Source organism: Polyergus mexicanus, unplaced genomic scaffold (assembly GCF_030449975.1).
Source record: "Polyergus mexicanus isolate NDT 795.1 unplaced genomic scaffold, iyPolMexi1.0 SCAF_22, whole genome shotgun sequence".
Lineage (NCBI taxonomy): Eukaryota > Metazoa > Arthropoda > Insecta > Hymenoptera > Formicidae > Polyergus > Polyergus mexicanus.
The window spans coordinates 285029-414301 of record NW_027223342.1 but is presented as its reverse complement, the minus strand read 5'-3'; the positions used below and the strand labels follow the sequence as shown (position 1 = coordinate 414301).

The 129273-nt window shown below is 34.5% G+C and overlaps 9 protein-coding genes across 17 annotated transcripts; 4 read left to right on the top strand and 5 right to left on the bottom strand.

Annotated features, from left to right (window-relative positions):
- Nucleotides 1-27589: 27589 nt before the first annotated feature.
- On the bottom strand, nt 27590-32779 carry LOC138942455 (uncharacterized). The gene is made up of 7 exons (XM_070312696.1): nt 32460-32779; nt 31157-31431; nt 29987-30640; nt 29340-29708; nt 28886-29051; nt 28556-28664; nt 27590-28335 (listed from the first exon to the last, which is right to left on the bottom strand). Exons 2-7 carry the CDS (start codon nt 31180-31182, stop codon nt 28259-28261), a joined length of 1401 nt encoding a protein of 466 aa, XP_070168797.1. The 5' UTR covers nt 31183-31431; nt 32460-32779; the 3' UTR covers nt 27590-28258.
- LOC138942451 (transmembrane protein 115) lies at nt 32693-34819 on the top strand. Its single transcript, XM_070312689.1, has 4 exons — nt 32693-33366; nt 33652-33907; nt 33983-34159; nt 34303-34819. Exons 1-4 carry the CDS (start codon nt 32916-32918, stop codon nt 34505-34507), a joined length of 1089 nt encoding a protein of 362 aa, XP_070168790.1. The 5' UTR covers nt 32693-32915; the 3' UTR covers nt 34508-34819.
- Nucleotides 33889-39982, bottom strand: Hakai (E3 ubiquitin-protein ligase Hakai). 2 transcript variants are annotated; one of them, XR_011448320.1, is made up of 6 exons: nt 39803-39982; nt 39220-39323; nt 38829-39140; nt 38081-38269; nt 37161-37941; nt 33889-34167 (listed from the first exon to the last, which is right to left on the bottom strand). XR_011448320.1 is itself a non-coding variant. In XM_070312688.1 (5 exons), exons 2-5 carry the CDS (start codon nt 39319-39321, stop codon nt 37216-37218), a joined length of 1329 nt encoding a protein of 442 aa, XP_070168789.1. In that variant the 5' UTR covers nt 39322-39323; nt 39803-39982; the 3' UTR covers nt 36930-37215. The 2 variants fall into 2 exon arrangements, 1 of the variants encoding a protein (XP_070168789.1); XM_070312688.1 differs by lacking the exon at nt 33889-34167 and having other exon boundaries at nt 36930-37941.
- Nucleotides 39983-40350: 368 nt separating this feature from the next.
- Nucleotides 40351-45184, top strand: Ctl1 (choline transporter-like protein 1). The gene is made up of 12 exons (XM_070312687.1): nt 40351-40580; nt 40823-40968; nt 41050-41441; nt 41522-41611; nt 41950-42089; nt 42197-42383; nt 42489-42620; nt 42702-42846; nt 42926-43066; nt 43182-43341; nt 43535-43756; nt 43860-45184. Exons 1-12 carry the CDS (start codon nt 40470-40472, stop codon nt 44013-44015), a joined length of 2022 nt encoding a protein of 673 aa, XP_070168788.1. The 5' UTR covers nt 40351-40469; the 3' UTR covers nt 44016-45184.
- Nucleotides 43447-47552, bottom strand: LOC138942452 (ribosome biogenesis protein BRX1 homolog). 2 transcript variants are annotated; one of them, XM_070312691.1, is made up of 5 exons: nt 47395-47552; nt 46890-47166; nt 46454-46809; nt 46135-46354; nt 43447-43836 (listed from the first exon to the last, which is right to left on the bottom strand). In XM_070312691.1, exons 1-5 carry the CDS (start codon nt 47485-47487, stop codon nt 43799-43801), a joined length of 984 nt encoding a protein of 327 aa, XP_070168792.1. In that variant the 5' UTR covers nt 47488-47552; the 3' UTR covers nt 43447-43798. The 2 variants fall into 2 exon arrangements, with proteins under 2 accessions (XP_070168792.1, XP_070168791.1); XM_070312690.1 differs by lacking the exon at nt 43447-43836 and having other exon boundaries at nt 46018-46354.
- Nucleotides 47553-47979: 427 nt separating this feature from the next.
- Egg (SET domain bifurcated histone lysine methyltransferase eggless) lies at nt 47980-53500 on the top strand. 2 transcript variants are annotated; one of them, XM_070312452.1, is made up of 14 exons: nt 47980-48048; nt 48210-48468; nt 48587-48716; nt 48836-48976; nt 49080-49444; nt 49555-49784; nt 49924-50329; nt 50452-50682; nt 50768-51112; nt 51310-51477; nt 51552-51860; nt 51928-52214; nt 52385-52709; nt 52936-53500. In XM_070312452.1, exons 2-14 carry the CDS (start codon nt 48244-48246, stop codon nt 53140-53142), a joined length of 3369 nt encoding a protein of 1122 aa, XP_070168553.1. In that variant the 5' UTR covers nt 47980-48048; nt 48210-48243; the 3' UTR covers nt 53143-53500. The 2 variants fall into 2 exon arrangements, with proteins under 2 accessions (XP_070168553.1, XP_070168555.1); XM_070312454.1 differs by lacking the exon at nt 52936-53500 and having other exon boundaries at nt 52371-52477.
- A 236-nt stretch (nt 53501-53736) lies between these two features.
- Nucleotides 53737-55865, bottom strand: LOC138942317 (myotrophin). Of its 2 annotated transcripts, XR_011448288.1 has the most exons (4): nt 55597-55865; nt 54978-55088; nt 54383-54716; nt 53748-53964 (listed from the first exon to the last, which is right to left on the bottom strand). XR_011448288.1 is itself a non-coding variant. In XM_070312455.1 (3 exons), the coding sequence occupies exons 1-3, from the start codon at nt 55663-55665 to the stop codon at nt 54540-54542; spliced, it is 357 nt and encodes a 118-aa protein (XP_070168556.1). In that variant the 5' UTR covers nt 55666-55865; the 3' UTR covers nt 53737-54539. The 2 variants fall into 2 exon arrangements, 1 of the variants encoding a protein (XP_070168556.1); XM_070312455.1 differs by having other exon boundaries at nt 53737-54716.
- A 4441-nt stretch (nt 55866-60306) lies between these two features.
- Nucleotides 60307-120229, bottom strand: LOC138942271 (protein expanded). 5 transcript variants are annotated; one of them, XM_070312388.1, is made up of 12 exons: nt 119713-120229; nt 104583-104805; nt 95053-95208; nt 89223-89322; nt 88447-88526; nt 82130-82213; nt 78218-78297; nt 72931-73171; nt 72463-72738; nt 69686-69851; nt 62547-64327; nt 60307-61385 (listed from the first exon to the last, which is right to left on the bottom strand). In XM_070312388.1, the coding sequence occupies exons 3-12, from the start codon at nt 95164-95166 to the stop codon at nt 60894-60896; spliced, it is 3414 nt and encodes a 1137-aa protein (XP_070168489.1). In that variant the 5' UTR covers nt 95167-95208; nt 104583-104805; nt 119713-120229; the 3' UTR covers nt 60307-60893. The 5 variants fall into 5 exon arrangements, with proteins under 5 accessions (XP_070168489.1, XP_070168488.1, XP_070168490.1 ...); XM_070312387.1 differs by lacking the exon at nt 104583-104805; XM_070312389.1 differs by lacking the exons at nt 104583-104805; nt 119713-120229 and adding an exon at nt 118507-118542.
- On the top strand, nt 110059-110913 carry LOC138942446 (uncharacterized). Its single transcript, XM_070312683.1, has one exon. It carries the CDS (start codon nt 110059-110061, stop codon nt 110911-110913), a length of 855 nt encoding a protein of 284 aa, XP_070168784.1.
- Nucleotides 120230-129273: the final 9044 nt, after the last annotated feature.

Below are 129273 nucleotides of genomic sequence, written 5' to 3'. Positions count from 1 at the left end.
GATTTCGGAATAGGTGAATATTCTCGTATAGAAAAAATTCATTGTTCGTTTTACTAGACTTTTGCGTTACACGTACACTTTTCCCCTTAAAAACTATATTATATGGTATTAATATAAAAATATGTGTCATCAACTTTTGTGATTTTTATTATTAAAATTATTATGAGAGAAAACAGGCAACTTTTTTATACACAAAGCATATCGTATCACAATTGGATGAATTTATTAACAAATCTAAATATAATTCTCTTTCCTTTAGAAAGACCCCCGTGTAAAGTTACTAGAAATGAAATTTGTAAAAATTTACGCGGAACGGCAGAAAAATGCATTCGGCTATAGGGGTTTTCGGAATTTGTGAAAAATTTACTTTGTTCTATTTTATTTTCTTTCCCTTTTTTTTTTTTTAATTTGATCCTGCAAAAACAGTCCGCACGAAATTTGAATACTGCTGCGCTAGCTTGCCAAGATTATGACAAGTAAATATCAACGCGGATTTGTGTGCACGCGAGCGCCACGTGGATCAGGATTTCGAAAGGAGCGTATACATTTGCCGAGAGAGCGAACGGGCAGAGAGAGAATCGTAGAATCAAATATCCGCCGTACTTTCACGGTACGCTTCCCTAATTTGTATTGCGTATGGCAGCGATGCCGAGATATTAGGGGCAGTTATCGCAACGTATTGCTCCTAATCGTTCTCCACCCCGAAGGGAGCGTCGGCCGCGGACGAAGGGTGGGTCGCGCGCGGAACGAAGACGGAGAATCGGGAAAGAGAGACGGTTCGAGAGGAACGAGAGACAGAGAAGAGTTATACCGAAAGGGGGGAATATATCCCGCGAAAGGGAGAAAAAGAGAGAAAGGGCGTAGTGACTCGATGTAAGGGAGGAAGAGAGAGAGACTCGCGAAAGAGAGCGAGCGCGAATGCGAGAAAGACAGAGAAAGAGAGGAAGCGAAAGAGAACGATCGCGGAACACAGCGTGCACTGGTGCTTTTGACAGGCCGATGAATTGAATAATCGCAAGTCGAGTCGAGTCGAGGGGGTCCGCCAAATCTCAGTCGCCCAATACGTCGGTATATACCATATATGGATGTAGACGCCCGTACCCGGCCGCGAATGTACGTACACGTTTTCGTGTGCGCGCACAAAACTATATATATACGCGATATATAAATATATTGCGGGGGGGAGGGGGGGGAGAGAGAGAGAGATTTTACATCGCTCGCAGATTATGAGCTTTGTGGAAATAAGCACGCCGGCGATATTATCGTCGATACACAAATGTTCGAATCGTTCTCCTCCCCTTGCACAGATCCTATTTTATTGAAAATGATCTTATTTCAGGGATAAAAATGTTGTTTGGCACACACGTCAATTACCCAGATTCTTATGGATTATATATATTGTACATGTATAAAAGCATGCTTGAGAAATTATTGTATGAAAGGGAAAAACTTTTTTTATTAAACTTATTAAAGACTTGCGATCGAGAGACAGATTCACACACACACACACACACACACACGCATGATACATTGTCTAACACGATACTATATATATTTGCACGCACATACATACATATATATATATATATATATATGATTCACCCTGCAGTATTTCGCCCTACCGCATGCACGTTCGTGACACCTACGCGATGCGTTTGATATTCGTAGGTAAACAGATCGAACAAGCACACAAATGCCCGTAATATTATTAATTCGAGTGGCGCGCAACTCTCGGCGGCGGAGGATCCGCGCGCGCGGGGAATTACGCGCTTCGACAGTTCGTAAGCCTCGAGCGGCGCCTGGCGCGCACGTGGCCTTTCCACTTCTCTTCTACCGGCGCGCCGGTTCTGTTTTCAACGTGTGTGCCCAGCGGGAGACGCCTCGATCCCGTAACAGGAGCGGCGCTCCATTTCTTCTTGGGAATGCGTAAAGAGACACGCGCGCTCGGATTACGAGACGGGGAGGCATACTCTTTGATAGCCTACCTGTTCAAAGAAATCTTATAGCCGATAATTTGCAATACACACACATACAGAGAGAGAGAGAGAGAGAGAGAGCTAAATTTTGCAAATACAAAATTCAAAAAACTTTCCAATATATTAGGTGTACAACTTTGCTTCCGCCGTTTTTTTCCCCAAAATTCGAGGCTTTATTGTAAGAAACTGGTTATACATTTTGAAATTGCTTGTTGAGTCACTCCCAATGATCGTGCCAATTCTTTTTGACTTTGACTCGAGTCTTCATTAAGTAACGCCTCCAATTCTGCATCTTCGAAAACCTTCTCTCCTCCACCGCTATGCCGGTCTTCGACGTGAAAATCACTGTTCTTGAAGCGTTGAAACCACTCGCGACACGTTCTTTCGCTAATAGCGGCTTCACCATAAGTATTTGAGAGCATTCGATGAGCCTCAGCCGCAGATTTCTTCATATTGAAGCAGAAAATTAAAACCTCCCGCAAATGACGAGAATTTGGCTCGTAAACTGACATTTTCAATCGAGAATAACTTTATGATGCGGACACAAATCGACTAATGTTTCTACGGGGTTACGTTGACAGATGCCCAAGTTTATTGCACGACGTCTATGATCTATTTATTTCGACCACTACTTACCGCTAAAGCCATCTATAGGAAAACGGCGGAAGCAAAGTTGTACACCTAATATATTGGCACATTCTCTTTATATAAATATATATATAAAATAATATACGATATTAATAAAAGCTCGTTCAGAGCAATATAGAAATTTCAAAACATTATAATTTAAAATAAGAAAAATAAAATAAAATTTTATCATTCCAAATTTTGCGAGAAGAGCCTCTATTAAAACATATCTTTTTACACCTTTCCTAAAAATTGCCCTCAAGGATTGACATAACATTAGAAGGGAATTAGATATAAAATGTCGCTGTGGGAGAAATTAATGACATTTTTGTCGGCGCTGCGTTCATCGCGAAAAATCGTGTCGTGGCCTTACAATCGGAATCGTAGCTTAAACGCGGCGCACAAACACGCGCGTGCGATAGCAGGCAGCTTCGTCTCGTGAAAGGCAATACGTTACAAGGCAAGTTAGAGAGACCTATCTACCTTTCCCGGTACGTATAGGTTTAGGTATAAACCGGCTTCCGCTATGCGCGCATGGGTAGCCCGGATAGGGTATATACCCCGGAGAATGAGAATGGGCGGAAACCAGTCAGAGGGAAAGAGAGAGAGAGAGAGAGAGAGAGAGAGAGCACGAGCTAGGCGAGCTAGCGAGCCGAGTCGAGTTGAGCGTCTGGTGCGTTTGACGTTGATACCGCGATAAGATGAAAGAGCCTCGAAGCTTATATCCGAACCTATATGACTGTATTGTTGCGCACGTCTAAGCATGCACGTAATGCCGTGCCGATACAACGCTGATACATCTTAGACGTGCTGGCGTTTGCCCGCTATATCGGAAACGTATAACACGCGGGGGAGAACACGCGAAGGGGCACCGCCGCACAAAGAGAAACGATCGGTTCGTAACCAGACGCCAGGGCGTAATTAGGGAATAATATCGGAGGCTGAACGCCGTCGAGGTGTATTGCCTCCGATAAATCGTAGGAAATATCTCTCGCGAATATAGCTAATCTTCAAAGTCGGTTAATCGATGGAGAAGTCTCGTGTATTTGATTATGTAAAGAAGAATTTTATAGAAAATATAATTTTACTCTCGACACTTTTTAATTATTTCGTCGGAGAGAATCTCTCTTTTACAAAATTTATTTAATTTTTTTTAAATAATATTAACATTACTTATGTAGAAAAGCTGACCAAAAAAATTTACGAATTTTACAAACTAGAAATTTTCTAGTAAAAAATAAAATTTATAAAAGTATATAAAAAATTAAGTTTATAAAAGAGAAATCTTCTTTAAGAAATTTACATATATAATTATATCAAGCCCGATACGACCCGTCAGATGCTAACGTATTGTAAAATACCAATACAGCACTAAAGCTTGCAACAACATTGCTGCAACATTGTAATATTGCATATTGCAGTTTAATGTTGCAGAAATATTGCAAAGACATTATTTTACAATATAACTTTAGCAATGTTACAGCAACATTCCGAAAATATTACAAAAAAAAGTATTCAATAATCGCTAGTTCATTCGTTTACCACTATGCGGCGCATGTTGCGCTATCTATTCCCCATTTAATTTTTAGCCATGATGATTATATAAAGTTTACAAAGAGCGCCTAGTAAGATTAAAAAGATATAATAACTATTTTTGTTAATTTAAGTCGTATGATATGACCCCAATACAGGGGCTCAGACATTGGACTAAGAATTCTTTTAATAGTTTCCATTCTTATATAAAATCAAAAATTTGATAATAATTTTCTAATATGCAAAAAAGATACTTCAGATTTTAATAAATAAATTTTGAGATTATATAAAGACAAGAGAGATGTGAAAAAACTCGTTGTACTCGTTGTAAATTCACCACAATCTTTTTGCATCCGGATATCTGAATATTTCGGATACAAAGAAATTGTGAATTTACACAATTGCAAATTGAGTTTTTTCTTATTTCTCTTAGATATTCTCTGTCACTGAAGGAAGTCGAATGTGTACTGAAAAATTTACATCTTTCTAATTTCGTTATTATTATAATACAGAAAATCTATATACACGCTAGATCCTGACTCTTATAGGCCTAATTTCTTATTATTTTTTTCATATGTTAAGGATATTATGTCGATAAATATACATAAAGCATTATCGCATATATATTATATTGTTATGTTGCTGCAATATTATATTGCAATATTTCTGTAGGCGGACATTTTACTGTTGCTGCAATATCATAACAACGTTGCAGCAACATTTCGCAATGTTTCTGCAATATTGCAATCTTGCAGATAAATGTTGCTGCAATGTTATCGCAATCTTGCGGTGCTGTATGGGTACTTAACGCAATACCTATGTTGCTCTCTATAACGGAACAAGTTTCGACTTCTATTCAAAATGGTTGATAACTAACTAAGCAAACCTCTCCGTATTCTTTTATGTAATGTCAAGTCTAGCCCCCACTTTAATGGTCGACGACCTCGAGCGACAGAGACATAAATAGTATTTGTTTACAATGACAGTTCACAAGATCGTAGGTATGTTGATATCTAATAAAAATTTGTATCCCCTCCTTGACTCTATTAGTAAAATTTATGATTTACTTTCTTAAGCGAAGAAAAAGAATGATTGTTTGATAAAAACATAAGAAGATAATAGGAAGATTATTAAATAATAAAATCTATTAAAAATATTAAAAATAATAAAGTAAAATAGAAAAAATATATAAACATATATTAAAATATTATTAAAATAAAACATATAAATATAAAATGTATATCAACATGTCAAATGCCAACTTCCAAGCTGTCAGATATCATTATCGTTGTTCTCTTGAATCACAAACGGATCATAATACGCGAACATCTTGGGCGTTATATTAGTTTAAAAAATACGAAGGCGAAGAAGGTATTCGTGCTGAATAAGTATATCTGATGTCCGATTCACCTGTGTTTAGAATTTCTATCTCTGTATGCTTGGGAAAGCATGTTATTTCATATGTCAAAAATTATTATTCTTTCACACATAAAATCATATAATATAATTAAAATTTTTTTAATATAATTTTTTAAATATAATTATAATTCTTGACACACAGTAAACGAATATCAATTCAATGTTTAAAATTAAATATAATTTGATGATTATTTTCGCTACGATAAACATTTATAGAATTTATAGAAATCTACTGTAAATGAATTAGAGAGAGAGAAAACTTATTGTAAAATAGTTTGCCATATTTTCGTCGTATGAGAAATACGTAATGAAAAATTTACCGTGTTCATCCGAATTTTATCGCGCCGCGATCTGCGCGATATAATCCGGAGTGCGTGCTCCATGTCGTACGACAGAGTGCCATCCATGCGCGATTACACGTACATGTGGCATTGATTGGTCGAGCGGAGTGGCTCTCGAGTGTCTTAAAGGGCCCGAGGGACGGAGACGCTCCGGCAACGACGACGCCGATGGTACAGGCCGACGGTATTATAGTTGCTATCTGTCTTCGCGCGTATGTATGTCGGTCGGCAGTCAGGAACACCCGTCCAGAAATGTCACCCGCACGCCAGGCCTATAAAGGATTTCTATAGATCGGTCGCGTGCCACCGTGCGAGCTACGGCGAGCGCGTACGTATCCTCCGATTGTAAGTAGAAGAGCCCGGCGTCTCTCTCATTCACGATCCACAGCCGATTACATCCCGGGGCGTTGTAAATCCATCCCCCTGCTCGTGTAATTCCGCGCTCTATCTCTTTGATAGAGAGCACACTCGCCGCAACGACCGCCGGTGTTCTTTCATCTTTGATCGGTAATCATGATAGAGGCGGCTTGTCAATAGTTTCTCTGTCTGTTTTTTTTTTAATTTTTTTTGTACGAATATATGAGCGATATGACTTATACGCGATAATTATTGTAACATCTACGATTGATTCTTATGAATATTTTGATTTTAATGATATTTTGATTTAAACTTAATTTTCCAGGATTCCAAGAGAAACGTATATTTACTGAATAATGATAATAAATATTTTAAATAAAAGTTAATCTTTCTCTTCTGGTTTTGCGCAGCCAAAATTGATTAAACTTTTTTTTTTTTTTTTTCCCCCCAAAAGTTTACACGTGCGCCAAAAATATGTGATGTCGCGAAAACGATTCATAAAAATCTTTTAATACAGACGCGAATAGTTTCGTGACTCGATGCTGGATCCACATGCACGATGCTATTTATTAGGTAAGCCTGACAATAAAACACAACGAGTTCCTTCCATATCGATGCATATAATGCCGTCGTCGCGTTGATGCCCGAATTATTCCGTCTCTTTATTTCCAAATGATCGTAAAAAGTTTCCGCGACATTAGACATCTTGTCTCTATCCCGGTCGCTTTCGAGAGGGAAGCTTACCTAGCCCAGGCAGCCTAGGTTATGCAAATTTATGAGGACTGAATGCTTTACTACGAGGATTCTGTTGCGAGAGAGAGAGAGAGAGAGAGAGAGATGGAGGGAGGGAGGGAGAGAAAACGACAAGAGCTTTTAATTACCGAATTATACGGAACCCCGTTTTGTCACGGAACCAACCACGGACTGCGTTCTTCTGAGCAAAAACCATCTTAATCGTTCAATCGAGCGGATCGCGGATAAAGAGAAATCCTGCTCTTTGCGAGGAGCGACCGCGCCTTTCATTGCGAATAATTAATGTAACGCCGACGTTGTAATTGCTTGTTAATGGGCGCGACGCATCTGCTCCCTTCGATCACGGAAATGCATACGTTTAACCCCCATGTCACGTGACTTATATCGAGGGGAGTTAGATTCGAGAGATAGCGCGAGGAAAGAGTTGGCGCGAAAGCTACATTTGTCAAAACTAAATTAATACAGCTGGTAGTAACCACTACGTTGTAAATATTTAAATAAATATATAATTATTTATTTCGCGCGGCGATATAATTTTTTTTTTTTTTTTCCCCGCTTAATTAAATCTGTTATATGTGTATATATTGACGTGAAATTTTGAATCGTGCACTGAAGCGCAGAATTTGACGCTGCGAGCGGAAATTAAATTAGCCAATGCGAATGTAATAGTACACTTTGCTGAAATGAAAGAAAATTAATTTAAATGCGCCTTTAAAAAATATTCATAACTTATTGTTTCTCGCGTAGAGAATATTTTACGTTCAGGTGTTTACGGTGCCGCCGCAAAATCTCTCTCAATGAAAGCTTTTCATCTAATTATCAATCATTTATTGCATTATCATCGTCTCGCGCGTTTGAAATATCACGAACCAGCTCCTCGTCTATATAATTTTTAATACAAATTTTCTTTTACACATCGAGTCCTCTAGTTTATCGCATTTATTGACTTATACATCCCGTATACATTGACCCATTATTTCATTTTTTTATTAATATTTTAAATTAATATTTTAATAAATATTTTATTCAATATTTTCCACCAATCAGAGAATATTGCAGGATTGTATTAAAAATTCGGTTTTGTTATTCACAATTATATTAGATAATAAAAAACTAGATAATATATCAAAGTTTGATATAAACAACGAGATAAAAGGGCAAACGGTGGAAGTTTATGCGTCCCACTTCTTTACACCGGAGAGGAGCAAAGTCGATCCTCTCTCTCTCTCTCTCTCTCTCTCGAGGGTGCGTTCGATCGTTTCTCGGTGTACCGCATGCACGCGCGCATACACGCAAACGGAATGGAACGGAACGCAACGGGACGGGACGCACACAGACGCGCGTAAGTGTAGCCTCGGACCTTCGGAGAGTAAGCGAAGCTATGCCGTGCAACGCGAGGAGTTGGTTGGTTCCATTTGAGTCAGGGTATCGAGGTGTCAATAGCAGCTGCTATGTTACACACAAGACCCCTGCCTACGGCACCCCCTTGTTGTATTCACTTCACTTCTTCGCCCTTATCTACGGCTCGGACTTGGATACTAGAGAGGGATATTCATGTCCAGACGGTAAACGAGCCCGGACGAGCATCTCTTTCTAACTTGACTGCATGATATCTATCATTATAATGGAACATAGTTATGATTACAATGAGGCATGATAAATGTAATACCGATTGATGCAGGCATATTTGAACAAGAAAATCCAAAGAGAACTTTTTTTTTTTTTTTTTAATACAATCATCTATCAATTGGTAATAACGTATTCATCGGTATCGTCCGATCACCCGTGTAAATATTAAATGGCAAAAGTCCTGGCTCGTACATTCGAGCCAGGATGCAATTAGGCGGCCGCCAGTCTGGTGCGGACCACGAGAAGAGAGGGTGCAGTTGAACGGCGACAATATGCAAGTAAGTCATTCCAGCGGGGCGCGATAAAATGCCACCTCCTCTCGCGGATGCGACGCGCGATGCGGGCATCCGCTTGCATCCCGGAGGCTGCAAGGGGTAGGTAGGTGGAGCAGCACGTCCCGCTGTTTTTAAGCGTCGATGACTAATTGGCGATGTCGCGGCCAGGCGTTGAGACACACCCCGCTCTCACCCACTCTCTCTCTCTCTCTCTCTGCCTCACCAAGCCCTCTTCTCTCGCCCTCTCTTTCCGCCGACATCCTCCCTCACAATCCGCCTCGACCCTCATCCTGTCGGCTTTTCTCGAAGCCGACGTCTGATTCTACTGTCTACGTACATATGCCCCTCTCGAGCGATGTATCGAGATACCTTTGTACTTTCCAGTTGCAATGAATACACCCTTTCCTTCCCTTGTTCAGGAAATAGTACAATTATTGATGCAAAATACTGGTTTGATTATGAAAAATAAAGAATATTTAAAATGGAAAACACTACCGATCCTGTAGAAGGAAAAAAAGTATAGATACTTTCAACAATAGCTGTTAATATATTATGGTTGACGCAATAATAATTTTGTTTTATAATAAAGATATATTATATCTTGGATATATTATAATGTTAAACACATAGATATATTACATATACAGGGTGGTCCTCGTAACGGTCGCCACGATTTTTAAGACACTTACAATAATCTGACATAAAAATGTTTCAAACAAAAGTTGTGTGGCTTCACGGGGGCCATAAGATGGTGACAATGATTTGACCTTGGAAAATCATTTGAAGGTCATGTGAAGGTCAACTTTAAAATCTTAAACGGAAACCCCCATTTTTTATTTAGTATTCTTGTAGCTGACATCGAGAGCTTTCCAAAACACTATAATGAAGTATTTTTTTATTAAGTACTTTTCGAGTTATTTTATATTTTAATCTGACATATTTTGATATAAAAAATTAAATATCTCGTAAAATATTTAGTTTTCGATAATCTTACCGTAATACCTCTATGTACAGAATAATGAGACAAATCAATTAGTATAAAAAAAAATTGTTTTTAAGAAAATTATTTACAATGTATTTTTTTAAACAATTATTTGTTTTTCTTGGCACTAATTAATTCGTCTTATTATTCTGTACATAGAAGTATTACGGTAAAATGATCGAAAACTGAATATTTTACGAAATATTTAATTTTTTATATCAAAATATGTCAGATTAAAATATAAAATAACTCAAAAAGTACTTATTAAAAAAATACTTTGTTATAGTGTTTTGGAAAGCTCTCGATGTCAGCTACAAGAATACTAAATAAAAAATGGGGGTTTCTATTTAAGAATTTAAAGTTGACCTTCACATGACCTTCAAATAATTTTCCAAGGTCAAATCATTGTCACCATCTTATGGCCCCCTTGAAGCCACACAACTTTTGTTTGAAACTTTTTTATGTCAGATTATTGTAAGTGCCTTAAAAATCGTGGCGACCGTTACGAGAACCACCCTGTATATAAGAAATCCATAAATTATATTTTTGAAATTTCTGAAAATCGATATTATATAAACGCGTAAATTTTAATTCTTGTCTTTTGAATATATAAGTTTATTACATCACATGGCGATAGCTTTTTAGAATTTATCACACACGTTACGGGTCCATGAAACTAATCAACGTTGAATATACTTCCTACCTCATAATAATTTATGCATTCCAACTTTATTATGGTAATCCGTAATATGCATTCCAAACATTGTAATTACATTGTGAATTGTGGATTTCTATTACCTTGATTCAAACGCCGCGAATTCAAATGAGATTTTATTAATACGAAATGAAATTATCTACGTACATACGCTAATAGATTTTACTCTTACGTTGAATTGTAAAAATCTTTCACAAAGTATTTGCAGACAAGGAGTAATTAATTCTTTTGCGAAATGTAATGTAGTAAAATTAAATGTAATGTAGTAAAATTAATACATTATTAATTAAACGCACTCACGTGTGTAATATTTTAGTAATTAGTGAATAAATATAAATGTATAAATAATAATAATATGATGTCATATTTGTCAGCTAACTTTGTGTATAAATTCCGACAGCACTTTTATTTGTGATTATATATATACAGGATGTCCCCAATTTAAATGGCAAAACTTCAAGAGCGTGTAGGGGACCGAAAAACTAAGACAAGAAGTCCTTTCGAGGTTTGCTCGTTTTTGCTCCATTTTAGAGAAAATTGCAAAAATTCAATATCTTATTGTCAGTTGCTCTCTTAAGTTGATTGGCACCGAATAAATTTTTTACTTCAAGGTTCCTTATATATGTAAACACTTGATGTTATCCTTTACGGTACCAATCAATTCAAGAGAGCAATTAAGAGACCGAATCATAGATGCAGTGCACCAAATATCACTAGGACAATGTCTAGCTGCAATTAATGATGTCAGTGCTAGATGTAATGCTTGCATTGCTGCAAGAGAGCAACATTTTGAACAATATCTGCATTAAATAGATGATAACATAAATAAAATGTATATAAATAAATAAAAAAACGAAAACTTGTTTTGTTTCTTTTTTTTTGTGATTTTCTCCAAGATGGAGCAAAAACGAGAAAACCTCTAAAGGATTTTCTGTCTTAGCTTTTCGGTCCCCTACACGCTCCTGAAGTTTTGCTAATTAAATTGGGGACACTCTGTATATATATATATAGATTGATAAAAGATTTAAAATTGGAATGAGAAATCAATAAAGAGGAAGAATCTTCAATAAAATTGTTTCGTCAAAGACACATAATTTAAACAAAATGCGATACTTTTGCAATACCCTATATGCGTATACACAATGCCGTACCTTACTACTTACTGCTTCTCTTTCACTACGAGAGAGGCATGATACTTCTCTATCTCGATGAAGCAGCTGGAAGGAAGAAGCGAAACAGAGGAAAGGATGACACCCCTTCATTAAAAGCGTTGGTTAACACTTGGCTATAATAACGTAATATAGCCTGTACAGTCTGTTTAAGCAACAGTCGTGCAGTTGGAATTTTAATATTTCTACAATGTATATAATCGGAAAATATATCTATTACAGAATTTATATAATAATATAACGTAAAGTATAAATCAAAATATTAAGTAGAAATTATAAAAAATTTACTACATATAAATAGACAGAGGAAAAGAGTATAATATAATACTAAATATATATGTAAATAATAAATAAATTTTATAACTATAATTTTATAACATTTATTTATTATTTGCAATTTAATTATCATTAATGTATTATGATATAGGAGAAAATAATGGATAATTACCATACACGTACTGATGGTAATGCCCGGCGAATAATAGCTGAACTTTGGTTTGAATAATATATACGTATGTACGCATTAAAGCACCCAGAAAAATATCAGAAAAATTCAGCAACAACCAAGCTCTCTCGAGATATGAAAGACCGGGCAGACAAAAGGAGGCAAACTCTGCGGGTAACACCCCGTATTTGCGGCGAGGCCAACGATCGCGCGTTTCGGCACCTCTAATAATGGTCGCAAAATCAAGTCCCCGACAATGAGATCGACTGACGCGGTCGCCCAGTTTTACCCCATTTTTCTCGAAAAAAAAGCGGCGCGCGTGTACCAAAAAAAAAAAAAGGAAAAAAGGAAAAAAATCTGACTCTGCTTCCAACCGACCCCTAACCATTTTTTCCCCGTTTTCAGAAACGGCCAGATTATGCCGCCCACTTTCCACAATCTCTCGTTCTCTCTCTCTTTCCCGCCTTTTTCTTTCCTTTTTTTTCTCCGTGAATTTTTCAATGGCAAACTATTGCACGGCTGTTAAGGCATTGTTGCAAAGGACCAGCGCGCGTCATCAGTCACTCTCTTCTCCTCCGGGGTGACCGGCAATAATATCGGCATAATGGAATCGGCATAATAGCCGATTGCCGGCCGGCCGTGCAATAGCGCGCACTCCTGACACGAGATCGAGGATTTTATTATGACGCATTGCCCCGTCATTACGTGTGTCACATAATTCGCTTGCCGCTTTGCCATCGCGAAACTGTCATTCAGCTTCCTTCTCTAACACCGAATTAATGCGTAAATCGCAATGTGACTGATACATGTGTAGAAGAGATATGCGTAACGCATCTTACGAATCTTTTTTATAGAGGATTCGTCGAATCAATAAATTATACAAATTTATACAACCTTATGCATTTATTCACTCTGAGAATCGCTTCTTAGAATTCTTCTTGTAAATTTTATTATATATTTTACTTATTTATTAAATATAATTATATATAAATTGTATATAATTTATTCTTAATTATTTCATCTTTTTTATTGTATATTTAATCCTTTTATGATTTATATACGTATAATATTTATCTTTATTTAAAATATACATAACTAATTTGGAGATGTTTCGTTTGTGAGTCTCTTATAAATTTATTGATGATTTTTGAAAAACATGCGGATTTTCGTAATTATAATATATTCGTACTCAATTCGCAATATTCTATTAAACGTCATTATTTTTAGCGGTATTGTTAGTTTAACGTTTTCGTTTATGCTCGATACGCCGTAATTTGACATATATGGCTGGCGCGAACCGCAACCGCAGCGTTGCTAATTTGCGTTGCTCTTACATTATCGCTCACATCATTATTGTCCAATTAAATATTGCTTCCGCGTTTAATCAATTACGCTGACGCTTACACACGCACAATATATTTCAATATAATTACTACAAACGTTACATTTCAATATCTTATCGGTTGTATCGCGTGCCTTTCGCGCCGCGATATATATTTTAGATGGACGCGGAACAAATTTAGCGATCTTAAATCTTTACCGTCGAATATAATACCCATAACGGCGTACCCGCGTTTTTGCCGGAGGCGTCGAGGGGTTACTAAAAGGCACACTCCAATGTTTGACCAAGCTGTGCAAATATAAACGAATATCGTGTATATCCGGACACAAGAGGAGCACAATTCGGGCCCGCGCGCGCTCCCAGCTTCACCCTTGGTTGGCAAACATTTTAACAGGATTAGAGCACACTTACGCGGGCTAATCTGACCAAATAGTCCTTTGGGAAACCGCGGGCTTTAAGTAGCTGTCACAGAGTTGTTGACCTAAATGTGTGATCTAACGTTCGATCGCGATACATATTTTTCGAAATTCCGGCTCGAGAAACCGTCTCTAAGAATTCTATTTTAAAATTTCGTAATCTGCGATTAATTATAAAAGTTGGAAGAATAATGATAAAATAGTTGAAATAATCTATATCCATTATTTATTACCGCGTCTCTTTAATCTGATTTAACTACATTTTTTTTTTTTTTTTTTTTATTGACTATAATCGTGTCTAATAAACAAATTTCTTATTTAGATATTTCATGTCTAATAAAAGGATTTCTTGTAAGTAATATATAATTACAATAATATTACACATATGCATATCGCGCATATATAATGGAATAATTAATTTACGTGCATAGATTAATTTATCACGCAAGTTATGTATCCTTCTTTCCTTGCGGTATGATTATAATTATGCAACCCAAACGTATATTATATTAGGTGTACAACTTTGATTTCGCCGTTTTTTTTTTCCGAAATTCGAGGCTTTATTGTAAAAAATTGGTTATACATTTATGATTCAAAGTATTGTCCACTCCCAATGATCGTGCCAATTCTTTTTGATTTTGACTCGAGTCTTCATTAAGTAACGCCTCCAATTCTGCATCTTCGAAAACCTTCTCTCTTCCACCGCTATGCCGGTCTTCGACGTGAAAATCACCGTTCTTGAAGCGTTGAAACCACTCGCGACACGTTCTTTCACTAATAGCGGCTTCACCATAAGTATTTGAGAGTATTCGATGAGCCTCAGCCGCAGATTTCTTCATATTGAAGCAGAAAATTAAAACCTCCCGCAAATGACGAGAATTTGGCTCGTAAACTGACATTTTCAATCGAGAATAACTTTATGACGCGGACACAAATCGACTAATGTTTCTACGGGGTTATGTTGACAGATGCCCAAGTTTATTGCATGACGTCTATGATCTATTTATTTCGACCACTACTTACCGCTAAAGCCATCTATAGGAAAACGGCGGAAGCAAAGTTGTATACCTAATATATATATATATGTATGTGTGTGTGTGTGTGTGTGTGTGTATAGTACAAACGTGCGCGCGATACCTGTGTATCGCATTTTAATTAATGCAGCGTAACACAACGTGCACCTATGACAGCTGCTATTAATTTCGTTCATTAATTTCGAAATATGTTTTTCTCTCCTCTTTTATCCGCTACGCATTTATTTTCGTCGCCAAGAGGAAATCAGTCCTCTTGCCTCGACGTCGAACACGAAAAATAATACAGTCCACTCACGTACACGTGTTTACAATATAGCCTGTCGCATTCGCCCAAAGCTACGCGCATAGACGTATCGCGGTGTGTATGCGTATGTATGTGTGTACGTTGACAAAAACTGTTGTTGTAAATGGCTGTTGTGCGTACGAATGCAAAATATGGAAATAGACTTCTGCGGAAAATTGACAAACTAAACCTTGGACTTTGTGTCGGTACACCCGGAGCGCATGCGGCCACGCGTTCATTATACATTCAAAATATTGTCTTTGCATACATGTGTAACTCGCATCGTATAACCGCGTATTGCGAGGAAAAAAAAAAGCAGCGCCGCGACTACACGTGTTTACTTAGAGACCCTGTAACGTCATCTCTCGTGATGCGCCCTTTTGTGACGGATCCCTACCGAAGGCGCGATTATATTTGCGTATATGCATATGAAAATATTTGCACTTTCTACGACTCTGAACCCTTGTACCCCGGAGTTTGCACGTCGTTTCATACGACTCTAAGTATGTAGGGAAATTTTATCGATTTTCAAATATGAATATATATATATCGGTGGATCGGGAAAAAAAAAAAAAAAGAAAAATGGTATGTTAAATCTATGTATATTGTCTTCTTATTGAAATGAATTCTGCGTTTTATTACTTATAGCCTTCTTTTTATTTCTATCTTATATTATCATATTATTCCTGTCCTAATGTATTTCTTATTATTCATATTACCGAGCGAAAATAATGCCATCGCGAACTTTCAGGGAGAATCACGCCATGATACCGTATACTATTACACGACTGTTTGCGTCCGCGTGTGCAACGTCATAAGAACTTCACGCATTGTCACGTGATGAATATAATGGCCACTAATGGAATATCACTGCCACTCGCAACTAACTCTCTCGCTTCGTCTCTCTCTTCGTGCTATTGGAACATAAATATATATACACACGCATACGCACGCACACATACGTCTACCGTCACCGCACTCGTAGATGTCCATTAATCACGGGCATAAGCAGGCGACTAATTGTCGGCTTTCACAGGGCGAGAGGAATAGACAGCGCGAATGCGCTAGATAGAGAGGCGTAAAATCGCGTCCCTTTATCGGACGAAGGGCGTCATGCACCCCTTGCACGCACGTCAAGACCTTCCCTTCGATTGATTCGATCGCGTCGCACGATAGAGCGGAGGATCAGCTGTGAAAGCGATCGTGGATCCTGCGGATATGACTCGCCGATTTTTCCTCGATCGTTTGTTATTCCGTCGCTTCCCATGCAATTTCGGTCGTCGCCGTTAACTCGCGCGTCATTTGCTTCGTAAGAGAAACCAACTCCAGTTTTAATTGTCTTGAGCGAAAAATATATTAAAAGCCTCTCGCGTTTCGTAAATATAAAGAATATAAAAAATGTCTCTCTTGCATTTTGGAAATATATTTATAAAGAACATGTGGACCCTCCCCCCCCCCCATTTTTTAATCTAATAATCCGCACACGAGTATGTGTCAATTGAAATTATAGAGAATTTCGCAAATGTCGTGAAAATAGAATTTTTGTTCTCTTCATGATCACATGCGCCTAATAACAAACTCAATTACAGAACATTTTAATTATTATATGTAAAAATTGTACCTGCGTTAATAAGACGAATGCCATTTATAAAACAATAGCATAAATAAATAAAATATTTCTTACAATAGCGAACAAATTTAATCGATACGTGACGGTCCGAGTAAAAATTTTCAACACAAAGTATTTCGAGGGTAAGACAGGGGAAGGGAGGAAATCTCCCGTTCATGGCCTTTACTACTCGGTTAAAATGACTCGAGCAATAAAAAATTACGCGACGACTCGTTTCACAAAAAGGACCGCTAACCCTGCGGCAACGACAATTCGTAGCTGTATCCATAGCGAGTTGACATAAAGGCGCGACGTATCTATAGGCACGAATCAAACGACGGCGCGTAGGTCGCTCCTGCGATAATAAATCATCGCACGCCTATTCGCGGGACAGAGAAACGATCCGTCATCTACTTTCGTCTCGTTACGTCAGTTCATTCTACCAGAATCACTTTGCGATATCGTCCCAGCTCTATTTAGTTAAATTATACCGCGCGAAGAGAATATATCCATATTTTTCGAAAAACGTACATTTTTTTTTTTTTTTTGAAACTTTCGAAACAAATCTTCAGCATACAAGACATTTTCGAAATGTTTTGCGTAATTTTCACATAATTATCAAATAATATTTCAAGAGAATCGATAATTTAGTGATCTTCCTATTTATGTCACAATACTTGAGTTTCGGACATTAATTATTTTATTATTATGTATGCGTTTTTTCTTTCAAGTCTTAAATAATACTAAATTTTAATAACTCTTCAATTTGTAAAAGAGCTCTAAAAAGAAAAAATTAATTTTTTGTTCTAACAGATATTGATGAAACAAAAGAGAAATTAAAACTATTAAAATTGAGTTTGATAAAAATCAATTTTAAGATAACAATAATATAAATAATATAATGATAATAATAATAATAATAATAATAATAAATAATAATATGTACGTGTACACATATAATCGAGTGGAGATTAATCGTGAAAAGTTCGCCATAACGTGAAGAACTTTACATTTAGGATTCGCCGAAAAATATCGCTTTAATAGAGGCATACTGAATATATGCAAAACGCGAGCGTGAAACTCGTATTGTGTGCGTGTATACTTGTGTGAGTATGGGTGAGGAAGCGGTGGAATCTACGTGCCATTAGATCGCCGACAAATGCAGCAAGCGATTCGCCTGGTTGCACATCCGGACACATCTAATAGTAGATTGACGCTAATGACGTTGATTCGTTCTACTTCGCGCTGCCGGCGTTCTAGTTACGCGTTATTATATACGCTCGAATTCTTCCCAGACGTCGATCGATCGATCCATGTATAAAAAGATTTTAGCAGCTGGCGACGAAAATTTCGTAACCATTGGAGAAACGGCAAACGCCGCAAGGTAATGCGTTCCGTTCAATCAATTATTTGCAGAGAGGGACGATGTTAAAAATTTAGTCCACTGTTATACAGAAATCTTTCTATTTTATATTACGGTGAGTTGCTTATTTATAAAATACGACTTTTGAATAAATTGGAAGTAAAATGTGTAAAGCGCGTAGAAAATTAAATCAAATTTGCCAGACACATAAATTAAACATATGCATCAAGATAAAATTCTATGGAACTAACTTTCGAAAATCCAAGTGCCATATCCCTGCTATAATTGCGATAACTATCCATTATGTACGTGCTGCGGATATCCAATTTCGAGAGTATAACTTAATCATCTCTCCGTACATTTATACGCATTTCATATACGTTAAAATATTTTGATTTTCATTTTACAACGCTTTTCGTAATCGCTCTTATTAAAATGTGCGATTTAATATTGGAATAATTGGCGAAAAAAAAAAGAAAATTTGGCCGGCAACGCGCGACAAACGATGAGGAGGAGGGGATATCTCCCTAAATCGGTCACGGTGCGGAGAAGAGCGCACCATATACGAATCCGATTTGGATAATACAGCGAGGGGGAGATGACGCTGAGATCTCTCATCCCACGTCTCGTGTCGGGGTTTTAACCCCCGAAAAAGTTCGCGCTTAATATTATTAAATTAAAGGACAATGACGGGGGCCTCTGGCCGCGCCGCGACGAGCGGCACGCGACATTTAAACGATTTTAATAACGTTTCACGGGGATTTTTTTTTAATAATATGATAATAAAGCGAAATGAAAGAAAACGCGCTCGGCGGATTATTATCATTCTCTCTGTCACGGGCAATCTCCATCCGCGGCTCTCGCGCATCTCCGCCGTCCATCTGCCTCTCTCCATTTTCTCCCTCTTCCCCTGTTTCCGTCCTCCATTTATCCTCTCATCCTCTCACTCTCCCACCCCCCCCCCCCATATCCCTTCTGCATCGACCGAACCTGCCGTTTCCCTATTCGCTCCTACGAACACCGCGGAACTTTCTGTTTCACTTTCATTTTAATATCCGATGATCCGAGAGATCAGAGAATTATGCGTCGCGATTTTTCGTTTCGAGATCTTGCGAAAATTTTCGTTACGTATAGAGATATTAGGTGTACAACTTTGCTTCCGCCGTTTTTTTTTCCCCCGAAATTCGAGGCTTTATTGTAAAAAACTGGTTATACATTTATGATTCAAAGTATTGTCCACTCCCAATGATCGTGCCAATTCTTTTTGACTTTGACTCGAGTCTTCATTAAGTAACGCCACCAATTCTGCATCTTCGAAAACCTTCTCTCTTCCACCGCTATGCCGGTCTTCCACGTGAAAATCACCGTTCTTGAAGCGTTGAAACCACTCGCGACACGTTCTTTCGCTAATAGCGGCTTCACCATAAGTATTTGAGAGCATTCGATGAGCCTCAGCCGCAGATTTCTTCATATTGAAGCAGAAAATTAAAACTCTCCCGCAAATGACGAGAATTTGGCTCGTAAACTGACATTTTCAATCGAGAATAACTTTATGACGCGGACACAAATCGACTAATGTTTCTACGGGGTTATGTTGACAGATGCCCAAGTTTATCGCATGACGTCTATGATCTATTTATTTCGACCACTACTTACCGCTAAAGCCATCTATAGGAAAACGGCGGAAGCAAAGTTGTACACCTAATATATTTAGAGTAACTCGTAAGATTAGGAATAATTCTATTTTCACACTCTTTGAATCTTACGATAAAATAAATTCAATGAATTTTTTTTTTTTTTTTAACCGCACCTATGTAACATATTTGTTGAGCGTAACACGTAAATAGGAATGGCATTCTTCTTTTTCCGATTCGCTCAAGCGCGATTTCTTCGCGTTCTCTTTAATCACGTGGTTGGCTCGCATTTCATGGTTTCACGACGCTTTGTACGAACGTGAAGGAGTGATGCCTCGAGAAAAATAGAGAGACAGAGGAGAGGAGGAGGGGAGGGGAGAGAGGGAGAATATACGGCAACTATTATGGCTTAAAGAATAGGGATATTTTACGCTCGGTAAAGCACAGTCCATTTCGAACCCGAAACCCGCCTCTCCTCGTACCCTGACAATGGGTTGGCCCGAACTAGGTGCCCTAAGTGTCAACTCGCTCTTGTTTCGTACGGGTGGCCTTGTCGTCTCTACTTTCCACCACTTTTGTCGAGTAGGTACCTGAGAAAGGGTTGCCCTTGGAACTGCCAACACGTTGAAGTATTTTTGCAGTAACCATTACTTACTCCTTTGCTTATATTCTTTGCAAAATAGACCTTTTCACAATTACAAATAGATAAACGCAAATGTAATTCATGGTAATTGATGAAAATAAAATTTTTTACTCTCTTTGATCTCTCTCATAAAATATTTGGAATATATAAGACTTTTTCAAGAAATGTTCGAAAGTATCTCTTACACGAAATTAATATATTTATCTCTAAAGACGATATTTTCCAGTTATTAGGCAAAGAATTTCCGGAAAGGTGCAAGGGTGTAAATAAAACGCCCAACGGCCAAGCAGTCATTATCATTAGCGGGGGGACGACACGGGCCCGTCCACGTGGGCCGTAAGTACGCGCGATATACAGCGCAGCGAAGCAGATAAAGCTGTGCAAAATATTAATCTCTCTCTTGTCGGGGCAAATGTATTTTTCAAAATTTCCGCGCGCGCCGTTCTATTAATGCTCCAATAGTTAATGCGGGACCATTAGTCAAACGTCGGGGCTCGTCGTGCACACGAAAAGAGAAATTTCGATTTTAAATCGCTACATTTATCATGCAAGCAGGCGCATATGACACCGTTCTGATTTTATTTTACTTCTCTCTTTCATTCTGTCTCTCTCACTCTATTTGTAACCTTCGCGCAACCCCTTTTTTCGCAACGACTCCCGATGCGTATACCCGTTACCAGTTTACCGGACGCTTACCAACAAACCAGTTGGATAATAATTTCGTATTACTATTATACGCATCGGTTAAAGTATGTTTTGTGTTAATTACTCAAGTATTACGGCAAATCGCGCATTATTTTAGAAATGCATAATTATTAGAAACCAAATCAAGCCAACACAAGGATACATGTTTCTGTATCCAAATGTAATAGTAATTGTTTCGAAAAATAATTCTACAGTAAAATTGCAAAAAAAAAAACAATAAAAAATATTAGAATCAGAAAATATAAAAATATCTAGACATAGGGAATACGAATTTCACCCCGTGCGATATTTTCAAAACGAAAATTATAAAGTTACAAAGACTTTTAATCCGTGTATAATTCTTTTTTATATAAAATCTATAAAATATATAAAATCGAGATTAGACGAATTGAATTTTTCGCGAATGAAAAAGGGATGAAATATAGCAAATCATTTTGATATCTCAGGTCGACGCGAGTTTATCGAACGGTTAGAACATAAGTCACGAACAAGTAGGTGATACGTGTTAGAAGTTTGCCAGATCATAAAGAGTATATGTATATGTATGTATGTGTGTGTATATATACGTATATATTTCGCAAAAGTGATGTCAGCTCTATACCTAATCTAAAACCCATACTTGTCCCATAAAATACGCTTCCATTCATCCGTCCTCGTAAACATCCTATCAGAAAATAATAAAAACGCGAAGGGAAATGGGTCTGACTCCGCACCCGAAACCATAAACACCTCGGGTCTCTCGGGTCCGCTCGTAAATTTCGGACCGCGATGTAATCGTATATTTATTTCAGCTTTAAAAGAACGCGACTGAAAGATGACTAAATGAATAAATGTACGCTTGAAGAAATCTCCCTGCTTAAGAAGCATCTGTGAGAGACATCGTCGTATTCGTGGCGTATTAAATTTTCAGGAGATCCAACATTTAACTCGTGTTCGCGAAAGAAAAAACGATTACATATTATATCCTGTTATATTTTTTAGAGAAAGAGAAAAAAGAGAGATCGTCCGATGAAATGACGAGTGAATAGTATTGCCGGATAAGTCGGATTCAAGTTAAAAATTTTCAAGCTAGAGATGGAGGAAAATTAATTGCTGGAAATGTCATGTGCGTTAATGACGCCGAACGACGAGATTTGAATGATGTCGTGTATCGTTATAGAGAGGGGCTTATGATTTGAGAATCAACTGATTTGTTACGTTACAATTTGCACATATCGAGATTTAGCGGCGCGTGCAAATGGCGCGCTATGAATATTCATGATACGCGTGCGGATCATGAAACGTATCGGCGTGTTTGGTACGTTGAACGAACGCAGAAGAGAATTCGGAAAGCTGAAGAAAAGAGAAAGGTAAGGCCGATCCTACCCTTTTCGATGCTAACCCTGTGATGGTTAACTGGGCGTAATCCCCGAGATCATCTTACAAGCGTGCGCGAGCGAGAGGCGAGAGTAACAATAACAACAACAACAACGGAGGGAGGTACAGAAGGGGGGGGGCTACACAGGAGAAAGGAGAGACGAAATGGCGCTGATTTATTTATCGAATCATAAATTAGCGGGATCACAATGCGCGACGCGACGCGGGAGAAAGACGCTCTTTCTCTCGTCGATTCGAGGAGGGAAACCGACCGAGAGCGCAAATGTAACGCGTGTTTGCGTTGCGTGCTCGACCGGAAACACGATTTATACCATGCAAATTAAACACTCGCGCACGTTGCACGCATCGGGACCCGGTCCCGCTCTTCGACGTATTATTATTAATGTTTTTGTTATTATATCGTGTTGCGCGCTCTCTCTCTCTCTCGTCAATCGCTTCACGGATGAGAAGATCGAAATGGCTATTATCCAAGGAATTAACTGATTCCGTCCATCGAGAAATTTGTTTTTCCTTTAACCCCTCGCTTTTAAATTTAAAATAAGTCAAAATGTTATCCACGCTCGAAAATTTGTATACGCGATTTATTTTATGCTTTAATCATCCGGCATATGAAGTCATTAATAATCTCATAGTTTTTTTCAACTCCGCATAACTATTTAAAAATTATGTAAAAAAAATATATCTAAATTATCTGAAAAAAAAAAAAAAATAATATAAATAAAATAATATATTTGCTTATGGAAATTAGACGAATGCAATAATAAATACATTCCTCGTTACTCGATTTTCTTGTATACGAATCGATATGTTAAATAAATAACAAAGAGAAATAAAACGCGAGTCTCCCTAAGTTCGCGTTATTAATTCGATTTAAATATTGCCCGATTCGATAAGCGTCATTTAGAAAACGATCCTTCACCCCTTCAGCGCTATAGTGAATGGACTTCGACGCATTCCAAACGCACGTGTGAGACTCTTTACGGTAGTATCCACGCGTCAGGCAATTAGACACACGGGGTAAGATTATGGTCACCCCTCCTCCGCTCCCTGAATTTCATCCCGCGAGATCTGGTTAAAGCCATTCACTTCTCTAACCGCAAACTGCATCTGCCATTTCACGCAGCCTTTATTTTTATTCACTGCGTGATCGTTTCAATACTAAATGATATGTATCTAATTTATTTTCAACCGTATATAATATATTTCCTTATCTTCTTATTGAAATTAATCACACAAACAGCGTATATTTTTTAAACTATCGCGAGGAGAAAGAAAGAAAAAGAGAGAGAGAGAGAGACGCTTATTGAAAATTTATTTATTCAACTGATAAACAAATAATGTGATTTCACTTTAGTATTTGATTTTACTCTATTATTATTAGCTGAAAATATATAAAGAAAAGTTGTTGCTTTTATTTATTGAAATTGTCGATATAGATGATTGCGTAAAATATTCTTTACTGAAAACTTATTTCTATTCTTTCTCGTGTTGTGTGCGTGCATTTATTTAAACGATGGATTTTCATAAAAGTCCGAAATATACTCGCTTGCCCCTGCCAATTGAAAACGTATCATGGGAATTTCGGTGACCTACTTGTGACGCTTCGCACAAAAATGGCTAATTCACAACACGCTATTAATACCGCGCTGCTTTTAACACATCGTATGTTGTGACAGTGTTTGGGGCCCCCACGTTTTGGGGGCCCCGACGTTTGTCCTCCCCTAAAAGGTGCTTTCGATAGAAGTAGAGACGCCGATCGAAAAGACGATGTATCGTATTTTGACAAATGAGATGATATTAGTTATATATCGTAGGTAGGTATACATATATAGTCGATTTTTCTCTCTCCCTCTCTCTTTCTCTCGCAAATCCGTCGTTGCCGTCGCGATTTCATTGCTGTTACGCGCATGCGTCCAAATGCCGGTAATTAATTATACCCTCGTTCGCGAAACGACGATGTAGAGACTGGAACTCGTATCACGCATCAACCATAGCGTGTTTTATTCGCGCTGTACGTTAATTAGGACCAGTCAGACGCATTGCAATAAATTAAAGTAACTTTTGCATATGGAACAACCGAATTAAAGGAACTTTTACAAATATTACGAGCAAGCACATTATGTACTTTACAGTTTTTCTCGCGTAAAAAAAAAAAAACGATTCTGAAAAAACTTAATTATCGCAGAATAACATATAAATATTTTGCACCATATATTATTTTCATTTTAAGGATATTTGTTGCATTAATTTGTATAATTTCGAGCCCAATTTCGCAGCACTTTGTGTAATTTTTCTATGAAAGAAATAAAAAATATGCTAAAAAGTTATTCTCTTTCCTCATTTGTAAAAGATCTTGAAAGATATTGCACACAATCAATTATTGTGAAAATATCATTCAAATTTTTTTTTTTTCCAAAATATAGAACGGCCTGGTCAATTGGGGACTATTTTGCCAAAAGTCAACATGAATGCATTTATCGATTTTATTTCTTCGCATAATAATTCGATAATAATATTCAAGTAAGCGAAATTAATGAGGTATATATTTAATTTTACTGAATTACAATCACCACGAGTGATTTATCTCGTTTTAAAATACGCGGATTCACATATACCAGGTATATAAATATGAAACCGGAATTTTTGTATAGAAAATACACGTTTATTGTATGAAAATGATAGAAAATATTTTATTCCAAGTATTGCCCAATGCTAGCTATACATTTTTCCCATCTCTCTGACAATTTGTGGATGCCACGCCAGAAAAACTGTTGCTCCTTTGAGGCAAACCAGTCATCGAGCCATTTTCGTACATTTTCGTAAGAAGTGAAGCGCTGCTCGGCAAGTGCGTGTCCCATCGATGCAAATAAGTAGTAATAGGATGGAGCCAAGTCTGGTGAGTAAGCCGCATGCGAAAGTATTTCTCAACTAAACGCCTCAATCGTTTCCTTGACCGGTTTTGCTGTGTGTGACGGTGCATTATCATGAAGCAAAATCACTTTGTGTTGCCTTTTTTGATATTCTGGTCGTTTTTCACGCAAAGCTTGATTCAAATCGATCATTTGTTGTCGGTAGCGTCATCCTCATCCAACAATGTTTGCAATTCGCTGTCTTCAAACTTTTTCGGTGGTCTTCCACGTTCTTCGTTTCTCACGTCAAAATCGCCACTTTTGAATTTTTTAAACCACTCAAAGCACTGTGATTTACCAAGAGCATGCTCATCGTAAGGTTCGACAAGCATTCGATGCGATTCTGCAGCAGTTTTCTTCAAATGGTAACAGAAAATCAATGCTGTCCGCAACTCGTAGTTTCCGGGCACAAAATTCGACATGTTCAACGCTATTAAAAACTATGCTGTTGTATGAAACTTGTATTGTTGTGAGTTGAAAATCTTTATCAGATGTCAAAACAAGAAAATGGTGCCAATGACACGGTTTGACGGTAACTACATTGACAGCTAGGGCCATTTATGGGCAAATTCCGGTTTCATATTTATATACCTGGTAACTCAATCTTGAAGTTCCCATAATGTCGAATTTTATAAGAACAATTTTAAATTTCTCGTAGCAGTCTAGTCTATCTAATGGCGAATTAAACGGCAATTTGAAACTTAGCGAACTTCCGGGATGCTGGACCCAACATTGAGGAATAGAGAGAGGGATAGGGATAAGGCCGCCGGGGACGACAGAGCGAAACGGAAATACGGGTTCGCGAAAAGGCGAGGGCGACATCGGGAATTGAAAAATAGCGCCTTGGGCCGCTGTCGCTCACAGTGATGGCCTCGTGACAGCCAATGTAACGCACGAATTAACGAAATAATTGATTTTCATACCGGTTCGAAATAAGCGCGCCACGCAGCGCACATACAAAAGACCCGGGCCGAATCAACGGCCGGGTCAAATGGAAAGAGATATTTTGCCGATTTCGATGCACCGGTGCTCCGCCACCGCCACCGCCGTCGCCGCCGTGGTAGCGGAAAAAAAAAATTGCAGCTAGCGTTTTTAAATTTCCGAGTCCTCCGGCCTGAGGCCAATTTAAATACGCCGAGTTTACATTGGTAAATTGGCATAGAGTCCAGGGCGATGAGCGGGGTAAAAAAAAAAATCCAAAATTGTTCCAAGCTATAGTGTAAATATTCCGCGGTCGCGCGTAATCGTCGACAAACTCTCGTGACGAGTCTCTCTCTGCGTAAACAAGACCGGCGGAATTCGACGAAAAATCGCTCGGATAAACGGATCTTTTATAATATTAAGTCTTATTGAATAAATGGTAGACAGAATGTATGTGAAAAAAATTTATGAAGATTTTATTCGATCTGGAATAAAGTCTATAAATAAATCTGTGATTTGTCTTGAAAAAATTCGAAAATTTCCGGCGAATTAATGCGCTTTTCGTAAACTTTTAAATGGCTATATTTGTCTATAAATTCTATAGAAAATACTCGTCACACATAAAAGTTTAGCATTGATTGTTCGTAAGCTAGCGTAAAAAAGGGAAATATCCTTATACGACTTTTTTTCCTAAATTTAATGTGTTGCTGTGCCCATAATTGTAATACTTATGTGAAAAACGTAGAACGACAAAGTCGATGCGTTCGCCAGTTGAATAGTACGCCAAGTCGTCGTATCTCGTAACGTTAATGGGAAAAGCGAAAAACATTATTCGTAGCCGGACGGGTATAATGTAAGCGCGCCGCTACACGGATAGGAAGGAAGGAAGGACGCCAGCAACGGCAGATGGAAGGAAAGGAGCGAGAGAAAAGAAAAAGAGAATGCGAAACGGAGTATGAGAAAAAAGGAGAGAGAACACGGAGAATAGATTTATATTTGAAATTAGATTAAGCTTCTGCGCCTGAAAGCTATATAAACGCCCCTCCGCCTGCGCCTTCCTCGGCGCAAATCCACCACGCCGGAGAGAGAGAGACTCAATAAACCAACCACTCGCTCTTTCCTCGTCCTCCCTCTCGTCTTTTGCCTCTCGTTCTCTGTTTTGCAAACCCGCGAGCGTATCTCCGTATGTATGCCCGCTTCGCTCCGTCTCCTCTCTCTCTCCGAAAATAAAGCGGCACCCGTATTCGCGTTCAATCTTTCCCCTACATCGCCGAATCTTTTCCTGTTTCCACTTTTCTCTCGCCTTGTGAATTCCTACGTAACCCTCCTCTCTATTTCATCCAGTTTATTCTACGATCGGTCCTTGACGAGTTATTCTGCGAATGTTAGCTGGCAAAGAGACTCGATAAAAACCGAATATATCACTTTTCTCTTTTCTCGTACAAAGTGGCTATTTTATTCCTCCTCATACTTTGCGAATTTTTTTCTACTCCCCGTTTTCCTCTTAATTCGCAACTCGGCTTTTGCATGTTCGCCTTTTATTTGCCTTTATCGGCTTATTATCGAATAAACTAGATTAAATATCGAGTATTTGCAACAAGATTTATTCGATAAAAACGCCCGCCAAATATCGTATATACGAAACATACAAAACATGTCATGATATCACAAAAACGTCTAATACTATATTCTTGTATAACTGTCGTAAAGAAACAAAGGAGCGCGTGAGAAAAAATTTTTATAACTATACTTGAATACTTTCGTATGTGAATATGCGACCGATATTAGGTAGTCGACGAGTTCACAAAGGAGTCTGCAGTACGCCGGCTCCTGCACCATAACCATATCCTTGCGGTCCGAAATTACGAACGTAACATTCTGTACAATCGAAGAAACTCAATTAATACCGATAATATTAAGCGATCGAACGTATTCTAATATTATCCAATTAAAGAATATTAAGTGTACAAGAGAGAGGTATTTATATAGCATTTTAAAAATATTAAAAAAGAAAACACGAAAGAAAGGACACAAGAAGGAATTATCTTGTAAAAAATTTCAAATATGTTTGTGTCTTCTATAATTTAATAATACTAACGTTTGCAATAAATCTCGCCGCAGTTCTCTTGATAAGTCAACGATTCCAATGGCTTTCGACAACAAAAGCAACTGAAGCAAATGCTATGGTATGGTACTCCGGAAACAATCTTGAAAAACAATAAATTTTACACGTAACAATTTCTAATATCCCTCTCCAAAATTTTTTCTGCTTTTTACTTTATGCCTTGATTTATTATCGTAAAATGTTTCTTTTATATTCCTATTTGTGTCATTGAATAGATATTATTCATACATTATATTTTTTACTGACAATGAGCTTGGTTATACGATCCAGTTTCCAATGTATTCTTAATAATATTTTACTTACCTGCATCTCAGCCTGGTAGACTTTTCTTCCGCATCGCCGACAGTCGAGGCCGCCACCAAGGCATTCGCATTGCATTCTCAGCCGACAGCAAGTTACATCGGTACCGCACTTTGTTCCATCGCAGCATCCGTTATCAATGATGGACCGGCATCTCTGACTGCTCGACCTGCGTGCACATAGATCGAAATTACTCTTACGCATACTCGAGTTATGATGCCAAACTCCTGTCATATACGAAGGCCCCGCAGCCTTGATGCAAATTGAATAAGAGTGTTCTCTACGCTTTTTCAATTTATTTTTTCTTTATTATTACATACATATTCAACAAATTATAATTTCAATTAAAAAATGAGAATATCGATAAGTTAAGAATCGTCTTTAAAAGTCGAATAAAAGCTTGAAAATACATCGTGGGACATCCTGTGCAGAGAATCTAGAAGCGAGGGATTTGCACCTTGCACATTCGAAGGCTCCAGTGCAATAGTCTCTGCTAGGACACGATGACTGTAAAGGACGATGCGATGCGCATGGCGACCTTCCACGCAAAGAATGAGCTGGCGAATTGCACATTCTCGGCGACGGTATACAGATCTGACCAGGTTTCTCACGACACCTGCTACCGCAACATCTACCGCCGCCACAACTTCGAATGTCTGTCGTGCATGGAGGCGTTTCGCCGTTGGCCGTTTTCATGCAGACTCGAGGACGACAGCAGCAATGCGACGGCACGGTGCATGCTGCTTTGGTGTTCGCATTGGACGCGCATGATTCATTTGACTCCGGCACGAATCCTCCACAACGACAACCGTAATTCTTCCAGATGCTAATACCGCATCGAGACATTGTATCATAAATATCGTGTCAATAAATATTTGCACGTACTTAAAAGATTTATAGTAACATTTGCAATGTTTACTTTGCCTGAATATTTTTAAAGCAAATTTACGATGCGACTTTTTCCAAATGATCTATTATAAATCTTCGTTAATAGGTGGTATTATTCTAGTAAAAAAATATTGCAAAAAAGATGAAAAATAATAAAGCTGGATTTTATCCGGTAAATTTTGTCCAATTATAGCACGAAAATGATGTTGTACCCACTTCTCACGTGCTCCGCAGCAACATCCTCCGCAGCCTCCTCGCATGCGATGCTCATTGTCAACGATCGAATCTATATCTTTGTGTATGTGATTTGATAGGTCCTCATTTGATACGGTATCATCTTCGTCGACTTTTCTCATTTTTTGTTTCTTATTTTCGGTCATGTGAATCGTCGAACAGACGTCGCTCTCGCCGCCCCATTCCTCTCGCCTGCATCCATCGCTCTCAATCGTTTGCCCGTCGATATCTTCCGAATGTGAACGCTGGCTCTTACCGTTGTCGAAAGTGCAACCCGATACGCAACGACTTTCCGCGTAATTATCGATCCTCGGCGTACTTTCCGAGTATCCGTCATCGCTTCTGCCGGTCGATGAATCGTCCGCCTGCCATATGTCGTAGTCGAAATTCTCCCGTTCTCTCGAATTACTCTCGGATTCTCTGCCATTATCGTGACATGAGCTCGCTGGATCGTCATCCTGCATGATCGTAGCACGGCGACAATGATGATCGGCGACGGTCCCGATAAAGGCAGCGGTGTCACTGAAAGACACCCGTCTGCGAAAAGGCGCGCAACGAATCGCCGTTAATCGCCGTGATGGACACGAGCACTTCCGTCTCGACGACGATGCGGTATCGGGGATGTCAGCGACCGTCCTAGACTCGCGACAGAGGAAAGAAGACTCGCAAATTGATACGATCACTTTTGTCCGACTCTCGCTCGTAGTATTACAAATATCTGTGCTCATAATCCTCAATTCTATCTCATTTGGCCGCCCATCACGATTGTGATGCAAGCAGTTACGTATATAGATACTAGGCACAGAGTGATAATCGGGAGCGATCGATTAAAAATATTTCGCAACGCGACACATAAATCTGTTAACAAAAGTACTCAAATAATTAACGTATTCTATTTTTTTTTTTCGTTCTTTATATTATATCATATTGAACGCAAATTATTCAAATGTAAAAATGCTTTTTGTTAAAAAAATTTTGTTTCCATCATATGTACTACAGAATGTCCCACAATTTGTAATCTCAAATTTCAATCATTATGAATATTTCCATTAAATCTTATTTAGTCTCTGTACATATATACGCATATATATAGCCCGTGGTTATATGAATAATACAAAAAATATATTTTTGTATTATTATTTTTTTATTTACCTCAATTGGTTTCGAGGGCTGCTCATTCCTTTGTTGAAAACTCAGTTAACCATATGGCATTCTGCAATATGATCTCGTCGCTGTGTTGTCTCGCAGGATCTTTTAATTGATGAGTTTGATTCAATTTTTTTTCATCCGCTTTCAATCGATTCTCTTGCCCCGGAGATAACAGACAAGTTCCGTTATTATTCTCGAAAGCTGTGTGTATTTCCGCAGGCGATAGAATTCAAGACTGACAAAACTCTTGCCTCGTAGATGATCGACGGTTGTACAGCCTACGTCATAAAAAGAGAGAACATTTTATTATAATTTAATTAGCATTAATTACTTTACCCAAAAAGATTTTTTATTGGCTTTTTTAATTCAAATAAAATAATCATCACATCTTTCAGTTCAAGATTTTAAAATTGAGATAAAATTTCTTTTTTATATTTTAGAAATTTTGGCTTGATGGAAGTACAATAGTATTGTAGACAATCGCTATCGCCCTATTATCTATCACCTATTATCTAACTTTTGAAGAAGTCGATGAATTTGCGGGAATGTGGCGGGAAACGAAATGTGCAATTTTTGCAAAATAACTAGCGTGGCGCCACACCGCGACGAAGCATCACACTATAACTTTCCTAGTAACAACATTTACCTATAAATAGTAATATTCTCAAAACGAGAGATAATAAGTAATTATTACAAATTTTTATTGGTATGTAATAAATAATTTAAAAAAAATTATATAATTGTATTAAAATATTATATGTGTATTATGTAAATGTAAAAATATATGCAAATTATAGATGTAAATATTTTGAAATTGAGGTATTGTAGAAATTTAGATAGAAAAAAACATCATGCGTAAGATTATAATTATATATATCTCATCATATGCATGTGAAATTTATGAGAATTTTTCTATTATTACGCGAAATTATTCAAAGACATCGAAAACTGTACGTAAAACTTATGAGTATGAAAGGAAATAAATAACCACATATTTATATATAATTTTCCATTATTATCAAGTATAAAAATAAATCGGAAAATGGGATAATCGTGCGAGGATATATTTGCTAATGACGTGAATGTGTGTTAAATTTTTCCGAAATCGTTACCCAAATATCTCTATCATCATTATCAATATTTCTTTATATAACGTTTGTCCATAAAAAGAAAATAACTGGGTTAAGTTACTCGAGCGCAAACTTTCACGCTTTGTATTCAGAGTTTTCGATTTAAAATGACTTCATATTAGCCTTTATTGATCGTTACTCGGATCGAGACGATACAATTGTGTGGAAAAACTTACGAAATAGTATCTGCATTTACTCGACATCTCGCGCGATTCCGTAAGGATCCTCAATGTTGCGCAGTTCAACGTCAACGATCGAGCGAAGATGCAAACAAAATAGGAATGATGACGCGCTGACGCGCAATGCCCGAATTTTTGAATTTTTAAACTGAAGCGTCTCGAGATTCTGGATAGCAACCAATAGAAATCGATGATTGATATTACGTATATCAAACATTTTTCCAATCGACGTTATATGGTCGCGTTCGAAAATCTACTCGTCGGATGGAGTAGCGTTTGATTGATCAATCGGGAAAAAATCTGTTTGCCCTGATTGGTCAATCGGACACTCTCCTCCGACGAGGGTTACATCTTGGAACGCAACCCGTTAACTTTTGCTATAAACGTCAGACGGTAACACTTGTCATTCTTTCGGGGCGCGCGAAGTAGGGGAGGTTAGATTTGCTCGCGGCGATGGCGGCGATAAAGGGCCTGGGTAGGAATATCCCTTACTTGAGGCAACAGGCTGCAGCCTTGTTAGGCAACACGAGCACTAGCGTCAAGTTCATCTGCGTGGTGGTGTTGTTCTCCTATTTCCTATCCTTTTCCGAGGAGGCGGTGCGCATCCTGAGCGTAACGCCAGGTTATCTCCTGCCACCGGTCTTCTGGTTCTGGACGGCCTTCACCTTCTGCTTCTTGGAGATACACTTTTGGGAAGTATGTACGGACATCGTCACCGTCGGCCTCTGCGGCAAACTGATCGAGCCTCTATGGGGTGCTTTCGAGATGATGACTTTCTTCGCCATCGTCAACTTTGGTGTCGCCGTACTCTCGGCACTCTTCTATCTATTCCTCTATATGTGCACCAACAATCCAGATCTGATCTTTAACATACATATACACGGATTGACTGGCTACATTGCAGGTATCTTTTTTTTTTTTTTTTTTTTCATATAATTAGTGTAGTGTCGTTATTAGTCAGCACAAATCTTAGTTCGACTGAATTTCTTATTCTACGTGTATCACTGACAATAAGTAAAATTGTAGACTAAAGTTAATTCATCAATCAAGAGCATTGATATAAAATTGGTTTTAAAATATTCTTAATATTATAAAATGTTTGTTTGTACGTTTTGCAAATAAAAAAAAAAATATATATATATTATTTATAGAGATTTTCTCTTAACAATATGACGATTTGATTTTATAGGAGTAGCAGTAGCAGTGAAGCAAATAATGCCAGATCATATCTTAATCAAAACACCCATTGGAAAGATCACAAATAGAAATATACCCTTAATGGTATGGATTGTGGGATTGATATTATGGCTTATTGGATTACTAGAAGGTACTCATCCCACTATGTTTCTTAGTGGACTGTTGATATCTTGGATATATCTAAGATTTTATCAAAAACACAATAATGGTACTCGAGGAGACATGGCAGATAATTTTACATTTGCAAGGTAAAAATTTTGTAATTTCACTACATGTGTGAAATACTAACGGTTCGATTGCTTCATTTTGAGCTTCTCTTACAGCTTTTTCCCAAATGTCTTGCAACCGCCAATAGCAGTAGTAAGTAATACTATACATGGATTTTTTGTACGTATTGGACTTTGTCGAAAAGTAGTTAGAAGATTTGACATGTCCAACACGCCGCCTGGCTTGATTATTAATCTTCCCGGTATTGATCCACATGATAGCGAACGACGCAGGTGAGTATCTACAAAATAAAACACATGATATAAGTATGGGAATTCAATTTTCAATATTTAAAATATTTAAAGTCAGTTTTTGAAGCATAATTTTGCAAATTATTGTTATCTTGATCTTTCCAATTTCAATGTCTACTTTGCAGGCAAATAGCATTGAAAGCACTGAGTGAGAGATTAAACAAAGATCACGCAAAACCTTGGCAACCAGACAGAGCTAAAAAACACTCTCCTGTCCCTCCTGCAGTTTCCATACCAATACCTGAATCCACTACACCCAAGCCACTTGCATCACCACTTATTCCACAAGTCAGTGTCAATATACACAATCATCCTACTACTAGTACGTGATTATATGAGACTGACTAAATTTCAATAGATTTATAAATTGCATTGAAAAACTTCTAAAGAGTACATATAATTATAAGGCAGGTTTATAATATGGCTGTACTCAATAATGGGTCTAAAACGTATTTTTTTAACTATGTATCTACGAATGGAACATAATTATTATCTATAATTTAGATCACTAAATTGTTAAATTATTTTCTCACAAATATTATTAAATTATTAGTTACATATATCTATTTTCTTATAATATTCATGTCAATAGAATATTATATTAAAAAATTCCAATGTTATTATATTTACTAATAACTGCTATTTTAATACAATACAAAAATATGTAGTTTTAATTTTTCATCAAACCTTTTTATGCAGAAAAAGAAAGATGTTAACTCATAATTCTCAGAAAGAAATAATTATATTAAATGATATTTTCTATTAAATAATTATTATATTTCTTATAAAAGAATAATTATTAAAAAGAAAAAGAATCTTCTAATTAGAAATTAATGTATTGCTACCTTCAAAAAATGAAAATTAAATTATCTAATAAAAATCTTAACTTTTGTTTCATGCAATAGGTTTTATTTCTGTATAGTATCTATTTTATTCTGTATTAGTAATTAAAATATCTTTATATTATTGTCTTTATTATACAACGATTTATCACAGATTTTATATAATACTCTTTATTGATTATCATGCTATATTAATGCCGGCATTTAAAGGAATATAATCTTTAGAAGATTTTTAAAAGTGGAAAATGTAAAATCAATCTTTGCATTATACAATACTATTTTCCAAGAAGTAAAATAGTGTTCTTTGTTACTGAAAATTATAGAAAAATCAATGAATGATATAAGAATTTTAATATTACTGTAAAAAGGTGACCTCATAGATTTATAGTGCCATACAATTAGAGCGCACTGTTCTATCAAAAAATTCGATAATGATTCAATAACAATATACAATATAAAAATGCTTTCAGTGCAATGCATACAGTGACATGATCATGTATAAAATTAAAAAGAAAAATGGACACAGATTTAATATTTTACTTTATGGTAAATATTGTACCATCAAAAATGTAATAGAATATCTCCCTGTTAACTTGCAGATATATGTTAAAATCGACTAGTTTTGTTATAATGCGAAACATTCTACACACATTTCAATTTTCTTTTAATATATATATATTTCTTTTTTCTTTTAATATAAATTTTTTCTTTTTCAATAAAAAAAACTTCTAATATATTATAATCTACTATAACTTACATTCATTTTTAACATTTATTCCTTATAATTTAAAGTTTTTTTTTTTTTTAATTTTTATTAAAGTTTCTAGATAAAGTTATGTAATATGTATGAAAATTTCAGTTTTAGTAGCATAACTTCATATTTTATATAAGGTTGCTTATTTTATATAAAAATGTATTTAATATTATATAAAATGCATAACATTTTTCATTCATTCATAAATACATTCGCGTATATATATACACTTCCATTTATATATATATATATAAATGGAAGTGTGTGTGTGTGTGGGAAAGATAGCTTAAATAGTAATAATTATAATAAGAGATATGTTGTATATAAAATCCGCAATTTCACAGTCGACTTTGTAAATATAATAAAGATTGATGTAAACGTAAAGGGAACAAGATATTAAAAAGGGGTTATATATGTAGTGATTATATATAGCGATATATACATATGGAATGAAATTAAGAACTATTTTTATGTATGGCGTGATAAAATTCTCTATGTGTGAATGTATTCTGAACAATTTTGATCTTCTATTTGTGTGCAGCATCCTCGACAAATCTTTGAAGTACTTTTATTACAAATATTTAGTCAATTAATATTTATTACTATGAGTATGCCGGAAAATGGAAGGCCAAACCTAATTGAATGACTGATGAATGACTTGTGAATTCACATGAGGCATGTTTTAAGAATATAATGTAATAATTATTATTATTACATGTACATGTTGTATGTATATATCAGTAGTTTTGTACATAAGTTACAACCGTTATAATCTGTACAATATTAAATTCTATTGACGAAATATCCTTAATTTCATTACCACATAATATGTATAAAAAATATTACAACTGATATGATCGAAAATGTTATAAATTTGAAAAATTCTTAATAATCTGTAAACATATTCTGAATTCTTGAGTATTCTAAAAACATTTCAAAAATATTTGCATAGCTCTTGTCAAGAAATGTAATTTTACTATTAACGTTTTGCATCAATATGCTATTATATCATAAACGTATCAATAACTTTTTTGAAATGATAAATATTATATTAAATTGATCATTTTTTAGTAGAATATCAGCAATATGATAAAGCATAATAAATAAAGACCAATGCTAATTTTATCAGTCAAATGTCGAGAAATTGGAGGAGTCATAATAAAAAATAAATCAGAGTTTTATTACAAAATTAAAATAACTTATTATAGAGCTTGTGTCATATGAGAGTATTTTATTTCTTTAAACTAATTTTATATTATCTTAAAAATCTTTAAAAGTAGAAAATCTCGTAAAGCACGCCAAGTTCTCATTGATATCGCATCCATTCTGTATAATATATATGTATATAGATATATAGTATCCATCATTTTTATAATTTAATACTCACACGTCACCATCATTTCAACACTGCACAACATTCCATATGGAAGTCTTTTTCTCCTTTATCTATAAAACTGCTGTTGATGTTGCGACCACTGTGGCTGCGGTGGAGGTGGCGGTTGTTGCTGAGACGGGGGCGGACCGTATTGGGATTCCTGTATGTAACCAGTGGGCGATGGTCTAATGGAAGTCGCCGCCGATGACACATATTGTTGCTGCTGCGGCGGTGGCGGTGGTGGCACATAAGATACCTGAGTGGGATGCTGCGACTGCGGATAGTACTGTTGCGTCGTCTGCGACACCGGTGGCGGCACATTATAACCATAATTCACTTGCGGCGGTGGTGGCGGCGGCGGTGGCGGTGGCGGATAATAATGATGACTTTGTTGTCCGTGAAGATCATGCGTGGCTAAAGATGCCGTGTCTTGAATCGGCACGGTGATTAGATTAGTTCGCATCGGGGCGTTATTTGGGGGTGGCGGAGGCGGCGCGGTGTTCTGCGCGTAGCTTTGCATCGACATCATTGCCTGCTGCTGTTGCTGTCTATGTTGTTGCCGATGCTGCTCTAATGTTGGTTGCTGGCTCACCAACGAGTTGACGCGAGGATCGTTACCCATGATCGGTTGAACCATGTGAGATTGCACGGACTTGAGTCGCGTATTTTGCATCGGCACAGAGGATACCTTCGTCAATTGCGATTCTATGTCCGACTTGGAATGCACGTATTGCGGAGGATCGACTTGGACTGTTTGGGATGGCGTTGATATATGCCGATGATTAATGTGAGCCTATGTATAATAATATAATAAATAATGATGATAATATTAAATTACAAAGTATATTAGATTATATTATTAAATTATACATATTAAATAATTTTTATCTTAAATTATACAAAAACTTTTCATATAATGCACGATTATTTACTTGCAGATCTCGTTGGCTGAGGTATGTTCTCCTACATCCTGCATTACCATATCTTGTCCCACCATGTGTACACATGAATACAGTGCCTAGACCAGTTTGTTCCACTCTGGACACTTTCTCCATGCAACGAGGACAGACTTTGTCTTCCCTTTTAGCACATGATAAACAGAATACATGTTTACAAGGTATCTGAAAGCATATAAAAATAAAAAGTTAATATAAATAAGGCTCAAATGATATAAATCAAATAATAAAAAAGAAGGGCCGATTAGACATAATAATAAGTGGTGTGTAATAAAATAACATTTTTATTTCAAATAAAAGCTATATTTTCAAACGTCCCTTGGGATCCTTATCAATAATAACAAATAATAAAATTAAATAGAGAAAAAAAACTCATTTAATAATAATAGTTATCGGTATAGTATTAAAGTATTACATTAGTAATGGAATGCATCGCAAAGCAGATGATGTCGCGCACACAACCCATAATGTAATACTTTAATACTAGTAATCACTATTGTTATTAATTGTTTTTTTTTCTGTTTTTAATTTTATTATTTGTCACTATTGATAAGGATTCAAAGGGGATCAAAATATGATTTTTACTTTGAAATAAATATGCTACTTTATTACACATCACTTACTGCATCTAAGCTCTCATTGGCCCTTCTTTTTTATTACTTAATCTGAAAGTATATAGCTAATTTAAAATATGATTCTCTTTAGCACAAATTATAAAACATACCATACGGCCATATATGAGAATTGGCTTCAGACACTTGTCGCAGCAGTGTATCATAGGATTCAGTACTTTCTCTCCTATAAGATTCACTCGATGGTCCCATCTCAAACGCAGCATTGGTTCTGGTGGACCCCGGTTGATGGTTGTGAAAGTTGGCGCTTCCAATTGCGATATGTCGGCTTCCAGATCGAACTGCTGCTCGAGAGAAGGTTGCTGAGTCGCAGGAGGTTCGTGTTCCTCTTGCTCGCTACTAGCTGCCTCTGCAGGGGTATCATCTGTTTGCTGAGGAGTGTCTTCATCGTCGCTTTCAATAACCTAGAAGCAATCTCAATGCATAAATATTACATATCAGATTACAATTTGAGTGAGAACATAAGTTAAGATTTATTTATACCTTAACTTGTTTCTTGGATTTTCCTCTAGCCCGACCCCGGGCACGTCCACGACCGCGGCCACGAGTTCTGCCCCTCATTCTCTTACCTCCATTCTCCTCCATTACTGAAATCAATTTCATATTTACTTTCCATTATTAGATCGCTCGCATATAATCTCGTTTTTCTCTTTACAAATTTTTATATAACTTCTTTCATAAGTTTATTGTCAAACTTTATTGTCAACTCTAACAATTTATTCATATATTATTTTTAATTAAGATATATCAAATAAAGAAAATCTGCTTTGAAATTACATAAATTTTTAATTAAAAACGATTATTAATTTCGGGAAAATCGATATATTAACAATTAAAAATAAATTTTGTATATATATATTCGAAATCTGGGTTACCGAATTCTGTTCCGATATTTGAAGCTATAAAGTTATCACGCTTCCGATTTAGCTTTTTCTTGAAGAAAATCGAAAATCTTTTGACTCGTGCAGGTTATATTCTAGGCGGCCTATTTTGACGGCTCCGTACAATTCTCGAGAGCGAAAGCGGCTATCGGGAACACGATATGTTTATGAATGACAATACTCACAATTGAAATTTGGCGATTAAACGCGCACGATGAGGCCGGGGAACGCTTGTTTTGTTAGCGATACACCTGTCTAAAGTTTCTACAACATATCGTCGTTCTGCGTGGACTTAAATGGCGCGATAATCCCTGGCTCTGTCTGTCATATCGGAGCCTTCAATGAAGTCCCCGCTAATCTCTGTGTGTGACGTACGCGTTCGTTACCGTGGAAACGATACTACGCCGGAACGCGATCGCAGGGCCGTTCTCACCAATATAATCGCCCTCGCTTACGAGAAAAACTTTCCAGCTCGGGAAAAACATTGTACATCCGTAGAGATGAAATTTTCGAAACATCGATACGCGAGAATGATCCATACGCTTATTCACGACGATGAAAACGCGATTAAACTCGCTCGGAGCGTAATTTAAGTCAATTAAAAGCGTAGACTGGCGATTATCGGTAAGACACCTGGAGCATTTATTAATTATTACAGCATTAATCGTGATTGATAAACATCTCGGTTTGGGTTTCTTTTACTGTTATTTCCCCTCCGTCTATCGTTACGGCACTGGGCGTGGATTACTCCGAGTCAAAAGGGACGCGCGGCGATACAACAATAACGACTCTGCTCAATAAGTGTCTTTGTATAGCGGTGTAATAGCGATCTGCGAGACGACGGAAAAAATAATGTCTTGCTGCACCAGTGGCAAGAATGAGGAACGCGCCGAGCCGATGCGAGTTCGAGGATGCACGGATGTTTTCTGGCTCTGCCTCTATATAGCATTCTGGTTTCTCATGGTACACAATTAATGCCTACTTGTATACACTTAAATATTTTATTTTATGTAAAATTATGTTAATTATCTAATTAAATTAAATTATTAAAATTAAATTATTTATCATAAAAAAAAGTTACTTATGTATAATTTATTATTTACTAAATTTACTTATGTAAAATTTATAATTTATAATTTTATCAGATAAACTTTTTTATGAACGAATAGTTCTAGGATCTAACGAGACAACTTTTCTGTTTGCAGATCTTGATTGCTGCTTTTGCGATAGTATATGGCAATCCTGTGCAGCTTATAAACGGATACGACAGTTTTGGAAATACATGTGGCATGAAGAATAATCCAAAGTTTGGTAGCATGGAGCTTTCTGGGCAGGATACCAGTGACAAACCGTCAGTATCTTATACTTTTTATCTCTCAGATTCAAAGTATCTATGTCTATATAATCTAAAAATAGATATATTATATTCCAGATTCTTATTCTTCCTGGATATAAGAAATGTTACACAATCGTTAAAAATTTGTGTGAAACAATGTCCCGACAGAATCTTGTGGGACATGAATGATATTTGTACATTTTACAAAGAAACGGGCTCACAATTATGTCACGACAGACCGGGCGATGATTTCAGTGTATGTAACAGCGAGAGTAGCAAATTCAAGAATGGATCTTGTCCGAAGCCGCCAATTTATCCCAGTATACCTGTTTTAAATCGCTGTATTCCTAAGGCGGTCCAGGATATGAGCGAAACGATAATCTCGAATTTATATGGCTTAATCAATTCGTGGGATGTTATCAAACAAGTTTTGGGAGACCTGTACAAAACTTGGAGGCAAATTTTAGCATTATCTTTTCTCGCTTGTGGTAAGAGAGTTAGCGCGCATTGCTATATTACAATGCATGCAAGTTATGTACTAGATATTAATTTAATTCTCTTCTTTTAGTTTTATCGCTTCTTACAATATCCATCTTTCATTTATTGGCAAGTATTGTGACATGGATTATAATTGTGCTCGTAACCATCGCTTGCACAGGTAAATTATATATTCTGATAAAATATTAATGTCAGATAAAAATTTTCTTAATGAATATATCATATCAAACTGATTATATATTTTAGTGAACATTATTTATAGCAATAATAAATATATTTTTAAGGAACACATCAATAGATGATATATATGCTTTTTATACAAATTATCATTTGTATTTATATTGTATATAGTAATACACAAATGCAAATTTTAACATTTTTATAGAAATTATCATATATGACAAATAAAAACGAATATAAATTAGTATTCCATTAAGATTTAAGATTGGTAATAGACACATCCCATAACGGGGACACATTTCTAACATTATATTACAGGTGGCACAATTCTTTTATGGATGACATATGCTGATATAAAGAAAACTTTGGACAAAACTGACCCAAATGAACTTCTTGAAGAATCTATCCAAAATGAAAGGGCGTTTCTCGCATTTTCCATTATCGCTACTATTATCACTGTAAGTACGACTTTACAATAAAGTTTATAAATAAGATATTAATTAACATGTTCATATAAATTATAGAAAAATTATTTATAATAAAATCTTTTCTTTTTTTTATACAGATTATTTTACTATTTCTTTCATTTATACTACGCAAACGCATCAGTTTTATGGCGGCATTATTCAAAGAGAGCGCAAAATGCTTGAAAGAATTACCTGGCTTATTTTTCGTACCATTCTTAACATTTGTAACTTTAATCATGTTTTTCGCCTTTTGGGTATTTATAATTCTTTGTCTCGCCACGGCCAGTAAGTATTTTACAATATTTAATCAAAAAACACAAAAAAAAAGAAAAAGAGAGAGAGAGAGATATTTCATGATCAGAAAAATGTATTTTTTATACTTTATTATAGATTATCCCAAGACTAAACCAGTACAAATGTACGAAAACAATATATTTGATCTTATGAATTTAAGTTCAGTTAGTGAAAATACTTCACTAATTGAGGAGAAAAAGATAGATTTTTCTCTGGAGAGTTTCAAAAGTAATATATATCGTTCCACTTGTATAATTGATTGTCTTAATCAGTGAAGAACATCAAATAATGAGTTATTAAACATTGTAGCATTTACTCTCGTGGAATATGTTGATGCGACTTGGGTAAAATATATGTGGTGGGTGTATCTTATTGGGTTGATATGGACGTCGGAATTTATTGTTGCATGTCAAGCCATGGTAATATCTGGTTCTGTTGCCCACTGGTACTTTAGGTAATATTTTATTATATTATAGATTTAGAATATTTTATAGTAGATATTATTTATAATAATAACTAATTCTTTTTGTTAGAGGTAAAAATGCCAGTAAATCTCCAGTGTGTTCATCCATAGGACATTTGGCCTGCTATCATTTAGGCTCTGTAGCATGTGGGTCATTTTTCATAACCATTTTTAAATTGCCCAGACTAATTTTAACATATTTACATACCAAGTAAGTTTCTTGATAAAAAAAAATTGATTATATATATTTTTAATTTCCTTCAAATATCATTTGATTCGTATGTTGAATATATAGTTGTATGATATCTTTTTATACTATTCCATAGATTTGAAAAGACTAAGGAAACATCTCCATGCTCGCAATGTGGTTTGAAGTGTTGCATTTGCTGTTTCTATTGTTTAGAAAAATTTATTCGATATATGAATAATAATGCGTACACTGTTGTTGCTATAGAGGGTACTCATTTTTGTGATGCAGCCAAAACAGTATGTTTTACAGTGTATCAAAGAATTTATAATATAAACAAAATTAGGGAGACTCCATTTAGAGAAAGATTATAGATATGTGATAATGGGATCTTAAGGGGGAGAGAGAGGGGAAAAAAAAGAAAAGAAATATGTACATGTATATTATTGTCAACTATGTAATAAGAGATTTGTAAATTTTATCTATTTTAAGGCCTTCACAACACTTGTCAGTAATGCTCTGCAAATAGCAGTGATCAATGGATTTGGCGATTTTATATTGTTCTTGGGAAAGTGTTTCGTTACGGCCACAACCGGGAGCATCGCATTACTCTTAATGAGACAAGATCCCAAGCTACATTTTTACGCTATTCCAATCCTTATTGTTTGCGTTTTTTCATTCTTCATCGCTCATTGTATAATTTCTCTTTATGAGGTGAGTCATATATATTTCATTATCCATACTTGTAACATTTTGTCAACGTTTTGCAAGCACGCAATTGATTGAAACAAATCCTTTAATAATAAAATAATTTTAGACTGTCATTGACACGCTATTTTTATGTGTATGCGAGGATAAAAACTTAAATGGTGAGAATGGAAAATGGCGTCAATCCGCATTAGCACAAATCGGAGCCTCTAATAGTAACGCGAATTGCCAACAGTCCCAAGAAATGACACCGATAAATGAATAAGTATTTGATGATTTGTATGCATATTTTTTATACACATCTTTTCATATGCACATATCTTTTTTGTATTATTAGAATACTTATTTTTGTGCATTTTATCACTTTGCATAAGACTAATAAGAGTACATTCTTTTCGATTTTCATAATATCCGCATCGTTATACAAATAATTTTACAAAAATTTATCAGGGGAATTACTTTTATAACATGTTTAAAGATGTTTATCATGCGAAAATATAATCAATCATAACATATTTTTAATATACATGAAAACATAAATGAATTCTATAATAATGATATATATAACGATATATATATAGTTTATCTAATCATATAATTTTATATGGTATTAACGTTCATCTCTTAGAACCACAGGTCTTCTTGTGTGGCATGTCATTTTATATTCAGACTGAATTATTGTTTGACTCTTTGTTATCACAAAAAAGATATTCAGATTTTTTTTTTATTGACGCAAGAATCTCGAACTCGCAGTTTGATAATGCAAATGATTATAATTATAAAACAGGGAACAATACGGACAATTAATTATCCAAACATATAATCTACTTGTACTTAACACCAGCTCTTTGTTTAACTGCCAGATTTTAAAATATATTCGATAATTTTTATCAAAATCATTGAGAGAAAGATTAGAATATCTTGTTTTATAAGAAACTTTCCATAGCCTTCTATAAGCATATTTTATTCAATGCTAAATATGTAAATAACAAACACAAAGAATATAAATCCAATTTATATCTTTTTTAAACATGTAACACTATGTTATCAAAGTACTGTTGCACAAGCTGAAAATTAAACTGCGTCTTGTAAGGACATTTGTAATAAGATGATATTTATATTGATCTTAAATATATATCAAAAGCAAATGCAAGAATCATTGTTATAAAGCAAGTATGTGATTACTGTTTATAAAAAATATGCATTATAATACAACAAAGTGCAATTATTTGTAATTCAAAAAATGTCTTATGGAATATATTTCTTATATAGATATATGTAGAGTATTTATCATAATGATGAAAAATTGCTCTGCTTATTACAAATGGAAAATCTATTTTCTAAACTTTACATATTTCTCTCTTATTCCTTAAAAAGAAAGAAAGAAAGAAAGAAAAAAAAACAACAACAACAACAACTTCAGTTTATACTTATGTTAGATAATAAGAATATATAGGTCTCTCTCTATACATTTAAAGTATTCTACATCATTAGAGAATTTAAGAATTTGTATCGATAAGTTTGCTAATTAGTACAAAGTATTATCAAGCAGTTTAATTTAACATGCTTTAAATAATCAATGAGTATTATTATATTAATATGTTATATATCGCCGACGACGGCTATATTAAGCAACTATATTAATATTGAAAAAGTTTAATTTTATTGAATACAAAATGTATATTCATGATTAAGAAAAAATTATTGAAAAATTATATATATATATATATATATATATATATATATACATATATTGTATTACTTAATTATATGTTTAATTTTTAGAATTTTTTAAGAGCACAACAAATATATACAACACAATCAATGATTTTGTTATACTTACTTAATGACATTATATGCGGATGATACACTATAAGAGTGTTTTTAATTGTTCTTTATAAAATTATATATTATATGAATAAAATAATAAAATGGAAAAATCTGTTTATCAGTTTGCTATATCGAGTTCTGACAAAAATGCCCACAAATTTTACAAAATTTAAAATTTTTTCTTATAATAAAAATTTTATAGAACATTATCCTTTTTGTAATTTTTGATATTACATTTTGATAATTAGATATAAAAAATATTTAATAAATTTTATGTAAGATTAATTGAAAATGTTTTTGTGTCTATCTGTAATCTTAAAACAATTTGTTGAAAAAGTGTTTAATTGTAGGTGTTAAATAATTCCATAAAGTAAAATTAATAATATATATATAATTATTTATTAATATTTTATTAATAATATTATAATATATATAGAATAACATTTATTTTACTTTCTTTTTTTTCAAAGTTTTAGATTTTACTGATTTTGCAGATTTTGCTTTTTTAATGTTTTTAGTTACTACAGATTTCTTTTTTATCTTTTTTACCTTACCTTTATCTTTTTTTATAATCTTTTCCATATTTTCACTTTTATCAAATATCTCAAGTTTTTCTTCTATTTCCTTTGCTTTCTCCAATACATCACCCTTAAATATCTCATCTGTGGGATTAAGTGCATAAGATTCATTAGGCTTGTTTGCCTTTTGTGCCATTTTCTGTTCCACTCTGTTTAAGTATTTATTAGCAACTTTCTTCGTCAATAATTGCTGATACTAAAATTGTTAAACAGATAAAAGGCATAACTTTTTTGCATATGTAATAAAATAAATTATGCAACTTTACGTTTATCAAATACAAGAATATTTTATTACCTTAGCAGGAGAAATATAATGTGGATTATCCCATAAAGTATCATTACCAAAACTTCCAGCAAATATCTTGACTGGGTTCAGGACAAACCTCGGTCCAATTTCAGCTAATCCACCATCTTCAGTCAAAATTTGAAAATTTCTGAACCATATCTTATTGTCCAGAATACTGAACGTGTACACATGATCAAAGAATGGCTGACTTTTAGGATGATGATTTGGTACACCAAAAATCTGCGTTAATAGCTCTTTCAAAAGACTATAATGTGCATGTGTGGTGAATTTTTCATCAAAGGATAATAATGGCCGTGATCCCTTTAAACAGTTTCCTGTCATTTTCAGTTCTCCCATTGTGTAAACTGCAGATAAAATGAATCAGATGTGTACAGTTAATTTCTTATACATAATTTCTCAGTCTGATTATAGGAGTAATACATACTGTTTTCTATGAGAAACTTTGCACTTGGACCAGTGGGCACATTAGCAAACCATACATAAAGATCACGCTTTCTTCGTCCTTCAAACAAAATAGCCTTATTACAATTCTTCATCTCGCACATTTCGTTCACTACTTGTAAGTTTTTAGTGCGTTCCATTTTGCATTCTGGACGATGATGTGGCATTAGCTTTTTCAAATCTTCCATAAGATGTCGATGCCTATGATTGATACCTCGAGTAGCAAAGACCAATACTCGCTGTCTGTTGACCCATTTTATCTATAAGAAAAATTAAATTTTTTTAAATTTTGATATAGAAAATAAAGTGTTAATTGTAAAAATTAATCAATTTTCCTAATTATTAAATCAGTGGATTTTTGTTGAATGTTTCTTAAAAAAAGCTTGATACATTTTCTAAAATATAACATTTTTATTTAGAATGTACTTTATAATATAATTAAAAGGTTAGGTTAAAAAAGTAACAATATAAATCTGTTATTCCTTTACCTTTTTAGCAGCAGGTTCATCTGACATTATCTTTTTCGGTTCATTTTCTTTTTCCACTTCTTCTTGTTGCTTTCTCTTCAATATCTTCGTCATTTTATGAACAACGTGGTTCAAACCTTGTTCTTGAAAAGATTCACAGAGAATTCACGCAGATTCAAACTGCCAATGCTCAACGCACGACACTTTGATATCCAATAAAAAATGTAGATTCTAATTATTTTTGTTCCTAGAAAATGCACTCTTCTATTGGATATCAAATATAGTCCCAATTTCATCAAATCCAATTAGATGAACCGACGGTTAAAATTAGCAGGGTGGCCAACAGAAAATAGAGGTGAAGAAAAACTAAGCATTCATATCATTTCAATTGAAACTCTGCTAATTTTAACCGTCGTTTCATCTTTATTATATACATACGACAAATGAAATACCGCCCTAAGTTAAACTACTCTAACTTGAGATTACGCGTCTATTGCTGTCAGTTGCGAAATTTGCGACACATTTTAGAGGTTATTACAGTAATTTGTTTTTCACGTGTTTACCCAAAAAATTTACACTTTCCTTTATTATTCTTTTTTTATTTGTAGATCTCAAATATGCAACTAATCTTTACATAAATAATTTATAAAGAAGATAAAGTTCTTTAAATTATAGGTAAGAGAGAATTATACCTGTTTACACAAGTATTTTTTTGCCATTTACATAAATATATTTTGTAAATAAGACATGTAAAAAAAATATACTTTATATCTAGAAATTTTTTTTTTTTTTTTTTTTTTTCGGAATTGATAAGCTGAATAATACTTTGTTTTCAGGAATTATATTAATTGGAAAACAATTATCAGAGAAATGACACAGGACATGGAAATCATTGAATTGATGTCAGATGAAGATGAGAATACAGAAAAATCTAAAGTTTGCAATAGTAATTGCATCAATTTTAAATGTCGTTCTGGATTAAATATGATAATAGCACCTTCTTTTGCCTGTGATTTTTATGGAGTCTCGATTGAAAAAAAGAAAAAACGTGTAATTTGTAAAGAATGTTTTGATGCCGCAATGCAACATCAGAGGGTAATTTTATAAAAATATTATTTTTTGAAAGAAATTAAATAATATAATATATTAAAAAATATGTTAGAAAAAGAGAGATGTTAATATATTATTATTTTTATTATAATTACATTTATAGCAACTGGTAAAAGCTCTTATAGAGAATAAATCACTATTAGATTGTCACTTTCCGGATCATACAATGGAAGTAGAAATTTCTGATAGCGATGATTCTGATGATGGCAAGAAAAAGGAATTGGATGATGATGGTATATTAAATTTTTAATATTTCATCTTAAAATCAAAAGAATCAAATAGAATCTAACTTCACAATTAACCAAACTAACAAAATGGAAATTATAACTTTTCTGTTTTTCTCTTTTTGAAGAATACATACCAGAAGATGTACTTTTAGATATTAAAGATAGATTAGACGATACATTATTACATATTTTCAAGAAGTATAATATAGAGCAGCAGACTAAAACTATGTATAACTATATGCAAAAGAAATGGCAAGATATACGTGGTAAGATATTGCGAAAAATGTAAACTTTTATATATCTCTTCTTTTATCTGAACAAGAAATTATTTAGATACGATTTATTTTATAACATATTATGCATTAACAGCAACAAATGAATCTCTTCATACTGAAATACGAGAAGTAATGCGTACTATGGATAAATTGCGTAATGAGTTATATGAGGATTTTAGGCCACAAATTAAGATGCTTGAAGAACTTCAAATAAACGACGGAGTTACGGAAAATGTCCATCCTCTTGTGGCAACGAAAAAAGTGACGCAAGTACGCATTCCACCTACCACATTACCACAAGATAATCAGCTGGAAGTTTTAGCAATTGAGTCATCAAACATCAAAAGAACAGTAATTCCTAAATTACCACCAACTGGTCTACTTATCAAATCACCTCCAAAAATAGACAGCATAGTTTATATTATGAAAAATCCAGTTACGCCATGGATTAAAGCAAAGGTTTGTACAATTTCCATTTTATAAAAAATATATTTTTTTCTTTCATCTCCACATCTCTACTAGATAAACAAGAAATTAAAGAAGATTATAATACAGGAATATTTTTACAGATTCAACTTATAATTTCGTCAAATCCATGGACTTATCGTGTAAAACTATTACAGAAGAAGTACAATGCAGCAGTCAAGACCATTTTCGGTAAGCAAGTAGCAGTAGCCGAACTGTGTCAAGTTATGATCCCGGTTGGAACGCGAGTTGTGGCTTTATTTCATGATATTACTTCTAGTAATTATTATAGTGGAATAATTGCCGAACCACCAAAATCTACAAATAAATATAGGTGAATATTGTTCAAAGGTTTCTTTAACAAATTTATCTACAAAGAATAAATGAGGATAGTTCTATGAATTTTGCAAGTTTTGCCATAAATTGTAATATTAAATTATATAAGATATTACATTAATTTTTTATTATTGTAGATATTTAGTGTTTTTCGACGACGGTTATGCTCAATATGTTACCCATAAAGATATTTTCCTGGTTTGGGAGATCTCATTGCGAATTTGGGAAGATGTTCCCAATGAATCGCGAGATTTTGTGAAAAAGTACCTGGAATCATATCCCGAAAGGCCAATGGTGAAACTGCAAACAGGTCAGATGGTCAAAACTGAGTGGAAAGGCAAGTGGTGGCTCGCAAGAGTCGTACAGGTCGACGCGAGTTTAGTGCAAATGCATTTTGATGCTGATAAGAGAACCGAATGGATTTACCGTGGATCAACTAGATTATACCCTTTATATCTCGAGATTCTGAAAGCCAATGCCAGGCAACAACTTCAACAATCTGGCAACGCGCACGCTCGACATCGTATTCCCGCCGTTTCTAATGTAAATGAGTAAAATTGTCCTCACTGTTAAAATATACGATAAGCATCAACGCGCGATATTCAAAATATTAAATTAAAAAGCTCATAGATATCATCTATTTACAAATTATATAATTTTTGCAGAAAAGTAATTTGCCTTATGTTGAATACACATCTAACGTGGAAGAAGATGTGTCACAAAATGCACAAGCAGAAAAAGCAACAATTGCTACAAGTATAGCATCCAGTACATCGTCCACTGTACCACAACAATCGCGTGCTGTAGCTAAAAAAAGTACTGCTAAAAGGCAAAATAATCTAGATAGTACAACATATAATTCTATGATAGAAACTAAACCATCGCATAGTATTGTTGTAAGTAAATAATAATTAATATAATCTAATTTCTTTCGTTTGTGGGACATGTGCTATGTATATTAATGTGCTATGTTTTGTCTAGTTTTACCATATGCAAAGGAAATATGAACCAAAGAAATATGTTTCTCACAAATGTGGATCAAAATGTATCAAAAATATCAAAGTTTCACATGACGATCTCAAAGGACTTTCTCCGCTCTCTGTTCCTCTGTTATGTGGCTGGCATCGTCAGCTTTGTAAATATTCTAAGGGCAAAAAAGTTATAATATATCAATCGCCATGCGGTATCAGGTTGCGAAATATGGAGGAACTGCATTGTTATCTTCGCATTACTGAGAGTACATTATCGGTTGATCTGTTCGATTTTGATTACTGGGTGCGCGCCTTCGCGGATTTTGTCGTGGAGAAGTGCTTCATCAACATCAAAGTAAGTCTCTTGCATTAAAATGTAAAAATTTATTTAAAATATTCATAGAGATATGAAAAACTATGAATATTTCAGAAATGTATATTAGAATATACTAGTATATTATATATATAATTTATTAAAATTATATCAATTTGATGAAATTATATTAAAATAATATTAAAATATGAATAACATTGTAATTTTATATTTAAAAGGATCTGAGTTATGGCGTGGAAAATGTACCGATACCATGCGTGAACGAGTTGGATCACACTCAACCGGATACTATAAGATACACCACAGATCGAGAGCCAACGGAAGGCGTTAATTTAAATTTGGATCCTTCATTTTTATGCAGCTGCGATTGCGAGGACGATTGTCAAGTATGAAACTATAAATTACTTGGATATAATGTAAATTTATGTTACTTTATTCTATTTATAATTCGTAACGATAGGATAAAACAAAATGTCAATGCTGGCAATTAACCATACAAGGAGCAACTCTGGGAGGAAAAATGCCAAATACTGACGTTGGTTACATTTATAAACGTTTGCCCGAACCAGTAACCACGGGAATTTACGAATGTAATTCGAGATGCAAGTGTTCGGTGAAAACGTGTCTCAACAGGATAGTACAGCATCCTCTAGGCTTAAGGCTACAAGTGTTCAAAACGGGACCACGTGGTTGGGGCATAAGATGCCTCAATGACATCCCTCATGGCGCTTTTATCTGCATATATGCAGGGAGGCTACTCACTGAACAGGTATGAATAATTAGAATTAATCGAGATTTGCTTATCAATTTATTTCCTTATACATATTAATTTATAGGGCGCAAACGAGGGAGGCAAGAATTGTGGCGATGAGTATCTCGCAGAGTTAGATTATGTAGAAGTAGTAGAAGGTTTCAAGGACGGTTACGAGAGTGATGTTCTCGAACCAGAAATGCCACTATCAGCAGCAGAAGAGGATGATAAGAAAAAAGCTATCGATGTGAGCGATGAGGAAGATAATACGAAGGGAAATACAAATGACTCGGATGAAGATTTCAATATCGATAATTATGTGGCTGACAATAAAGATTTATTGGAAACAACTGCGGAATCTTCCTCTATCAGGTGTTTATTACATGTCTAATTCTATGAGCTTATAATTGATATATTTCTGCATTTCCTTATATATTGCTTATGTAAAATAACAATCTTAATTTTTGACGATTATATTATATTTTTCTATTCTGTGTAAATTGCTGGAAATGGAAAAAATTGCAAAAGGTTTGTTACGCCAGGAAACGCCTAAGAAAAAGGAAAAGAGAAGAAACAGACAATCAACCAGATGTGTCCGAAGAGAATAGTGAGGATGGAAGCATTACGAAAGGTTCGGAAAGTATGGCAAAATCATCTACCAATGAAATTCAGGAAATAATCAACATAAGTGATGATGATGAGAGCAGAAACGATGTAAGAAGGGAACCAAGTAGATTCGAACCGAGTATGGAGCCAAAACAAATAGAGAAATCAGCATTCAAATCTGTAAGAGATTATTTCGGCGAAGATGAAGCCGTTTATATCATGGATGCTAAAATGACTGGAAATATCGGTCGTTATTTGAATGTGAGTAAAAAAAATTTTCTATCGTATAATATTTAAAACAAAAAACTTTAACTTTAATTTTTCAAAACTTTGAAGAAATATTTCAATATCTATCAATCTATCTTAGTATTTAACCACGATTTAATATTTATGCTATATGAATTTTTGATAAATTTAAATTTTACTTATTTAAATTAAATTTTTAATAAAAAATGTAAGTTATTTTTATATCTAAACATTTCTTCAGCACTCCTGCGATCCAAACGTGTTTGTACAAAACGTTTTTGTCGATACGCACGATGTGCGTTTCCCGTGGGTGGCATTTTTCGCTTTACAATATATAAAAGCTGGACAAGAATTAACATGGAATTACAGTTACGATGTAGGAAGTATACCGGATAAAGTAATCATTTGTAAATGTGGTGCAGCAAATTGTCGAGGACGTCTTCTATAAACTTTGTATTGTGGTTCTTTGTAGAAATACGATTTGTCTCTTTTAACAAAATCTTCAATTGATTTTATATAATATAATACGAATATCATATTATACTGCCATTATTTATCTTTACTAAGAAAAATTTACAATGTAAAAATGTATAATAAGTAATAAGATACATCGTTTAAAAAATTTTGGGTCTGTTCTTTATAGTTGAACTGAACTGAACTGAACTGCTCTAGTTCAGAGTTTATCTTTTTTTCTCTCTGTTGAAAGGAAAAAGATAAATTCTGAACTAATGCAGAGTTCAGCTAGGCTATAAAAAAGAAACCCTTTATTCCATTTGTATAAAAATCTGTAATATATATCTGCTTGATTTTCCACATTACATTCACATTTATATTTACATTCACGACCAATCTACGTCCATATTTACCTCTATATCCACTTCGCATCCCGAAATTTGATTTTCTATGAATTATTATATTAATCAATATTTCATTGATCAAATAATTAAATATGATTTAATAATACAAAAAAAGTATATTCTTGCTATCTTTTTATTTGGAATATGAAGTTTAGAGTGATTTATGTAATTAGATATGAGAAACGAGATCAACGTGTTCATATAACAATGATGTATTTGCTTATTATTTTTGATTATTGTACATCCTTAGCATCCATTAGATACGTTACACACTTGTTAGCATTGCAAATGTATTATTTCTTTTTTTATCGCAATTTATACATATCTTGCTCAAAACTCAAGTCAACTCAACGCACAAGTATCTCAAAGGACAGTTTAGCACTTTGTTTCAGAGTATAAAGAATTCCACTGACCTAATTACGAAAATATTAGGCTTAAAATAGAGAATAAAATATTATAAACAATTGTGACAAAAATGTATAAAAAGATTTTCAGGAAAATTTTCTATAAATTAATAACAAACAATATGTACCATCTTATAGAATATATCAAAATACATTATATTTTATATTGGTATGTATTGTATATATGCACGTGTGTGTGTATGTGAGTGTGTGTGATTCTGAAGATTTAAACTAATTTTCTTAACTGATTGCAATTACATGCGCGAAATAATATCTTATTATTCTAAACCTGTAACTTATATAAATGTATTTAGAACCATGAAGAATTAATTATCACGAAAAGAATATAATTTCTTCATTGTATACTGTGTCGACATGCAGTATATTATATTATTATTATTATTATTATAAAACAGTATCCACGTACCTATGTTCATTTAATTTAGAGTGCTTAAATACGATATCCTAGTCATCATAGGCGAAAAATCAAAACAAAGCTGCGGTGGAATAGTCTCTCTCTCTATAAGGAGGAACATTAACATATTAAAATAACAAAATTATTCCGCGTTTTGTTTAGCTTTATGCTAGTGAAGTTTCAAAAGCTGTTTAATCTCGTCTTTCTCGGCCGCATCCAGATAACTTGTGCCGTCCGGCGTTAACCCGTCCGGTTTAGCGCCTTTCTCCAACAATAATTTTACACAGTTTGTATGTCCCTCCCAAATTGCTGCCAATAATGTTGTGATTCCATGCTTATCTGTAGCCTATAATAGATGGGATTATGATATAATTTTGCTGTATTTGGCAGTATACATTTTTAATTTTTACAGATAATAAATAAAAAAAGAATCACAATTATATCATGAAAATAATTATTTATAAGATAAAACAATTGTGGACACAAAATGTAAAACAATTACATCATGATATACAATTATTTAATTATAATATTATTTGTTGATGATTCAGTGGTTTTAATCGTTTTTTTTTTATTTTTAAGTGTCAATTTATTGAATATAACTTACATTGGCATTTGCTCCCTTCTCCAACAAATATCTGACGACTTCACTTTGACCATAATCTGCTGCATAATGTAATGGCGTTCTTCCATCAATCATTTGATTTACATCAATATTCTAAGAACAATAATAATAACAAGTGACAAAGCATTTCTTTTTAATTAGATCTAAATTAATATATACAGTTAGATGCTTTAATAAAAAATATTTTATTCAGATGATATTTTGAGGTCTGCTATAAGATAAATTGTTAATTCACCTTGTAACTTCCTTCTAAATATGATATATATAACAATTCTAAAATGTGCTGCTGTAGTAACATTTATTACAATTTTTAGATTGCTGTCTCATTTAGGATTAAGTTTCTGGGAAGTGATATGTGGACGTTTAAGATATGCAAAAGAGAAGAAAGATGAAGATTTGTTGGTGGTAGATAACTGAGGGGATGTGCCAATGTGTTATAATTGCTAACGTCTGCTCGTATATACTTGCTGGATCAAGATATGCAATTATTCTTCAATTGTTCGACGGCCTCTTTTGCGTACAGTTAATGATCTACCAAAATGTATCTACAGGATGCGCGAAATTTTTCGGAATTTAATTTTATATACGATGTCATATTTGCCTTGTTTTCGACGATATCTCGCACTTGCTCGAGATCGCCGTTCTTTATTCCCCAGACGAGTTCGCTCATTCTCGTCGTTGTCGTCGTCTCTTGCGGGTCTACACGACGAACAAACGTATGTATACACTGCGTATTTTTCCACTTTTTTTCCTCCGATTTCTTTTATCCGTTCCGTACCTCAATCATTCGCCTATAAAATTTGACGCAACTCTTTAAGCGACACCGACACCCGATACCGAGATCTCGTTGTCTGCGTGCTGACATTCGTACAGGCTACCAACTTATGAAAACTAAAGACCCTATGTAAGAAACTTGAATCAGTTTGCTTATTCTCAACGGAGAGAAACCTAAAAAACGCCACGCTTCTCTACGTCTCAACAAATATTTTCAATTTTTATAGATGCCATCTAATTATTTCTCTAATTTTATATATAAAATTAAATTAATTTATTAATAATTACAAATTTAGTATTATTATAAATTTAATATATGTATATGTAAGAAAAAATATACCTACATACATGACATACACACACGCATACGTAACGTATACACACGCATATGTAACGTAACACACGCATACATGATATACACACGCGATGGGTTAGGTTATATTTTCCGGAACCCACACAGAACAAAATATCGAATAGATATCTAGTGAATATCTACCCCAGACAGCACAAGGATGTCCTTAAGACGTCCAAAGGGCATCCAGGACATACATGTAGGATATCCTCAGGATATCCCATTGTAATCCTCAGATCTCCTTTGGATATCCTGAGAAAGAGTAAATGATAGCCGTATATTAACCCCTGGAGAATCCAGGGAGATCCTGCGGAACATCCTGAGGATTTTTATAGGATATGTTAGGGATATTTTTCGTATGTTTCAAGGAGCAAATTTTAAAATTTAAATATGAATTAAAATTATGTTTTGTTATTTAATGCCAATATTAAAAATCTAATATTAAAAATAGTTCACCGTTCTTTAATATTTGAGGCTTTCGTGCTGTACATGAATATTTTAGGTTTGGCTCCCGGGTTTGAGTTGTGTAATATTTTCTAAACAATCCAATATCTGAATTCCCTATGTTGGGATTGCATCAGAAATTGAACTGATAGAAAATAATTACATTTGTAATTTCCTGTCAATTGCTCTTTGCAAGCTTTATATAATTCTCATGACCAAATTTCAAATACGAGTTCGCGTGTCGCATAGCGGTAAACAAACGAACTAGCGGTTGAATACTATTGTTTGTAAAGTTTTTGGAAAGTTGCGAACAGTAACATTTCTCATGAAATATTAAATAAATAATAATTTTGGATATATGAAAATGTGCGCATCAAATTCAATTATTAATATTAAACGAAATTAATGTTAACAATTGCACATGTATATGTCCTCTAGAAATCCAAAAGACATCCAATATAATAGACAGGGCAGATATATCCTACAGACATCCAGGGGTTATCCAGTGGACATTTATAGGACATTAATACTTATTATAATACTTAAGATTTCTAAATTATATTAAATAGCCGACACAACTAAAAATAATTATGTATGCATATTAAATTTTTATAAATATATTTATAATAATATCTTAAAACATCCTACAAATGTCCTGAACCGTCCTGGACATATTCAGGATGATCCTGAGGATGTTTTGTGCTGTCTGGGACATATCTATTTTATGTCCATGTCTACTATAGATAACTAGTAGATATCTAATAGATGAATGTTTATATCTCTCAAATAACTAGCGAGGATATCTAATGGATAAGTGTACATATTATCCATATATGCATGCTACCAAAAAGCTACTAACGATATCCATTAGATATACACGTTTATCCATATATCTATGTCTATCAAGTAGCTAAGATATCAAGTAGCCAAAGATATCTACTAGATATATACGTGTTATCCATATATATCTATATGTTCATCAAGTAGCTATCGAACATATTCATTAGATATTTACATGTTATCCACATATCCATGTCCACCAAGAAGCTACCAAAGATATTTATTAGAGATTTATGTGTTCATTTACTTACCGCTATGCGGCGCATTATTCACTTTCTATACCCGTATTCAAGTTCTTATTATGAACGTATATAAACTCTGCACAATGCGGCTAATAATATTGTAATTATTTCTATCTGTTCAATTTCTGATACGATTCTCGTACCGGGAAATTGAGATATTGAACTGAATTTTAGAAAATCGGACATTTACCTGTCCGAATAAGTGAAAATCGTTTGTTATTATCTACTGAGAAATATAAAGTAGAAACTAACTTCCATACAAATAAAATCTTTAATTTTATAAATTAAATTATTTAAATTTATCTATAATATATATTACATTAATATGTATTATTATATATTATTACTATAATTGGTCTTAGTTTTGCTATCAAACAAATGTCAAAAAATGACATACTGTAAATGGGATCTATTGACGTCATATTCGGGTCTCATGAGATCTAACTTAGAACAATTAATTAATAATTTTTTGACCAAAATTTAACTAACATACAATGGATACCTACATAAATATCCCCAGATTGCCAAGAATGTTAAAATCACGTTTTGCCAAAGATTTGCGACAAGGTTTATTTTAACTTTGACAACAATTGTCTAGCAAACGTTTGTCTTGTTTTGGTTTGTCAAAAAGTTTTAAGCAAATTGACGGCAACATTTTTTGTCTCACGATGCTGTAAATAATAGAAAAAGGTTTGCTCCTAAATTTTACGCAAAGAAGAACATGTATGATACTATTCACGGTGTAACACAAACTTTACATCAATTAGTAGCAAATTTTATTATACACGCTATAATAGCAAATTTACGACAAGAACAGAGCAAACCTTATTATACACAATATGATAACATATTTACGAAAAGAACAGAACAAAGTATACTCTGGCACAACGAGATGCAAAATTCACGCAAATAACAGAGCAAGCCTTGCCATGCATGGCATGACAGCAAATTTACAACTTTACTTTGTTACAAACTTTACAAAAATATAGTATTCAGCCGATAGTTCGTTTGTTCATCGTTATGCGACGCGCTATATGCATCCATCTTGTATTTGATTTTTAGTCATGAGAAGTATATAAAGCTTGCAAAAAGCAACTGACAGAAGATTAAAAATATAATTATTTCTATCAGTTCAATTACTGATACAATCCAAAACATAGGGAATTAAGATACTGGACTGATTGTCTCTCTTAGATCGGACAGATAAATGTCTAAAAAAGTTTAAATCATCCGTTTATTGTTTACTTAAAATGTAATATATATATATATATATATATATATATATATATATATATATATATATATATATATAAAATTCATATATTCATTATATTATGAATTCATTTTCAATTATTTATATATTATCATTATCTCATAATTATAATAAATGCCACCTAAGACTCTTGTCTGCTCGGTCGCATATTCTTAAACGATGCGTCAGAAAACATGATGGATTGCTTCACAAAAAATATTCCTCTCTGCGAGATTTATCGTTCCTCAGAGTTTGTCGCAGAGTTTCTGAATCATCCTATACAGAGAATTATCACAAATTTGCTATTATGCCGTACACGGCAAGGTTTGCCCTATTCTTGTCACAAATTTGCTGTCATCCCGTGCACGGCAAGGTTTGCTCTATTCTTGCCACAAATTTGCTATCATCCCGTGCACAGCAAGGTTTGTCCTGTTCTTGCCACAAATTTGCTGTCATGCCGTGCACGGCAAGGTTTGCTCTATTCTTGCCACAAATTTGCTATCATCCCGTGCACAGCAAGGTTTGTCCTGTTCTTGCCACAAATTTGCTGTCATGCCGTGCACGGCAAGGTTTGCTCTATTATTTGCGTAAAATGTGCATCACACTATTGCGACAAGCCTTGCCAGCAAAAGCTAAGCTTATCCGGACACACCTTGTTACAATTTTGCTGTAAAGACATGCTCGGGTTTGCTGCAAACTTTGTGCAGAGTTTGCATCATTTTGCTTGCTGGGTCCACTGAATACTGATGTAAAGTGCTCAGTGGATATTAGCTTACATATCCTAAAGATAGTTATAAGATCTCATATTGCGGACATTTGGATATTTAAAGCATGTTTAATAGCTGTTTCCTACATGTTCATGGATATCCCTAATGCACATTGAGAACATCTAGTAGATATCTAATATACATTAATTTCTGTATGGGAAGTGAAGCCCCCTCGTAGGGGAGAGCGAAAACCACTGCGTCCACGCATATACTTTCCCATTCAAACAACAATTATGGAATGGACGTTTCGCGTTGTAAAGTATATGCGTGGACATAGTGGGTTGCGCCCTCACCCTGTACGGGGGGGGCTCCACTTCCGGAAGATGTAATCTAACCCAAACTTATTTTTAGTTTTAAAAGTAATGTTGAGTTGGGAAAAAAGAATTTTTTCGGGTGAGGATGCAGGGAGAAACACTCCGCTCCTCCCCCGCCCACGCATTCAATAAATAATATTTTTGAAGACATGAGTCAGAAATTCATGTAGTCGCATGTTGAAGGTTGTTAAAAAATTGCGAGAAATAGGTGAAACACATTATTGACAAAATATCCATGACCGTGTACCTATTTCGTAAATGTAAACAAACACTTTTTCGTCTGCTCTACAACAAATGCAACGTACACAAATTTCACTTTTCCTAATATTATTTTATAATATCTGAGAAAAACAATTAAAACTGTGAAACTTCAATTTATTATATCTCTTAAACCAATGCCGTCCCCCATTTATTTCTTGCGGGGAATTACTCAGAAAAACCTCCCCTACAATATATTAAGTAGCGATTAAATCGGAGATATGTTACCTTTTATATAGTTTTACCTAAGTCCTTAATGCCACAGTTTAATTATTTAAAATATTTTATATAAAAGAGCGTTTTTCTCGCGCAAAGATGTAATTTTTAACAATAAGCTCTATGAAAATAAAAAGTGTAGATGGTTGAAAAATTTTACGTTCATCAGTGATGAGCAATTTACACAATTTGAATTTTCTATCGCTTCAACCTTAAAAATTTTGTGAATGAAAAAAAATTACGGCGAACAGATAAAATGGCACTTTGAATCGAAGGAGCACGGTTTGTCGAGACGATATTTAATTTGTTGTACATTTTCTGTATGTTGTACTAGTTACGTTGACGAAACATAAACTGATATCGAGATTATGAAAAAAACATTTTTATTCTAAATTATAAAAAATTCTTTAAATAAGAAAAGAGACATCAAGAATGAGTGTTAAGAGTGAGATGTAAAGTCTTCCTTATTCGTTGAAATTCCTGTAGTGGAAATGTTGATCTTACAAGAATTTTTCTGTGCTCCAGAAGGATGCTTATGAGTGCTTGTTGAGGACTTCTTAGGTGGTTTCTGAATTTGTGTCGTTGACAATCCACTCACCGGATACCTGTTTTTGCTGGAAGTCGCTCCATTACTGCTCCGTATGCTATTTTTCATCGATGTTGCGATGGAAGTAGTTTCGCTAGGATGCTTTGGCAAGACAAAGGCTTTCGTCTGCTTCAGCAAGTATTGATCGTTGCATAGTGCGGAGATTAATGGTAAGTCTAAATTGCGACTTTTTTCGCGAAGCGTTCGAATATCTAGCATATCGTCGTTCTCATCACTATCATCCATGCCATTGCTAGATTTGCTAGGTTTATACATTTTCATGGCAATCAACGAAGGAGTTGTTGCCGAAGAAGCTGATGGTAATGGCTGATTTTTGTCAAGATTCTAGAAGAGATAATATATATTATAAATATCTATAAATTTTAAATATGTGAATGATCTTATATTTTTATATCGCATTATGGATAATCTGTATATAGCATTATGAAAAAAAATTTATTGTAACTCCAAATTATCGAAATTTAGAATAAATTAAAAAAAAAAGATAATTATTTTCCAATTAACATTAAACATTTGTTAGATTTTTGATATCATAAAGAGTCTCTACATACTAATTTTATTTCAAAATATTTACTTATATTGAAATATATATAAGAAAGAGAATTGTTTTAAAATCATAATACTTTATATATGTAAATTTCTATTTTCTATATTTTACTGTTAATAGCAAAGTTTTTAAAAAAAATTATATTAAAAAATATCTGTTAAAGATCAAAATTATATAAACGTATATTTTTAGTTCACAAGGATTGACAATTAAGTTCGTAGAAAATATTTATTACAATTACAGAACACACTTATTTATTATTTAATACACGGTCCCGTTTAAAATAGTCCCTTCCTAAAGCAATGCATTTGATCTAATGTTTTTTTTATTGCAGGAAGCAATCTTCAAAATCATTCTCCGTGAGGTTGTTTAGAGCACGCGTCATCCATTCCACCTCCGCTCGTAACCCCCGAGGATTCTTCATGTCTTTCTTGATTTTGAGGAATAGGAAAAAGTCAGGAGAGCCTGATCTGACCTTCTCCGATTTTTTTCTATTCCCCAAGATCAAAAAAGACATGAAGGACCGTCATTGGGGGTCACGAGCAGAGATGGAATAGTTGACGCGTGTTCTAAACAGCCTCACAGAGAATGATTTTGAAGATTGTTTCCTGCATAGAAAAAACATTGAACCAAGTGCTTTAGGAAGGGATTATTTTAAAGGGGACCGTGTATTAAATAATGAATAAGTGTGTTCTGTAATTGTAATAAATATTTTTTACGAATTTAATTATCAGTCCTTATATATTATTTTAGTGAGAATGGAATAAATAATATGATACCATAAAATAAAATTTGTCTGTGTTTATAAATTGATTTTTGTAACATTATTCAATAACAAAAAAGTTAATTTCTCTAATTCTTACACAATATTATTATTATCAAATTGCGATATAGTAAATATGAGTTAATCATTTTTTATATGTTTGATATTTTTGTACCTGTATTTCATAAGGAGGTGGTGGCGGAGGCGGCGGTAACCTACGATGTTTGGATTGTGGTAAAGATTGCATTTTACCCGTGACCAAAGTATCCAAACATTTAAGAATGTTTTCGTCACTCCTGGTCCGCGACAATATGTGCAACGTATGAGGATCAACTGGTACAGAAGGTTCTTTTCTGAGACTGTGACTGGACGAACAGCTCGGGCCACTGTACAGTGAGCTCGTGCTAGCAGCATAATGACTGTTTAGATTATTATGTAATAGATAGTTACCGCCAAAATTGTTGATGTCACTAGTACTCAAATTTTGATTAGACGCATATTTAAACTGCGAGGAAAAGGAAGAACCGGGAAGATAGGGCGTACTACGATACATCACTGAGGATTTGCTAAAAGATGGATACGGCGGTGGCGGATAGGCGGCCATAGCTGCAAGAATAGAACCTTGCTTGGCGTCGATGTATTCCTGCTTCGACACTGCTGGATCTTTGAGCGGAAACATAACATAGTCAACATCAGAATAGAGCTGTTGTTTGTATTGTTCTATTTGCGATCGAGTGATCTGATTCGTATAAACAGTCGACAGACTGGATGGCGGTTGTGGCGGCAGCGGTGGCGGCGGTTGTGGCGACAGCGGTGGCGGCGATGGTGGTGGCGGTGGTTGTCGCGGATGTACCATCGGCGGTGGTGGAATTGCTGTTAAATATGGTAAAAGCACCGGACCGTTTCGAGAGGCATGCAAATCCAAATAATTGTTTGGGCCTACCACGAGAGCGGCAACCGGAGCGTGTACCGGAGTAGGTTTCATTTTATCACCTGGATAAGTAGGAGGTTGTATCCTAAGAGGTGGTTTCGGTGCGAGGTTTACTGTACTGTCGTTGGTGGTCCTCGTAATCTTCGGAACGAGACTGGACACCGTTGACATATCGAGATAAGGCGGTGGAGGCGGTGGCGGTTCTCGTGGTGTTACCGCGTCGTTTCGCGGCGGTGTGGGCGGCGGTATCTGAATTTTTTCTCGTTGTGAGGTATACGGAAGTGGTGGCGGATTAGTCCGTCTGGGCGGCAATGGAACAAAGTCATCTCGAATCGTGTTATATGGTGGTGGCGGTGGTGGTGGTTCCCGTTCTCGATTTATTTCCGGTTTGCTCGATTTTTTCTGAACATTAATCGTCGCGTAATCAATATTTTCTATTGGATACGGTGGCGGCAGTGGCAGTTGTCGATCGTTGTCTGGCCTAAGTGGTTGTGGCTGTGGAGGTGGTGAGGGAGGCGGTGGCATAGTCACATAATCGCAATCTGAATCCATAGAATTGCTGATAGTCTTACGTGGAGGGTACCGACCTACTATCAGATCTGATAATTCATCGGCTGATAGAAGTGGTCTTACGCTGGACGGATCACTTCCGTCGCCTCGAAAGCTGCCTGCGCTGAGTATACTATTGCTACGTGAACGCGAGTTCTCGAGTTGTTGATTTAGTAAGACTTCGTCATCACCTTTACATATGCTGTATATCGGTTCCTGATTTTCCGTGCCGACGTTCTCAGTATATACATCGCTACTCTCTGACTGCAACCCGCTGTGGATAGTATAAAAGCCAGATGTAACAGACTCCTCGTCGGTAGCGGATTGAACGCAGCTAAGAACACAAACATCGCTCGCTGCCGAAGACTCGTTGATCTCACTAGTAGATGAATAGAAATCATCGCCGATTCTTTCGTCCTGTATTTCATTGCTTCTCAACGTATATATGCCACTCGTCTCACTCGCAATATCAGTACCTAAAACATAATTCGGATTTATTATCGACACGCTAGAGATTGATTTATCACTAATATATTTCTATCAGACAGAATAAAATCATTAGAAATGATACATATTGCGCAAATATTATTTAACTATCATTAATAACATTTCTCAATTGATTTTTTGTGACAGCATTTTGCAAGAGTAAGAAAAATCTCCAACAATTGTCTATTATTAGATTTTCAGTAAATATTGTTTGTTGCAGTAAGATAATGGCATTAATAAATAATAAACGTAAGTTATCTACATCAGTGCTGGGATTTACTTGCACATTTAGGCCAGATTTCGTGACCTCTTCCCCCCTCCCGACTGCTCGCGCGTTAACAATGAGTCGCCGGACATGCGTAATTAAGGAGCGCAGCAGTCTCGAAAGTATTCGCATGTAATAAGACGCAAGTGTAATAAGCCAATACTTTTTTAATAACATCGCGAGAATTCTAAAATAAAAATATTTTCATCTGGGAAACCATTAATCGATAAAGCACTACTGATTTCCTACTGGGGAAACCACTTTAAAAATAACGCATCAAGGATAGTACTTCACGGATGATGTGGAATCTATTATCTTACAATTATAATTATATTGTTACGTCCTGTGTACTTCACAATTCTTTTTGTCTACGTAATTATACTATCGTATAATTTAAGAATTAAACCAAAAAGGTGAAATCTCTCTGACAAACAAGTTGCAATCGGTTTAAACTCCATCTTATGTTCAATTAACAAGTAATCAAAGACTAAGTTACAAGAATAGCAGCTTTTTAAGTACCGAATTTCCTGCACACTGTAAAAATAAAGTGATAAAATTACGTATTGTAGTCACGTATCTCATAAAACCCGAAAACTTAATTTTAAGATTATAATTTTAAAATTATAATTTTAAAATTATATGTAGATGCTCACCAAAGTCTATCGGTTACTTACCGGACGTAAAAAATCTAAACAAAAAGGAGATTCCTTCTAAAGGAAGGCATCACAGACGGAAAAAATAATCAAATAAAACACGATTATAGCTCTAGGCAGAAATAAATATTGATTTAGCGCTGCATATATTCGCTTGACAGATTATCTTTATGCGACAGTCAGGAGCAGGAGTCAGGAGTCAGATAAAATTTAAGAAGTAATAAACGTGTCAATCCTATTTCGTGCGAGTTTCCTTCGTTAGATTCCCCCGATCATCTAACAGAATATTTGTCGGTTATCTGCAAGCCTAAACAATTCTGCAAAACTACTTATTTCCGTCTATTTTTTGATATTACGAAGCCACAGTATTTTTCTCCATCCTATCTCACGCAATGACTCTATCTTTCCTTTCATTATCCAGTGTAGCAAGAAATATTTACTTCTTTTAATATCCCACATAAGCAATCTTCTTAATTTTAATGTTTTTGGTAGTTCGCGATCACAAATTGCTCTTCGTAATATCTGTAAATTTGCTATATGGTCAATCCATGATATTTTAAACATCCTTCTATGAACCCACATTTCAAATTCTTCCTGGTTACAAGTTCTGATAGAAGAATTGATCATACATAACACTTAAGCATTCGTTGCTATATTTTAAGATTCTTGTTATTGCATAGAACGGACCTAGGTCTATTGAATGTTGCTCTTGCTATTTCAATTCTACTTCTCATTTCAATATTCAGGTTAAATTCTTCAACTTAAAATAACTCAAATTATGCAACTTTCTAGACAAATGATTTTGTTTGCTTGTTGTGTATCTTCGTTATTTAGTGCTTACTCCTCTATGTTCATCGTAGCTAAATATCATAAACTTTGTTTAATGTATAATAATATTCAATTCAAACTCCTCTCCAATACTATTAATCCTCGTAAATAGTTCTTCGAGATCTGCTTTAAGGAATGATCACTGTATCATCCATGTATTGTACATCCCGCTAAATACACTACAGTGTCTTTGTAATTTGGAATTTAGAAAGTGAAACACACTGAAACTTTTCAAGAGTAGACTGTACGGAGCTCTAGTATATTTTCTAATGAGGTTATCCTCCTATCCAGATAGCACACAAAATTCCTATAGATGTCCATTGGACGTTCGAGTTCAAACATTGGAATGTCCATAAGACATCTGAATGAAGTCTGATAGACATCTATTGAATATCGGTTATTCACAACTTCGGACGTCCATAGAATATCCAAAAAGAAGAACTTAAAATGGACATCATTTTTAATGCGCTATTATAATAATTACTGCTGAAATAAATATTCAAAAATTTCTAAAGGAAAGATTTATGAGCAATAATCAATTTTAAATGCAGAATTTTAATTTAGTATTCATATTTGTTATAAAATATCAAAATGTTAAATTACAATTTAATTATAATTACAGTTTGGACTTATGCAATATTTATATAATATTATTGTATATTTTATTAAATATTAAATATAATACTGTGTTGAACGGAAAGTTCGTACTGTTTTTCGATCTTCATTTGTTAGCAAAAAACGGAACGAACTTTCCGTTCAATCTAATAATATTTAATATTTAATATTTAATATTTATTATTATTAAATAAAACTTAATAAATGGAAGAAATGGCAATTAGGAGCCGGCGAAGATATGGGGCGCAAATACTTATTTATTTACATCAATAATACAAAATCGCGAACGTTTCGGTCCTTTTTTTTCTTCAATGCATAAGAAATTAAAAATTAAAAATTATATAAGAATTCGATATTAAAAGCAGAAATCAATGACACTCGCAAACATATCGGAATGTATGAATGAATAGAATAAATAAAAATAATAAAACTGTCATATAGTCTAAGTAAAATTAACTGTCATCATGGTAAAATGTCGAAAATTAACAAAGAAATCTCTGTGTCGATACTCATAATCCAGTGGACGTGTCCCTCCATGGTTGGATGACCGTGGAGTAGGACGTAAGATAGAATGAAATCTATCGTTAAAGTCCAAAAATGGGGTAATAAAGCTCATGTCGATATCTAAAACGGTTAATATTCAAAACAACACGTTCCAATAGATAAGAACACCAACACAAACACACTTACAAATTGAACACTATCAAACCCGCACGTTCAAGTGAGCCGTGACATACGTTAGACATTAAACCAATTAAATAAATTACGAATTAATTAAGCAAAATTAAAAATTAAAAATTTAAGTCAAAAAACTAAATAAAATCTTTGACTAACTGCACGGAAAGGCGGTCAAAGTCAAACTAACAAACAATAAATAAACTCAAGACCTGTCAACATGTGTGACATGTTTCAACGATCCGGAATAGCTAGGTGAAAGTTAATAAATAAATACAAATATATGTGAAGCGGGTTGTGTATATGGTAAATATATATATTGTATATATGTATATATCTGTGAAGAGCAGAAATTAAATTTTGGAAAGTTTGTCTACGGCATTAACACACGTATGATGCAAGCATTCAGTATTTGTCTGTAGATTCAAGCTATTTTTTTGGCGTTTTATAAACAATATCTCTGATATCAGGCGTTTATTCAGGAAAGACTCCAAGATCTCAATGCTGTCCTATTGAAAATCGTGACTGCAATCTAATCGTTGCATCTAATCACTCGGTCAATAATGATCGAGTGATTAGATGCATTCCGTTGTATGTGATTACGGTGTTCATTGATTCTAGTCTGCAATCTTCGACAAGTCTGGCCTACATAAGAAGCATCGCAGTCGTTGCAATTCAACTTATACACAACGTTGGTGTGAGACATTTTTGAAAGGTTATCTTTATGAACCTTAATGAAACAATTCAACTTATTAAGGCTCCTGTATGCTAGTCTGACGTTGAGATCTATCGTAATACTAATAAAACGTTTTAAGACACAAGGAATATATGGAATCGTAAAAAATGTAGTCGTCTCTGCATTAGTTACATTATTGGAAATTGATTTATTAGATATAGAGTTGTGGATAAGGAATTTAAAACGATTATGTAAAGTGTTGAATATAAAATCCAGTGGGTAACAATTGTTGAGTAAGATTTCTACAATAATGTCGAGATTTTTTTGATGGAAACAAGAGTGTAAAAACAAAAAAGCCCTATTGATCAGACCGATAATCGTGCCTCTTTTTGGGCAAAAAAGGTGCTGGGACATGAAGTTGAGATATCTTCCAGAAAATGTTGGCTTGTAAAACCAATCAAACATTAAGTGATTATTTTTTAAAATTAAGGCATCCGGATAATCAAGTTTGCCTCCAACACCCATCTCCATCGTGAATTGAATGCTAGGGTGAAAAGAATTGAAAACATTCAGAGTATGATTTAAAAGAGAAGAGGGAACGGCCATGGCCACATCATCAACATACCGGATATAGAAAGAGGAGGCAAAAATTAATGTCTGCAACGCCCTCTCCTCTAAATCCTGTAAGATGACGTCATCAATGATGGGAGATAATAGTGATCCCACGGGGGTGCCAAATGTTTGTTGATATGCAACGTTATTAAATCGCCTTTTTACGCAAATGCATCGCACACAATTTAACACTTGCACTTGTTAGTGGTCTTCTTTTGAATTATGGTAATAATTTATGTAATCATAAATCAATGTCTACTTTTAAACGCTTGTTGAACCATTTCACCAGAAGGTTACTACATATCAAATTGAAAGACGTCTATTGTAAATTAAGATTCACTCATGTTCAAATTTTTAAACTTTGCCGTTCCATTTATAATTGCATTTCGTATACTATCTGTGATTCTTTCTTCTTTAGACAGACTGGACTGTTACAAACCTTTTTTGTGAAAGAAAGGTCCAGATTTGAAAAATTCGATCATTTAAAATTGCAGAGTATTAGCGGAAACGTAATCATGCCTATTCAATGCTATTGTTCCATCCCCTCACTTCAAAAGAATTTCACATATTCCTTTAATCCTATATTTTCTTTCAAACCAGATGAGAGCCTTTCGTTTGATGAGAAATTCAAGATAACCGCTGACCCTGCTCGATATGGTTGCTGTCAGCCCTTTTCACATCTCAGAGAAAATTGGTTTGTTAATTTATCAACCGTTTCCATTCCCAGGGATGTCTAAGTTCTTCTCCAACTTGGTAATAATTTCAATCTCTTATCTTTTAATTTAGATTAGATAATTTAGATAATTTAATTTAGATAATTAACAATGGAACTCATTAAAAACTTTAAGAATAACCTCAGATCGATTCTAACAAGAACACAGATGATTATCAGAAACCGCTCAACCTGTGTTATTAATAATCATTCTCTTTCCACTTCGTCTACAACACGTTTAATTCCTATATAAAGAAACTTTTTTTCAATACAAAAAGCTTTCTCAAAAATAAACATAGAGCAATAATTCACCTTCTTCTTCCCGTTTTTTAGCTTCATTTACTCTAGATGCTATAGCCATTGAAAACTGATGGGTGTCACGACAAAGTCCCAAAAGAAGTTTGCTCTTGTCATCGCACCCATTATAGAGAGTGAGCTTATCTGGCTGATCAACCGCCCGGATTTCAAACTTTTTGCGCTGCGTAAAAAACAAAAGAAATTTTTAAGAAATGCACGCAAATAATACAAAAGAAAATTAATAAATGCAAATAATAAATATATTTTCGGTAAAGTATTTTACTAATTTGTATTATTAAATACGGATGGTGCAAAAAAATTTATTTTGACATATAGGGTGATTCAAAACAATCTTCTGTCCTTACAATGTCATATACTTGACACTATTCTAAGACGATTTTTCCTTTGCCAAAACTTTTTCCGAAGCTTAGTTTTTAAATTATAAGCCAAAATAGTTAACGAATTACGGGCCGCATACGCGAGGCAGGCAGGGGCGGCGCAACTCATCGTCCGATGCTGATGATTACATGAAGCGTTCGCTGCGATCAACTGTTTGCTACATGCGATGGGGTGTATGTGTGAGAGAGAACGTATACGCGTATACACACACGTACACATTCTCTCTCTCTCCCTTTCTTTCTCTCTCTCCCTTTCTCTGTCTCTTTCTCTTTTACACCCATCGCATGTAGCAAACAGCTGATCGCATACACGCACTCTCTTTCTCTCTCTCTCCCTGTCTTTCTCTTTTACACCCATCGCGTGTAGCAAACAGTTGATCGCACACACGCACTCTCTCTCTCTCTCTCTCTCTCTCTCTCTCTCTCTCTTTCACTGATTCTTACCTTTTATGTAGTAATTCGTTACGACTCAATAAGTAATACTTCCGTATGACACAACGAGTAAATAGCAAACTTTTTTTCATTCACAAATTGTACCACTTCGAACTTATCGAATTAATCTACGCACTTCATCGATAAATTGAATTTATTAACGATTATATCGGTTAATCACAATCTACCAATTACTACCGATTAATTATTAAAATAACTCGAAGAAAGAAACGCGTTATTCGATGCGGAGACTACGCGACGACAACAAGCAACTCAGACAGCACAAAACATCCTCAGGATCATCCTGAATATGTCCAGGACGGTTCAGGACATTTGTAGGATGTTTTAAGATATTATTATAAATATATTTATAAAAATTTAATATGCATCCATAATTATTTTTAGTTGTGTCGGCTATTTAATATAATTTAGAAATCTTAAATATTATAATAAGTATTAATGTCCTATAAATGTCCACTGGATAACCCCTGGATGTCTGTAGGATATATCTGCCCTGTCTATTATATTGGATGTTTTTTGGATTTCCAGAGGATATATACATGTGCAATTGTTAACATTAATTTCGTTTAATATTAATAATTGAATTTGATGCGCACATTTTCATATATCCAAAATTATTATTTATTTAATATTTCATGAGAAATGTTACTGTTCGCAACTTTCCAAAAACTTTACAAACAATAGTATTCAACCGCTAGTTCGTTTGTTTACCGCTATGCGACACGCGAACTCGTATTTGAAATTTGGTCATGAGAATTATATAAAGCTTGCAAAGAGCAATTGACAGGAAATTACAAATGTAATTATTTTCTATCAGTTCAATTTCTGATTCCAAAGCTAAAATATTTATGTACAGCACGAAAGCCTCAAATATTAAAGAACGGTGAACTATTTTTAATATTAGATTTTTAATATTGGCAGTAAATAACAAAACATAATTTTAATTTATATTTAAATTTTAAAATTTGCTCCTTGAAACATACGAAAAATATCCCTAACATATCCTATAAAAATCCTTAGGATGTTCCACAGGATCTCCCTGGATTCTCCAGAGGTTAATATACGGCTATCATTTACTCTTCCTCAGGACATCCAGAGGAGATCTAAGGATTACAATGGAATATCCTGAGGATATCATACATGTATGTCCTGGATGTCCTTTGGACGTCCTAAGGACATCCTTGTGCTGTCTGGGAAGTTATGTCAGTACTAGCGTTGCCGGCTGCCGGCTGCCGAACAACTGAATGTATCACATTATGCGTGATCAACCTATCATATGTCCTGTGATCAGCTAAAGCCTCCGACATTGTAAATTCGATAGTTTTGAAAACATGAAACTATAAAATATGAAAATATACGTATAATAACATCATTTTTTTAATAAATTCAGTTTATCGATAAAATGCATGGATTAATTCGTAAAAGTTCGATAAATAGTACAATTTGTGAGTGAAAAAAAAATTTGCTAGTTACTCGTTGTATCATACGGAAATATTACTTATTGAGTCATATGAGGGCAATGAATCCCTACATACAAGGTAAGAGTCAGTGAGTGAGAGAGAGAGAATGTGTATGTACGTCTATACGCGTATACGTTCTCTCTCACACATACACCCCATCGCATGTAGCAAACAGTTGATCGCAGCGAGCGCCTCACGTAATCACCAGCATGGGACGGTGAGTTGCGTCGTTCCTGCCTGCCTCGCGTACACGGCTCGTAATTTGTTAACTATTTTGGCTTATAATTTAAAAACTAAGCCTCGGAAAAAATTTTGGCAAAGGAAAAATCATCTTAAAATTGAGTCAAGTATATGACATTGTAAAGACAGAAGATTGTTTTGAATCACCCTGTATATGATTTATATTATTTTTTCGCTTCATAATTTAATATTGCAATGAATAAGCAGCGACAATGATATATTTATAGAAATATTAACTTACATCAAAGGAAAGTTTGCCGATGTTGTTCCAAGTAAAGATGCGTGGTATTTCCTTTTCAGTATAGATACGTACTCCACGGGCACAAATCGCCAGAAGTATACGTCCAGGTCCAACCTCATTCTTACTTCGACGCAACCGATATAGATGAGCATTGAGCGGCGCTTCCAAAAGTACTGCTTCCCGAATGTATTGTAACTCTGCCTCTTCTCTGGAAAGTCCACTGTTCTCCTTATGTTGGGTTGCGAGCGCAGCGAGCACGTTCGATTCGAGACACATCTAAGAGTATTATAACCCATAAAAAATCATAATTATAAGATACAGAAATTTCTCAAATGAAATTTATAATTATTTTTATTTTATAAAAATCTAAGATTATGTAATCAAATATTGTTAGTTATTTTATTAAATATTTTTTTTGTTTCTTAATTATAATTTCTTTTTTTATAACAAATAAAATTTTCAGTTTACGTGAGGAGGAAGATAATCTGTGGATTTGCAGTAGCCGACGGATCCTGCATGTGGTCTATGCCGTTCCTCAGAATAATCGCCAAGATCAGCTTGGAGAGCAAGTCCTGCAAGTGCGACCAGTGGCGTAATGATAGTTGGATCGTGAAGGGGATGGTGAGAGTGGAGGCTCTCCACTCCACCACCATGTCTGACAACATTATCACGTAATTGCAGATAATAATGATGTCTCGTCGTCTCATCGCTGAAATAGTAATGCAAATCATTAAAAATTTAATGAATCAGTGCAGACTTCGTATCATCATACTCAATCAATGAATTAATGTTTATTGTTCGCTAGCTTATGTCCATGTAAAGATCAACAGAATTACGAATAAATCGCTTAGCAATTTAGTCGTTTTAATCGCTTAACAATTATTTAGCAAAAATAAACTTGTAACGGCGAGGCCGTTACTCAGTGCGGCCGGTAAAAATATATATATATATATATATATATATATATACGTACACATATACGCATGGCTTTGTTTTCACCTAGCTCTACCTGTCCCGCTACCGCCATCTTGCTTGCCACACGCATGCGTTCTCACCCTTGATATGCGCTATTTCTCTCGGCTACCGTTGTCTCTCTCGGCACGCTCTATCTCTCTCGCGGGTTCCCCACGCGGTACCGACTCCCACCGTCGGACCGACGGCGCCCAGTGGGGGACACCGGCCGGGTATATAAGCTCGGCTGGCCGAGACATCGGGACCAGATCCTGTCCCGACATCCAACTCCTGACACCGATCTAACCACTACCTACTACCTCTTGGGGTTAAGGCTGAACTCAACTCCGTCGGGTTGCATCGACGTTCTACCTGGAGTCGAGGTTGCCCTCGACCCCGCCGGGTTGTACCGGCTCCTATCTCTACCGCTCCTAGAGCCGAGGTTGCCCTCGTCTCCGGCGGATTGTGCACCGGCTCCTGCCTCTACCCGGGTCCAAGGCTGTACTTGGCTCTGTCGGGGTGCACCGACTTCCGTTGCCAAGGCAAGGTCCGACGTGACACTTGGCCCTGCCCGCAATACCTAACTACCTAGCCTGACTCTAGTCGATAAGTCGTCTGTAGATATCGCGCCATAGTCTTAAGCCCGTTAGCTATAAGTCCGTTAGTTCTAATCGCGATAGTAATAAGCCTGTTAATGATAAGTCCGCTAGAAATAAGCCTGCTAGTCCTAAGAGCCTGCTAGTTATAACCGCGCCGTAATCTTAAGCTCGCCTGTAAATAAAACCGTCGTAGAGATTAAGCCGCGTCCACTTTGCGCTACCGCTCATGCCGCCTTGCGCTTACCGCTTCGCGCCCGCCGCCTTGCGCTTACCGCTTCGCGCCCGCCGCTTTGCACGTCCGCTGCACATCGCCCCGCGCCTGACACCAGCTTTCTGCCTACCGTCCTGCTGACCGACATCGCCTGGCCTTGCACGCTGCTTTGTGTATATTTGCTTCTAACTAAAATAAACTATCTTTTCTACCTATACTGTGTTCTCGTAAGCTTAAGTCTCCCCTCCTCTCGAACCCGGACACCGACGAGCCGATTCGAGCGTCGAGCGAGGTGACCGCGTTACAAACTATATATATATATTTACTTTACATATATATATATATATGAGAAAGTAAAGTAAAACCGAGTAGGCGGGTCAACCCGGGTACTTCTGTTTCTTCGTGATAAATGCTACTATCTTTGGCTAATTCGTGTTATTAGTTGTTGATTGATGCCATCATTATTTTGAGATAAACCGTGCCCACGTGTACACCGTATCTCTTTTTTGAAAAAAGTTCAAAGTTTTTGAGCCAAAAAAGATTGATATCGGGACAACAATCGAATCGTTAATATACTTTTTCTATACAGAGCATCTGCTTCGGTTAATGCAACATTGCATTCTGTACATATTACAGAGTATATCGTCACTTTGTACGTCGGAATATACAGTTGTGTTCATTATTTTCTTCGTGTTGGAGCATAATCGGATACTTACACACCTTATGTAATTAAAAGAGGAAAAACTGGTATCCTGACTTTGTTCTACCACAAAAAGCAGTTAGAAATGAAAAATATCACTCATTATCAGAAAAAACCACTAAAAAAAGCTTTTTGAGATCTCTAAAGTTAAAAAATTAAATAAGAAAGTCCTGCAGCAATATAGAATAAATAAGAAAATATCTTCATTTGTGATTTATGTCAATAGAATACATCTTTGTATTGTATTTTGATTAAAATAAATCTAGATTTTGTAATTGCACGGTATTTTATATATTTTCAGATGGGTATCTGGTTTTACCCTACCAGTAGAGCAAACCCGGGTATTTTGATTTTTCCAAAAAATCTTGTTATCCATGGCAACTAAATTTTTTTTTAGCAACTAGCCTTATTTTCTCATACGCGTCAGAAAACATGTGATAGATTGTTTCACAAAAAATATTCCTTTCTATGAGATTTATCGTTCCTCAGAGTTTGTCGGACGATATTTGGACGAGATATATTCAACATCTTTTTGACTCCAATCGGAAGGAACCGCAGATGCGGTTGAGGGATCAAATGACGGGATCTAGCATACTCCCCTCGGAGGTGGATTCGGCCATACGGAAAGCCAAGAACCGAAGAACTCCTGGACCTGACGAAATACCAGTCGAGCTATTAAAATTGCTTGACGAGAGAGGCATCAGGATACTGACGGCACTGTTTAATCGAGTTTACCAGTCTAGCGAAATACCATCTGAATGGTTACAATCAACGTTTATACCAATACCGAAAAAATGCAAGCCGAGTGGATATTCTGACTTCCGTCTTATCAGCTTGATGAGCCACACCTTAAAAATCTTGTTACGGGTAATACAGGGACGAATCCACGCTAGATGTGAGGATATCATGGGTAAGACACAGTTTGGCTTTCGAGGCGGGTTGGGAACAAGGAAAGCACTGTTTTATATGAATGTGTTGCTGCAGAAATGCAGGGAATTTCAAAAGCCGGTCTTCGTATGCTTCATAGATTTTGAGAAGGCGTTCGATATGGTGCATCATACGCAGCTGATTGAGGCAATGCACCGGATAGGATTGGACGACCTTGATATACGGCTACTGAAGGGTCTTTACTGGAATCAAATGGCAATTGTCAGGGTCGACATAGATCATCAGACTAATCGCGTGCCCATCAAACGCGGCGTCCGTCAGGGATGTGTGCTGTCTCCGCTACTTTTTAATGTTTATTCTGAATTGGTTTTCAGTGAAGCCTTGGAAAACCGCAACGAGGGTATAAGGATCGGAGGCGAAATCGTTAATAACATACGGTACGCTGACGATACGGCCCTCTTGGCGGAAAGCATAGAGGATCTTCAGCGATTGATGGAGGCCGTCAGTGAGGCCAGTACCAGATTTGGGTTGAATATCAATACGGAGAAGACTAAGTTGATGGTCATGAGCAGAGAGGTGGTCAACCCCGTTGGACTCAGAATTCGGGAGAAAGATATCCAACGTGTTTCCCATTTCAAATATTTGGGAGCATGGCTGAATGAGACGGTCAATCCGGATGAGGAGATTCGAGCGAGAATCGAAATTGCGAGATCCGCTTTCACTCGATTGAGGCCTGTCCTGTGTTGCAGATCCTTGAATCTGTTGGTCCGTCTAAGAGCGCTCCGGTGCTATGTGTGGTCAAGTCTACTATATGGCTGCGAGACTTGGATGCTGAAGATGATGATGATGAATCGCCTGGAAGCGTTCGAGATGTGGTGTTACCGCAGGGTCCTTCGAGTGTCGTGGACGGACCGTATGTCCAACGAGAACGTGTTGCGCCGGTTACACACGGGTAGGGAACTGTTGGCAGCGGTGAAACGCCGTAAGCTGGAATACTTTGGTCATATGCTGCGCGGTCCCAAGTACGAACTCCTACAAATCATCATTGAGGGAAGAATTGAAGGAAAGAGAAGGATAGGACGAAAAAACCTTTCGTGGTTACGTAATATAAGAGCTTGGTCCGGATTGAATGTGGAGGAGCTTTTCCGGATTGCCTCTGATAGAGAACGGTATAAGGAGTTGGTTGATGGTCTCCTACGCTCGGAATAACGAACAGGGAACAAGAAGAAGAAGAAGAGTTTGTCGCAGAGTTTCTGAATCACCCTATACAGAAAATTACCACAAATTTGCTATCATGCCATACATGGCAAGGTTGGCCCTATTCTTGCCACAAATTTGCTGTCATCCCGTGCACGGCAAGGTTTGCTCTATTCTTGCCACAAATTTACTGTCATGCCGTGCACGGCAAAGTTTGCTCTATTCTTGCCACAAATTTGGTATCATCCTGTGCACAGCAAGGTTTGTTCTGTTCTTGCCACAAATTTGCTGTCATGCCATGCACAGGAAGGTTTGTTCTATTATTTGCGTAAAATGTGCGTCACACTATTGCGACAAGCCTTGCCAGCAAAAGCTAAGCTTTTTGCGGACACATCTTGTCACAATTTTGCTGTAAAGGCATCCTCGAGTTTGCTGCGAACTTTGCACAAACTTTGCATCATTTTGCTTGCTGGATAGTATTTACTTATTATTTTTAAAGTGGATTTTACTGCAACAGAATGTTACTCGCTTTATCAGTATACATACATAATATGTATACTTTGATTTTCTTTCCATACATAACTATATTATATTATTTTATAAAAAAAAAAAACTTTTTCGGTATATATTAATTTACAAAAAGCAATGAGATCACCTAAAAAAAACCTCACAAAGGTAAAAAAAAATACGCCAAGTATATAAAAAAATCCCAACTTGTACGCAAAAAAGTTTAATATCTATCCTCAAAAAACATTTACAAAAATTTTTCCTTAAAAAATAATTTTCGTACAAAATAAAAAACTAAAAAATGATTTTCCTTTAAAAATAAGAATGTTTATAAAATCAAACATCAAAACTAAATATGAAATCAAGTTAAGTAGCCAAATACATAGAAAGTTCAGTTTGTGAGAGTTTATAATTTGAAATAGTATTTGTTTGATAAAATCAGTCTTGCATTTATAGAAATATTATGGATTCTCTTGAGAAAATTAAAATGCATTTTATTTTTATAAAATTAGGCTATTATGTCCCCCCAAATAAATATTATGTATAATATATAAAATAGCAATTTGTTATAGCCCATACGACATAGCGTCGTCGGATGTTGTTAACCCATACTCCATTAACCTTGATCCCCATTTCCTTCTCTTCCAGGACCTCTTGAAAAATTGCTTCCAAGTACATGTTGAAAAAATGTTTATATCTTACCTTAAGAGTAACGGCGTGTCAATATAAAAACGAACTCGAAAATATAACACAAAAGCTGGTCTTCCGCTGCTGTCTAAACCCTGAAAATAATACGTATATATTAAGCGTAAGAATAACAATTAATAGTAAATCAAGCAATGATAAAAGTTGCATGCTATTCTGATAATGGCTATCATGCCATTAGAAATATATTTCAATTATAAATACGATATAAATTATTATATGCTTGTAATATATGTATATACATTTGGCAGGGTTGGATAGTAACTTGTTAAATAGTTAAATGTTAAATTAAAAACAATTTAAAGGAATAAGGCTTTCGAGTGATATCACAAATTTCAAATAATCGCGGGCTAGTAACAGGCAGAACATAGATGGTAGTGGTAAATAAGTTTTCTATAAAATTGATTATGTGCACAGGGCACGATACTTTTCTCGCCTTCGTCTCTCTAGAGGAGTAAAGAGGGGTTAATATAAATCTCGAATTGAGATTAATTTTAGAAAAATCTTGGTATAGCACCAAGTAAATTTCGTGCCCTAGCACATAATCAGTTTCATAGAAAACTTATTTTTCTATGAAACTGACGCATTACCATCCGCGTTCTGGTTCTTACTAGCCCGCGATTATTTAAAATTTCTAAATTAAAAAGTTGAAAAGTTAATAAAGTTAATTAAATTAACTTTTAACTCTTAATTTACTTAGTTAATTTTTAATTTAAACTAACTATTTTTAAATGCATTAATATTAACTTATTAACTTTTTTTATAAAGTTAAAATAGTTCATCAATATTAAAATTGTGAGAAAATGGTTGAGAGGTGATTACGATAATTACGGATGAAAGGTTAGGTGAGAAAGGGTTAGGCGGCCATTATAGTAAAAATACCGCTGCAAAAGTTTTAATAGTTTCTCGATATGGCGGAGGAATCGTTCGCGAAGCACGTTACCAGATTCGATAATAAAAACTTTCTTGGTTGGAAGTTTCAAGTGAACGCGATTCTAGTGGCATACGATATAATTGATGTGATGAATGGCACGAAGGTCATGCAGGCTGATGCAACATCCGCCAATGCAAAAACATGGATTAGAGACAATGCCAAGGCTATGTTTCTCATATCGACCACGCTATAATACGAACAGCTCGAACCGCTGTTAATATGTACAACTGCCAAAAAAATGAGGGATAGATTAAGTGTAATTCACGAACAACGATCTGCGTCGAGCAGATTACTGCTGATGCAGAAGTTCCATGAATATAGGATGTATCAGAGTGACTCTGTGATTTAACACGTGGCCAAAGTGCAAAATTTGGCTCGCCAATTGTTGGATGTTGGAGAGAACGTCTCTGAAATCATGATCATGGCGAAGGTTCTTATAAGCCTGACTTTAAAGTACGATAATATTCAAACAGCCTAGAATAACGTAGCCCCGGAAAGACAAACACTGGAGAATCTACAGGAGAAGCTATTAAAAGAAGAATGTCGGCTCACGGCCGAAGACGAATCGACGAGTGCTCTAGCTATTACAAAAACGGTGCAGGCAAAGATTCAAAGACAATAGAGAAGTTGAGTGAGAAAAAGAAAGGTGCGAAAAAGAAAGTTTAGTGTTACGCCTGTGGAAGGAAAGGACATTACACACGAGAATGCCAGAAACGCGATCAAAGCAGCGGGGACTCGTATCAGTGATTATCGTCGTGGTAGTCGTCAAGACAATGAACAGCGCGTGGAGCTATTTACCGAACAAGTGAGAGGATTGCTGAATGTCAATACACAAAATGTCTGGTTTACCGACGAGCGGAGCCTCTCGTCACATCACGTATCGACGTGAATGGTTTGCGAAATTTTTACCGACGGGCGACACTATATCGCTAGGCGATGATGAAGTGTGCTACGTTGCAAGCGTAGGAACGATACTTATTAAAACTACTTATATAAACTACTTATATAAACTTGCGGACGGCAAGTGGACGAGATGGCGCATTGTGAATGTATGTTTCAAAAATACGAAAAAAAATTTTCTTGATTGGCACGTATACGATAAAAGGATATGAAGTTCGGTTTAAAGAGGGTCAAATGAATATTTTGCGTGATAATGTGCTTGTTGCCACTGATGTGAAACAAGAAAACAAGATTTACAGAATGTTCTTCAAAACACTGCAATTGGACGATCAAAATGAAATAAACATGTCAATGATAAGTGTAGCATGAGAGACTTGGACACGTGGGAATATGTCCACTACGTGAATTGGTGGAAAAAGGATTTGTGGAAGGTATTACAATAAAAGACATTTCAGAATTCTATTGCAAGTATGAACTTGGCAAAGCGCACAAGCTGCCATTCAAAAAAGCAAGTGACAGAACGTTGACAAAGCCTGGTGAACTGATACATAGTAACGTTTGTAGGCTTATGTTGGAGGAATCCCTGGGAGGTGCAAGGTTCTTCGTAATCTTCAAAGTTGATGTTACAAACTATCGACACGCATATTTTATCAGACACACGTTGGACGTATTTGAAAAATTCAAGGACTACAAATAGAAAGTCTTGAACAAATTTGAACAATCATTGAAGACAATGCGAGCGGACAACGGGCGCGAGTACTGCAATGAGGAAATGCAAAAGTATATGTCTGCAAGAGGGATTGTAATGAAGAATACTGCTCCATACACACCTGAACAAAACATCAGATCAGAGAGAGATAATCATACCATAATGGAGTTTGCTCGTAGAGTGCTATTAACAAAGGGACTTCCTAAGTTCCTATGGGCAGAAGCAATCAGCATAACTATATATACATATATACTTAATCGAACAACAATATCGGGGATGGCTACCAAAGTCACACCATATGAAGGACAGGAAAAAAGCCGAATCTGGGACACATAAGGATCTTTGGGACTGAGGCATTTGCTCTAGTACCCAAACAATTCACCAGTAAGTTCGACGCTTGAGTCAAACAAGTTCTTCTGGTTGGTTATTAAGGTGAGTCTAAAAATTGCAGACTTTATGATCCCAAGACAAGAAAGGTTTCAATATCACGCAACGTAACATTCAACGAAAGATTCAGCGGAGTAACTATGATGACAAGAAGATAATTAGGAGAAGCAAAAAGAGACAGAGGTGATGATTCCATTGATTCGAGAAGAAGAGGAAACTGATGAGGAACAAATCACGCAGGATGAAGAAGAAGAGAAGCAAGCAGAGAGGAGAAAACTCGTCAATCGTCTGCAATCAGGCAATTAAGACCTGAGAAATCGATCTACAATAAAAACTCCAGCAAGATACGAAGTGAATCTAACTGAATTTAATACACCGAACGCTTACGCAGAAGCAGCAAGCGATGTTAACAAAGAGAAGTGGATAAAAGCCATTCAGGAGGAACTAAGAGCCCACGAAGAAAATTAGATTTGGGGGATTGCTCAACGAGAAAGCTTGAAGAAGACAATGGATTCCAAATGGATTTTCAAGATCATACGGGATGCTGAAAAGGGAAAGTGCCGATTCAAGGCCAGACTGTGTGCACGAGGATTCATGCAAAAAGCAAGAATCGACTATATCGATACATTTGCTCCAGTAGTCAGGTATGACACGCTGCGTATATTGCTGGCGGTAGTGATACAAGAAGATTTGGAGCTACAGTTCGATGTTGGAACTGCTTTTCTGTACGGAGATCTTGAAGAAGAAATTTTTATGGAGGTTCCGGGGAACTTTGATACTTGGAAAAGTGATGAAAATAGCAGTGACGTTGTATGTAAATTACAAAAATCACTTTACGACTTGAAACAGGCTCCAAGATGTTGGAACTTGAAATTTTGTGAGTTCTTGAGGCAATTTAAATTTGTCATAATGGAAGCTGCTAAATGTATTTTTCGACTTATGTGAACTTGGCATCAGAGCTGCCAGATTCCAGACGTACCAGCATGCTTTCAGCATGTAAAGAAGATAGGCTGGCAACGCTAAAGCATGAGTCCTCGTCCATGCGTGCGCGATGCTCGGTCACCTTCGGAATATAGAAGAAAACAGACATAACATCCTTTGTTTCTTTCTCTCTTGAGTTGTAGATATAATATGGCTATATGATCCTCGAAATCTTGAGCTGGTGAGTTGGCTATGCGACGTGCGCTTATTATTAATTTTTTTTCATTAATTATTTTTTTCTAAACTTTTACATATTATGTAAAATTAATCGTAATATATAAAAATAAATATTACACAAAAAAATAAATATAAAATTAAAATATAAATTAAATAATTAATTTATGATTAAAATATTAATAAATATATAATATTAATTAAATTAAGTAATATAATAATAATGATTAATAATAATAACAATAATAATAAAATTAATAATAAATATATTTTATTATAAATATATTTTAGTTTAATATACTAATAAGTTTTGTATACTAATAAATATATTTTACAATTAGATATAGACGTTTATGATATATATTTTAGATATATAAATCTATTCTTGGCCATACATATGGTATATACGTCCTTTTATTTAAAAAGATTTCTTATCTGAAGAAATAACAGTAATAAAATAATATTCAAATTTATGGATGTTATTGAGGATTATATTCTTGTTATTCTTATTGTATTTATATTGTATTATAATGTACGACGTACATATTGTTACTTAACGGAAACCGCGAGAAAGTGGTAGTTTCTTCTGTCAGGAAGATGAAAAAGAAATGTGAAAAATTGTTATCAATTCAAAGGTTCATAATAAACATTGTAATGATACAAAAATCATGAATAATGATAAAAATTATTTTTCTCAAAATACTTTACAAATATATTAAAATATTATAATTTTGTGTATGTTACATTAAATATACATATATCTAAAGACACATATGAGGTGCGTCCTAAAAGTAATGAGAATGATTCCCCAAAAAGTTCTTTTATTCAAAAAAACATACAATTAGGCTCGATCACCTTCAAAGTAAGCCCCCTGGAACTGAATATAACAATTGCAGTGAAGCTGCCATTCTTCGTAGCAGTGCAGGAAGTCTTCATATGAGAGATTGTTCAGAACCCTCGTCGCGGCTGACTGGATGTTTTCAACAGTACCAAAATGGTGTCCTTTCAGATGAGTTTTGATTTTGGCGAACAAAAAAAAGGCCCCCGCACGGTATCAAGTCAGAGCAGTAGGATGGGTGAAGAACAATAGGAATGTTTTTCTATGCCAAAAACTACCTCATAGCCAATGATGTGTGACTCGGCGTATTGTCATGGTGGAAGATCCACGTTTTGGGAATGTCAGAGCGCACTCGCAAAATCCTTCTCCTCAAACGCCCCAGAACCTGTAGATAATTGTGTAACTGCTGTTGATAACTGCTCGACGCTCTTCTGTATTTTTGTTCGTAATGAGAGTGAAAAACAAGAGTGCACTTTTGTAATGTACCGACGCTTCGAAAGGCTCGGGCTCAACTGAGGATAGTCCGGCCGTATACTTGAGATACCCCCGCAATAACTTCCATCTCCATTTTCCTCACGCAGTCCTCGTAGGAAGTGTAAAAAAATCATTCTCATTACTTTTGGGACGCATCTTATATATATATAAATATAGCAATTATTTCAAATTTTCTAATCAATAAAAAGTTAACTGTTTACATTTCCCAAAATATGTAGCATATAAATATATGACATATATGTATATATGATAAAACTTAATATCAAGGGCGACCTCCCCGATTTCAATGACCTTGATATATGTTGTGAAGGACATAATTCTGAGTAATTTTTTCTTCTAATTTAATCGTCGTTCGTTGTTTACTACAAAGTTACGAACAATTAAAGATAGTGACTGACTGATGCTTGGGACATAAAACTGCACACATTTTCGCATGAATTATCAACTTTTACATCAAAAAACGAAAAGAAAATGATAGAGGATTATAATGAACTAAGTAGGTTTATATATCTCAGTCAGTATTATTCAGATACTCGATACATAGTTGTCACAATATTGAAAAAAGCATCTATTTGTTCACAATAATTGTAACGTCGACAAAATAAAAATTCTGCTAAATACCTTACATAATGTTCTTTTCGAGTTCCATACCGTGAAATATTTGCACGTGTTTCATATTAGTAACGTTCACATGCGCGCACGCACACACACATGCACACATACACGGGGGGGGGGGAAGGGGGGTGCAAGGAGGTTTTCGGCTCCTCTTCTGCACCCATCCCGTCGGTTGGCAGGGTGGACCTTGCTTTACAATTTACAAAGTACATGCTACGAAGTACATTGTAAAGTCCACCCTGTCTACCGATGAGCTGGGTGCGGGAGGGAGGGCCAAAGGCCCTCTTGCACCCCCCCCCCCCCGGTGTATGTATATATGTATGCTCGCGCACGCGCGTCCATGTAAGTACTTTAGCATATTTCAAACTTTTTTTGTTAATAACTTTTTAATAAGCAACGGACAACGATTAAATGAGAAGAAAAAGTTACTCAGAATTATGTCCTTGACAACATATATCAAGGTCATTGAAATCGGTGAGGTCTCCCTTAATCTTAAGTTTTACTATACAAGCCAATAATATCGAATCAAAAAGTTGTTCCTGAGACAGTTTTATTTATCCATTTTATTTTTTATTATTCAAGAAGCCTTTCTACTTATGTAAACATGAATTTCAAAGTAGAGTGCATTTAAACTAACGATAAAACCGTAAATTAAATAAATGTCTTTATAATTTTTCTGTTTCTTTACTTTATTAAATGTTCGAACTGTTGTCCATTCTCATCTAAACAATTATTAATTCTTCCTATAAAATATTGTCTAACTTTAAACAACATTTCTGGGGTCATGTTTAAAATCAGCTTAAAACTAACTAAATACATAAATCTGTATTTATTTCCTCATAAATGTGTATGTTTTTTTCAGTTAATTTCAAATACATACTTTAAGGCCGTTTTAGTTTTGTTTATACCCGTTTGTACCACTTTTCGTTTCGTTTGTACCCCTACGGGAGCTAAAGTAGCACATTTTCCAAATAGGGGTAAGAACTAATTTTGCCATTTTGAGATATTTCAATTCTGTAAACGGATATTGTTTCAGAATTGTTTGTACGGGTTTGTACCGCTTTTCGTTTCGTTCGTACCCCTATGGGGGCGAAAATATTGGAGAAGTAGGAAAAGAAATTGGAGAAATAAAAGAAGAATAGAAAGAAGTTTCTTGTTCAGGTTTGTAGGATCCTAAGTTAGTAAGATAGCGGGTTATTTAAAATTATTATTAATATTAAAAATTTTTTGAAATTTTTGTTATTTTGAAATCTTTCGTTTTTTATTTAAAATTTTTGTTTGTTTGTTTTATTATTATTAAGTTCTTAAATTATTTGTTTTAATTTAATTAGTTATTAATTTTTATAAATATCAGAAGTCATATTTTTTTTTTACAGGAGTATTCTTTGCGAAGCTGTAAGTGGTTTTTAATTTTGACAGAGATCGTTGTGAGTTTCCCATTTTCTCGAAACTCTGCAAATATGTGCGATATAGTGACTTACAATTCTCGCATCTTATGTGCCTTCATACTCGACAGCTGCAAACATTTTTACGCGCAATCATGAAATTGTATATCCACAGGTATTCAAGAAAGGCAAATACATACTTGCTTGCGAATATGCTTACTTCATTTTTTACAATATTCAATTCTCGAAATACGTTTATATATTTAATACTTGTACCAAATCCAATGTTTTCACAAAATTGGGCATTAAACCTAACTTAATATGGAAAGGTGATAAAATAACTTGTTTTTGAATCAACAGGATGTCTCATTACATTTTTTCTACCAGGATCAAACCACCCAGATAGCCAAGAATGTTAAAATCACGTTTTGCCAAAGCTTTGCGACAAGGTTTGCTTTAATTTTGACAACAATTGTCTAGCAAACGTTTGTCTTGTTTTGGTTTGTCAAAAAGTTTGAAGCAAATTGACGGCAACATTTTTTGTCTCACGATGCTGTAAATAATAGAAAAAGGTTTGCTCGTAAATTTTACGCAAAGAAGAACATGTATGATGCTATTCACGGTGTAACACAAACTTTACATCAATTAGTAGCAAATTTTATTATACACGCTATAATAGCAAATTTACGACAAGAACAGAGCAAACCTTACTGTACACAATATGATAACATATTTACAAAAAGAACAGAACAAAGTATACTCTGGTACAACGAGATGCAAAATTCACGCAAATAACAGAGCAAGCCTTGCCATGCATGGCATGACAGCAAATTTACAACTTTACTTTGTTACAAACTTTACAAAAATATAGTATTCAGCCGATAGTTCGTTTGTTCATCGTTATGCGACGCGCTATATGCATCCATCTTGTATTTGATTTTTAGTCATGAGAAGTATATAAAGCTTGCAAAAAGCAACTGACAGAAGATTAAAAATATAATTATTTCTATCAGTTCAATTACTGGTACAATCCCAAACATAGGGAATTAAGATATTGGACTGATTGTCTCTCTTAGATCGGACAGATAAATGTCTAAAAAAGTTTAAATCATCCGTTTATTGTTTACTTAAAATATAAATATATATATATATATATATAAAATTCATATATTCATTATATTATGAATTCATTTTCAATTATTTATATATTATCATTATCTCATAATTATAATAAATGCCACCTAAGACTCTTGTCTGCTCGGTCGCATATTCTTAAACGATGCGTCAGAAAACATGATGGATTGCTTCACAAAAAATATTCCTCTCTGCGAGATTTATCGTTCCTCAGAGTTTGTCGCAGAGTTTCTGAATCATCCTATACAGAGAATTATCACAAATTTGCTATCATGCCGTACACGGCAAAGTTTGCCCTATTCTTGTCACAAATTTGCTGTCATCCCGTGCACGGCAAGGTTTGCTCTATTCTTGCCACAAATTTGCTATCATCCCGTACACAGCAAGGTTTGTCCTGTTCTTGCCACAAATTTGCTGTTATGTCGTGCACGGCAAGGTTTGCTCTATTATTTGCGTAAAATGTGCATCACACTATTGCGACAAGCCTTGCCAGCAACAGCTAAGCTTTATCCGGACACACCTTGTTACAATTTTGCTGTAAAGACATGCTCGGGTTTGCTGCAAACTTTGTGCAAAGTTTGCATCATTTTGCTTTCTGGGTATCTTCTTTCTGACCAATTTGTCTTTATATGGCACGGAAAGCTTACAATTTTAGCCACAACGCTGCGCTCGATCACTCTTGCTACTCGCTACAGAACCGCGACTCACAACAAAGAGTTTTACCGAGAGATCCGATCATATTTCTTAAAATTCAGAAAAGGCTTTATTCGAAACAATTACCTATATGTTTATTGAATAAAATGCTTGGTTAGTAAAAAAAAGTTCTGACTACTTAAACAAGGTTTATAATTATACGATTTTACATGAATTTGCAACTTTCTGCGCGAAGCAAGGTCTAGTTTTAAATCAGAAATAGATTTGAGTTAGGTTATATTATTTTCCGAAAGTGGAGCTTCCCGTAGGTAAGGGGGGCGGAATCCACTGTCTATGCATATACTTTACAAAGCAAAGCGAGGGCCACCCCACAATTGTTGTGGGAATGAGAAAGTATATGCGTAGATGCAGTGTGTTCCGCGCCCCCTACGAGGAGGCTCCACTTGCGGAAGATATAATCTAACTCAAATTTATTTCTGATTTAAAACTGAAATTTGGTTTAGGTTAAGTTATATCTTTCGGAAGTGGAGCGTCCCCAAAGGAAGGGGAGGGGAAACGGAACCCACTGCGCCCACGCATGTACTTTGCAAGATGAAGAGAATTTGAACGATTAAACTAGACTGATCAAAATACGCATGTCATCATTTTTGCATTTGATACTTATTCTTATCGTATAATTTGATTGTTAATAACTTTTTAATAAATAACGAGCAACGGCTAAAACCTTTTGCAGGTTACTCAGGGTCATGACCTGGATAACATATGTCAAGGTCGAGATCATTGGGGCTGGATCTGCTTTTATAAAGTTTTACCCAAAATTTTCGGATTCGCAAGGTTCCCTTGTGAGTGTCTGTCAAAGCCAATAATCATTTCGAAACCGTTATACTCAATAAAGCTCGAAAAACACATCTTGTATTAATCATCTTATTAATTCTTTCGAATCTCGATAATTTGGATGTCTCCAGCAACCATCAGTTCACATATTTCAGGCTATTCATCAAACAATAAATAATTACTTACATATGTATGAGAGTTTCGCCAATTCTTCGGGGCATACTTGTTCAACTTATTTTCGGAATCCACAAAGAGGTACTCGCCATCTGAAATAGTAAAAATGAATTCGTTTATTTTAAGATTCATTTATTTTATTTATTTCATCCATTTTTAACTATCTATTTAAAATAGATAGAATTTTCGAAAATCGACCAATATCTCTTCTCGATATTCGTAAATGTTTAACGAAACGCGTTTGCTTATTCTATTTTAATGAATAGTTTTTGCTTTTAAAAAATAGAACTTTTTAAAAATTCAAGTAAAACTATAAATTTTTAGAAATTTGAGAAATGATAAAAAGAAATCTCGTAGAGTAAAGTAAGACGCTACAAAAACTTATTAATTGAGTTTGCCTTCTATATAAGGCATTTTGTTTGTTTATGGCTAGAACTATTTGTTTAAATTATCAAAAATTATAGAACTATTAAAAATACAACCAGAATTCTTAATAATTTATGAGTTTAATACATTAGTTTCATACTTTGAGTGAAGCTCCATTATGAGTATAACGGTGAATCATAAAAGTTAAAGAATTAAGAAACAACATTACTTTATCAATATATAATGTAGTATTGTCGCTATGTAAAAATTTATTAATTTGAAAGTTGTATAGCTTCTCAAAGCTAATATATTAAAGAATGATTTAATAAAATTCATCCTCAAATGACATAAGTTTCATTAGCTTAAAATTTTGTCTCTTAGGCATCAATACAATATATGTATATAAGATATATATAACTTACCAGACAATATTGCCAAGCCAAAAAGTTCACAATCTCGCATACCCTGTTGATTGAGAAGCGTGCATGTTTGCGTATAAACCTCCTTCACTCTCGACTTAGCCTAAAATAGCAAAACACATCTATTAATTACTAAATTTACTCAAAAAATAGTCTTGCAACTACAGCAACATTTATCTGTTATGTTTGTCATTTCTATCGTCCATCTACTCTTTGTCACTTCCGCTTTCAGCGACTCTTTAGTATAAAAGAATTCCGAAGTCTCTTATGAAGGCCTTTTTTTATTTATAAGAACTCACGAATGTAAGCATCTTATAAAATAAAAACTAAAACTTTCATTTTTTTATTTTTTGGAAATAATCATAATATTGTATTTAATGTAAATTAAATCTGTATCACAAATAGCTGAGAAAGCTAATAAAGATCAATCAATAAATCAATTTCTCTCTCTCTCTCTCTCTCTCTCTCTCTCTCTCTCTCTCTGCAGTAGAGAAGACGTGTCAAACATCGCTCCGCAAAAGTAATAATTTTTAAACGGTTAAATAGTTTCGGGGAGTGCTAAAAAGCTATTCAAGTTATAGCGGGATAGACCAGCATTAGCCATGAGTGTTATCTAGCCGAGATATACTGATTTATGGGCGTGAGAAGTGCATTTCCTATCTGGGACACCAAAGTCTCATACGACAGGTAGACATTAAGGGTAGACACAAAAGTCCTGACGTGACAATGAAACAGAAGTGACTGATCGCTTACGCTGATATTAACGGTTTTGGCCGATAATTATCGGCAGGGACGATAAATACGCCAAGTATCGATGCTCGGCACATGTAAAAAGACAGTAAAAAATTAGCACAACATGCAAATCTTGTTACCAAGCAAATCATATTAAGCTGTTTTACCATCCAGGATGTGTAAGCAACCATAGGATTTATGATAGAAATCAAGAATTAGTACCGTGTTCTGGCCCATTTGACAAATCTACAATAGAAAGTCAAGCAGATATGAAGAAGGCATCGGCAGGGGCAGCAGGGACAGACTAGGATCTACAGGATCTATAGGTTCGCTTACGACGCCAAGTAATGGAAATAGAATAACAGAAGCGAGTAGATCATTAACTATTGACGTAAAAATAGATGGGCTGGTAAAAATTGTAAAAGAAATAAAAGATGAAACAGCATGTAAGAAAGAAATTAAAATGATGGTCAAGGAAATAATTCGAGAAGAATTGGGAAATGTTAAGCAGGAACTACTAGAAGAGTTGAGAAGTATGATACAGAGAGAAGTATGTGGATCAACAGGAGGAATACAAAGGAACTATGGTGAGGCGGTTAAAGAGAAAAAGAAAAAGAATGTTATAATTATTAAACCCAAGATTCAACAAGAGAGTGAAGTTACAAAAAAATTGATAAAAAAAAAGATAGATATCAAAAACATGGCGATGGGAATAATGAAGCTAAAAAAAGGAAGCAAGGGAACAGTTATCATGGGTTGTGAAACTAGAGAAGAAATGAAAAGTTTGAAAGCCACAGTACAGGACAAATTGGAAGAAAATTTCAAAGTTACGGAATCACCCCAAATGAAGCCCAAAATAAAAATTATCATTGTCAGCGAAGAAGAAATGAGGTTGGATGATGAGGAGTTAATAACTACAATCAAGAAGCAGAATAGAATTGATGCAATAAATAATGGATTCCAAATGTAAATAGTAAAGAAAATAGTTAAAAAAAAAGAAATGATAATAATCAATTTATCGTTAGAAGAAGAGAAAAAGAAGAAGATTCGATAATAATTGAAATAAATGAAGAAACGCATGAATTAATATTGAAAAAAGAGAAACTAAATGTAGGATGAAGAAAATATCCTATATTCAATCATATTAATGTTAAAAGCATTTTAAATGCTGGGGATACTATCATATTGCAAAAAATTGTACGCGAGATAAAACATGCCACAAATGTGCAAAAAATCATAAAGCGATTGAATGTACAATAACAACGAAAAAATGTGTAAATTATATGTTTAAAATTCGAACATACAACCTGAAGATAAGTAATAAATACGATGCCCTTACTCCGGAATGTTCAACATTTAAAAGGGCGATACAGAAGGAGAAGAGGAGAGCTGGCTGGGAGGATGCGAAATAGCAACTATAAAAGGAAGCGGAAATAATATTGTATACAAACGCGCAAAGTTTAATGGCGCATAAAGATGAGATACAGCATCAGATTATGAAAAAAATAAATCCGGTATTCATAGCGTTATCAGAGATAATAATACAAGATTGACTGCTGAATTTGAGTGAAGTGGACGTACCAGGTTATAGTATAATTAGATGTGATGCTAAAAACAGAAATACAAGAGGGGTTGTTTTATACATATATAAGGGATGATGTTAAATATGAAATAATATTAGTGAAAAAAATTAGAATCGAATTGTCGGTGTGCTGCAATTGAGGTGAAAGAAAAATTGTATAGAGGAATAATAATGATAATATATCATTCATCGTATGTATCGCATAGTGATTTTGTGAGATTTCTGGAGGATATAATAGAAGAGTAAATAAGAACGGGAGAATGTATGGTAGATTTAGAATAATAGGAGACTTTAATATAGATATTATGTTAGATCCGTTTTATACAAGAAAGCTATAAACGGCAATGTTGAGCTTAGGCATGAAACAATACGTAAATAAACCGACGAGAATTACGAAAGATAGTAACACAATTATAGATTTAATTTTCGCTAATAATAAAATAGAAGTGTAGGTAATGCATGAACCTAAAATAACGGACCATGCATTGCTAAAAGTTGAATTGAACGCGAATAAAATTGATAATAAATATAGAGAATTTAGTGTTAGGAATTATAGAGAGTTTAATATATTTGAATTTATTAAATTAGTGGAAAATAAATTAGAGAAAAACCAAGATATGGATGTCAATGTGAGAACGAAGAAATTTGTTGATAGTATAGTAAATGCGCTGGACGCTACAGCACCTAGAAAAAATTTTAGAATTCCGAGAATATGGGAAGGAAAAAATGTGGTTTTTGTATGAAATAAAAGAAGCAAAGGCAAAAAAGGAGGCATATAGGAATATATCGTAAAATTCGCACATTTAGACTCCTCGTTATACCTACACGCTTACAAGATAGTAAAGGTAATAAATAAATTAGTTTCCACACATACTTCTCTGATCAAAACAAAAATAAACATTGTTTTTTAAACATGTAAAAATATTAGGTTTATTATTCTATTTAAATGTAATAATTAATCAAACAATTAAATTTTATGTATTAAAAAAATAACAATATTTTATATAATATTTTGATTATAATATTTATAATCCGTTAGTATTAGCTGATTGCTGTACATAGGACCCACACACATAAGAAACGATAAAATGATTTGTGCAGCAAAAATCAATATCTCCTGATTTATAAAAATCAATAACAAATGACATCTGTATGTGTATTTAAGGAGTTACGGATTTAAGCACTCGAGTTCTACACAATATTATTAGCAAACTTTGATCGCTGATAATTCAAAAATTATTACAGTCGTTCATTCTTAAGATTCTCATCGTTATATTATCTGTACAGAACAAAAATGTTCATTGTAAATATATGAACTAGAAGGGGAATATTTAATTTTTATACATTTTACTTCCTTATAGAGGAAGCTTTGTTTTCATGACAAAATTTTTTTCGTTTTTTTTATGCCAATGTGTTCAGAATGCTTGAAAACCTCGAAAAATTATATTCCTAAAAAATGTATGTATGTATGTATGTATGTACTTATATACGCGATACGTTGTGCAACCTCTAACTTCTGCAATTTCTGAGATATCTAGTTAAATTTTTTTACATGGATAGAATATTATTAAAGAATGGTTAGTATTAAATTTGATGAGAATCGGTAAAAAGGTTCATTTTTGCTTCCTTATAGAGGAAGCTTTGTTTTTGCGACAAAATTTTTTTCCGAGTTTTCTATGCCAACGTGTTTAGAATCTTTTAAAACGTCGAAAAATCATATTCCTAAAAAATGTCTGTTATGTATGTATATAGCGCGAAAGGCCCCGTTACATGATCGAGAACCGCTGACAGGGGGCAATACGGTCGGCGCGATACTAGCGCCCAGTGAGAGTAGAGAACAGAACCCATATTAAGTTAGCCCCCCCACCAACGCCAAATTAAGTCAAATATATCAAATAATTTAGTGCTAATTATGTGCTAATTAGTTGCCGTAGTCCGAATTTTGTTGCTCAAACCGTTTAGCAGGAATTTACATTCAAAGTGGAGGGTGCTAGCTTGACATTAAGCCAGCCTCCCCCCCCCCCATAGTGAAAAAAATATATAAAATGCTCGAATCAAAAAATCAAATACACTAGAATTTGTTGCTATTTTGTTGCTCTAAAATAACACACAAATATTTTAAAAAAAGTATATTATTTAATTAATACCACTATATACTCAGTCTCGCCGCGCCGTGCCATTCACTTGCGCGAAGTAAAAATAACTAAAAAAATGTGTTGCTTGCATGTTTTTGGTACTAAAGTAATCTGTGGACGATGTACTATCGAAGTATATAAGAAACTGAATTTGTTGCTCGTCTTAAAGTATTAAAAATCGATACTTTGTCGCCGCGGACCCTATATGACGCGCTCTTATATTATATAAATTAACGAAAAGAATTTGTTGCTCGCATGTTTTTGGTACTAAAATAATCTGTGGACGATGTACTATCGAAATATATAAGAAACTGAATTTGTTGCTCGTCTTAAAGTATTAAAAATCGATACTTTGTCGCCGCGGTCCCTATATGACGCGCTTTCCCAATATATAAGTTAACTAAAAAAATTTGTTGCTCGCATGTTTTTGGTATTAAAATAATCTGTGGACAATATGCTATCGAAATATATAAGAAACTGAATTTGTTGCTCGATTTAAAGTATTAAAAATCGATACTTTGTCGCCGCGGACCCTATATGACGCGCTTTCCTAATATATAAATTAACTAAAAGAATTTGTTGCTCGTATGTTTTTGGTACTAAAATAATCTGTGGACGATGTACTATCGAAATATATAAGAAACTGAATTTGTTGCTCGTCTTAAAGTATTAAAAATAGATACTTTGTCGCCACGGACCTTATATGACGCGCTCTTATATTATATAAATTAACTAAAAGAATTTGTTGCTCGCATGTTTTTGGTACTAAAATAATCTGTGGACGATGTACTATCGAAATATATAAGAAACTATAAAAAAGAAGGAACGCGAGATAGTCGTCCGCGACGCGGATCTGATGTCAAAACAAAACGTGCCTTTATCTACTTTCAGACGATACAAAGCGCTGCCGAACATTTCGGCACGATGACATGAAAAGGCTTCTCTTTTCAAGGAACATATATACTACATATTGGCGTAAGACACTACTATGTCTTTTTATATATATACATATATGCAAAACTGTTTGAAATTAACAAAAATGAAATTTCGAGATATAGAACGATAAAAGATAATCATATATATCCTGTAAAGAGCAACAAATTCAGACTTTTATATATCTCGATAGTATATTGTCCACAGATTATTTTAATACCAAAAACATGCAAGCAACAAATTCTTACATGCCATTGAAATTACTAATAATTTCTGTTCTAGGATTAATATATAGAATTAATCGTTGTATTAATTCTAGGATTAATATATAAAAGCATTTTCTACGACGATTAATTTTTTTGACTCATTTAAAAAAATTAATTCATATTCTTTATTATATGACAATTAAACGGTATTTTTGATAATTGTCTATAATTGATTTTTATCTTACTTCGACGATGAAGTAAAAAGGATCACCAGGAAGGGCATGTACGGCGAGATAGCGGCTGGCGGACACCAAGGGTTGAAGGCAAGACCGCGCAGCCGTGACACCGCTACCACGCATGCTGCATACTTCATTTCGTCGCCGCTATGCCCAGCGTCCTTACTGTAAACCAGAGTTGGGAATTAATCAATTTTAATGTATATGATTAAATAATCTAATTAAAATTATGCAATAATGTAATTATAATTACAATGTAATCACAATTACTTGTAATTATAATTACTTATAATTATAATTACATTATAATTATAATTATACATTGTAATTATAATGTAATCGTAATTACTTTTAATCGTAATTACATGGTAATCGCAATTATAAGTAATTGCAATTCCCGAACTTTCTCTTTATAATATTTGAGGGTTTATTTATATAACTTATTCAGTCTTGTTTCCTTCAAAATGACCAAGCATTAAGCGGTTTTGTTTCGTTAGTTTCTACTTTTAGTATTAATCTTAGATATCAGTCTTAAAATATATAGTGTTTGAATAAACAAAATAATTATCTAGTATATATATGTGTATATATTATAGAATTTCGATTACATAGGAATAGCTATATTTCGAAGTAAAAGATTCGAGTATATTTCATAAACTTTCAGTTACATTTTGATATTCGGACCAATATCATTCGTTATTATTAATTGTTCGTAATTTGTTTCATTCATAATTGTATAGGTTTTTATAATTACATTAATTACATGTTTTTTATAAATATTACTTATATCAATAAAATAAAATCTAGTTATTGAATTAAACTGAGATTCATAAATATGTATTGAACTTGATCCTATCCCTAGTCAAGGTATTAACCATACATACTTTCAGACGACGCGTACTTTTAGTCGCTCTTATTCTCATTACAATTACATTTAATCAATTATCAATTAACAATTACGTAATTGTAATTTTTACATAATTATTTTTTGCAATTATCTCATGTAATTATTTGCAATAATTAACGATTATAAAATGTAATTATTAATTGCATTAAGAATCACATTGTAATTGTAATTTATAATTGTTAATTAGATTACATTTTTGCCCAACTTTGCTGTAAACAATAAATCGTAATTTTTTATTAAACATAATATAATATATTTTAAAATAAAATAAATAAAGAATAAATAAAATATATAAAAAGCTCAAATGATAAAATCAATTAATGAAAGATAAAAGTCAATTGATTCGTTACCGAGACTTCTCAGATCAGTCAGTCATTTTTACTATTTTGGCGTTTACCAGGTATATAAATATGAAACCAGAATTTTTGTATAGAAAATACACGTTTACTGTATGAAAATGATAAAAAATATTTTATTCCAAGTATTGCCCATTGCTAGCTATACATTTTTCCCATCTCTCTGACAATTTGTGGATGCCACGCCAAAAAAACTGTTGCTCCTTTGAGGCAAACCAGTCATCGAGCCATTTTCGTACATTTTCGTAAGAAGTGAAGTGCTGCTCAGCAAGTGCGTGTCCCATCGATGCAAATAAGTAGTAATCGGATGGAGCCAAGTCTGGTGAGTAAGCCGCATGCAAAAGTATTTCCCAACTAAACGCCTCAATCGTTTCCTTGACCGGTTTTGCTGTGTGTGACGGTGCATTATCATGAAGCAAGATCACTTTGTGTTGCGTTTTTTGATATTCTGGTCGTTTTTCACGCAAAGCTTGATTCAAATCGATCATTTGTTGTCATCCTCATCCAACAATGTTTGCAATTCGCTGTCTTCAAACTTTTTCGGTGGTCTTCCACGTTCTTCGTTTCTCACGTCAAAATCGCCACTTTTGAATTTTTTAAACCACTCAAAGCACTGTGATTTACCAAGAGCATGCTCACCGTAAGCTTCGACAAGCATTCGATGCGATTCTGCAGCAGTTTTCTTCAAATGGTAACAGAAAATCAATGCTATCCGCAAATCGTAGTTTCCAGGCACAAAATTCGGCATGTTCAACGCTATTAAAATCTATGCTGTTGTATGAAACTTGTATTGTTGTGAGTTGAAAATCTTTATCAGATGTCAAAACAAGAAAATGGCGCCAATGACGCGGTTTGACGGTAACTACATTGACAGCTAGGGCCATTTATGGGCAAATTCCGGTTTCATATTTATATAACTGGTATATGTTTTATTAATTAGTCTAATTCAATGTTTTTACATTCTACATGTATTTCATTAGGCATTGCATCCGTTCATTATTTGCAAAATTTTCTCGCTCCGGATTTTCATCCTCCGTTTTTGAGGACGAGTATTCAACGCACCTCCTGTATCTGTCAGCGTATTTTCATTGTCCAACATCGTTTCTCACCGACAATTTTCATTTTATGATAAGAAGTCATATCACTGCGAAGTTGAGTTCTTTGTTAGCGATAATAAGTCAAACAAATGCGATTGTTTTTATATTATGTTCAAAATTGCAACATTAAAGTTCATGTCTAAATTTCAACGGCGAACGTCGCCGTCAAATTCAAACGAGCACCTCAATAAACAAAACACGAGCGGGAACAAATAGCGTCGCCGTCACCCGCTCGATGCGTGATCGCGGTATTCTTATAGTGAAAAATCGTGACAAACACCTGGTTCTAGAACATTCGATGCCGAAAAATCCTTGTTATTTCCATCGGCTGAGCGCGAGCTTCCGCAGTCGGTCGATTTAGTTTGCCTGTAACGACGATACGAGCCGATCGACGGTCATCGATCTCGATCAATTCTCTTTCTCTATTCTCGCTCGTGTTACAGTGGCTTACTCGTCTCACAATCATTCCGAATCGTCTCGCATCCGATCGCGGCGGTCAATTCGGTCCTATCTCATACTATATTCTTTACTCCGTTAGTGCTAAGACATTGTGAACGTTAATTGTGTGGAGTCCGAGAGTCGACGCTCGTTACCCGCATCGCGAATGTCTTCTGCCTCGGGCCAAATTCCATCCGGCGTCCGCGTGCAAGATTTCCGCCTGATTTTTTTTCAAGTTTCGCTCATAGCATTGATGATCTGATCCGGCACAATGCTTTTTAACATCATTGAATCCACCATGAGAGATACTGAATGATTTTCTACATAAATCGCAATAACTTTTGTAACATGAAGTTTCATCTTTCTTTATAAAATTATATTTTTGCTGCCATTCTTCTCTTTAAACACACATTCTTTTAATCTTTTTCCTTTTTTTATCTTCATCACTATCAGACACGTTTTTTCCAACTATAAATAAATAAATAACTCAAAATAGTATTTTTTAATTTTCCGATAACGATAAAACAAATAAAAAAATTCCAAAAAATTATGCAAGATCATTATATTTAGAAATGTACCTAACGTTTTCACCTTACAATGCTGTTGCTAAGTACGCGATTAAATAGATGCCAATGATGGTAGAAATAAGACGAAAATCACACAATCGAGAATCGCGTATAGGCGTATATGCTGCGTAGAGAACGCAGAGGCAGTGATGCCAGAATTAAGACGCGAGTAACATGCAATCGTAGTGGAGGGGATACGCACACAAGCGTGGTTCATGCTACGATTGCATGTTACTCGCGTCTCAATTCTGGCATCACTGTACAGAGGTGCGGAGAATGCAGAATATACACGCGGTTCTCGATTGTGTACATGTGGCCAGCGTCTTATTTCTATTGTCACTACAGACTGATTGTTTTTGTCTCAATTCAACCACGGACTTGAATTTTAGTCTGATCCACTATTATATTTTATATTATTTATTTTAGGTTGCGTAAAAAAATCGGGACAAATAGCGTCGCGCCTAAGGTTGTTTCGGGACGCTTCTAATGATAGTCGAAAATTGGGATGTCCCGAAAAATTCGGGGCGGTTGGTCACCCTACCGCCAGCTGTCCTCTAGATTCGCATACGGAACAGGAACAGAGAGCCAGTCGAAGCTTTCTCATTTCAGGCTGCATCCCCGAACAACTGAGAATAAGCGTCGCGTCTCTAGACAATAGGCCGATTTACAGGGCCGCTTCAAACCGTCAGGTTTGGCGCGTCGCTCCGGCACACCGCGCCGGAACGCGCGTTTGGAGCGTAATGTAATAAAGCGCACTATTCCAAACGCGCGCGCCAGATCCGCAGGTTACGCGTTACTTGTAACGCCGTTACCGTTACAGTTACTTTTTTTCGGTAACTGTAACGGTAATGGCGTTACAAATTTTATTTGTAACGGAAAAAGTAACTTCGTTACATTTTTCGGTAACGAGTAACGAATTTAACAGTTACTTTTATCGTTACTTTTTTCAAATTTTTTGATTTATTTAAGATATTATTCTTGCTATTGTGCGTGATAAAATTTTTATCTTAACCGTAAAGCCGTAAGCAAATCGACCAATTAGCATTCTTATTATGTTGTAAAAATGCTTGAATGTGATTGATCAACTTATGGCTCTTGCAGACCAGTGCGATGACGCGACGCGCGATATCCAATGAGAGCTTTATCTTTTCGGAAAAGCAGAGCTCTCATTTACTACCAGTTCTAAGTACCTTGCAACGAAAATTAGAAAATCTCAATAAATCTGACCTTATAGATTGCCATTCATTAGTTGAAGCTATTCAGCAAGGTTTAAATAAAAGGTAACTTATTAATTTGATTAATACATATGTTATTTAATTTTAAATAAGGATTTAATTGAAAAATATTATTTTATTTTAAACTATTGATTCAAAAGTATTAATTTCAATAAAACAAACAATGTTGCTTAATTTACTATATTTGATTTTAGATTTCTTACAATATTTGAAACAAAAGAATTAATAATAGCAGCATGTTTACATCCAAAATTTAAGTTAAACTGGTTAACCGGAGAAAAAAGAAAACGTGCTGAAAATTACTTGGAGGATTTATTGGGAATCCGATCAACTGAAAATTCTTCAAAAGCTGGAAAATCTGACGATCACGATGATTTTTTCATTTTTGAGCAAAAAACGGTGCAAAATGAATCTGAACAAGAAGAATTGCAACGGTTTTTAAAATCAAATAATTGTAATATAGAAATGTTAAACGACTATCCAAAACTTAAAAAACTTTTTATTAAATATAATACAGCTCTACCAAGCAGTGCATCTGTAGAAAGAATGTTTAGCATCGGTGGCTTTGTATTAACACCACAAAGAGGGCATATAAATGATGATACTATGGAGCAATAAATTTTATTAAAAATTAATAAAGAATTTCGATAAAATTTAATCATTTATTTTGTAATAAACCTTGAATGAAATCTTGCTTACAATTTTTTAAAAGTTTTTCTTATGCAAAATAATTTATTAGTTTGTATTGTAAAAAAGTAGCGGAAATTGTAACAACTCGTTACTTTTTAGTAACTGTAACGGTAACGAGTTACTTTTTAGAAAAAATAACGGTAACGGTAACGAGTTACTTTTATAAAGTAACTTTCCAACCCTGGGAGCGTGGCATGACCGTCGGGCGGACAGTTCAATGAGACGCGCCACGCTATGTCAACCGCATCACTGACATCGTGCAGCTTTCAGTCAAAATATCTTTGATAAAAAAGCGAAAAACTCGCGCGATTGCAAAATCTTAAAAATAAAATCTTTATTTGCATTGGGACAAATTTCACGTTTGCAAAATTCAATAAGTTCGTGATACGCACGATTTTTGTTTTTATGATCATCTGACTTTATCTTCCACAAGCAGGGGAAACTTCTATAAATTTCTACGAATTTTTCTAAATTATCTTTGGACTACATTTTGGCTATTATACATGAACTGTCGCTGGAGCGTGGCACGCCGATCTATCACATTGAGACGTGTCGAAATAAATGCAAATTCAGATTTGCAATCTAGACTCGCGCGCCAGGAACGCGCAATTGGCCTTTATCACGGCGGAGACTTTATACGTACAGTTTTGGCGCGCGCGCCTGTGTACACTCTAAAATTGTAAGAAAAACTGTCCGTGTAAATCGGCCTAATGACGCCTTATTTGCGCTACCGCAAATCGCGGCATCGCTATCCGCGCATTTAACCACCGCCCCGCATAATTACCACGCCGTTACATCTGTATCTTGCGCCCGCTATAATAATCACGGCCTCGCCGTATGCGTATTCAGCACCACGCACCGAATAACCGCTGCGCCTTTATATTTGTATCCTGTGCGTTGTATTAGAGCTGCGGAATCATCCGCACATATTGCAACACGCGCCGAACAACCGCCGCGCTTGAAGCCACCGTGAAGCGGCCCGTTATACTTATAATATGTAAAATATTTACATTATTGTATTTATTTCAAATAGCGCTACAACTTTTATTGTGTCGAAATATCCATAATGTTATAAAAAATTATGCATACCTCTTCGTTCGTTAACACAGATAGCTTTTGTAAGCAACTACTATACTCACAATAGAGTTCAGTTTGAACAATTTAATTTGATATATATTTGTTATGGTCTATTTTTCTTATTTTAAAAGACTAAAAAGGGGTGGTCACTTTTGGTGGGACATCCTGTATATTAAGAATTGTATATTGTTTTATTACATTGTTTTTTTCATTTCTTAATCAAAATGTTTGTAATTAAACTTTCCAGGTGTTTTCAGGAAAATATATAAATATTTTTTGCCACTTACATATACATTATAATTTGATCCATCAAAAAAATAACAGACAAAATTATTAGAAACTTTATATCACTTCATATGTAAAGCGAGGACTTAACGTCCAAAGAAAGCGTTTTTCCTATAGCGGGCCATGGATCGTGCACGTGGTCAAAAACTAATTTACCGATTATTCCATCGCGCTAAAATATAAGAAAAAACTTTATTTGTCAGAACATTGCGCTTAAAATCATTTCTAACAAAAATACTCTCAAATGTTTAAATATGAACAAAAAAAAATTAAATTTCTTATTGTTAGTAAAAAGCAAACAAGAAGGAACATACCAAAACAAGTAAGTTATTGAATAAATTCAATTATAATTAGACAGGTTCTTATCAGTCTTCATGGATTTTCTTAAAATAATTAGCAGAATAAAGGAATGAAAAACAAGAAATTATTCAATGAAACTCCTAATGTCAAATTTGAAATTTATCAAGAATTATACGTTCACAATATATGTAGAAAAAAAATAAAAACACTTTTATTATATAATTCAAACCCAAGCTATCGATTAAGCCTATTAAAAATACGATCGGTTCAGCCGTTATTGAGGTTCGATAATGTAAGCTAATTCGCAACTGGCAGACTTGCGTATAGATACCCGGAGTGCCTCGCGGCTTCGCGTGAACTTAGCGCGAGACACTATCGTGTCTCTTGATAGCAACACGAAAGCTCGTGAAAAAATTAAGTAATAAAAGTGTATATCATTTTTTATTCAAGAAATATTAGTTTTGTAAATATAAAAGTTTAAAATTTTACTCCCCATTGATACTGAATAAAAAATTAAACCGTCGTTCGTGCACTAGCCCACAACTATATGTATCATCAACGACAATATTGATTTCGTTAAGTGTCACAGTAAATACATGTAACAAAAAAAAATAAATTTCGAATTGCATTATATATTATTTAATTGATATTATAGATTACAAAGTGTTATTATAAAATTACAATCAATGGTAATAAAATATTAATATTACTGATTCCACAAAATTTCACTGAATAAAATCATATGTGATATACATGTGTATTTAACCACTGCTGTATATCGAAAAATTATGAAGAAAAAATTGTCATCGAATTGATAAAATGAGTATACAAATAGCGTGTAGAAGAGTGTTCATACTTATTTTCTCAAAAATGCCTTTTCGCGAGGTGGCTTTATCATATACAGTTAGTCGTGAAATTCTTTTCTACTTTTGTTCGTAAAAAATTTTTTGATTTTCGAAAATAAGGAAGAGAAAAGTATTTTTTTTAAATTTGACATTTTTGAAAAATCTGAACATACCGTTATATGTATAAAAGACACATTAAATCATAAAACTTTTAATTAAGTGGGAAAATTGACAAATGAAAGCCAAACCCCGGATATGGTGATAATATCTCTTAAAAAGCATTAGTAATAATATATTATAAACCACCAACGGATACAAGTGGCAAATGGAATTTGGACGTTGTCCATTAATTTGTAGATTCTATACGGGTTTTTCTTTTTTGATTATCGATCTTAATTTAAAATTGGATTGCAACAACAAATATTGTGTATGTCAAGTTTTAAAATTCCCTGTATAAAGATGTAATCTTTATACAGGTCGTGCCAACGCTCGTGAGCAGATAGAGCACAGTAAACTGAACAGAAAAGTCTTGTAATATTTTTTCTATAACGCTTAATAAAGGAGTTATTATTGAGTAAAGTCTGCCAATCAGCTCTAACCTTTAGCCGCGCGCCTGGTAGTTACGGCGGCGCACACTACCAGGCAGGGGGCTCACTGACATGCGTCCAGCTAAAAGTCGGCGCTGATTGACCAGACTTTATTCAATAATATCTTCTTTATTAAACGTTATAGAAAAAAATGTTACAGGACTTTTCTGTTCAATGTTCCTGAGTTCCTGAGTTCTCATTTGTCAATTTTCCCACTTAATTGTTAGTACTTTGAGCATATTGCTGTTATTATAAAACTTTTGTTTTAAACATTTTGTATATATTTACTGTTCTGATGGTATTAGTTCTCAGAAATAAAATCGAGTTTTTTTTCAAAAAGATGTTTTAATCCCTTAACGTGCATAAGAACACTTATAAAAAATACAAGTCTCTTATCTTAGCATAGATTACAATATATCCGCGCGAAATTCATCAAAATCGGAGGGAAATACTTCCGACTATTTCCTTGTTAGTTATGCGCGAACGCACAATGCTGTATACAATATCTATGAGATACATCGTAACATGATGTCATGTGATACTGGATCTTATAGTACACATAAATCTAATTAAAAGGAAAGAATAATATATGTGTCGATTTACTTTCATCGGAGCCACGCGGCACGCGATCATCGAGCGAAAGAAGGTAAGAATAAAAAATAAAAGGTCAAAAGATAGAGAAAAGGAGACGAAGACGGAAAAGACATGAAGGAAAAGAGAAAGAGAACAGATATAGATGACTACTAGAATAACTGCTTCCACTTTCTTTTTCTCTTTTTTCCACTCAAATCTTTGTTTCGCCTCTATAGTCTCCTCTTCTCTTCGCCTTCATTCTTCCGTCCTGATTTTTATCTTCTTTAACTTCATCACTCTTCTTTTTCTTTTTACCTTTTTATCTTGTTTCCTTTTCCTTCTTTGCCACTCCTCTATCTTTTTTCTCTACCTTTCTCCTTTTCGCTCTCTCCCTATTCCCTCTCCCTTTCATATACACAACGCGCGCGCCACACACACACACACACACACACACACACACACACACACACACACACACACACACACACACACACAGATTTTTCTTTCTCTCTCTTTTCCATTCTTCTCATCTCATTTTATTTCTCGCTTCCTTCTTCTGTACAGCCAATTCTTCGTATTATACCAAGTTGCGGCGTGGAATGCAGGCGTCCTTCATCCGCTTCGAGCAGCGTCCGATGAAACCCGCTAGCGTTATCCTTCGCCGGTCCTTCCATACACTCTTTAGGGCTCGATAAAATTAACCTGGAATACTCGCTTGAGAGAAACGCCCATCTCACTCTTTCCTCTTCGTCTTACTTTTTGTAGAAGCTGATACTGCTTGACGCCTAACGCCTCTTTTAAACTCACTGTTGATGAAATTAGCACAAATTATTTTTGAGCAATTAGAGATATTTGATAAAAAAACAGACATATTCAATATATTGTTTTATTAAAAATATATTATTATTGTATATTGTATCCAATTATTAGCATTGATTCAACAAAATTATAATAAACGATCTTCGTAAAAGAGAACTATTGTGCATATATTGGGCATCACAGTCTTAACGATGATAAGATATATTTTGTAGAAATATTTTTTAAAAGAAGATGATAGTCTAAGTTACTAATCATGATTTCATCAGTTGTATAGCTAAAAGAATAAGTGAATAATACACACACACACACGCATATTAACGCATACTAATATGACCAAGTGCATTGCTTTAGGAAGGGACTATTTTAAAGGAGACCGTGTATTAAATAACGAATAAGTGTGTTCTGTGATTGTAATAAATATTTTCTACGAACTTAATTGTCAGTCGTACTTATTTTTAATGATTTTATTTTTATATGTTCATAGTTAATGCATGCAAGTCATGTTAATGCGTAATAAAAAATTTAATATTTTCAAAATCTATTTGCATAAGATAATTAAGGTTATTTTATATTTATGATTCCTTTTTGACAGTGTTTCATCACGTTTGAACAGCTTGGTTCTTGTTCTTTATTTAATTTGTAATTGCGCTGAAAATGGTCAAAAAAAAGATCGAAACGTACGCTTTTTATTATTAAGTTTCTCGCTATTTCATGTTAATATAAAATAATTAATAATAAAATTTGCGCACAAATTACTGCGCTGGCTTTTAATTGCTTTCCCTCACTTTTGTATAATACATTTATTTACATTTAAAATCATTGATAAATAAATTAAAATACTTTGTTTTATTGTTTTTTATTTTTAGCAAAAAATGAAAAACTTTTAAAAGCGGAGAGGAGCGAGAGAAAGGGAGAGAAAATGAGAAAAGAGAAAGAAAAGAGAAAAAAGGGGGAAAAAAAAGAAAAGGGAAAAGAAAAAAAGACAAAAGAAAAACGCAGGGAGAAAAAGAAAAAGAGAAAAAAAGAAAAAATAAAAAAGAGGAGAAGGGAGACAAAAAGAAAGAGAGAATGGGAGAAAGAAAGAAAAAGAAAGAGAAAGAGAAAAAGAAAGGGAGAGAGGAAAAGAAAATAAGAGAGAAGAAAAAAGAGAAGAAAGAAAGAGAGAGAGAAAAAAAGGAAATAAAAGCAAGATAAAGAATGAAAGAAAAGAAGACATAAGGGAGAAAAATGAGGAGGAAAGAAAGGAAAAGAGAAAGAAGAGAAGCGAAAGAGATGGAATGGAAAAGAGAAAGAGGAAGTAAGAGGGATAAGGGGGAGAAAAAAAGAAAAAAAAATACATTATAGTTAAATAAACCAATAAAGGCTCTTATGAATATATCATATGAAGAAGACAAAAGACAATCAAGAGCCAGCGCGGTAATTTGTCCGCATATATTTTATTATAATTAAATTACATTTGATATTTTAACTAAATGATAGACACAATCACAAAAAGCATACGTTTCATCCCTTTTTTGACCATCTTCAATGCAATTACAAAGTATATGCAATATTGATGTTTAATTTTGAGATGTCGCCAGTAGATAAATTAAAGGAGTGTTTATATATATACGACCCAACTGGCAATTTATTGTTCGATTGTTAACACAACGTTTCGACCATATGGTTTTGGTCCTTATCAAGTTAACTGCATTAGTTAAAGTTGAAAGAGAAAAAAGTCGCTATGTCATAATGACACACTGTGTCAACCTCGCTATTTAAGATACCGAGAAAGACTAGATATATGCAATATATTATATCAAAAATGTAATAATACGCAGAACAAGAGTAAGTCATGTTTTCAGAAGGAATATATATATATATATATATATATATATATATATATATATATATATTATGTAATGGAATTTCAAGACAGAAAGAGACTGTCTGATAAAATATACGACATTAAAAAAACAACTGATAATATACAAATATACCGAACTTGAGTAAGTCACTCATGTTGTACAAAAGGCAAATATTGCACATGGATGTTCGAGACAGAATGATTATATTATAGTTATTTGTGCATACATGCATATGTGGGTATATGTGTATATGCGAGTGAGCGTGTGTTTATGTGTACATAAGTATGCACATGCATGCTTGTGTATATGTAAATTTATATTAATAAAAAATGCTTTTTATTTTAACATGTTAATGAATTGTTTTGACTTCAAATTTTTTTTATTTTTTATTAACTATATATTGCTTTTACGAGTTTATATAAGTAAATTTATCACGTATAGATTAAAAACTATAAGAACATGAATATATTATTATTTTATTATTTTATACTAATATAATTTAAAAATATATTGACTATTATAAAACATATTGGCTATGATAAAGTGTAAAATAATATATCATATATTAATGTATTTGCACCATATACAACATATTTTAAAAAATTAGAAATTTGCACATTGCTTTCTTATAGAGGAATTTTATTTCGTTCACAAAGCTTAAGCTCCTTAAAGCAAGCGAATTTTTCAATTTTAGCTTCCTTATAGAGGAAGAAATTCAATACCAACTATCCTTTAATGATACTCTATTCATATAAAAAATTTAACTCGATATCTTAAAATTTGCAAAAGTTAAGACATGTATAGACTTTTCTCAAGAAATTCAAAATTTTATAAAAAATAAAATTTTCCATCGTTTCTCACTAAATTAAATATCAAATATCCTTTAATAATACTCTATTTATGTAAAAAAATGTAACCCGATATCTCAAATTTTTTAAAAGTTACATCGTGTATAGACATTTTATAAAAAATTCAAAATTTTATAAAAAATGAAACCTTTCACCAATACTGACCAAATTCAGTACCAACCATCTTTTAATGATATTCTATCCATGTAAAAAAATTTAACCTGATATCTCAAAAATTGCGGAAGTTAGAGGTTGTACAATATATTGCGTACATATACACATACATACATATAGACATTTTTTAAAAATATAATTTTTCGACGTTTTAGAATATTCTAAACACATAGATACAAGAAACTCAAAAAAAAATTGTGTCACGGAAATAAAGCTTTATATATATACAGGGTGTCCTAGAGCACCCGTACACCCCTTTTTTTCAAAAACTAAGCATTTTAGAGAAAAACTTTTTCAACAAAAATTGTATGGTTTTGAGGAGAACATAAGATGGTGTCATTGATTTGATCTTGGATGGCATCGTTAAGGTCAAGTCAAGGACACGTTTAATTTCTTAAATGGAACCCCTTATTTTTCATTACATATTCTTGTAGCTTATCTCGAGAGCTTTCCAAAACACTATAATAAAGTATTTTTTTATTAAGTACTTTTTGAGTTATTTTATATTTTAATCTGACATATTTTGATATAAAAAATAAAATATGTCGTAAAATATTCAGTTTTCAATAATCTTACCGTAATACTTTTATGTACAGAATAATGAAACAAATTAATTAATGCCAAAAGAACAAATAATTATTTTAAAAAATACATTATAAATAATTTTCTTAAAAACAATTATTTTTTATACTAATTGATTTGTCTCGATATGTTGCTGTAATATCTCAAATTCAAAGAATTTTACTTTTATTTTTTATTATTCTTCATTAGTTGAATGACATCTATCAAAATGCCGTCCTGTTTAATATGTGCAATAAAGTTACATGGGATAAATCAATTACACAGGCAACTAAGACTAATTCATAAGCTTGATGATAACCGTTCTGTTTCCAAATTTCATTGAAATTGGGTGCCATCAACGATGTTCTAACTGGAGTAGCTTTAGATATCATTTAAATAAGTTTCATCATTCCTCTACTCATAATATTTCAAATACGGTGCCAGATTTTGCAAATGATGAAAGTATTTATGATAGAGCATTTAATGATTCTAATGTTTTGCCTAGTGGTCACGAGCTGAATAATTATGAATGCAATAATGAGAGTTCCTCTTCAACTATTGATGATTCAATACAAGAAACTTCTTCCCGTGATGATTGTCCGCTCAATGGGACTTTTTTGAAAGATCAAATTAGGACTTGTGCTTCTATGCTAATAGCTAAACTATATAGTAAACCTGGTCGCCCCCATAAAATGATTCAAAAATATGTAGAAGATATTACTGATTTTTTTGTCCACTAGTCTCTCATTGCTATCTGCGGATATTTTAGCCATATTTCAAAGTCATAATGTTGATTCTAATATTATTGATGACATTTGTTGTAAACGTATTATCAAATCAATCAATGTATTAAAAAATTCATTTGAAGATTTAAAATCAGAATATTTAAGATTACAATTTTTGAAAAAATTAGGGCATCTGAAGACTATAAAATTGCTCCTGATGTGTTCATCAAAAAAATTTATGGCAAAGTACTTGTTGAGATTGATAATGTTAAAGGATAATTTGTATCTTTGAGGAAGATTCTGAAAGTTTTTCTAGAGCTACCGAATGTGTTCAATGTTATTAAAATGTTTTAAATAAAACTTCATACGAGGATTTTTTTGCTGACTATACAGGGTATCCCAGATCATTTGGGACAATACTTGTGTGCAAATAGAGCGGACCAAACTGAGTTGAAAAGTTCTGTATCATTTTTTTTTATAACGCTCAATAAAGGAGTTATTATTGAGTAAAGTCTGGCCAATCAGCGCCGATCTTTAGCCGGACGCACGTCGGTGAGCCGCGCACCTGATGGCATGCGGCAGCGCACACTTCGCGCGGCTCACCGATGTGCGCCAGGCTAAAACTTGGCGCTGATTGACCAGACTTTACTCAATAATAACTCCTTTATTAAGCATTATAAAAAAAATGAAAGATGACTTTTCGACTCAGTTTGGTCTGCTCTATCTGCATATGAGTATTGTCTAGGACATCCTGTACATATGGATCTCATTGACAAAAGAAAAAAAATTTGTTTGGTGAGAAGCTTGTGATTCCTCTTTTTGTATTTTATGATAACTTCTAAGTTGATAAGGAAATTGGACCTCACAGTGCTAAACTTGCAGTCTATGTGAAAATAGAACGCCTTCCCTCAGAATTTCAAGGTTCTTTAGATAATATTTTCTTAGCTTTACTTTTCAACACATCTGATTGTATTAGTTAAGAAAATGAGCAAACATTCAGGATTTTGATTAAAAAATTAAATTTTTTGTTGAACAATGGTATTAAAATTATTATAAATAATATTGTTTACACAGTCTATTTTGTTATGGCTCTTTTAATGACTGATAATTTAGCTCTCCATTCAATGCTTGGTTTTGCAGAGGGGTTTACTGTAAATTTTCCATGTCGTATTTGCCATGCTCATAGATCTTTAATTCATTTCCAAACAGAGGAAAATTCAAGTTTGCTCAGAAATAAATTACAACACGATATAGATTGCAAGATTGGTAATGTATCTTTAACTGGAGTCAATGAAGAGTCTGTTTTAAAAGAGATTGAAACTTTTGAAGTAACTGACAATCCAAGTGTTGACATTATGCATGACGTTTTTGAAGATGTTTGTATTTACGATATGGGTCACATTCTTTATCACTTCATTTTTGTGAAGAATTACTTTACTGTCGAAAGACTTAACTTCCGATTCATTATATTTGATTATGATGAAACTGTAACTAATAAACCTATTGAGTTCAAAGAAAAGGTTCTTCACAAAAAATCAGTGAAAATGACTGCCAGTGAGATGCGCACTTTTGTTCGTATCTTTGCTTTATTTATAGGTGATCTTGTTCTTGATAGTGATCCCGTATGGAAGTTTTACTTAATTCTCCGTGATATTATTGAAATTATTTCGTGTAGGCAAATGCAGAAAAAGATCATTAAGATATTGAAGGAGAGAATTATTGAACATCATCGTTTATATGTTATTCTTTTCAATGATACATTGAAACCTAAACACCATCATATGGTTCGTTATCCATCAATTTTGCCTCAGTCTGGTGCTCTTGTTAATTTAGCATGTGATCGGTTTGAAGCTAATCATCAGCCAGCTGTGCAAGACGTTAAAGCTACTCTTTCTAGGAAAAATATTGCTTACACTTTAGCTTTAAAACAAAAATTTTGATGTGCTTATAGATTCATGGTTCAAAAGGAACTTCATACTATATTAGAAGCAGGATTTGAAGAAAATCCAGATTATAATAATTCATTATTTCTTCCAACAAGTTTTTCTGATGCCATTATGCAACATACTTTTGTTATCTTTAAAGAAACTTTATATAAAAAGGGAATGTGCGTAACAATAGGAGTGAATGATGATAATGGGCCTGAATTTGATATTATTTTCTCTGTTTTAGTAAATCATAATGGCAAAGTCTGTCTCGTGTGCAATGTCCTTTCATGTATAATGTACAATGAACATTTTCATGCTTATAATGTTACCAATACTGCCAAAGTAATATCAATTTTAGTTACTAATTTTTTAGATTATTTGCCTTTGTTGTTTTGTAAAGGCAATGATGGAAAATAATATGTTACATTGCATCATTTACTTTAACAATTAAAGAATATGTAAGAATATATAAGAAAACATTCTCTCTCTTATATATTGCAAGAAGTTATATTTATAATTATAGTGTAATATATTAATTATAGTTTTAATTGTAAATAAACTTTATTCTTTTTAATAAGATGGTATTTTATCATTTTTCAATATTTTCTCTTATTTAAGAGAGTTCTATCCATAGACATAGAGACTGGCCCTATAAACATAGATGCATTTTAAAGAAGAAAGTGCATAGGCCAAGCTACTTATTTTTCTTTCTGTACGAATGATGGGAGATGAACGAAATCAGAAAAGTATAACTTGTAGACGTAATAATTTGACTTCTTATTATTCCTGAATTCAAAGATATAGCTATGTTAGCCAACGCGCCTCTCTTTTTCTAAATTGAATACACTTGTTTAGCATTGCAGGTACGTTAAAAAGCTATACAGAGAGTGTCCGGAGTCAATCGCATCACCCGTTGTGTGCAGATAGAACAGGTAAAATCGAGGAGAAAAGAATTACTCATCCACCTCCAATGACTTTGACCTTGACATATGTTATCAAGGTCACTGTCCTGAGTAACATCCAAAAGGTTTTAGCCGTCGTTCGTTATTCGTTAAAAAGTTATTAACAAAAAAAATTTGAAAAATATAGCAGTTATTCATATGTGGAAATAATACATGTATAAACAAAGAAAAGTTATTTAAAGGAGTAAATCGTTGATATATTGAAAAGTCTTTTTGTTAAAATAGAAAATAGTTGCTTCGCTCCAAAACAAAATTTGTAATTGTTCTGTTCCACATGGGTTTTTGACTTTTCACACGAAGCAAGGTTTACCCCCCCCCCCCCGACCTTTAGCTTGAAACAAGCCGAAAGTATATGCGCTGTAAAGCATATGCGTGGACGCAGTAGGTTCCGAACCCCTTACAGGGGGTGGGGGGCTCCACTTCCGGAAGATATAACCTAACCCAAACCTATTTCTGATTTAAAACTAAAATTTATGTCGTATACACGGTATCAGAGAATTACGATCTATTCATTAAACTTATTTTGTTAATAACTTTTTAATAAACAACGAGCGACGGCTAAAACCTCTTGGATGTTACTCAGGACAGTGACCTTGACAACATATGTCAAGGTCAAAATCATTGGAGATGGGTACGTTAATCTAAATAGTTACCATTTTCCTACAATTTTTTTTTTGACCGAATTACACGATTTTAAAACTAACCTGTGTAACAGGTCCGCCTTCGCGAGCGCGCGGATTAGCTCGGTCGAGATCAGGACTCGATGAAGGGGTGAAACACACAGTAGACGTGAATGTAACTTAGTCTGATTTATTTTGCCTCTATCGGTAATGGTCAATGTATAATTAGTAGCCCTCCCGCGAAGAGGGCGCATAGCGATTGGTAGGGCGCGAGCGGTAAGGCGTGCGCGATAGTTGCTCGTCGCGCAATGCTAATTAATCGCCGGTGTTATAAACGGTGCGCGGCAAGGGTTGTCGCATTAATAGCGAGATATCGAAGTTACATTGATATCGGACTTCGTCGGCGAACGGCAAGACCGTGTTTATTTTGACGGCGCGCGAGACGCGCAAGAAACGGGACGCGGTCGATCGACGCGCTTACGGCAAGGCCGTGTTTATTATGACGGCGCGCAGAATATAATGTAGTGACGCGCGATAGGTATTTCGGCGCGGTTATTATTTTCGCGAGTACGGTAAAACCGTGACTATCGCTGCCGTGTGTGTTATTCGCGTATTCCCAGATGTACGGGGAGAGGCGATCGGAGATCGAGTACCCTCGATCGGGCAGAGAACTCTCCGTTTCTGCTTCCGTACGCGGAGTCGAGGGTAGCTCGTCGGAGTCGAGAAGTCTCGACGGGGCAGCAAACTCGCAAACCCACGGTCCGTTTAGCTGGAACGGTCGGATAGTAGACCGTAATCTAGGAGAGCGGCGAACATTCCGCTCTTGTCGAGTAGGTCGGAATTGCGTGAGGAGTCGCAGGCGACGAGGAAACCGAGAATCCTCGGCGGAGGCTACGAATTCGTCAACCTCACATTCCGTCGTGTTCTATGAATTTAGGATCGAATCTAGGATCTCGGATCGTACAGCTCGAGAGGCTTCAGGTATCGGTCTGGTGCTGAGATGTAATCTGGCGGCCTTTTTATACCGAGCGCTTAACGGTAACCGTATCGTTGATTCTGGTGGGGGTAACGGCACGTTGTTTTCGGAACCAGTAATTAGCGGTGCGCGCCGTTACCCCGCGGCGGGAAAACGACGCGGCGTTTCGGTATCGGAGCGCTCGGTACTTTTCGGAGGCGTTCGGCGGTACTCGGATTTTGGGCCGTAACGGCAGCCGTATAACGGCTGTACGGTATCTCCGTTATCGTATTCAGATTTTGCAATGCGTATAAAAAGGGCGCTAGGCGCCTCTGCCACTGTCCGGTTGGTGTTTGCCGGGCAGACTTCTGGCAGATCAATTGCCAGGTAACAACATTGTTACATCTGTATTTTTAGAAATAATATCGATACTCGGCAAAAAATCATTGCAGACAAAAAATTAAAAAAGCATTTTGAAGCTTGAAATTAATAAAAACTTTGACATTTTTTTTATTGTGCCGGATTGTGCTAGAATAGCACAACTTTCCCAAATGACAAAATTTCCTCTGATCGCTAGATTTCACAGTACAGATAAAGTTAGGAATTTTTAGGAATGAAAAATTTCAAACTCGTGTAACATACGAACGGCGATACGTTTCATATTAAAAAATGCATACACTTTAACGTATAATATATACTTAAAAAATACAAAAAAATATAAAACTATATCAAAATATAAAAAAAAATACAAAAAATAAAAAAATATAAAATGACAAAAAACAAAAGATAAAAAGGAATCAAACTATCGCTACGTCCATGTCGTTGGTTCTGAGTCAAGCCAAATACGGTTTTTATAAGATCAATGAACAACTTATGTTAAATGAGCAGAGATAAATTCAAAAAAGTTAATATTTCAAATTTCTATAACACAAAAATCAATGAATTCTAACGACATTTTATTATAAACAAAAGTTAGATTCAAATTCCGAATAGTTCCTACCTCGGAATTTGATAAAATTCAACAATTGTATGTCATTAGAGGACCTATCCCGTAGGATTTTTTGCGGAAACGAATAGGAACCGAGAAATTGGCGTCAAAAATTAAAAACTTTCATGCAAATTTATAGGTAACGAGGTCTATTATTATACGATTCCACATGGATTTGCAACTTTCCACGCAAAGCGAGTTCCAGTCCACACCGTCTCGTGCTTTCGGCACGAAACGAGGTATATTATTGCACGATTCCACATGGGTTTTCAATTTTCCATGCAATAAGGCCTATCCTACATTGTTAGCGAAATAATAAAAATTTGAATCTCACCAACTAGTCGTTTCCGCAAGTTGGCACTAGTGTCATTCGACTTTATTTGGCACGTACTACATGCCTATAAATATAAAAGTTTATCAAAATTGCAATTGGTTGTGTATAAAATTCTTATCTTTTGTTTTGTTTTTTTAATTTCTCTGCTCCTATTCGTTTTCGCAAAAAATTCTTTACATAGATGTATTCTCTAATGGCATACAATTGCTGCAAGTTTCGTCAAATTCGGAAGTAGGAGCTATTCGGAATTTTTACTAAAAGTTATACTTGTTTAACATAATTCAGTACAACTAGAGAAAATTCAAAAATACATATTCAAAGATACATTTTCTATTCACTCACACCTCTTTTTCAATAATTTCAACCCTCAAGCTAATCCCTGCTTTTTATGCACGTGCTTCGTAGATTTTAAGTAACACAACTCGCAGAATTTGATTATCTGTCGCCGTTCGCAAGTTGCACGAGTTTGATATTTTTCATTCCTAAAAATTCCTAACGTCTGATTCCTAACTTTGTTTGTGCTGCGAAATATAGCGATCTGAGAAAATTTTGTCATTTGGAAAAGTTATTGTGCTACTCTAACACAATCCAGCACAATCAAAAAACAATTCAGAAATGTCAAATTTTTAATTCACTCCCACCTCTTTTTCATGAATTTTTATCAATCTCTAAGATTATCGAGATTTTTATCTCTTGCTTTTATTTTATATTTAATGTAGTAAAACAGCACAACTTGCAGAAATTCTACATTTGCGTTGCAGTATGATTTATATATGTTTTTTTATCTATTTTTGTGAATTTTTTTTAGTAAAACGGAATGAGATATTGAAATTTTTCCAACGGCACAACACGGCACAAGTTGGTGCTAATTTAGGAAAAAAACTTGAGCTTAATCGCGAAAAAGTATGGGGCCAGTGAGTATTTGTTTTTCGTTATTTTTTCTATTGTTGTTTGAAATATTGAATTTTTTTGTGGCACTAATCAGCACAAACGTAGCACAATATAGTACAATTATTCAAAATTCAAAATTTGGAAAAAGCGAGGCTGGCAAAAATTTGGTTTTTTTATTTTTTATGAAAAATGTTTTATGTTATTGAGCTGCGGTTTGCGGCAAATTGGCATAGACGTAGCACAATGCAGCACGATTAAGAAAAATACAAAATTCAAAAAGTGCGGGGCCAACTTCACACACGTGGAATAGCGGCGCTTAAGCGCGACGAAAGAATGACTTGTCGTAAAGAAAGAGAAAATCAAAATCAATTATTTGGATAAGTAGACGGATTATTATATGGCCCTAAAATAGCCGATTAAATAAGAGTTTAAGAAAAGCGTAGTTATTGATAAAAGAATCATAAAATTTTTGAGACATCAAAACTGTTTCTTTAAAATCGGCATACAAGATTTTTCGAAAATTAATAGACCAACTGACTTAAAATTTTACACACATTTTTAATATATAAATACAGCGTGTTTCAGAACAACCTTCGGTTTTGTAAAATGACATATTCCTGATACAATTCTAAGATGATTTTTCCTTTGCCAAAATATGAATTGAAGCGTAATTCTTGAGTTATAACCAAAAATAGTTAGCAAATTACGCGTCGAGTACAAAAGGCAGGCAGGAGCGGCGCGGTGCGCCGCAGCTGACCGTCCGACGTGTGATTACCACCGCATGAGTCGCTAATTATTTTATCTTATGATATAAAATTATGCTTTACATAAAATTTTGGTAAAGAAGAAAATGTCTTAGAATTACGTCAAGAATATGTATTTCTTAAAATAACGTCACTTTAGCGAAAGTTGATCCGAATCGCCGGTCATCGGACGCTGCAATCAGTTAATTGCTACACGCGATGTGTGTGTGGCGGAGTGTGTGCGTAAAAGAAAGAAAGAGACAGACAGAGAGAGAAAGAGAAAGAAAGGAAGAGGAAGGGAAGGAGGGAAGGAGGGAGAGACGTTTATACACATGCACGCACGTACGCATACACTTGTTTCTCGCTCTCTTTCTCTCTTTTAGACAACACTCATACACTCTCTCATTCAGTCACTCATTCACGCACTCACCTGTTCACTCACAGTGTAGCGAATTTTCATGTTAGGTATTGTTATTAACTGCTGCACAGTTATTATTTAGCGACGGACCACGGAGACTGCGCGATCACATTGTTACATTGCCTAGCGATGCAAGAAACGCACATGTACCGTGCAAGTTGCAATGTGCGCGTGGCGCGTGATTGACGCGAGATAAGACAAACGATCTTCTAAAACCTTTGCATTACGTGAGTGTTATGAGTATTATGAGTGTTGTGTAAAAGAGAGAAAGAGAGAGAGAAAAAAAGTGTATGCGTACGTACGTACGTGTGTATAAACGTCTCTCCCTCCTTCCCTTCCTCTTCCTTCCTCTCTCTCTCTCTCTTTCTTTCTTTCTTTCTTTTACGCACATACTCCGCCATACACACATCGCGTATAGCAATCAGCTGATTGCAGAGTCAGACGACTGGCGATCCGGAATAACTTTCGCTAAAATGACGTTATTTTAAGAAATACGTATTCCTGACGTAATTCTAAGACATTTTCTTCTTTACCAAAATTTTATGTAAAGCATAATTTTATATCATAAGATAAAATAATTAGCGACTCATGCGGTGGTAATCACACGTCGGACGGTCAGCTGCGGCGCACCGCGTCGCTCCTGCCTGCCTTTTGTACTCGACGCGTGATTTGCTAACTATTTTTGGTTATAACTCAAGAATTACGCTTCAATTCATATTTTGGCAAAGGAAAAATCATCTTAGAATTGTATCAGGAATATGTCATTTTACAAAACCGAAGGTTGTTCTGAAACAACCTGTATATATATATATATATAGGGTGTAACAGAGCGCACGTAGCAGCAGTTTTTTGAGGAAACAACGCATTTTCGTGAAAAATGTTTCATGCAAAAGTTGTAGAGCTCTGAGTGGCGCATTATATAATAATATTAGTATAACCTTGAATAGCACTGTCAAGGTCATATAACAATCCCTTTGAATTTTTTTAATGGAACCCCTATTTCTCATTACATGTTCTTGAAACTTACCTTGAGAGCTTTTCAAAACACTACAATAAAGTATTTTTTCATTGAGTACTTTTTGAGTTATTTTATATTTTAGTCTGACATTATTCTGTATATAAAAGTATTACGGTAAGATTATCGGAAACTAAATATTTTACGAGATATTTTATTTTTTATATCAAAATATGTCAGATTAAAATATAAAATAACTCAAAAAGCACTTAATGAGAAAAGACTTTATTATAGAGTTTTGAAAAGCTCTCAAGATAAGCTACAAGAGTATTCAATAAAAAATAGAGGGTTAAAGAAAACATCGATCAACTTGGCCTTGAAAAGGTTACTCAAGGTCAAGTCCATATTTTCATCATATGTCCCCTGCTGGACCCTACAACTTCTGTATAAAAACATTTTTTTTCATCTTGCTTACTTTACGAGATATTTGCGTGTATTGATTAAAATGATTCACCCTGTATATATATATATATATAATATCATAATACCTCAATTTTTAAAACAAATATTTTTGTTTTATCTATTTTTTATGCTACATCGAAGATAGTATAGATATTTTGAATAATCAAATTAGATAAAAACGCTTTGCTTTTTTACATTGTATTTCTTGAAAATTTAAATTCAACGACATGTAGTGCGAATGCGCAGGTGTGAATATAACCAGTGACAAATCACAAACCATGCAATCATGCATATGCACATCTTTGGAATGCGCGCTTGTGTATATTCCTCCCGTCATCATTGAACCGCTCCTTTTGCTCTTTCCACGTGTCGCACGACTCTTGCGATCTCCCCTACGTCACTGTTCATCGCTCTGATATGCGATCATGCCGCACCATGCTAGTTCGATACGTTGTCATGTATACACCATTTTATTCCATTCAGTGATGGTATTATATATTAATAACGTTGAACATATATATACGGATAATGTCAGATGTCTGAAATTTTTCGAATATTTCTGAAATATTACTATATAATAGTTTTCGTTGAATAAAGTTTTTAAAATCTGTAATTCAAAAAAGGCCTATCCAAGTTAAATATAAAAGTGAATTTAATTTGATAAAATATCGGGATTGTATTATTCAGATATTTCACATATATAAAAATATATAAAAATGACAATAATCTACTAAATTTTACTAATGATAAATTTGTTTTAAAATTTGTGATAAAATACATAATTTGAAGAAAGCTAATTCTGATATCTCATCTTTTGTACAATATTTTGAAAGATTCCATACTAAAAATATAATATTTCCAAAATTTTATGCAGCGATATTTCCCAGGATTTTTAAATGAAAATTAAAAAATTTTTAAATCAAAATTTAAAAATTGAAATCAGATTGTATAATTTTCTTGATAATATACATGTTATATACGTATTTTTTAGTCATTCAATTTCATTTATAATATAAAATAACGTATAACTTTGTTTTATATCAAAAATTTTGAAAAGTGTAAATCACATTATTACTAAAATGACAACAATTCCTGCTTATATCTTTTTAAACGATATCGATCAAAACAATATCTAATTTTCTATCACAATTGATGATATTTCAATAATTAGCATGTTTTTAACGATGTTTAAACAGTCAGAGCGAAGAAATCATTTGATAAGGGACCCTTTTATAAAACAAGAAAATGTTACATGTTTAATATTATGTCGCATCGTAGATGAGATCAATTAAGGCGAAAATGGGTGCACCTATCAATATTTTCATTAATATCCGAGTGCAAGATGAACCACGAGCGATTTAATACCAATATTATGCTATAGCAATTATACTAATTAAAGTGGCGACACCGTTCGTGCTGTTCATTCGAACGAAAAGCGAGGACATGCAAGCGTGGAATCACATGCTCGATCACTCATCCTTACCTTTTCTTTTGCAGCGTCTCTACAGTCGATGATTTATTTACATACGAAGAATATTCCGATGCACGTAATCTGGTTAATCCAATATGACATAAGGACGTTTAGGTTAATCATGTAATAGATGGACGTCGAAGGTAAACACTCGTGAACTAAAATGCATTCATGTATGATGCATAGCACAACACAAATTTTCACACGCTCGCTTTAAAACTTCTAACGTTGAACTCTCGCTCACTTCTCACTTATGTCTCACATAAACTCCCGATTATCCCACAAGAAACCATCGCACCAAAACTCGAAGCGAAAGAAAGAAAGAGAAAGAGACGTTATTGTAAAAGAGATTATGACAAGCAATTTTTTTCAGATTTTTTATAAATCGAACATGGTACTAAGCAGTTTTTTCAGCGGTGTCGCAAATGATATTCTTCTTTATAAACAGACAAGAAACGACTCTCTATAGCGAGCGTTCTTAGTAACGTGAAAACATGAACGGACCGATAAAATACAGCGATCATTCTACACCAACGGCCGGCGAGTCACTGAGTGACTGGCATACACCGGTTCGCGCTCCACCATCGGCTTCAGCTCCAAACTCTTCGACATCACTTTAGCTCAGGTAGGCGCTATACACCTGATAAAAAGCCAGTTAGAATTATTTGATTTTAGGAATTTATAAAATTAAATTGTACATAATGATTTGATTAAACAAATCAATAAAAAATAATTGTTTTTTTTTCGAACGTAAGAATAGTCACTTTCTGTAGATTTTTTACACTGAATATGATTGTGTTTTCCAAATTGTTCTGTTACGTCAATGCTCGGATTTAGTTGCACATTTCGGGCCGAAATCGGAGGCGCTGCCTATCGTTGCCGTTGCCCCAACAACTGCTCGAGGCTTGACGGCCGAGCCGCCGAAATCGCGCGTGCAACGCTATGTCTCAGAAATGTGACATATGAAAAATATGCTGGAATCGTACCTTCCACCAAATTATCATTAAAATTTGCTTTACTTAATAATTTTATAGCATTGCTCGCGCGATTTCGGCGGCTCGGCCGTCGAGCGGTCGAGCCTCGGATGGTTGTCGGGGCAATGGCAACGATAGGCACCTGCGATTTCGGCCCAAAATGTGCAATTAAATCCGAGCACTATGTTACGTCATAATTTAAAAAAATTTGCAGTTAGAATTGCCAAAAATGTGTATTTAAAGAAATTTTATTGCAGTCAAAATTAAATATGCTGTTAGAACTTTTAGTCTTCAGAAAGAATTTGTTGTATCGACTATGCTTAATAAGATATTCATAATTAAATATGACGTCTAGTGTGAATTAGATAATTGAGAATCTACCAAATAGTTTTCAATTGTGTTTATTTAGACTTAAAAGTGTTTTAAATCGTTCTAAATATGAATCTAATGTCAAAAAAAATTATGTATATAAATTTTTGCAAAAACCTAAACATTTTTCATTTTGATATCTATATACAGTGTTTAAAAAAAGGATAAAATATTTTAAGAAGATTTAATATGGCCAAAAATAAGTCGAAAAGACTTAATAAACATAGGTTTACAAATAAACAGTTTTCGAATTTTTTTTTGAGATATGGCAAATATCTCAAAAACGGGTCATTTGCCTATGTTTATTAAAACTTTTTAACTTATTTTCAAAAACAAGTCGAAAAGTCTGAAGGATGATCTGGAGGTACCGGTCCAGTCAAAAGTTATGGAAATATTAAAAATACCGATATTAATCCAGAGATCTAAAGAAAAAAAAATAATATATAGATAGTTACGGCAAGTCTAATAAAATGTAAAAAACGTAAAAAAAATAAAAATAATAAAAATAATAAAAAAAATAAAAAAAGTTTTAAGAGTGAATTTGCTCTGAATTCATTAACAAAGTGAAATTTGTGAAAAATTATAAAATAAACTAATTACAAGCAATAATTTCACTGATTTTTTGCAATTTCTTTAAAATTATGTTGCAAATTGTTTAAAATCTTATTGCCATATTTTTGTTTGTTGATAATCTACTTGTGTGTAAATTATCATCATATTGGTAGCATTTTTTTACACTTTTTTATGTAACGCCGTAAGGTTACGTATTAAAACTCGGATATTCAAAAATTGATAACTTTTTATCTAAATTGTGAATCGATCTAAAATTTGACCCCGAACTTTGAAAGAGAATATAAAATATGACATTAAATTTTCATCTACTTCGTAGCATTTTGACAAACCATCCAGAATAACTTAATAAACATCCTTAATAAACATGGATCCGTAAATGAGCCGTTTTTGAGATATTTGCAATATCTCAAAAAAAATAAAAATATCTTAAAAACAGTTTATTTTCGGACTCATGTTTATTAAAACTTTTTAACCAATTTCGGGGCATACTAAATCTTAAAATACTTTACCCTTTTTTTAAGCATTCTATATATTATAATTCCGCCATTTTTAATTCATCAATTTTAATATTAAATTCTTATTCAACGACCTAAAAAACCCTTACGTTTGAATGAATGTAATCGAAAATTATTTGATATAGATTCACAATAATCTAATTTGCAATAAATCGCATATATATAATATTACGGTATATTATATAACGTATATTTAACTATAAATATCTTATCAACTATAGTGTATTGACACAACAAATTCTTTTTGAGAACTGAATGTTCTATCAACATATTTAATTTTGATTGCAATAAAATTTCTTCAACACTTATTCACATATCGTTATAATTTATCAATATACATATATGTATAAAGAAAAAGACTTTTTTAAATTTAAGAAAATTTCTTCAACACTTATTCACATATCGTAGTTATAATTTATCAATATACATATATGTATAAAGAAAAAGACTTTTTTAGATTTAAGAGGATGCTAGAGCGATGGGCGAACTCCGACGAGTGAACGCCCTCATCTAAGTGTAATTAAAAGTGTCGGTATATATATATATTTTACATGTAACATTCATGTTAGTTGTAATTTCCCACTCATACAATATTGCAGTTATATAACATGAATATAACATGTTACTAAAAGGTTATATGATTGTTACAGTCATGTAATAGTCCATCCAAGTAGCAAACTGACGTCACAATGATAGTAAATGTTGGTCACAAAACGACCAATTAGATATCCTAAGTTAGGTCTCATGAGACTCGAAAATGACGTCGATATGTCACATCCACAGGACGTCATTTTCTGATGTTTATTTGGCGGCAAAACTAAGACCAATTACAATAATAATATAATACAAATTAATATGATATATATTATAGGTAAATTTAAATAATTTAATTTATAAAATTAAAGATTTTATTTATATAGAAGTTAATTTCTATTTTATATTTTAAGCAGATAATAACAAACGATTTTCACTTATTCGGATAGAAATTGTCCGAATAAATTAAAATCGGATATTATCTGTTCGATTTTCCAAAAATCAGTTCAATATCTGAATTTCCTGGTACGGGAATCGTATCAGAGATTGAATTGATAAAAATAATTATAATGTTATTAGACACCTTTTGCAGGCTTTATATATCCTCATGACAAAAATTTGAATACGGGTATAGATAGCGAATAGCGCGCCGCATAGCGGTAAGCAAATGAACTATAATCCCAATATTAGTTACAACAGGACGATTTATTTGAACGATCATAGGATATCTTCAAAATTACGTCTTTGGCTAATCTAAGAAATGAGGTCTTTTAAACATCAATTATTAATCGCCGACATTATAGACCAAAAATAAATGTCATTATGTCGTCTTTTAACGTTACTCTGTTACTTGGGTTGTTACATTATACATATATTACTCCCATGTTACATAGCAGTTATATTCTAATGTTATATTACATAAATGAAAAACAGTTATATAATCTCAATATAAATTAGGTATAACAAATGTTACATTAAATGTTACTCCCATGTTACATAGCAGTTATATTCCGGTGTTATATATTGCATAAATAAGAGACAGTTATATAATCCCAATATAAATTAGACATAACAACTGTTACATTACATGTTACATTATTCCCATGTTATATAGCAGTTATATTCTGTGTTTGTTGGGAATTGTGATCCGAAATAATTTTGAACATTTTAGAAGAATAATTGTGCAGAATAAGTGGGTGTGCTGCACCTTTTTGCAATAATTCTGCAAAAAAAGATTATACCTTGAAAATATTTCCCAGAGATTCGCAACGTCGAGCTTTATGGAAACGAAATGTTCAACGCGAAAATTGGACAGCGAATAATTCATGTCTCTGCGAGGTTAAGTAATGATTTCTGATTTTATTGCTATACAAAATGTGAAACAATACAAATAAAATATATATAAAAATTGTATAAATTGCATATAACGTAATATATATTTTCTATCATATCATTTATCAGAGAAAAAATACTATACTTAGTAAAAATAGATATGATAGTAAATCTATGGCTATGTATAATATATTTTCTTAATGTACTTTAATATATCTTGTTCTTTTAATAATTTATGAAAAAAAATGATTTGTTTGTTATTAAATAATAGTGATACTAAGAGAGTTCTAACTCAGGTCTTCTGAGGGGGGGGGGGGCAAGGGGAAACTGCCGCGGGGGATATGACGTCACGCTAGGAGACCGCGGCGAAACCGGTAGGCGAGGGGTCCGCGGAGAGGGAGGGAAGGACCGCGGTGAAACCGATAGGCGAGGGGTCCGCGGAGAGGGGAAAGAAGGACCGCGGCAAAACCGATAGACTTCTTCCCCGCGGGGAAGAAAGAACGCACTCATCCACGAGTAGGTGCAAGAGGGATAGCGCAAGGCGTCTGCAATGCGTGGGAGAAGGATAGCGCGAGAAGTCCGCGAATAGGTGCGAGAGGGATAGCGCGAAGTGTTCGCAATGTGTAGGACAAAGAGCGTCCGCAATATGTGGGAGAGGGATAGCGCGAGGCGTACGCGAGGCTGTGTGAGAAGGATGGCATTCGCATGGACGTGGGAGAAAGATAGCGTTCGCATTGGCATGGGAGAGAAAGAGAGAGAGAGAGAGAGAGAGAGAGAGAGAGAGATAGCGCGAGACATACACGTAGATGATGATGCGAGATACGGCGTTCGTAAGGCGGTGTGAAAGAGATAGCGCGAGGCGATCGCATGCATGTGGGAGAGGGACAGCGTTTGCATGCACTTGGGAGAAAGATAGTGTTCGCATGCTAAGTCTTGCAGACTGTGTATATCTATTACACTGTTTTATTCATACGTATAGGACGGGATAAATAATTAAATTCGCAGATAAATAGTAAAATAACTTATTTATTACAAGCATCGTAAAGAATATCATTTACAGCATATGTCAATAACTCGCAATCTATGAGTGATTCGCTGTTAAACATATCACTTTTATGTATCGCTTTTGCAGCGTCGCATACATTCGCGATATTATTACGTTGTAAAATAGTTACAAATTATTTGAATTTTTCATTAACGATATGCGTATTTTCGCATAGCCAATAATACATATGATCTATACATTTTTCAAAATTAAATAAATATAATAGAGTTGGTGGTTTCATATATAAAGAATTATTGAATAATCCTATTTTTATAATATTTGAATCAGACATTTTAACCACTTCGAATGTCAAATCTCGAATCCGTAATGGGGTTTCAGTCGATTGTAGAAGTTGTTCAATATTTGCACGTTTCTGCATCAATGATTTCCATGTTTCAAAAGGCAATATTATTCGATTGCCTCGATTGTCGCCAAGAGCCAATTCCATGCAAGATACAGCTCCAACATTTATTCCAATGTCCAAATATTTGTATGACGTCGGGGTTAGGTGTATCGTCTTCCAAGTATACGAACCGCACGACGAGGCTCGGATGAAATGCTAAGAAATAATAAAATATTATTTATAAAAATATTTAAAAAATATAAAAATATTTAAGAGTATAAAATTCTTTAACTTAATTAAAACTCACTTGTTACATTTCTTCTTCTTACACGGTGAAGTTTCATCAGCATCTTGAATCGGAACGTAATAATTCATGCGGCTTCCTTCAGTGAGATACATTTTTAAATGAACCTTTCATACAAGTGGTCGATGTAATACTGAACGTAATTAACATATTTAAAATATGTATTAGCGTTGCAAAATTGCAATGTAGTGGGGATTATTGCTGACACGATATTTTTTCTATTCAAGCGGTGATATACGACTGTTTCGCGATGACATCACTCCCAGGTGGAGATTTAATCAAATCCACGAAAATGCAATGTAATATAAAATTTTCAAGCGCTAATGTGCGACTGCTTCGCGATGATATCACCCATAGATATCAGAATTCAAACGCGCGTGTCAAAATATGACAAATTCGTGAAATATAAGAATAATTATCAAGATTAAATTGTGCTAATATACAAGTAATTTAATACTTTTGCGATGCATCTGAGCTAAGATGACATCATCACCAGGTGTGAGATTTAGCCAAATGCACAAAAAAAATGCAATCTAATATAAAATTTTCAAGCGCCGATGGGCGGCTGCTTCGCGATGACATCACCCTTAGGATGCGGTCCCATGAACTGATATTTTTCGCATAACGCGTATCGCGTAACCAATGAAAGGCGTTCCACGTTTTCTGTTACGCCTGTTTTAAAAAAGTTGCATATTTTACCAGAGTTTACGCGACTTTTGTGTGAACGTGATATTCAACGGTATAGGCTTGACGATATTTAACAATTTTTCATATGTTTCCACATTTATGCGGAAATAATTGAAGAATTTTTCATCATCATAAAAATACATTTTTTTTATAAGAGTTGTGCTTGCTCCATATTGTTTCCTCTTTTCGTTTGAAAAAATCGGATGAACCTAATATTTTCTTTTTATTATTTTATTTCGCTGGTTTTATGTGCACAATAAGAAAAGAGCAACTAACTTTTTTAATTTCATTATTGACATTCTATCTGTTTTATTTATTGTTTGCGTCTTATTTATTGTTTGCTTTTGTAAAACAATAATAGATATTAGTAACTCCGAATTCATTTTAGGTTACGCTTTATTTGTCAAATTATGGACATTCAAACATATTTGTGTGCATTTACGTGATATTCAAATCTCATTGTTCATATGGGCGTAAAATTTGCAAGTAACAAATATTCGCGTAACGAATCAATTATAACATTTAGCATTTCTATTGAAATGTTTTAATAGAATAGAAAAGTATCATTGGTTAAACGTGATACGCTGCTGTCGTTTTATGTACCATGTGAACTAAGGACATTCAATTCCACGTAACAGAAAACGCCTTTCATTGGTTACGCGAAACGCGTTACGCGAAAAATATCAGTCCATGGAACCGCGCCCTTAGATATCAAAATCCAAACGCGCGTGTCAAAACATGACAAAATCGTGAAATATAAGAATAATTATCAAGATTAAATTGCATTAACATACTTGGACAGCAGCATGTAATTTGAAACTTTTGCGATGCACCTGGGATTTGACATCATCTCTAGACGACAAAAATGCAATAACCAACATAGTCAAAATGTACGTAACAAACCGCGAAATAAAAATTTAGATGGATACACATGATGAAATGAGACATCAAGATAGAATATAAAATCGAGGTAAAGAGCCACACCCTGTCAGTATTTTCGCCAAGAGTTTCGAGACAAGAGCTATTAATAAGCGCATCTTGTTAGCAAAATTTTTTGGAATGAATTTGGAGATATGGCGGAAAACATTCTCGAACGAAATGTGCGTGAGCAAGCTGCAAGGGTGAATCGATAGAGGAGTACGTTGCGTGGGAGCAACGATGCGATGAATATATCGAATCGTTGGAAGAGCAAAGTCGAATCAAACGTCCACGATTATCGATCGGGATTCGACAATCGCTGATTGCCCGAATTGCACGACTCGAGGAATTGAAGAACTCCTTACGCAGGCGTTTGTACATGCGGGTGCAAGATGCAGTACGCGACAACACGGATTGATTTGGCGAGAGATTGATACGGCGTTCGACAGCCGTATATTGACTAGTGGTTATAAATCATAATCACATAGAGCCTCGTCAATTTTTCGAGGATGCCAAAGACATTGTGCTCGAACACTTGCAAAATGTGATAAAAAAACACTTTAATGTGAAAATTAATACAGTGTTCAATGGTGAATTTGTGACGGGTAATAAACGCGCAAATAAAAGTATCAATACGAGAAACTATGAACTCTTTCGCACATCCGATTTACACGAATGGTACTAGCGGTGCGTCGTCGAGCCCATAAGATGACGTCGATGGATCCGGTACTCATTGGGTAGCGTATGCAAAGAGGGGAGATCGTATAGTATATTTCGATAGTTTTGGAAATCTTTGACCGCCCAAGGAATTAGTGCGGTATTTTGGACAAAATATTGTAAATATAGAATATAATCATTCGGCCTATCAAAATTATAATCAAAGTATTTGTGGACAATTGTGTCTACAATTTCTTCAAACGGGATGATCGATATGAATTTAAAGCCTGACAATTTACTGTCGCGACTCAGTATTCGTCCTACAGTTTTCCAGCATGTCACTCACACTTACGTTGACTAGCAAGAATAGCGTTCTTGCTGTAAGTTACTTTCCGGCTATAGACTTAATCGATGACAATTACGAGCTTGGTTTAACGGACTTTGAAACTTATCATACGATATCGAACGTGAATTCTTGGAATAAAAAATTTTATTTTAAGAAAATTACGATTCCCGAGAGATCGTATGAATTACACGCTATAAACGTCTCCAACGTGCAATTTTACGACATCGACGCGTAGTTGGTTTCAACAATATTGTTGATGACGAAGATGTCGCGCGAGAGGAGAATGAAGATGATATCGAAGAACACGGCGAATATCCAGTAACACTTTGCGCTAATCATAATACGCTAAAGAATGAAATCAAATGTGTCTATAGAATAAATTTTAGTCAACCAGACAACGTTGGATTGTTGTTGGGATTCTCGACAAATTGTACATTACAGCCTCGGAAATGGCACGAATCGGATGTACCGATAAATATTATTAGCGTAAATATTATTCGTATAGAATGCAGCGTAACCACTTGCGCGTATAGCAATGACAAGCGCATACACACGATACATGAATTTTCACCGAGCGTGCTGCCAGTATATAAGATATCGGAAATGCCAGCACAGATCATTTATCTACCGATTGTCGCACGAAGCATTACTGATTTAACGATACGTATGGTTGATCAAGAAGGACATTTGCTCGATTTTCGAGGAGAGGAAATTACCGTAAGATTGCATATATGGCGGCGGCAAAAATAATAACGTGTGACAAATGAAATGCTTGTGTTGAACGAAAGTCCAAAACACGCGAGAGACAATATCTTTACAAGGGATAATATTTTTGCGAGAAGGCGAGTAGTTGCGATATCGGGTGACAATAATCAGATATCCGGTTACACTAAAAAGAAGCTCAGCGCGTTGAATCGCGAATTTTTAAAATCATTGGGATTCGTCGTACGAAATACTTGAACAATATGATTGACAT

Excerpts from the sequence above, each read along its gene's own strand:
- LOC138942271 (XM_070312388.1), bottom strand. The coding sequence starts at position 95,166 with ATGCGTGGTAGCGGTGTCACGGCTGCGCGGTCTTGCCTTCAACCCTTG. Across the intron at positions 82,214-88,446 it reads GGCGAAACTCTCATACATAT|GTGACCGAGCATCGCGCACG; the intron begins GTAAGTAATTAT and ends TATATTCCGAAG. Across the intron at positions 72,739-72,930 it reads CAGATTATCTTCCTCCTCAC|ATGTGTCTCGAATCGAACGT; the intron begins GTAAACTGAAAA and ends TAATACTCTTAG.
- LOC138942451 (XM_070312689.1), top strand. The coding sequence starts at position 32,916 with ATGGCGGCGATAAAGGGCCTGGGTAGGAATATCCCTTACTTGAGGCAA. Across the intron at positions 33,367-33,651 it reads ATTGACTGGCTACATTGCAG|GAGTAGCAGTAGCAGTGAAG; the intron begins GTATCTTTTTTT and ends TTGATTTTATAG. Across the intron at positions 34,160-34,302 it reads CATGATAGCGAACGACGCAG|GCAAATAGCATTGAAAGCAC; the intron begins GTGAGTATCTAC and ends TCTACTTTGCAG.
- LOC138942452 (XM_070312690.1), bottom strand. The coding sequence starts at position 47,487 with ATGACGAAGATATTGAAGAGAAAGCAACAAGAAGAAGTGGAAAAAGAA. Across the intron at positions 47,167-47,394 it reads ATGAACCTGCTGCTAAAAAG|ATAAAATGGGTCAACAGACA; the intron begins GTAAAGGAATAA and ends TTTTTCTTATAG. Across the intron at positions 46,810-46,889 it reads AAAGTTTCTCATAGAAAACA|TTTACACAATGGGAGAACTG; the intron begins GTATGTATTACT and ends TTTTATCTGCAG.
- LOC138942446 (XM_070312683.1), top strand. The coding sequence starts at position 110,059 with ATGGCTCTTTTAATGACTGATAATTTAGCTCTCCATTCAATGCTTGGT.
- Hakai (XM_070312688.1), bottom strand. The coding sequence starts at position 39,321 with ATGGAGGAGAATGGAGGTAAGAGAATGAGGGGCAGAACTCGTGGCCGC. Across the intron at positions 38,270-38,828 it reads TTCTCATATATGGCCGTATG|ATACCTTGTAAACATGTATT; the intron begins GTATGTTTTATA and ends ATATGCTTTCAG. Across the intron at positions 37,942-38,080 it reads TCAGCCAACGAGATCTGCAA|GCTCACATTAATCATCGGCA; the intron begins GTAAATAATCGT and ends TATTATACATAG.
- LOC138942455 (XM_070312696.1), bottom strand. The coding sequence starts at position 31,182 with ATGAGCAGCCCTCGAAACCAATTGAG. Across the intron at positions 29,052-29,339 it reads GGAGCCTTCGAATGTGCAAG|GTCGAGCAGTCAGAGATGCC; the intron begins GTGCAAATCCCT and ends ATGTGCACGCAG. Across the intron at positions 28,665-28,885 it reads TCTACCAGGCTGAGATGCAG|ATTGTTTCCGGAGTACCATA; the intron begins GTAAGTAAAATA and ends TTGTTTTTCAAG.
- Ctl1 (XM_070312687.1), top strand. The coding sequence starts at position 40,470 with ATGTCTTGCTGCACCAGTGGCAAGAATGAGGAACGCGCCGAGCCGATG. Across the intron at positions 41,442-41,521 it reads ATTATCTTTTCTCGCTTGTG|TTTTATCGCTTCTTACAATA; the intron begins GTAAGAGAGTTA and ends CTCTTCTTTTAG. Across the intron at positions 42,384-42,488 it reads TCTTTGTCTCGCCACGGCCA|ATTATCCCAAGACTAAACCA; the intron begins GTAAGTATTTTA and ends ACTTTATTATAG.
- Egg (XM_070312452.1), top strand. The coding sequence starts at position 48,244 with ATGACACAGGACATGGAAATCATTGAATTGATGTCAGATGAAGATGAG. Across the intron at positions 49,445-49,554 it reads CGCCATGGATTAAAGCAAAG|ATTCAACTTATAATTTCGTC; the intron begins GTTTGTACAATT and ends ATATTTTTACAG. Across the intron at positions 51,478-51,551 it reads ATTGCGAGGACGATTGTCAA|GATAAAACAAAATGTCAATG; the intron begins GTATGAAACTAT and ends TCGTAACGATAG.
- LOC138942317 (XM_070312455.1), bottom strand. The coding sequence starts at position 55,665 with ATGAGCGAACTCGTCTGGGGAATAAAGAACGGCGATCTCGAGCAAGTG. Across the intron at positions 55,089-55,596 it reads GAGATATCGTCGAAAACAAG|AATATTGATGTAAATCAAAT; the intron begins GCAAATATGACA and ends TATTGTTCTTAG. Across the intron at positions 54,717-54,977 it reads AGAAGGGAGCAAATGCCAAT|GCTACAGATAAGCATGGAAT; the intron begins GTAAGTTATATT and ends CATCTATTATAG.